Source organism: Protomyctophum parallelum (assembly GCF_964188405.1).
Source record: "Protomyctophum parallelum genome assembly, chromosome: 9".
NCBI classification, from domain to species: domain Eukaryota; kingdom Metazoa; phylum Chordata; class Actinopteri; order Myctophiformes; family Myctophidae; genus Protomyctophum; species Protomyctophum parallelum.
In genome coordinates, this window is record NC_139706.1 from 9596796 (window position 1) to 9740974 (window position 144179).

General features: G+C 42.8%; 1 protein-coding gene across 1 annotated transcript; it reads left to right on the forward strand.

Moving 5' to 3' along the window:
- Positions 1-3802: 3802 nt before the first annotated feature.
- Positions 3803-119024, forward strand: LOC310864006 (high choriolytic enzyme 1-like; the record flags this gene model as incomplete). The annotated part of the gene is made up of 8 exons (XM_083772539.1): positions 3803-3856; positions 27636-27846; positions 114122-114199; positions 114374-114526; positions 115918-116038; positions 116667-116845; positions 118543-118624; positions 118886-119024. The coding sequence occupies 8 exons, from the start codon at positions 3803-3805 to the stop codon at positions 119022-119024; spliced, it is 1017 nt and encodes a 338-aa protein (XP_083628665.1).
- Between the last annotated feature and the right edge of the window lie 25155 nt (positions 119025-144179).

The window sequence follows — 144179 nt, forward strand, 5'->3', positions numbered from 1 at the left end:
GGGATTTTAGATCGCCTCATATAAGAACTGTGTTTGAAAAATAAACCGATCACCCCGGCCTTTTCACTCATGTGGATATGAAGCATCGACTGAAGGTGGAAATGTACAAATATACCCAAAGAGTAACAAAAAAAGGGTTAGAAACGAGTCAAACAACCCAGAGACTACATTTCCGGGTAGGCGGGTGGCTGCATCTGCCACCCGTGGGTTACTCTGGTTTCGACAATATCTGTCAGCAGAACCAAGGACAGGTGTTTTTTCGATGAATCTAACATAGTTAAAATGGAACAAAGTTCCAACGTGCCTCAAGCCTGGAACGGCTTGTCTGGTGCATGGAACAGGAACAAGGACACTTAATGCAGGAGGAGGAGAGGACACTGGAGCAGCACGGACATTTTAAGCCTTTTATTAGGTGCTAGTATACAAAAACCACTTTCTCCATGTTTAAAATGGGTTTACAATGGGTTTGTACGGGAAGGGGGTGGGGCAGCTAAAATGAATATCGAATATCTAAATACTGAATCGAGCAACATAAGAAGAACTGTCTGGGGTGTTCCCATAAGCCTATAAGTAGATGATAAAAATAATTCAGAAATGTTTTTTGGAAGGTGAAATATCTCTTTATAAGACCTGACTATAGCCGTATCCTCACTGGCAACCCAAATGCTCAGTCAAACGAAACAAAACAGCCACACACAATCACACACACACGCATGCGTGCACACACACACACACACACACACACACACACACACACACACACACACACACACACACACACACACACACACACACACACACACACACACACACACACACACACACACACACACACACACACACACACACACACAGCTGTTTTCCTCCGAGACAAATGTTGCATCTGTCTGAGCAACAGATGAGTGGTGTTTTAAATCTCTGGGGTGGGGTTTGGAGAATAATAAACTGTAATAGCTATAGCTGGGCCACGCATGGACAAATTGGATCCCTGCAGCATCAGGTCTACGAAGGAAGGGTGGCATTTACTAGTGTCTACATCTCTTTACTTCAGCGGTTCTTAAAGTGGGGTCCGCAGACCCTCAAGGGTCTGTCGAAAGGGGTTCCAAATGGACCCAGCTTACAGGCGTTACTTTTTTTCTCTCTCAATTTACCAAGAGCTCAAAGCACTTAACAATCGTTCATTCATTCATACATTGGGAGGTGAAGTGGCCAACAGTCCTCACTTCCCACACCAATGGTGGCAAGCTCACACCAACAGACTCCTTGGAGGCAATGTAGGGTTCAGTGTCTTGCCCATGGACACTTTGACATGTGGACAGGAGGAACCACAGCCGCCCCCAATTAAAAAGTTTGCTTCCAATTCAGAGGATTCTGAGGAGAAAGAGATGGCGAGAGCAAACAGAGAGACGACAGAGACAGAAGAGCACTGGGAAAACTTTCACCATACATACGGTAACTGTACAAAATGAGACAAAGGCGCAATTGTTCATATAGCTGTTGCTTTGCACTCTATTATTTACCATCGGTCATCAGGAGGCTCAACGCTAGTCGGCTGGTTTAGATCAGCCCTGCTGATACGGGCGTTCATAGATTGTTTTGCTGTGGATGCAGAGGCTGTTGATGTATGATTGTTCTGTTTACATGACATGGTCAGGGTCTTAATGAACACCAGCAGCACAGAGGAAGTTCCACTTCAGTGTTGGGAGGAAAACATGTCTTTCGCACTGTGAATTCTGTGAATTGTGGCTACCCATGACGACCGTGGATAATGGGAGGTATGTGAAAGGAAAGGAAAGGTACTATGTTTCTTCTTCTTCTTCGTGTCTGGCCATCTTCTATATCACGTCTTTCCAGTGGTTGGCGCAGGCGAGTGCAGCGGCATTTGGCCCGGCCAGGTCATCTCCAGTACATTGTGGAGCAGAGATACACATCATGATGTGGTCCATTGTTTGTGGTTCGCCACACACGCATGCATCAGAAAAAGTTATATTCCATTTTTTCATGGATGCCTTGCAGCGTCCTTCGCCGACCCGCAGACGGTTCAGGGCCTACCAGGCGGCCCAAGGTTGGTCATGGCCAGTCGCAAGACATTCCTCTGGGGTGATGCCTCTCTCTGTCCACTGGGCTGTCCGGCTACCCATGCCGTTCCACTGGTTGTGCCACTCCGTGGTCCTGGCGACAGATGGTGTGGTCTCCAGTTCTGCAGTGGTATCCAGGAAGCTGCTTCTGGACCTGAGCCGTTTTTGGGGGGCAGAGTGTTCGTGCAGTGAGTGCCGGTTGTCATGGGCCTGCTTTGTGCGCTCGGCTTTGGCGGTGACGGCTCTGCGGATGTCAGGGGGGGCAATTCCAGAGAGAGCGTAGAGGCAGGGTATGGGGGTTGTTTTGATGCACCCAGTCATTATCCTGCAGGTCTCGTTGAGGATGGGGTCTAGTTTGTGTGCGTGACTTGATTTATACCATGCAGGGCAGGCATATTCAGCGGTGGAAAAGCACAGGGCTAGTGCCGTTGTGCGCAGCGTGCTTGGGTGAGCTCCCCACTTTGAGTTTGTTAGTTGGCGCAGGAGGTTGTTCCTGGTGGACACCTTGGCTCTCGTCTTCTGGATGTGCTCTTTGTAGCTGAGGGTACGGTCTAAGGTCACTCCCAGGTAGACTGGGTGCTGGTGGTTCTCAAGCCTTATTCCGTCCCAGATTTGTCACGATCAGAGTCAGAGGTGTGTAGGACCCAAGCGCAGGACAATGGCAGAGGATGAGGCAGACACAAGGCAGGTCGAGTGCACGGTGGTTTATTAACCAAAAACCAGGTACAGGAACAAAACACAGGAAACACGAGGAAACTAGGGATAACTAGGAGCAAGGAAAAACACTGGGACTAGGAAATATACAAGGAACCACGAGGAGCTAGAATACACTGACAACAATTTACGAACCAACAAAGAACTGAAAACACAAGGGCATACTTATAGACATGGGATAACTAGACACAGGTGAACAAAACTCAAAATCAAGACAGGGATTGGCTGGGGGACTAAGAGGACACAGGTGGAAAACAAAGACTGATCACAACACAGGTTAGACAAGGCAGGTACAGAACTACAGGGTAAGATGGCACAAAACAATACTACAAAATAAAAGGTACACAAGAAAACATAACATGTCACGGACCGTGACAGTCGGTTCATATTGGTATCGGCGAATATGCCAGTCTAACCACCTATCCGAGACAGGGGTAAGGGGTTGACACTATAGCAGGTAAATAAAATGTTGGGGCATGTGGAGTTTGCTTTGGAGTTGCCCAAACTGCAAGTGCACATTTGAGTGAGGATTCGGGAATCTACTATAAACATAACACAAGATATATACTGTAGCTAGATAGCTATAAACACTATTCCCGGTCGGTGGACTTCAAAATAAGATATTTTTTCTTTTTGTATTATTATAAATATTATTCTTTGGTATCGGTATCGGCTAACACAGAAATTGTGGTATCGGGAATAGCTGCTATATATTTTCATTTGTATAATGCTTTTGCAGTGAATACAGACAGGTGTGCCTCGATGTTTTGAGGTGACGTTACGTGTCCCTTACCGAAAAAACAAAACATCTGTGAAGTCATCCCTAAGTTGCATCTGTACTGCATATTGTATAAGGATAGAGATGTTTTCTGTTTTCCTTGAAGACTAGAATGGGCAGCCAATTCCCCTTTTGATCTTGTTTTGGGGGTGTTGAGTCAGACCGTGGGAAAGAGAGGCAAAGGAGAGAAGGCTCTCGCAGGACTCCATCCCATAGCCCAGCAGGGGTACACATGCTTCCAGAGCCGGGGTTTAACCACGACGTCTTTGAGCACAGTGCTAAGTTCGTGAGTATTTCCAGTCTACAAGTACTTTTACTTCTACTCCACTACATCTCAGAGGCAAATATTGTACTTTTACTCCACTACATTGTACTTGAGAACTTTAGTTACTACTTATATACAATGACCAATTCAGCCTTATATACATGTCAGCCTATTGAAAATAGCCGATCTACAAGCTCACAATGTGTAGATCTGCTATTTTCAAAAGATTTGTATACATTTGAAAACTTGAAACGGGACATTATGCATACTGAGTAATTTGTACTTTTGGTACTTTAAGTGTATATTTTGATACAAATACTTTTGTACTTTTACTCAAGTACATTTTGAATTCCGGACCTTTACTTGTGTAACAGAGTAGTTCTACATTACAGAGTGTAAGCTGGCCAGCATTAAAGGGTAAGACCACTTTTTGAGAGGTTTGGGTTGTTTTCTTACCTTATTATGGGCAAACTATTCCATTCCATGAGTTATTTCGCTCCGTTGTGTTGTTTATTAGCAATTAAAGAAATAAAAATAGTCGCTCATTTCTTTATTAAAAATAAAACCGCATTAGTTTTCCTGATGTCATAAACTGTCAGAATCAGCTTTTGTTGCGTTCGTTTATGTGCTAAAAGAGTGACTTTGAGAGCTGTTTCCCCGCTACAATGGAAGTCAATGGACCCTATTTTTTATTTCTTAAATTGCTAATAAACAACACAACGGAGCGAAATAACTCATGGAATGTAATAGTTTGCTCATAATAAGGTAAGAAAACAACCCAAACCTCTAAGAAAGTGGTCTTACCCTTTAAATGATACCTGGCCTGCGGAAGCAGTGAAAAATAAACCTGTAAAGACTGCTGGGGTAAAATTGTTATTCTGTGTTCTACGATATGTATGAGTTGATGATGCTGAAATACAATGAAAAGCTAGTATCCAAAGCAGATGAGACCCAATACAGATGCAGCGAGCCTCGAATGAACTCTGTCAGATGTTCATAAGTGTGTGTGTGCGCACGCACGTGCGTGTGTGCATGCGTGAGTATGCATTTACCCTTTGGCGATCAATAAAGTATAACTTTATGTGTAGGATGGATCTTGCTGCCGTTATGTGACTGAAATGCTATTACGTTTTATTAGTGTTCAATACAACACTGGACAAGTACAGAGCACTTTAACACTGACGTCACACTTTATGTTGTAGCTACAACCTGTAAGATTAATGGTTAAAACATATTTTTATTACTCAATGCTTCCTCAGATTACATAAAATGTAAGGATCAGCCAAGAAACATTGCTCAAAGTTATTTACCACGTACATACCACAACAATAAATCAAAAGGTATAGTTTTACTTGGTCATTAATTCAGCAAAGCCTTGGTAGTTTTGCTTCAGATTATAGTCTAGGTAGACTTTTAACTTTAGAGTATATATGAATAGAGACGGCACCCGGATGTGTGCAATGATAGTCAACGGCAGTGCGTTCATGTGTTTGGGTCCAAACCATCCCAGAATGCACTCTGTTCCTACCCGGAAGGAGGAGTGAAATCGCCTCATGTGCTTTTGAGCAACTTAATGCAAGTGGATGGGAGGATAAATCCGGTGCCGTCTGTATTCATATATACTCTAAGCTATACTCTAACCCAGGGGTGTCAAACTGGTGATCCGCGGGCCGCATAAGACGTCGTCTTATGCGGCCCGCCTGCCTCAAAATTTTATAAATATAGGCTAATAAGTAAGGCTGCATGATATATCGAACATGTACCTTCATCAGAGTGGAATAAATCAAGAGTATAAATCAGAGTATAAATCAAGTTGAGCAAAGCCACTCTTCTCTGCCCCTCTCTCTAACAGACACAGTTAACGATCGCTTGTTAAGTGCCTGCCAGACAATCAGATGAAATGAAGGCAGGTGTAGAGTAGAGTGTAGACTAGTGAACTGAACATGTTCTCTTTATATCAAGTACTTCATACCAGCCCCTTATGAAACTACTTCTCCCCAAATCCAAATGGATTTTATTTTCCATCCTGAATGGCAGTAACTAGCATACAATGAGAACTGAGAAGATCTCCACAAAGGTTTACTCATCTTCAAAACTGATTATAAAACTGTAACCATCAAAGCATGCACTCAACATATTTTTATTCCTCAATTTACTTCTATATTTGTAAAAAACTAAAAATGAATAAACAGAACATAAAAAAAAAAAAGCATGCACTCAACATATAATGGTTATGTGACCATGGCATGTGCATAATATAAAATCTTATAAGTTTTATCTGATATTGATTAATATGGGGGGTGGGTTCAATTAATCGATTATTAATCGGCAGAGCTGTCGACTATTGTCAACATATTCCCCAATTTCCACTGAGATTATGGGGTGAATGAATGTGGCCAGACCCATCTTCTCTTTCGGTCATAGTGACATTGTCCTGCATCAGATCATGTCGAAATCAGGTTCTCCAATCTCCAGTTTTTTGAAGATTTTTTGAGTGGTGCAACCACTCCCTTACGGAGCTATGTGTGTGGCTGGCTGGGTCTGAGCACTATGTGTGTGGCTTGCTGGCTGGCTGGGTCTGAGCACTATGTGTGTGGCTGGCTGGATGGCTGGGTTAGAGTCTAACCCATTAAGACCTGAGGCTGATTCTACAAATGTCTTCAAAATCAGTTTTCTGAAAAGCCTATGTTTCTACATCAGTGGTTCTCAAACTATTTCATGTCAAGGAGCTCCAAAATAATATGTAATTGGCTGTGACCCCAATCAAATGAAGCAGACTGGAAAACAGTACAGAGAGTAGTGAGGACAGCGGAGAAAATCATCGGGACATCACTGCCTTCCATCAAGGACACTGCCCACAACCGCCGTCTGTCTAGGGCCAACAACATCAGGAATGACCCCACCCACACACACCAGGGACTGTTCACTCTGTTGCCTTCTGGCAGAAGGTATCGAAGCATTGGAAGTAAAACAGCAAGATTTTCCAAGAGCTTTTTCCCCCCAAGCCATTAGACTTTTGAACAAGTGCAATGTCCCCTAACCTTTTCCCCCTATATGCTGCTATAAGGACTCCTGTTGTGCAATATCTGTCTCTCTATGAACTAATGATGTGGAAGTGGATTTTAGATTTTAGATTTTAATAGTATTTTAGCTCTCTTTTAACTAGCATACTAAAAGCCAGTGAAACGACATTTCGTTCTCTTATGCATTTTATGTATCTGGTGAATGACAATAAACTATAAAGCTAACCCCCCCCCCCCCCCCCCAGAAGCAAAGATACGAGTTAAAAATGTTTACGCTGTGAAAGATTTGCACACGTTTTTACGATTCTTCAAAAATAGCAGACCTACAAACTCATAGCATAGCACCTCGTTTAGGTCACCAGGATCTCAGTTTTCTTAAACAGGTTAACAAAGCATTGTAATCCTGTGACTGTCCTGTTTTCCCAGCTGAACTAGAAAGAAATTGAAAATCTGATCTATTGACTTACTGTAATATTTGACTTATTGTCCTGTTATATACAGTGACTTTATTTCCAAACACAACATAGAATTAGACAGAGACAACGATACAGTCTGCAATGTGTCGGTGTCCAGAACATAATATTGCTGTTTGTGCTTGTGAGCGTTGTTTTCCTCCTTGACCTTAACAGCACAGTACATAAACAATAAAAGGGTTTCTCCTCTGGACGTCTCATAAATTGCTGCATATGCTCAGACCACTGAAGGCTGAAGTCCAAGTAGCCTATATAGACAAAGGATTAATATTTAATAAGGGGTTATTTTCCACCCTGGAAGGCAAAATGCGATCCGCAATCAACATTCCGTCACACAGCTTTTATTAGATTGAGACGGGCCGTTTTTATATCACAACTGACAAATTGGAAAACAAAGGTTATTGCAGCCCGAGTGTATAGGGAACGAGGCAAGAATACAAAGTTGCGTCCTCGCCTCTCTGTGCACGACTGTAGATGGTTGAAGTGGTCAGGGCTGAGGACAGTCTGTGTGTGTTTGTGTGTGCGTGACTGGATCCAAATGAAGGCAGGGACTAATATTAAAACATACGATGGATGTCAGGGCCCCCTGATTTCTATCTGGTAATTTCACAGTCGGATGGACACTCAATATGCTGAAGAGTGAATCCCCTCTCTATTTCCTACTGCCGTCTATCTCTCTCTCTCTCTCTCTCTCTCTCTCTGTGGAACCGTCGTCAGATGATGCATCAGTAGTAAGCCTTACCGAGCCATGAGGCCATAGGGCCTCATGGCTCTAGCCTGGCTAATAAGCCAGACCGAAACAGCCGTTGGCAAAAGAAAATTGCCTGCCGGCGGATTACGGTCTGGAGAGGCTCAATTGTACGCCCATTTCCTACACCAGAGAACTGGTGTGGCCAATTGGGACACGGTATGCAATATGGGCGGGCTTTGGTACAGTGACATTCAATGCTTGACACCTTTGACTGACAGTAGCTCTGACCAATTGCGTCAAAGAGAAAATGTTTGAACCCGCCCCACCCGGGAAACAAGATCGATACACAGCATCTCCAGACTCAAATACCACACGACAGTGTGATTTGAGTTTGGCTTATTAGCCAGGCTATCATGGCTCGGCAGAATCTCGGCGGTATCTCATGTTCCTGTAGCGCCGTGGACATGACGCTAGTATGTCCCAGGGACCTACCCCCAATCCAACCCTTGAGGCTGAGTGCCAAGCAGGGAGGCACTGGGTCCCCTTTTTAGAGTCTTTGGTATGACTCGGGTCGGGGATTGAACCCCGACCTCCCAGTCTCAGGGCGGACACTCTAACCACAAGGCCACTGGAGCTGGCATGATGCGTCATATCTTCAGCCTGATAAGAGGTTTCCACACGCAGTTTGAGGTGTGACAGTGAAACCTGCAGCTTCACTATTCTCAGTGGTGGAAAGTAACTTATACTTAAGTACTGTATTTAAGTACTGTACTTAAGTACTTTACTTTACTTGAGTATTTCCAATTTTTCCAATCTTTTACTTCTACTCTACTACATCTCAGAGGCAAATTTTGTACTTTTACTCCACAACATGAATTTGAAAACTAGTTACTGGCTACTTTGTAGATTTTTTGTTTTTTATCCCATGATTTTGAAACCCATTTTTTCACCCAGTGTCAATTATCTAATGTAATTCTGGGCTCTACACTTCCTCTGCCAACCTGGGGGGGGCAGCGGACTGACCTCATGCTTCCTTCCATGCATGATAGATGCTATGCTGGTCTGGAATTCGCCATTAAGACTCACCCGGGGCTTCTGCGTGCGGTGAGGGTTAAGTTAGGGTTGGCGGTAGGGTTAGTAATGTCGGATTATTGGGACGTCGGGCTATTACAACTACAGCGTGTAGCAGTGTGTCTGTGCTAATCTCGCAAACGGTTGGGCCGGCATGTGCACATTTGTCAATAGGTCACAGACATATGTCCACTATTATGTTTTACATATATCCACATGTTTTATACTTTTTTTTGTTTTTTTGTTCAAATATATACAGTAACTGTAACTGTATTTGTATTTATCGTGAAAATATATCCACTTAATGTGTTCAATTGCACAATGACAAAATTTACAAAAATGTATTCTACTGGTGAAATTACCTTAACCGTCTTCCTGCCATTGCCGAAGCCCTTCGGCAATTGAAGCATTAATTTGATATTAACGCTTGCTGCCATTGCCGAAGCCCTTCGGCAATTGCTCTTTTATAGTGCTTATGATTGATCAAGCCATAATGCTACTCACGTTAGCCGGTTAGCTAGCAGTGTTGTTAGCACTGCAGTGGATCGTTCATATTAATTCACCGTCGCCATAAGAATCCATTCTATCCGTTTCTTTCAATCGCCTGTATCTCCTATTCCTTGTCCCAGATGGCATTTTTGGTCAAAACAGCGTTTCTTTGACGGCACGAGCCGACGTTGTGGAGTGCTAAAATGTACCGGCATGATTCGATCATGTAAACAAAGGTTGTCTTGGCAACGTAAAGCTGGCAGGGATAAGCTCACTTCCGGTTGAGGCAAAATGTGGCTTTTCAAAATAAGAGCTCAAATTAAAAAAATGCTGGCATGAATTAGGTCCTAATTTCTCAATAAATGGCAGCAGTAAAAGGGTTAAGGTCAACTGTTTATAAGACCATTGATTTCCAAAAAGTATTAGAGGTCATAGAAATAATTCAGACACCATGGTTTCATATGAGGGTAGGTTTGTTTAGACAGTGATAACTGTCATTAAGCTACTGAATTGGAATAGTTATCATACCAAAATATGAACTATAGACTAGGAATACAAAAAATCTAAAAAAATATACTTTAGGTGGTACCAATTTGTGAAAATATCAGTGTTGCAGTCCCCTGGACAATCTGCTTTTTCCTCATCAAACAGACTCCTATCTCCCCGTTCCTTCTAAAAGGCTCACAAAAAGCCACTTGCCACGAGTGCCTGCATGCTTGAATTGAAAGCCAGATGCGCAAGTACTTCTCATCTCATATGCCTTTTCATTTCTTTCATTTAGAACCAACACTCAAAACGCCAGTGAAGTGAAAAAGCAAATAACGGAGCCTCCATCACACCACCCAACTCCCTCTCTTTCTCCCTCACCTTTCCATTTGTTTGGTTTGTAAACTTTACTCTCACTCCCTTCACCTCACCCTGGCAGACTGCCTCCATCCTTTGTCCTTTCCACTCACTTCACTTCCTTTTCCATGTCTCTCTCTCTCTCTCTCTACTGGTCTCTCCTTTCCTCTGCCCAGAGTGCCCTTGAGAGTCTATGATCTCATCTGGAAGACAAAGTCGGCCGCCTGGAAAGGTCGAAAGAGAGTGAGGGCAGAGGATTGAGGACAAGCGAGGGAGGGTGGGGAAGGTGGGGGGTGTTGTGGGAGGGCGGGGAGGGTGGGGGGCGTTGTGGGAAAAAGAAACCAAATCCCATTGCAGTTTCAAATGGGGTGGTCTCCCCCTCCCCTTCTTTCCCCTCACCACCACCACCACCATCACCACTCACCAGTATCACTCCATTTATTGCCTGGCGCCTGGGCGTCGCATAAAGACGTGTATAATTTACGGTTGAGGGGGCCTTCCAGGTCAATCCGCATGCTTTGGGTGATCCCTAATCTGTGGAACGCATTGCCTCAAGAAAATCCTTTCCCGCCTTCCCTAATCTGCCTTCCACTCAGATTAGGGAGGTACCAAAATCCTTTCGCTCCATTCACAATGATTCTGAAATGCATGGAGGTTTATGTTTTTATTATTTATCTTCACATTTTTACCACCACTCTAACCCACAAAGAATTAGAACATCACCAGACACATCAGTATCGTAAACAATAAACTCACCAATACTGCATTGAGTGTAGAGCCCTTTTTGAGGGGCGCTAACCCCTCCTATGCACAGCTTTGTGTTTGTAGCACGGAATGTGAGGATGTGATGATTGGCTGTGTGTGTTGTTAGCCCAGCCGTTTCGACCGAAAATCTACCGATAATTCCCAGTAGGTTACTTATTAACACATTGAGTACGCCGACTGCCTTCAAAATATAGGCTATAGAATACCGGAGGTGTCTGATCGCTTTTACTTTGAAAGCCATGAACCGGAAACACTTTCCTAAAAAAGTTGACTTTACAAAGTGACCTCAACATCCCCGATCATCTTAATATATTGTTTTACGCTCCAAAAAGCGTTCATATTTTGCGGGAGAGACGGATGAGGAGCAGAAAATAAGCGCCAGCATATCGCTCTATTCATCACCACGGAGAGCGCCCTGGATTAGGAGCTACGAGTCATTCTTTCCGTCTCGCTAACGTGGGAGTCAATAATAAGCTAATAGTTGCACTGAGCGTTAGCATACGGCAAGCGAAAAGCGAAATGCCAAAAAAATATATAGGAAAAACTCTGAATATTAATATCTCGCCCCGCATCGCTGGGATGTCGCTAGGACGTCCTCAGACGTCCTTAGAACTCTACGTTCGGTATCCTATGACGTTCTCAGGCGTCCTACGTGCTGTAAGTGTTAAGCCGATCTTATCCAGCCGATCGGCTCGTCTGGAGCCTACTGGCTGCGATTGACACGTTAAGTCACGTCTAGTCAGGTCTACTGGACATGCTGGGAGCCTACTGAAAATGACAAGCCATACCCTCCCCTAAACTTAACCGCAAGCATGTCGCAGCGCGGTCCTAATATTAACGCATGTCCGCCAACCTTAATCCTGTCTTTTTTTTTTATCAGTCGGCAGAGCATGCCCATACTCGTCGAAAACAATCGTACTGATCCTAAGTGATCACTGCGGTCTTGTCTATTGATAACAGTCGAATCGGTTGGTTAGCCTTTAACGGCATATCCAGCCTATCCAGAAGGAGCGAGTGCATTCTCCGGCACCGGCAATCAGACGCGGCGCTGCCGGGGCTCTGGGGGATCATGACACTCCACTGCCGCTCTGTTCCGCGGCAATTTACAATTTAAGGCATTTAGCAGTCGCTCTTAATCCAGAGCGATTTACAGTAAGCAAGAACAACACAGCTGTGGCTTCCCTGTGAGGTTAAGGTTAGGGTCTCTGGGGTAGGGTGTCGGACTGATGCCACCGAGAAACGCTGCCGCGGGTGTTTTCAGCAAGTGGTGGCGACTCCACGGCGGATGCAGCTGCCGGAAAACGCACTCGCTCTCCCTCAGCATATGTGCATAATAGTATCCGTGCATTCAGCATGTATTAACTATTGACTACATGTCTATTTACACTGCATTTTTTATGTAATGTTCATCAATATACACTGTCCCGACTAAATAAACAAATAAAGTAAAGTAATGTCAAGCCCTTTTTAAGAAACCTAATGTACAAAGTCATGTGTTGATTATAAGAGTATGACAACTGTGTCATTGCGATTTTAATCAACTCCATGAAGAGTTCAAATCGGTTCTCTTACATGATTAACTCTGAGTGGGTACATCTGTAGGCTCTCAAGAGATACAAATAAATAGTTACATTAACAATAAGATTTAGCTGTGCTTTAACTGCTTCTCATATGTTTCTCATCCTTTTGTATGACAAACAGAAACAAACAGAAACCTCCTCTCTTCCTCCTACACACTCGACGCCCTATCAATCACGGTGAATCGTGGAACATTTATGGAGTAAAATGAGTTCCTGAAATAGACCGATTGAAGCCGATTCCATTAAGCATTGCAATGACTCACCCACGGCGGCAATAGCAGTACAATGCACAAAACAAAACATTTAACAAGTTTAACATTCAAGTGACTCACAATACTGAAAACTGTATCCAATGCAGACACAAAGGACCTTTTCATGTTTTTCAACATGAAAAGGCAAACAGGACGCAGTGGAAACAGGCGAGAGGTGGTAGAAACAAGAGAGGACTGTGAGTTAGAACGTACACGGAAATAGATAATCAGAGGAAGACGTTTTACTTTTGCATGAGGAGGTAGGAGGTATGAAGAAGCCCTTTTTTATCCCACGATTTTGTAACCCATTCGTTCACCCGGTGCAAATTGCCAAAGCTGTATAATCCTTGGCACTACTCTCCCTCTGCCAACTTGGGGAGAGCCCCGAACTGAGCTCACACTTGCATGAGGAGTGAGCAGGCCACTTCTTATCACCTGAGTTTGCCCGGTAGGACGTAGCGAGTGAAAGGAACACGTTATTCCAACCGGTTCCTTTTCCCCTCCATCAGGCATGGCGGCTGGCCAGGGGAAGGTCGTTTAGAGACCAGGATTACTGCATGTTTTTTGTGAGGGTATCTACTGTATACCTACCCTAGGGGACACGGGGAGAACATGCAAACGACACACAGAAAGACCTTTCGAAAGGCCCCCCAGGGCCGTGGACATAGCTGATCATGTGGGGGAGAGAACTCACCCCCAGCGGCCACAGTGTCCCCGGAGGGAATCCTTTCTAACGGTGAGGTGACAACGTTACCGACTGAGCCACCATGCCCATCTGGAGAAGCACTTTTAAACATTGATCAGCTGCTGAACTGAATAGAAGCCCTCATTATCTCTCTCTCTCTCTCTCTCTCTCTATCTCCCCCCCCTCTCTCTCCCTCTCCTGTACAGCAATAGAGCTGAGGAACGCAAATTGTACTCGTCCTTACATTTCAAGAGAAAATAATAAGGTTTAGTCATTTTTGGTTCAGTATTGGTTGAGTATCTATTAAACCCACCTGCTGATGTTTACACAGTCCATCTTTCTCGGGTGTGTTTGTTCTGACAGGCCATTTTCAGTTGTAACTGCATGCATTAACCATTACCAGTCATTTAGCTGACTGCTGTGATTGGCTATGGGGTCCACCCATAATAACAAGGTGCGAGAAAACCTGGAAACAATTTTAATTCCAAAATCCATGTCACATCTAGGAGAGAGAGAGAAAGAGAGTGCGCGTGTGCGTGCACGCGTGCGTGCGTGCATATTAGTTGACTATAATGCAACCCTTGGACCACAGTGTATCTATAGGACATGGACATGATGAATTTAAATGATGAAAGGGTGTCCTTGTGTAAGAGTTGAACAGACACTAAATGGAACCGTGTGTGTGTGTGTGTGTGTGTGTGTGTGTGTGTGTGTGTGTGCCGTGTGTGCTTACCCTGCACTCCTTCGATGCTGAGCCAGGTCTGATGATTATTCTGCAAACAGTGACAGATACTACGTTTCACACACAGGAAGGAAGGGATATCATTGCTGTCGGACAGAAAATGTATATGTCCAAAACTGTTACTTTGAAGAGAACTGAAAAACAAACCTGTGATCCAGTGTATATATTTATATTATCCACCGTCTTCAAATGTTATCAACCCCTAATCACCATATGTTTCTTATCAGACCATGCAATGGAGCAGTATGGACATTTCCACATACTGCCTACCGCGACTAGGCGACTAGGAAACGCGGAAGTGAAATTACTGCCGGCGAACCGAAAACATGGGGACTGCCCATAGAACCGAAGTCCCGTTAGTCCGAACATGCGGAAAGCTTTTCGAACATTTGGTGAACATGCGCTGCTGGTTGGCGAACATGCGCTGCTGGTTGGCGAACATGCGCTGCTGGTTGTCGAACATGCGCTAAGGTTGTCGAACATACACGGCTGGTTGGCGAACATGCGCTGCTGGTTGTCGAACATGCGCTGCTGGTTGGCGAACATGCGCTGCTCCCGTGCTTATAGGGTTAGTAATTTCGGAACAATGGGAGGTCGGACACGGCACCGAAAACATTGTGAAACTGCGCAATACAACAACTTTGCTTTCTGTTTACTTACGTGGTGGGTGAAGACTGAGGTTAGGATTAGAGTTAGAAACAGGGTTAGTAGTCGGACAACGTCAATATGTAGGAAATGTCCATGCTGGCTCCATTGCATGGTCTTGATAGGGGTATTAAATCGCCTGATAACATCCGAAACCGCTATATTAGCCAAAAGCTCGAGTTAATACTCCTCATCGATTGGTTACATATGTATGAAACCAACACTTAAACCTAAACACTTAAATAGCTAAATATAGCAGATGTAAAAACGTATGTCACAATGCAGATGTAATGTCATCCATCAGCTTTGCTACTTGTGTATGACAGTGCAGTGGCATTAGATTACAAAAGAAAAGTTGAAAGATGGAGATACTAGGTTGTTCTGCCTGGTGATATGCTGATAATGGAAATAGGTAACACCTCTATCATGTCTATTGTGCTGCACAAGATAAAGTGCTTTATAATGCGTTATTATGGCTATTGTTGTATATCATTATGAATATGATTAAGTGCTCATAACTATAACCATGCTATAAGCAGAATATTTAATGCTTTTTTATCCCATGATTTTGTAACCCATTTTTTCAACGGACTGACCTCATACTTTCATCAATGCATGAGGAGTTCCAAGCCGCTTCTTTTCACCGGTGAAAATACGCGGAAAGAAGTTTCCCTGATTAATTGGACGTAGCGTGTGGAAGGAACAACCAGTTCCTTTCCCCTCCACCACTTTTCAATCTATCTTCATATAATATGTCCTCACTAATAATCATGATAAAATGGTCCTTTAATACTTTATATACAGGGGCTTCACAGAAAGTGTTGATTCGACGCACGCACGCACGTTATCGTGATACTGTCAATTGCTGATAGCCTATCAACCAATTCTTAACCCATTTTGACCTGAGATCAGATTCAAAAAAATAATTCTACATCCTGACAGTTTTCTGAGAAAGCTTTGTTTCTATGTCAGTCATTCTTCGATTTTTCTAAAATAGCAGATCTACAACCTCATAGCGCGCCACCGAGTGGCGCGCTATGAGCTTGTAGATGTTAAATCATAACATAATGCTAACACCAAAAGGGGTTCCCACCCAAACTTAAATGATAATAGCGCATATAGTACTGCCCAGCCAGAAACCTTCGTGCTCTTTAGATACCTCAATAAAAGTATAGAGTGTGCCCATTATAGAGATCAGAAAACAAAATGTGATAGGTCTCCGAACCGATTATCTCCCCAAGGTTACAATCGTCCAAAAATATATTGTTTGGACATACGCTTGTCCACCCGGCTCACAATCAACTTCAATGCAGACCAGTGAACTTCTCCTGTTTGCCTCCCAGGTGCATCAATGGAACAAGGCTGGCGTAGAACGCTTCCCTTCTTTCTACAATATATTGGAGTCATGAAACACAGCCCTATTATCAACGCTCCACTTATTGATACGCTACCTTTTTAAACGCAGGCAATGAAAGGGACTCTCAGGGCTGACAATCCAGCTTTAACAAGCTGTTTAACAGATAATGAGCCACATGTTTCACTACACTAGTTAAATGGTTGGAGGAGTGTCTTATAGTCTAATATAACAGACCAAGGCCATGTTTGTTATGCTCTTTTATGACCTAGGGCCTAAGCTAAAGCCTAACTTGCTATACCGTATGCTACAGACCTCTCATGGTGGTCTATTGTGGCATTGATGGGTCGGTACATTCCTGAGTCTCTTGTGAGGTGCACAGTAATACTGTGTAGTAATTACCAAACTAAATGTAGTTATTGTGTGTAAAGGAAGGGTTGTTTGGACCCATGCACCTGCCATATGGGAGCTCAGTCAGTTATCCACCAATCACCCAAAGTTTCTAAGGGACTGTAGAGACTTCTGGAGCCCTTTTGTTCATTCTCTACACCCCTTACGTTTTATCCTAGGCAATATGGTGAAAGGGACTAGACATGAGTGTCAACAGTACTCAATAAGACATACGCAGACGACCCAAGGGAATGTTCTCCATACATCTGGCCAGCTCGTTGGTGCTTTGCGCTCCTGCGTCTTTCTTGAAACTATTAAACTATTGGTGTCTCATTCTCACATGGCTGCTATTTTCTGGCTGACACCAATGAGGAGTGATGCGTCACATTGTGGATCTGCTATTTTCAAAAGATTTTTATGCATTTGAAAACTTGAAATGGGACATTCTGCAAAATGAGTGCTTTTACTTTTGGATGCCAATACGTTTTTTACTCAAGTAAATTTTGAATTCCAGTCTTTTACTTGCAACAGAGTATTTCTATATTGCAGTATTGATACTTTTACTCAAGTACAAATTGTGAGTACTTTTCCTCACTCACTGGTCTCTAGTTTTTAACAGTGTGCGCGGCTTCACAGGAGGCTAGCCTATAGGAGCTTATGAGAGGGTTGGTCTGTACTGAGTGCAGAGATAATCTCACCAGTGGTGGAAAAAATATCCTCACATTATTTATAAAAGTATCAATATAGACATATTATGTCACAAGTAAATGTCTGGAATTAAAAATGTACTTGAGTAAAAGTAGAAAAGTATTGGCATCAAAAGTAAAAGTGCTCATTATGCAGAATATCCTATTTCAAGTTTTCAAATGTATAAACATCTTATGAAAATAGCCGATCTACAAGCTCACAACAAGTTGTGAGTGTGTAGATCGTCTAGTTTCAAATGGCTGAAATGTCTATAGGGCTGAAGTGGTTAATGTATGTTTTGTAATAATAATCAAAATCTACAAATTGTACAGCTGTCAAATAAATGTAGTGGAGTAAAAGAAGAAGTGTTGGCTGCATATAGCTCATTGCGCATGTTTCTTTCCTTCCAGGGAGCTACATGGAGTCCATCGTACGGTCTTCACCTCCGGTCCTCATTTCCTTGGTCTGTACTAGCCTGGGCAGCATTCCTTTTCGGGTTAATGATCCGGTCGGGAGCGGAAGATTATCGTTACGTCATGTTGTAGTCATTGTTTGTAGTCATCAGGCAGGAACCATCAATCTGGAACTTCCTTTTCCCTCAATAAAAGCTGCAGGCTACGAGAGCTTTTATTGTTATTCTTCCGGTTTGAGGGAAAGGAAGTTCCCGATGATGGTTCCTGCCTGATGACTACAACACAGTTGACTACAACATGACGTAACGATATAATCCGCTCCAGACCGGTTCACACAGAGCAGGCTTTCCTCCGAGGGGGAAAGCCTAGTGACGCCAGGTTAGCTCTGCACTGTGTGCAGAGTTCATCTCACACACCACTGGACCCATCAGCGCCACATGTCTTGTGCACACTCTGCCAGTACGTGGGTTAACTTAGTACAGTACCTCCAATAATGTGTTCATATTTATTATAATGTTTTATAATAAATGTCTGAGATTTAAAGTTTTACTTTAAAATGTACAATGGAAAAACTAATAATAATACATTATTAATAAAGCACTGAATAAAGAAGATATAAAGTTAATCATGCAGTATGTATGTGCGAGCATATTGGTTATATTAGCGCTCCTGTTGATCTCAATATACCCCCCGTGAAGAGCTCATAAACAGCCTACTGCGCTTCTCGCCCCGATCCATGCACGTGGACACACACGGAAACACACATGCACGAATACAGACCTCCTATTGGTGTGTTTGCAATGAGTGTAGTAGACCATCTGTGTGAGTGATTATAAATGACTGATTATAGCTACAGTATACCTCTATTCATATTCTACCTGCATGGCCTCCTGCCACGCAGTGGCGAGAAGCAGGGATGACATACACATGCTACTGTATGTGTCTAATGCTCGTCGTTGTAGCCCAATGTATTTGTGCGTGCGTGTGTGCGGTATTGAGACGGCACCCCTCGCGGTCGCGGTCTATGGGGAGGATTTCAGTGGAATATGTATGGATTTTATGGTTTTCTAGTAGTGTATGTATGGATTATTTCACGGTGTTTGGGTGAGATGGGGTTGGTGTATATACTGTATAGTAGTGAGGGAGCTACAGTATGGTAAAAATACAAAGCAGGGGAAGAGTTAGAGATCAAGATGAATAAAGAAGACGCTGAGGGAGAACGAAAAGAGGTTAGCAAATATCTAACATAATTGACTTGTATTGTGCTGCAGGCTAAAGGGGATATTTATCTGCTTGACTCTCTCTACTTCACTCGGATGTGGAGTGAAGCAAGAGCGCATGCGCACACACGCACACACACACACACAGTATAGGTGCATGGGTACATTACAGTGTTTTTCTGCGGAAGTTGAGCACATGCACGCTTTGTGCCGAACAATATTTGCCGTTATATATAACTGCATTTCCGTAATGCTCGGTAGACGAGAAAGACAGATTGAACATTAATGGTCTGTTGGTCACTAGTCATGCTCGTCTGCAAAATGCAAATCCAAGCTTGAATCTCATTCACCGCCTACCTACTGTAGCTATTGCCACGTATAGAAGTACACCACCCATCCATCCCAAAGCATACTGTAGTTGTTGGCTTAAAGTATTTTGCTGGGGAGCCAGAGCACTTCTCTACTTTTAATTAACTGCATTGTTTTCAGTGTCTGGAGTGTCTGAACATGCACATGACAAGAATGAGAAGCAGCTGATCACTGGAGTGTATATAATATCCATGCACTGCTTTAAAGGTAGTGAGGAAAGACACCCGTTTGTATTCAAAGACATAGACATGCAAAGGGCTATGGCTCTGGTTTGTGATGTTCCTTGCACTTCATGTACACTCATGTACACTTCACATGTATCCCAAAGTGCTCACAAAGGCTAGATGTACTGCTCTGTTTTGAGTTGTACAGGAGAGGGAAGTAATGGACATAACTATCAAAATGTCAGTGTGTTGTTACTAAACCTCCCCAATGTTGGTAACAGCTTACAAATAAATGTCAAAACAAAGGTCATATTCCATCGTATATAGAGCATATCACCACTTCATGTGGTTGTGTGCGTGCGTGTGTGTGTGTGCGTGTCTATGTGCTACCCATGCACACTTACTGTGTGTGTGTGTGTGTTCGTGCGTGTGCGCTTGCGTGCTTCCAAAGACTGCAGGAGTGCCCCGTTTTGAACAAAGTATCTGAAATCGTGAACGCATGCAGGGCATAAACGGGACAAGGACAGACAGATAGAGAGAGCTCCATACTGTGTATGGGTAATAAAGGACAGGCAGATAGAGAGAGCTCCATACTGTGTATGGGTAATAAAGGGATACAGACAGATAGCGAGAGCTCCATACTGTGTATGGGTAATAAAGGGATACAGGCAGACAGACAGACAGAGAGAGCTCCATACTGTGTATGGGTAATAAAGGGATACAGGCAGACAGACAGATAGAGAGAGCTCCATACTGTGTATGGGTAATAAAGGGATACAGGCAGACAGACAGACAGAGAGAGCTCCATACTGTGTATGGGTAATAAAGGGATACAGACAGATAGCGAGAGCTCCATACTGTGTATGGGTAATAAAGGGATACAGGCAGACAGACAGATAGAGAGAGCTCCATACTGTGTATGGGTAATAAAGGGCAGACAGGCAGACAGACAGACAGAGAGAGCTTCATACTGTGTATGGGTAATAAAGGGCAGACAGGCAGACAGACAGACAGACAGAGAGAGCTCCATACTGTGTATGGGTAATAAAGGGCAGACAGGCAGACAGACAGACAGACAGAGAGAGCTCCATACTGTGTATGGGTAATAAAGGGATACAGGCAGACAGACAGATAGAGAGAGCTCCATACTGTGTATGGGTAATAAAGGGATACAGGCAGACAGACAGATAGAGAGAGCTCCATACTGTGTATGGGTAATAAAGGGATACAGGCAGACAGACAGATAGAGAGAGCTCCATACTGTGTATGGGTAATAAAGGGCTGACAGGCAGATACAGAGAGCTCCATGTATGGGCACAAAAGGGACACAGACAGACGGTTAAAACAGGTGCAATGTCAATGAATATAACAGGTATTGCATACTAGGGTGGGGGATATGCATTCCCGATTTTCATGGTTCCCAACTTGCATCGTTCCCAAGTAGGCCGGTGCCCTTCTGTTAGGCATAATATGCAAAAAAGAATTGTTATTATCTCAAATGATCTCAAACGATTGACGATATTATCGTCAATCGTTTCCATGTTGGAAAATATCCATACATTTTCCAACATTTTTCAAAAATATCTGAATAGCAGATCTACAAGCTTACAAGTGACGTGTTCTTTTGTAATTTCTTTGTAAAGGAAACAAAAACATTATTAAAAATGATTAAATGTCTTAGTGATTTCTTTTTTTATATTTAAGCCATTTGTCATGTCCGCCCCGTGCAATTTGTGATTACGAAGCCTAAAAGGCAAACAGAAATACAATACAATACAACGCAAAAACACAATTAAATCTTTAACCCATTTTGGGCGGGAACCCCTTTTGGTGTTAGCATTATGTTATGCTTTAGCATGACACTGAGTTGGCCATCTGATGATACACGAAAGAAGATGCTTTAGCTATTGAAAAATAGCAGATCTACAAGCTCATAGAATCTGATCTCAGGTCAAAATGGGTTAAGCCATTTGTCATGTCCGCCCCGTGCAATTTGTGATTGCGCAAAAACACAATTCAATCTTTAATCACAATTATTTGTGTGACAACTAATCGTCAAATTTGTAATGGTGATAGTCCTGGATCTGTCTTGTAGAAATGGAGTCCAGGAGGAACCAGCAGGAACAGCTAGAGTCTCTGGTTGTCGCTGTTAGATGGTTTGATGTGGTCTATCCTTCCACCATACAGTATACACTACTTCTATTGCCTTTTCATCTGACGTTCCCCAGGCTGCTCCACTTCTCTTTTAGTTCTCTACCCCCCTTTCTAGATTTGTCTCGGAGGTATTTCCATTTGGTGTTTTAAATGAGTTCCTGCGATAGTCATTAAATATGAAAACTGTCATTACACAACATCGTATAAAGTCTAGTTGATTTACTGTTCACACAGTAATTGCAGTAATCCTGTGTTTTTCCCAGCAGGTTACTGTTTTTGAAGTGAAATCCTCAGTGTTATTTTAACTCGGAGGGTGTACTGTACTGTACACTGTACATACAGTACAGGTCCAAATAGACCGTTACAAATGGGTACAAATGGGACCCAATGGAAGAGAACTTTCTACACTCAGTATTTTACATACATTTCTTGCTTATTTACACTTAAAATGCCTGTTTTGTACGTTCTGTGACATGCGGTCCAAAAATGAATGAGTTCACAAACTGCATAAGACAATATTCTGTGGTGCAAAAATAAGGCCTAAATTCTGAAGAACATCCCAAAAAACAGTAGCTGTTGACAAACACAATTATCAACCATCCAAACAATGCAACATTTACAAAAATATCAACCCCAATACATTAACAGTAAGCAGTAAGCATGGTTATAAAAACAAGTTTGAGAAATCAAACCAGTGCTGGTTTTGCGATCAAACACCCCCAGCTCGCTTTGATGTCAAAATATAGCCTTGAAGCTAAAAATGTCATCATGCCTGGTGTGAATGCAACAGAGCGATGTGATTCATGTCGTTGTTTGTCGTTTTCTCGATGTTTGAATGTTTCTGGACCACAAAACAAGCCTTTGGCCTTTTTTTTGTACTATCTATCCATCCATCCATCTTCAACCGCTTATCCGTTTGACAGTTCACAGGGGCAACAGCTCCACCAGAGAGCTCTAGACTTCCCTCTCCAGAGCAACATTAGTAACTTCATTCTGAGGGATCCCGAGGTGGTCCCGGCAGATATTGGAGATATAAACCCTCCAACTCATCCTTGGTCTTCATCGTTTAGCAAATTATTTATGAGATGATTTAAAAAAAAAAACGTATCCTCATGCCTGTCTTCTCCCTCACCTCACAAGGAAACGACTAGCTCCTGAAGCCAAGCAATACAGTGACTTGCCCCAAGGACACAAACAATAGAATTCATTAAGAATTCAACAAATCAACCATAGCATTCTGGTTGATGAAGCAGCCAGGCCTCTCTCAGACAGCCACTGACATACTGTGGCTCCTGGGTGTGAGAGTGCTTCACTTCAATGACTCACTCCCTCACCACAGACTCATCGCTTCAGGCCTGAAAGTCTAGGACCGCGTTGGCAAATGGCATGAGAAATACGAGTGGAAAGAATGCAAAATGCCTGCAAATCAACAGACTCACATCCGAAAGATAAATACGGAAGGAATCCAAATTGTGTTTTGACTCAATATTTTGAGACAGACAGACAGACAGACAGACAGACAGACAGACAGACAGACAGACAGACAGACAGACAGACAGACAGACAGACAGACAGACAGACAGACAGACAGACAGGCAAACCGATCAACAGACCTTAGAGAATAAAAATCAATTCCCTCTAGGCTGAGTAAGATACATTTAAGAGATGACAAGAACATGTTGAGGAAGGTACTGAGAGGGAAGGGGGGAATCGTAAAGAACGAAGCAATAAATGATCCGACGAGGAAATAAAAAGGCAGCGCCTTCAGCCCATGCCTGCAATTATCTCCCCACATTTAAAGATCAGGCCCATTTAAAGCCTCATTATAGGAGATCCAGTGTCGAGACACCCTGAATAACTGCTGAATAACTGGGCCGGCTACACGTGGTGGTGCAGCCTAGCAGCCCTGAGTCCTCATCAGGACCTTGGTTGGCATTTGCCGTCTAAAATGCACCGATTGTGTGTCCACGCAAACTCACTATCCGCCTCAATTCACCCCCACCTCAGGATGGAGCATGTGTGGAAAATCGATAATAATATGAGCTTCATCTCCAGCCAGCAGCAAGGCAGTCGGAAGAGGAGCAGAGTATACACACACACTACACAGAGGGTGCACCAGAGATAGTCTAGTCTTCAACCTTTTTCATATCAAGGCCCATTATTTATTCAGTATTTGAGCCATGCACGGACCACCATTTCATGAGATTTAGCCTCTCAGACCCAAAAACTAAGGAATATTTAGTTTTTGTCTGTTGTTGGATAAGATTTTGCCCCACAATGTCATGCTGTATTGATATGGTAACATTAGGAGTAGATAACGTCGATCAAAATAACAATTATTCTACTTTTGAATTGTGTAGACTTCTTGTGAATTAAGTAATGCAGATGTTTAACATTAATGTCACTCTTGAATGAGAGTGTAAAATTAAACCAAATGGGCCATTTGGTTTAATTTTACACTCTCGAGAGTTAAAGATCTACAGTATAAGGGTCCATTTGGTTACCAACTCTCCATGATTTAGATCAAAGTAAAAAATAAAGTCAAAGTCGTACGATTTGTCACACGTTACCGCAGTGAAATTTGTTCTCCGCATTTGACCCATCTCTTGGAGCGGTGAGCCACAGCCAAGGAGCGGTGAGCTGCAGCCAAGGAGCGGTGAGCCGCAGCCAAGGAGCGGTGAGCTGCAGCCAAGGAGCGGTGAGCTGCATCCAAGGAGCGGTGAGCTGCAGCCAAGGAGCGGTGAGCTGCAGCCAAGGAGCGGTGAGCTGCAGCCAAGGAGCGGTGAGCTGCAGCCAAGGAGCGGTGAGCTGCAGCCAAGGAGCGGTGAGCTGCAGCCAAGGAGCGGTGAGCTGCAGCCAAGGAGCGGTGAGCTGCAGCCAAGGAGCAGTGAGCTGCAGCCAAGGAGCGGTGAGCTGCAGCTGTGCCGCACTCGGGAATCATTTGATTAGTTGATTTGACCCCCCAATCCAACCCTTTGATGCTGAGTGCAAAGCAGGGAAGCATTGAGTCCCATTTGGTATCGAACCCCGACCTCCCAGTTTCAGGGCGGACACTCTAACCACAAGGCCACTGTCTGGGGACCACCTGGAAGTTGGAACCCACTTCACTTAACTCAAGTTGACAGTCTGAGAGGGTTCAGGCGTATGCTGGATGCAGATTCAGGGAATACGTATAGAAAGAGAATAAAATCTGCACTCTCTCTAGTAATAGTAGGAGTCTTTGACGTGATTTGGCATGGAGGCCTCCCGTCAGTGTTGGAATTCCAACCACCTGGAACCCCCTCAAGGACCACTGGTTGTGTATGTTTGTTGTGAGTGTGTGTGTGTGTGTGTGTGTGTGTGTGCATGTGTTAGTTATTCCTTGTGTGCTACACACACACACACACACACACACACACAACTGCATTGTTATCTTGACATTACACTATTGCCGAGTGCTTTTCCACATGCGTCCAGCGGCCCCATGCAGATTAGTGCTGCTTTTCATTGGACACCAGTCCAGCTCCGCTGTGATTACAGGTTGTCACATTATAGTCACAGCATCAACTATAACAGTGAATCAGTAAAGAAGTTATATAGAGACAGTATCTTATCTGTTAAAGCTTGTCCAGCATTGCCGGTGACAGAGTTTTTCTGTGCAATAAACGTGGTGGGGGATCGTGTGGGTGAAGTAGTCTGTCTGTTTCCCACCGCCCGCTAGCCCTGGTCCAGTGCGTTAGCGAGACAGAAAAGCCTCTGCTGCACACAGGTAAAAATCCCACTGCTGTGCGAGTTGTCCAACTTTATCAAAAATATACTAAACCACTCACAGAAAAAAAGCCTGCTATTTTTTGGAAAAAGTCGATTTTCCAGGCTGGGAAGCGTCTCAGTTGACGGTCCCCAGGTTCTCTCTAATGAAATCCAACTGGATCGGCGCAGGCACAACCCGGAAATGTAGTAGTAGAAGAAGTTACTCTGTTCGGTACATTACTTTATTAAAATAACACAAAGTGCATCTTAGAGAGAAGCTGGGGACCTGAGACGCTTCCCAGCCTGGAGAATAGTCCATTTCCAAAACAAAGCAGGCTTTCGGTGAGTAGCTAAGTGGTTTTGTTTATTTTCGGTTAACTTGGACCCCTTGCAGTGCGATTTTTACCCGTGTGCAGCAGAGGCTTTCCTGTCAGAACTTTAAACCTTTAAACTAAGGTGATTTCTGGGGATCTTAGAAGATCTCTCGACAATTTTTGGGGCAGTGCCTCCTCTCCATTACGCAGCTATGTGTGTCCGTGTATGTGTCCCTGTGTCCGGAAAGCTGCAACACGCGGGAAGGCTCACCGGAACCGGGCCGCTCACATGGCTGCGTTCCTGGGGGTCTGGATGTTCCGGGGACCCCCGCATGGTAACTCTGTCATTTCTCAAAGATATTTTCCCAAAACAATCTAGGTACAGTACAGAGCACACTAGCACAGTACACCACAATACAGTACAGAGCACAGTACAGTACAGTAACTATAACAATAAATGTATAGTCTAAGGCTCTAGTAGTATGTATTCTGGATACCTCTCTGCTTTCCAGAAGAAACTGCAAAGATAAGAGGAGGGCAGAGAGCAGGGAATGAGGGATGATGGCAGGAGGGGAACAGATGGAGTCATGGAACACAGGAAAAGAGGTCGAGAGAGGAATGGAAAGGGCGAGATAAAGGATAAGGGAGAGACGGAGGCTTGCTTCAAAGGAGTGATGCGCCATCCTGTTGAGAGGGTTATCTAATAGTCCAATAAACAGGCTGTACACTTAAAATTATGGATTCACAAGATCTGGCATTTATTGATTGCCCACAATTATCCCAAATTGAATGGTCATGTGATATATACATGTGAACAGCAAAGACATATATGAAAGCAAATACGACCTGTTACGTCACGAATTCGGATTCGATCATTATCAGTCCACAGATTTGGGGGCCCCGCGAAGCACAGGACAGAGAGCTGGTCTATCCTGGAGAATTCTGACGTGTCCCTCTCTGCCCTGACAATATATACAGTACAGTCGCAATCTCACTGAAGTGACCTTGCATACACACAGCTCAGGCGGCACACTCTGAAAGTAATGGTAACTGCTTGAAGGGTCTACTTTACCCCACCAGCCCTCCTTGGTAATGAGTAATCAATTACCAAATCCACTTGACCTGATGTTATCATACGGACGTTCGGGGGGCACACCAATTTGGGGACGGTAGAACACTGCATTCAGGGATTAGTGGTACACATACATTGAATTCCAAAAGATGAAAAATAAAAAAGGATGACAATTAATAGTCAGGTCAATCATACAAATAGAAGTACATTGTGTCACTAATGCGGAAATCAAATCAACCATAAATCACATTGTACATATCAAACTTCTTGTAGTATTTTACTTATTGTCAGACATCATTTTGGGGCATTGTGCAGGTGGACACTGGTGGTGAGGAAAACCCATGTTATTTGTGCGGAAACCTGTAAAACAGTAAAACCACTTATTTAGGATGAAACCAACCACTAGGAACAGTTTGTTCCTACCATTCGGCCCTGTCCATGCATACTGCCTGTCGGAGAAGAAAACATGTTGACAAAAATTGTACTCCTGGATGCCCTGGGGGGGCAGTGTTCGCGCGCGACGGAGGGACGGGAAATTGTTTATTTGCCCATCCATCCTGTTGTCCAGCGGGTCATTATGACCATTGCGAGGCGCAACCCGACGTTTAGGCCTTGAACCGATTAGGCTCCGTTATTCAGGGAACAAGGTGACAGCGCGGTTTGCGCTTCCCATCAGGTGATTTTAGGACCAAACTCGTATCCCACATTCGGACCAGAGACAGGGCCGTCCCCGCTCCAGGAGCTCTGGCAAGCTCTGATGGTGCACTGCTCCTCGTCCCGCCGCGTCCCGCAGCGTCTGCGAGCCTGCAAGCCTATCCAGGTGGAAGTTGTGATGGACTCCCTGGTGCTTGGGTATATGACCTCCGCGAGCCTGCGAGCCTATCCAGGTGGAAGTTGTGATGGAATCCTTGGTGCTTGGGTATATGAACCCCGCCTGGGTACTATCTGACTGACCTGTTTATGGAAGCAAAAGCTCGCAAAACAGTTCCCCTCCCCCCTTCATCGACAATACATATATATATATTTTTAAACATAAGGTTCTAGAACTCCTGGTGTGTCTCATATTTACATATTTGAAGTTCAACACTGGGTGTAGCTGTGTTTTTGTTTTCATACTTACAGTTTTGTTGACAACTGTAGAGGAACCACAACAAGGACAACAGCAAGATAACAGAAGCACACAACATTCTTTTTGCCGGCACGTATAATCATTCAAGGAGGTTATGTGATTGGGTTTTTTGCATATGTTAGTAAGTTAGTTATTTAGGTCGCCTTCGGTTTGATTGACATACACAGAATCACAGATACATTTATTCAGTGACAATAAAACGGAATAGGTCACGGCTCGGTCACGGTTCGGTCATCCTACCCAATGATTTGTTGAATCCAACCAGGTGTCCCTCCTGGATATGAACTTGACACCTTGTTGTCCATGAGGGTCTTAATTTTGGTCTGTAGTCCACTTAAGTAAAATTTGGAAAGTCTGGAAAGTCTGGGTCTGTGTTGCATCCTGACCTTGTATGTGAGTGTACCCCCTGCTATTACACCTTCAGACATTGACGTCCCCCTGATCCTGTAGAGAATTTATTAGGGAATTTATAGGATTAGGGTTACTCTCAGGGTTATTCTCTCCCCTCCTTCATGTGACATATTATTGACACATTAAAACATATTATTGACATTTAAGTCTTTCAGAACTCCCTCCTGGACACCTCCTGTGGGACAAATAGTTAGTTACTTTTGATTATACATTTTGGCAATTATTCCATCTGTTGGGGGGGATTGGTTATTTGATTCAACCCAGACCTTTGCAAACCAATTATTCAAAAACATGAGCTTCTCGTATGCTCTCAGTCCCTCCTTGACACATACCAGGCCAGAATGACTCTCCTAGAACTCACTCATGTTTAACCACCTCTCTTGGGGAGATAATATTGAAAAAACGCTTATTTTCAGTATTTGATTTTTTTCACTATTTTTTATTGTGTTACATACTCTATATTAATTTTTGTAGTTGGTCTTCCCCTTACATTTTATTCCTCATTTTTGTAATTGTACCAATTTATATTGACCCCGTGTTTTTTTCTCTGTGTTTTCATTATAATTTCAACTTGATTTGATATTGAACCTTTGGGAAAGGTCACTTAAAATGAATCATATTTGTAATTTGGACTCCCAGAGGGAACTTTTTCCCCCGAAAATAGCCGCTCTACATGCTGCCGCGTTGACATGGCATTATAATGGCCCGACGTGCATTCATACCATACACAAACACTCCAACAGTTGCTACTAGTATGGAAGTCTATGGTGCTGCTCTCTCTCCCTCCTGCGGCTTTGTGCACAAATGTATGGTTCACAGGTGTCGTATATTAGAAGTAGCCTACACCTAATCTAATTAAACCATAGAGAAATGAGCTCTCTAAAACAAACTTCCGACTGTACTGTAGTGAACCATTGTCAAAGCATCAGATCAGTACTGACCGCTGGACACGGCCAGTCAAGACTCCCTATTCCATTGACAACATGATTGACATTCAAGACACCAGGAACAGCATTACAGTACAGAATTTCCCCAAAATGGTTCAGCTCCATTGTTACAAGAGCATTTATTATGCAATAACCTACATGTTTTTTCACTTAAACTCTGCTATCTCAGTGCCACGATATCCAAATAAGTCAAACACTTCAAACTGGTTCTAACACCTGCGCATTTACACATTACCAAGATGGAGGGAGGGCAGATGAAAGGCAGAGAAAAGTATCTAAATAAACAAAATATATATATATATTCATTTTTCTCCTGAGCGTTCTCCCCATGGCGCATTTACACATAACCAAGATGGAGGGAGGGCCTAGGGAGATCGACGAAGGAGAAACTAAGAATAATTAAAGATATTTATATTTCTCCTGAGCGTTCCGCAAAAATGCACTTTTTATGGAGGGAGGGTACCTAGAGGAACAGATGTTCCCCCCTGCACGCATTTACACAGTTTAGAGCGCACTGCAGAAGACCCAGGAGAAAGATGGTCAATAAAAGATAAAAAAGACATAACATTGATCTGCCAGAGTTTAACTATAATAACACATATCTCTTGATATAATATCTCATTGACTCCTACTTTAGGCTACTTATGACTCCATTTATCTAATTACACGACAACCATACCAACATGAGGCCTATTAATGAAATTTTGCATTATTTACTCATACATTAATATCATGGGGACCCTGCTTAAGGTGTCCGTGGACACTTTTGGGACACTGCTTTCGGATCGTTATTTGGTGCATCTTCTATAGATCTGCTCCCTGTTTGTATTTTGCCTGGAACTCCACAAAGTTCCCCATAGACACTGAATAATGACACATTTTACTTTACATCTTACTTACATTAAGGTAAACTTACTTAAATTTGTAGTACTGTACTTACTTGGTCAATTTGAGCTATTTTTTCAAAGACCACTAAGATTTATATTTAAGTTAAACCTTTTGGCCCTGCCCCCTTTTTGGAGTTCTATATCTCATTTGGCCCTTTAGGAAAAAATACTTGCCCCCCCCCTGGTCAATCATTGAAGCGTGACCACGCTCAAACCTAGTCGAAGTGGGGGTAAACATATGTTTATTACGTGCTGCAGAGTGCACTATAATGTTACCCGAATTGTGGCCCTGTTCCAAAATTCCTGAACCTCTCTCATATCTGATCCAAAACAAATGGTCGGCCCCTTGAAGGCACAAGCCCGACAAAGCTTCAGTTTTTCCAAATGATTTTAATTATTTTCAATTTTATCCTATATACTGTGTAGGCCTTCAAAGGGGCGAGGGATAGGGGGATGATTCTCTGTTCAATCAATTACTTTACACTATGGTTTTGCCCAATTGCCTTCCCTTACTTTTGAAAAAATATATAGTTTGATAGTGGTACTTCAATTGCGTGTAACTACATTTAATCACCCTAATTTAGTTGTCTTTAGTATTGTGTTTTTGTACCAACGGCGCCCAACCCTACGCAATCGCGCATTTATAATTTGTCATGAGAGTGTGTAAATCCACACTCATGCTCGGCCCATGTGTACAACTGTGGCAGGTCCAATATTTGATTTTAAATGGCTTTGGGCCTCTACTTGGGCAGAGTGGTGCAGGCAACGCACCCCTGGCCCATGACCTTGAGCAGTGTGGTCAGTGTCTCTGTGAGTGACTCCCCAGCACTCGGAACAGTTCTTTTTCTCCATAGCAGGTGGCATAGCAGTCTGGTGGCTGTGTGTGTCTGGCCCATGTGCTTAACCCAGTGCAGCACGGTCAATTCAATGTCTCTCAGCAAGTGCCCCCCCCCCCAACTCTGGAGCAGCGGTGGTGGTCTTGTGCTGGCTGGTTGCTGCAGTCGACAATGTCTCTTTGGTGGAACAGAGTGTACAACTGTCTCTGGAGATACGACAGTAGGCTGATGCATATGAAATCAAATATCCTCCCACCTGTGTTGTTGATTTTTAGACTATGCCCCCTCCTTCCTGGTCCCCTTCTAAGTTATGGTGTTGCTGGATTGCAACTTTACTATGCGGCGTTTGTACAAAATCACAATTTGTCTTTCCCATAATTTGACCCTAAACTATATTTCACTTGTGGGAAGTAAACACGTACTTCCTTAGCTCAATTAAGTACAATCTTGGGATGTTTCTATATAGTTTGAGTATGCACTTGTTTCACAATTACTTCACCACTACATAATTTGAACTATTTTACTTATTTTGCAAATATACCTAGACTTATATATATACTATACTGGGCGTTCAAGCTTGTGGATTGGCTATTTGTCCCTACACTCATTTTTAAATGTACACTCTCCCTTTGCACTTCGGCATTCTACACAATGAGTCTTACTTTTACTTTGAGTATGTTTGATTACTGAACAGGGCAAGGCCCTTCTACATGGGGCCATTTGATTCGCTTTACTGGTGTACTTTTATTAAGTATATTTTTGAATTCTGGACTTTATTATTTACTCACTCTGGTCACTTGCACTAATTACACTTTGAAAACAACATACTTTTTGTCCCCCCATTCAAATACCCCAATATTTAGTCCGAGTCAGCCCCCTCCCACCCCTCCAGTAGTTGTACTAAAATTTTACTCGCTACAAGCTCCCAACCTGCCGACTGTGTTCTGCCTCTGGGCCATTTTAGTGCAGTAGGAAATCTGTGATCCACTTAATTACAATACCATTCACCAAATTATGAGTACAAACAACCACAAAATAAATGGAAATAGCTGCTCTACCAGCTCTCCATGTTCACTCATTTTGCCTGTGATAGCTGCCAGGTGCCATTTTGTCCTGATTCCCTTCATGTACACTATTCAAGGGGGGGTCCATTTTTTTTTTACAGAGGGCTATTAGCTACTAGTGTTGTGCCACATTGTGGACACAGTGTACATATATTCACTTATATTATTTTAATCAGACCCTACCCAACCCTCCCATAGTTCACGTACTATTATGTTTTATACTTGACTTTATTTATTCGATTATTATGATACCTTTCTCTCCCCCCCCACCCACTGCATGTGAAATTGAATATTATTGGGGCTTATGGTTTTGTAAATTGATTTCTTCCCAGATATCAAGCTTAAGGCCTGTCTACCGCTCAAATATTAGAACATTATTCCCCCCTTCTTTTAGAAGCGCACAAACGCGCACAGTCCAGATGGCAAAAAGTATTGACAGAAAGGCTATCTTTGTTTTGTGAAGAGTGAATTTCTACTCCCCGGAGTATTTTTTTACTTAATTACAAATTTTAGTATCTTGCGAGCGCTACTGGGTACCACGTGACATTTCCATTCAACTTCACACATTATCTATCACACAAACCATCACACATGCACGAGCGTGCACACACGTGCATATGCGTGGCGAATATTTTACACTTCATTCACCTGCAACCATTTTAATATACATACAAATAAGTTTACAGAAGAACATAATCAAAAATGTACAGTTATTTTATTATTTTTTTGTCTTTTTCTGGATCCTTAATTTTCTCTTTTGTCATGACTAGCCTTCCCTGGCTTTTGCCCTCCCTGGCATATCTGTGCCCTAAGCAACAGATCTCTTAGCCCCCTGGCTTTTTCCTTCCCTTAGGCTTGGTTGATGTATCGATATTACCATTTACCGCGATATTTGAAATCAATATCTATAAACAACTATAATTTGCCTAATAACTCAGTGCCCATGCATTGACTGGCACCGACGCCGAATTTCCAGCCAACCTAAAAAGGTAATTGATAATACCGATATCAAAAAATCAATATCACCCAAGCCTCGTGCTACAATAATGTCTGATTAGGACATATTGAATTCACCATCTCTGTGCTTATAAAGCAACAGATCTCTTAGCCCCCTGGCTTTTGCCTTCCCTGGCATCTCGGTGCTACAATAATGTCTGATCAGGACCTATTGAATTCACCCCTTCTGTGCTTATAAAGCAACATATCTCTTAGCCCCCTGGCTTTTGCCTTCCCTGGCATCTCTGTCTAGAAACAGATTAAACCTTATTTACAAAATATACATTGATCCGGATATCTCCCTTCATTAGACACTCAGGACCTTGAGGTTCAACCATGGAGCCCTAAGTTTCCATCCCTGAACCACAGTTTCCCCAGTGAACTCCACCTAGTAATTCTATTCACCAGACCCCTTATATAGGTGGTCGGCAATTATTAATAATATTATTATTATTTATTCTATTATCATGACTATTATTTTCTATCTAGTTTCCCACTGGCCAGGTGAGAAACTGAAAATATTGTGGATATTATTATTATTTTCACAGCACCACTTGATTGATTGATTGGTTTTTTTTATATTTATATATTTATTAAATCACCTATAACCCCTTTTTAGAAGCGCACAACAGTGCACAAAGGCGTCTTTTTTAAAGAAAATTCCAAGCAGCAAAAAGTATATAATATGCATGTGGGCGTGGCTTATCTGGGGAAGCGCCCAGGGAACACTTGAGAAAAGGAAATTATGATTTATGCCTCCCGGTTCAATAATTATTAAACAAACACATGAAATAGGCTGTTACCAGGCCACCGTGTGGCCACCTTGTGCAATTTTTCAATTAACTTTTCGGAATTATTATTCTTCTCCTCTCCAATGTTATGATGAAATGGAATGGTTATAACCTTTTTATTAAAAGTAAAAATAAAAGTCAATTAAGTCAAATGTCACCTGTCTATACGTCAAGATAAGCGAGCAATCAGTCCATGTCAGGTAACTATCAGTTTCCTACTGTCCAATGCAGAGGGAATAGCCGGTCATCATATCTGTCTACTGGTCGTCAGAAGAGGAACATGGTCTATGTTTGTCAGTCAAAATAAAACCAATAAATATTAAATCAAATCCAACCAAAATTATGGGCTTTTATAGTGCCACCATGTGGCCAACTTGTGTACTTATTTTCCAATTAATTTTCATAATTATTATGACACTCCTATTATATTTTTGTAACCATGGCGCTTACAGTTTCCCAAGGAAAAATGTTTGCTCCCCTTTGAAAACGGTCTCGTCTGGAGCTGTCAATGTGTTAAATGGTGAAATCTACATTTTTTTCCCCAGCCGGGTTTTTAGGGCTTTTTTTTCACACAACCTTTGTTTATAAACCATTACCCACCTCACTGACACTTATCTGACTCCATTTGCTCTCTCTCTGGGTAATTCGTGTTCCCCCAAACGCCGGGAGGTTGTATTTTATGATTTGACATAACGGGACAAGTATATGTCCCAGGTTGGCATTCTTGACCCACTCATTGTCGCAGAATTCTCCTCTGAGTGGCAGGACTTGGTGTACTTTTCAATTTATCAATATTTTTTAAACTGGCGCCAGGCGAAGACACAATAAACACATTTCCCATCTCATTCCGGCACCGACGCACACACACACACACACAAATATGCATGCACACACACTCACGAGGGAAGAAAACCTCGTATGAGCCAGGCTGAGAGAATCTCCCTCACACTCACGCACACGCACACACACAGAGAGAATAGCACAGTCATGTATGCGCATTTTGCAACTGAACGCTAGCGCAGCCACAGACACACACGGGAAGTGGAAAGGCTAGCCAGGCAAACATTTCACCTCAGATCTTAACACCCTTACTTTTAGAGTGATCTCCTCTGGGCGCCTATTTTGATAGCGTATTCTTATCAAATTTGAAACCATTCCTACAACGCTCCCTAGCTAGACTGAGTCAAAAAACAAACACGACCAAAACTAAACAAAAAACAACCAAAACTTTCCATGGCTTCCCCCACACAGCTCTTACACACACCCGCTGCACGCACACAGGCTTCCATCATTCCCCCCGCACACACATACACGCACGCACACGCCCGCACACACACACACTCTCGCAGCCGCCCCGCCGTGCGCGCACGCACACACGTATGATGACAACAACTTTTACAGCGAGCTCCAAGCAGCCTCCATTCTCCATTCTTTTTTCAGCGAAACATCAAAATCAACAGAGCTACACCAGCGGGATAAGCCTTATTTTACTTATGCAAACACAACACAGTTGGGAACAAACAGAGCATAGCGTGTTCACATGTGATCCCAATCCCAACATTTATCACTTAAAATTTATTGATTTATCCCCATTTTTTTTAGTTTGAACGCTGTCTACACCATAATCCCAGGCTGGCAGAAATCTGCATCAACATGCATATTTTAAAGGCCCTTTCTAGCCAGCCAATGGGGCCATGTCTAGACTGCTATACTGGTCAAAATCACCCAACCTGCTGGACAAGATAACCGCTTTCAATCACGTCGGGGTCACCACGCTGATGCGCCATCCTGTTGAGAGGGTTATCTAATAGTCCAATAAACAGGCTGTACACTTAAAATTATGGATTCACAAGATCTGGCATTTATTGATTGCCCACAATTATCCCAAATTGAATGGTCATGTGATATATACATGTGAACAGCAAAGACATATATGAAAGCAAATACGACCTGTTACGTCACGAATTCGGATTCGATCATTATCAGTCCACAGATTTGGGGGCCCCGCGAAGCACAGGACAGAGAGCTGGTCTATCCTGGAGAATTCTGACGTGTCCCTCTCTGCCCTGACAATATATACAGTACAGTCGCAATCTCACTGAAGTGACCTTGCATACACACAGCTCAGGCGGCACACTCTGAAAGTAATGGTAACTGCTTGAAGGGTCTACTTTACCCCACCAGGAGAGAGCGGAATAGAAGAGGCAATGTAAGGTAAGTGGAGAGAGGGAGAGAGAGAGAGAGAGAGAGAGAGAGAGAGAGAGAGAGAGAGAGAGAGAGAATATGTATGTATGGGTTAGTGGAATCAGAGTGAACCATGAGAAGAGTGATGTAACCGCTTGTAAAACAATAACTCCGGCTGACTGTACAGACTATATCTGGCGTTTTGTAGAAATATGAGGTCATATTGCCTTTCCTCTGGATATTTTTGAAAATTTGGATTTATTTTCAAACGAGGAAGGCCAAGTCATTAGCCGGAGGAAGATGGCCGCATTGAAACTGTGGACAGAGAGCATTCTGCTACTACTTTACTAGCTACCTTCTTATTTATCCGGCTCAATCTTTTTTTTTTTTTTTTTTTTTTATCCCACAATTTTGTAACCCAGTTTTCTTTTCACCCAGTGCCAATTATCTAATGTAATCCTGGGCGCTACACTTCCTCTGCCAGCCTGGGGGGGCAGCGGACTGACCTCATGCCTCCTTCTATGCATGAGGAGTCCAAGCTGCTTCTTTTCACCTGACAGAGGGGAATTTCCCCGGCCGGACGTAGCGCGTGGAAGGGACACGTTATTCCGACCAGTTCCTTTCCCCTCCATCAGGCGCCCCGGCTGGCCAGGGGGAGGTAGTTTTAGAGACCAGGATTACGGCATGTTTTTGTGAGGGTATCTACCCTAGGGGGGACACGGGGAGAACATGCAAACTCCACACAGAAAGGCCCTATCGCCAACCCCCGCCTCGGGTATGGGCACTGATGACGCGGAGGAGGGAACACGCCGCCAGTGCCCACAGCGTCCCCAGCGGGAATCGAACCCAGGACCTTCTAGCTGTGAGGCGACAGCACTACCAACTGTGCCACCGTGCCCCTATCCGGCTCAATCTTGGCTCAATTTCAGTAGTGTTAATAATCAGTGGCAGTGCGGAGACCAGGGTTAGTAGGGTTAATGCATGTTTTTTGTGAGGGTGAACACAGCCCAACACTAAGCGCCCACACCGGAATCGAACCCACGAGGACCTTCTAGCTGAGAGGCGAAAGCGCTATACCGACTATTCGCAAATATGTGTTTCATATCATTCCCCATGCTCCTATATTTTCACAGAGCAGAATGAATCACTGTACAGTGCAGTGGTTCCCAAACCTTTTAGCCTGTGACCCAAATGAGACATTAGACGTTTTTTTTTTTTTTATTCATGAAATTACTTTGAAAAAAATATTTTTTGGGAATGTGTTGGTTTTTTTGTTGTTGCAGGAAACACAAAAATAAAGGGACCCATAAAAATGTGACCGTAACCCCCCCCCCCCAATGTGTCCCGACCCTGTTTGGGAAACAGTGTCTGCCTGCTATAGTTCAGCCTATATGCACCATGCGGGCGCAGGGACCCGGGTTCGATTCCGACACCTGTCCTGTCTCTCCTCTGCCCTTGGTTTCCTGCCCTTGTCTGTCCAATCTGACCTATATCTGAAATAAGGCGTACAGATGCCAAACATAAAATGCTGTGGAATTGATTTTCTTTGGCATATGGTGGAACATATGAGGACATTTCGGTGCATGGAGACAGAAGCAGACAGTAATGCTTTGAAGAGTAATAATCTTAAAACATAAAAAAGATCTAATCTAAAAAGTACTCAAGTGGAATGAAAACAGATAAAGGCAGCAACACAGCTGTAAGGTTAAAAAATATATAAGAAATTGCGGATCTACTACCACAAAGCATATTTCAGATTGTAGATATGATATTTTTGTTATTTATTACAAAGAATGAAAGACACCACTTATATCACAATATTATGATATACAATAGCCAGACATTATGTAGTCTAATATCACAATATCGATATTTTATTTAAATACTGCCTAGCCCAAACTAACAAGGAAATGTCCAAGCATGGGAAATGCTGATCACAAGAAATACAACAGACAAGTAAAGGTCGCAGTCAGTCAATCACGAATCAAAATACTTGTTTTGACATACGTGGACACTGACTCACAATGATGCATTGTGAGCTTGTAGATCTGCTATTTTCAAAATATTTGCATACATTTGAAAACTTGAAATAGCCTATAGTGCAACTCAGCATAGCGAGTACTTTCTACTTTTGGTACGAGGATTGTACTTGTAGCGGTAGTTCTGCATTGCAGTATTGATACTCTTACGCAAGTAAAACAATTGAGTACATTTTCCACCGCTGCTCGTACGTACAAAACAGATCATAAATTAGGCTGAAGACGCAGCATGTTTGGGAGACGTCTGGACAGAGATGTCAGGGCAAGATGAAAGAGTCATGGCCCCATTCTGACCCCTAATCCCTACAACTCAGCCAGCAAATCATCTCAACAAGGTGATTCTGAAGGATTTAGAATTGGCAGGATAGACACTTCTCACACTCGGAAGGGCAAACCACTTTGCGCCAGTGCGCATGCATGCTTGTGTGCGTGTGCGTGCACCTGCTTACCTATACAGTATGTGTTAAATGGACTGCATTTGTACAGTACAGCGCTTTTCAGCAAAGCGTTTTACAATGTACTTCACATTCACACATTATTTAACACACACCCATTCACCGATGGGCGGAGGAGACCATGCATTAAGGACCAACCTGCTCACCGGGGGCACCGGGTTTGAACTGGTTTGAACCGGTAAGCTGCCGTTCCACCTGCTGAGCCACTGTGAGAGGGCAGAGACAGTTAGACTGTGAAGTGTATGTCAAAGTGAGATTGTGTACGTACGTGCATATTGCTTCTGTGCGTGTGTCTGTGCACGAATGTGCGTGTGCAAAATTGTGTCACTATCATTCCAGACTGTCACCCCGGTAAATCAGGCAAAAATAAATGTGTTTTTTTCCAGCATGTACCACAGGGGGTTTGAATGACCGGGCAGAAATGAGAGTGTGTTGAATGAGTAAGGAATAAGACGTGACAGGACAATCTCACACACACACAAGCACGCAAACGCACGCACACGCACATGCGCGCACACACACACACACACACACACACACACACACACACACACACACACACACACACACACACACACACACACACACACACACACACACACACACACACACACACACACACACACACACGCGCGACAACACGTTTTTCATCCCAATCTCTTCCCGTGTGACTGGACTGAGAATTTTGGTTTCTACCTAAACTACTGAGCTGAAACTGACACAGAGGCAGTTATAGCAGTCCCCCGCAGATAATAATAATGCATCTGGTAATAAATTGATTTAATCAAGTCTTGTTTTTTAACATGCCTCCTTGTTACAGATATTTCTGCAAATTAGTTATTCCTTTATCAAAGTGTCATGTTGTACTCGGCACTACTCGCTATGAAGAAAGAAAAATGTTTGTAATGGGAAAAAAGAGAGAATTGAGAACTCATCCCAAAGCTAGCACCAAACACACCGCAGGTATGTTTGTGTGGTGCCATGAAGAAAAACTGAGATCACACAGAGACTGAAGCCTCAAATTAAATCAATCCCTCACACTAGAGACCCGGCAGGTCAATATGGACATGAATATGCAGGATGGCTGCCCCGTGCAACCTAATCCTCCAACCGATACAGCTTGATCCATTACCCTTCAACATGATAGCCTCATGTCCCCTCGTGTCTGGTCCAGACATGACCTTATATAGAAGTGCTTCCTCTTGACCTTAACGTACCTCGCTTAGGTTAATCCCAATGTCATTATGCGACCATAATCTCCAAGTACGTAAACTGACACCGCACTGCGGTTATCTGCCCTGGTTATATGCCCAAGGTTCACCGAATTGAATGCCATCATGTAACACATTGTTGAATGTATTGTGGAGGCATTACAGGTAATGGTAATGATATTTATTTATATAGTACCTTTCAAAACAATGTTCCAAAGTGCTGCACAGAGCAAGGTTAAAAACAACACATCATATCAAAACCAGTTAAATAGGCAAAGAAACTAATTTTTGGGCGGGAACCCCTTTTGGTGTTAGCATTATGTTATGCTTTAGCTATTGGAAAAATAGCAGATCTACAAGCTCATAGCACGCCACCACGAGCTTGTAGGTCTGCTATTTTAAAAAAATCGAAGAACGACTGACATAGAAACATAGCTTTTTCAGAAAACTGTCAGGATTTGGAAGACAATTTTAGAATCTGATCTCAGGTCAAAATGGGTTAAACACAGGCACTTATAGTGCATTAAACAACCTACAGGTGCCCGGGCGGCAAAGGCCCAATCACCCCGGGTAACAACATTTGGAGACATCAAGGAGGGCCTTATCTGAAGGATCTAAGGATGCGTTCAGATCTGGAAGGGGAGAGCATTTCAAAGATATAAGTATAGGGACCAGTCCATTTAGGGCTTTATATGTGATGAACATCAATTTGAAATCACTCCTGAAGCACACAGGCAGCCAATGAAGAGCAGCTAGTCTGGGTGTGATATGATCCCATTTCTTCGTGTTTGTATAAAGTAGTCGAGTGGCAGAGTTCTGTAACAGTTGTATAGACGAGATATGGATTTCTGGTTTAGGCCCGGAGGTGTTTACATCTTATATTACAATTATGAGAGGATGCTCACATTTTGTGTTCACAATCGGCTTGGCAAGTCATTATGCGGAGCATGCGGAACTGCTCTGACGTCACTCACTTTACCTCTGCGTTTTCAACCCAGCTTTTGCAGCTTCCGCTTCTCTTCTGACGGGTTAATATTTTCACCTCACCACAGCTCTGTTGACCTTCTACATGCATTTTGTAACTTCCTTAACTCTTCATCAGAGCACCTAAAGTTTACTGTAAATTATGATTTGCATAGAGTTAGTTTTTTGGACACCTGGATAATCCGTAAAGATGATGCCTTACACACGGATTTATATACCAAACCTACTGACCGGAATAGCCTTCTCAGAGCAGACAGTTGCCATCCACTCCCTTTGAAAAACAGCCTCCCGTACAGTCAGCTTTGCAGGCTTAAACGCATCTGCAAAGACCCAAATGATTTTACCAAACACTCCAGCACAAAGGTTAATAAATTCAGAGAACGAGGCTACACAGAAAAGCAACTCTCTGTTGCTGTTGATAGAATCGAGCAGAGAGTTGTTTTCATGTATTTATCCGAGTTGTTGCTGTCAAGAGGTGTTGTGTATACAGAATAATGAGAGCTGTGTAGTTTTCCTTTCTGGGGTTGGGGTGGGGGGTGGGTGGGGGGGGTTTGTTTTTACTGTTTTTTGTCTTTTCTTTTTGAGTTTGTCTTGTCTTGTTTAAAAAAAAGAAAAAAGAAATCATGATTCTGTAACTTGTTGTTAATATCTGCATTTTCAATAAATAAATCTTAAAAAAAAAAGAATCGAGCAGAGACCCAGAGCTGACCTTCTTAAACAGGTCCCTAAAAAGAATAACAACAAAAAAACAGTCCCTTTGTTTATCACAAAATACTCTAAAGCCGCTGAATGTTTTAAACCCATTCTCAACAAGCACTGGCACATTTTGAAATCTGACCCACAGCTTCACAATATTTTTCCTGACCCACCTAGAGTGGTCTTCTCTAGGGGTAGAAATCTTAGAGATTCGTTGGTTCATTCTGACCTCTCCCCTCCAGACACTAACTCACAACGCATCCTCAGCCCGATACCAGACGGGAAATATAAATGTGGTGCTTGTGCACAATGCAACAGCACTATCAAAGCCACTTCTTTTAAACACCCCCATTCAGGTAAAACAATTCCCATCAGGGGCATAATTTCCTGTAACACCAAAGGTGTAATTTACTTGATCTATTGCCCCTGTGGTAAATATTACATTGGTAAGACCATTCATGCTCTCAAGACACGTATAGCGGAGCACCGCAGTTCCATTAGATGCAAAAACCTGTTGCAGCACATTTTCTTGAAGCTGGTCACTCTATCTCCTCTCTCCATTATCTAGGCATAGAGAAGTTGCCTGTCCCTAGAAGAGGAGGAGACTTTGACAATGCTCTTTTAAAAAGAGAAGCATTCTGCATTCACTACTTGAATACTTTAACCCCCAATGGCCTCAACTTTGAAAAGACCTTTTCTGTGATGGTGGGTAGAGCTACACGTCCAGCAGCCTATATTGCCTGGACTTATTCCCCTCTCCCCCCCCTCCCCCCGATCTGTTGATGGCTTTTTATGTTTACAATCTATCATGTTACTCCTTTATATATGTTTCCTATTTGAAAGGGTACTCTAAACCCATGCCCTAATAATGCTTTGAGAAACTTTTCTTTTGGGATATTTTTACCTTATCACCAAATAATACCCATGAGTCCCTTTTCTGTGTAAGATTGTATCCACAGGAACACTTCACACTTCAGTCTCCTTGCCTTGTGTTTGTGTTTTTAATGTTTAACATAATAAATTATGTTTAATATCTTGCTGGTGTACTTACCCCTCCTTTTATTGGTCATGCAACCATGGAACAGGATCAGGGCTACATAATCTCTGTCTATAAGATTATTGTATTATATACCCTATATGTTTTTAATGCAGGCTCCTATACATAATTACATATATTTTTCTATTAACTGACCTATTGCATTTTGATGTCGCTTTTTGCCTTTTGTTTTATTTTATGTACAAATAAAGTTATTGTTGCCAGCAACCAATCACCCACTTTGGGTGTTGGCCTGATTGAGGACACTCCCTAACCCTTTGTCACAACTTTTATAAATATCTGGTGTACACCTTTTGTATGTTATTCCCTGAAGAAGGCAACTCTGTTTGCCGAAACGTTGGAAATAAAAACTTGCATCGTGACTACGAGCTGTGCGACCTCTCCTCTTTCCAGTCAACCTCACCACAGCATAACATCAATGATCCCAGAACATCCGCATTCTATTCAACCGCCGTCTAGATTCAGAGAAAAAGGGCCTTTTAAAACGGCCCAAAAACAGGAACTTCTTTTCTTCCGATTGGCTACAGCCGATCACATGACATTTTGGCATGTTGGGTTAGAGGTGCATGATTGGAAGCCATGCTTTCTTTAAGCTAGATTTGAGCACGCCAATGGCACGTGAACCTCTAGTTCCTCTACATCGTGCCCAAAGGCCCGTGAACCTCTAGTACCTCTACATCGTTCCTCTACATCGTGCCCAAAGGCCCGTGAACCTCTAGTACCTCTACATCGTGCCCAAAGGCCCGTGAACCTCTAGTTCCTCTACATCGTTCCTCTACATCGTGCCCAAAGGCCCGTGAACCTCTAGTTCCTCTACATCGTTCCTCTACATCGTGCCCAAAGGCCCGTGAACCTCTAGTTCCTCTACATCGTTCCTCTACATCGTGCCCAAAGGCCCGTGAACCTCTAGTTCCTCTACATCCTGCCCAAAGGCCCGTGAACCTCTAGTTCCTCTACATCGTTCCTCTACATCGTGCCCAAAGGCACGTGAACCTCTAGTTCCTCTACATGAATGAATTACTACATTCTTTATACACTTTTTGCACTTGCTGACACAGAGCTTTGCAAATTGCATTGTTGCACATCTCATCTGATCTTACTGTAAATCGTTGTTGTTTTCCTCCATAAATCAATGCTATTGTACACCCTTTACGTCTGTGTGTTGATACAAAACATATGGAAAGTATTAAAAAGCGCTTCTGAAAAAACGTCTTAATTCCCTTGGACCCTCAAACTGTCTGCTAAAGCATCTATGTAACTCCACCAGCTCTCCCCCTCTCGTGCAAGTAATTGACAATATACTGTATAAAGCCACAACAACAACAACAACTTTGATGAGGCAGTATTGCTTTGTTTAAAAAAAATATAAGTTTTTCTTCATTTCCTGAAAATGTACTATTTTAGTGTATGTATTTTATTGTACTGTAAGTAATTGTACTTCAACTTAAAAGTGACTAATGGATTGTTGGGATGGAAATTCCCAATTCCCTCTTCTATAGCTAAAGATATTATGGGGGTTTTAAAATTGGAAAAAATAAAGTTTACAATTAGAGGTTCAACAGAAAAGTTATTTTCTAGCTGGCAACCATTTATTACCTACATTGAGAATCTGAGAGTACTTCCGACAGACTAATTGAGTCAATGCTATGCATTAGTTTTTTGCTTTCTCATAATGATAGAATTGTCTATAAAGAAGTATATCATTTATAGAGGGTGATGTATGACAACGTTCTGATTCAACGCAATCTTTTCTAATAACTCGTGACTATCTTTTGAACTCGAATAACCCAACTTATAACTGTGATTATTTATTGTTTATATTGTTTTTGTCATCTGTACTTAAATTATATATATATTTTTGCGTGTCGTACTGTTTACACTTGGTCAAATATGCATGGCTGTTTGATTGGACTGGACTTTTTTTTGTATGTCTGTACTCAATTATTATTGTTATTTCTTTATATTGTTTTAATGATGATGATTTAATTAATGATAACTGTGGGGGGAGGGAGAAAATGGAAAACAAAATGGTATGTTCAAACTAAACTTAAATTGTTGAAACCTGCTACCAATAAACATATTAAAAAAATGACTAATGGCTCATCTGTCTAATGAAATCACATTTATTGCACTGGTTGCACTTCATTACATTGAATTGTAATTAATTGTCAATTCACTGTGTGCACGCACGCACGTACGTACGCAAGTACACACACACACACACACACACACACACACACACACACACACACACACACACACACACACACACACACACACACACACACACACACACACACACACACACACACACACACACACACACACACACACACACACACACACACACACACACACACACACACACACACACACAGATTTTGAAATAAACAAAACAAGGGGAAAAGCCTTAAAGTGACATTCTTACACAAATTCCTTTTTGTTATGACATGTTATGCAACAGATTCTGTGTGGAGTTCTGTGCATGTTCTGTGCACAAAAAAACATGCACCCTGTCAGGTGAAAAGAAGCGGCTTGGACTCCTCATGCATGGAAGGAAGCATGAGGTCAGTCCGTTGCTCTCCCCAGGTTGGCAGAGTGGGAGTGTAGCGCCCACGATTGCATTAGTCAATTGACACAGGGTGGAAAAAAACGGGGTACAAAATCGGGAGATGCAAATGTGAGAAATGTAAAGATGATGTAAATGTAAGAATGTTATGCAACAGAGGTGCAACACTTTTACAGCACTTCTGAATGTCATCTATTGTTTGCCTTAAACCCTATTCTTCGTGGACCGAGTCATGGGCGCTCACAGTACAGCAACAGAGGGTACTAAATAAAAACTAAGCTATGTTGACTGCACACACACACACACACACAGGCACGCACGCACACGCACGCACGCACACACGCACACACCTTGTTACAAGTCAAGTTTAGGAAATGTAAGTCATTTTTCAACAGTCAATATCAGAACAACCCAACTTCTTATCCTTATTTTAGATTTTTACATCATAGTGTCTATTTTACGTCATGATGATGTAGGTACGGTGATAAGAGCGCCCCTCACTTCACTTAGATTTTTTCTATTATGTTAATCAATCATATGACAAATAAACAGTACAAACATTTTGTCGTTCATATGAAATTTTTGTTTTGATGCTACCAATTAATTATGCATGCATAGTGCATACAGTAATTGTACATTCACATTCTAAGAAAAGTGGCAAGAATACAGCTATTTTGTTGGAGACGATGAAGCCAAATAATTAGCAGCATGCATCTCAAAATAAATCTCAAAAAATAATCAGCGGATCTCTGCATCATGCAGGACGAAGGCAGAGAGGAAAGGAAAGAGGGAGGGTTCTAATATCCTCACATAATCCTCACAATAACCGTATATTCCAACCATGTAATTAGTCCCGACCATGATTGACACCAAATCTCAGTTTTAGATCTTAAATGTTGAGCGGTGACAGAAAACTGGCGTTCATTAATAAAAACGAAGGCTCCAGGTAATGTGAAAATCCTAAAGTGATTCGAGTAATGCTTATCAGATTGACATTACACTGTACTACAAGTTGAAGGACAAGCACACATTTGCCGCAAGTCACATTTTCCCATTATTGAATTTCCATTTTAACATATTAATAATAACTAGTAAATTAGTTCATTCATGTGCTATCTCTCATTAGTTGCTGCATCTCTACATAAAAGGCCACCATACACAGTAGAGTGACAATGTGCAGTGACAATGTTGTGTGTGTATGTATGTATGTATGTATGTATGTATGTATGTATGTACAGTACAGTACAGTACAGTACAGTACAGTACAGTACAGTACAGTACAGTACAGTACAGTACAGTACAGTACAGTACGTTTTTGTATGCATATATTTGAGCTCATTAGATCCACAAAACAGACAATACATTGTAGATCCCCCTGAAGATTGCTTTGTTGAGTCTCATATCTATAGCCTACCACGGGGCGGACATGGGAGCAAACAAAGTGCATACATAACATCAGCGACAGCACTGACAGCAAGAGGAACTACAAAGAATCAGCTGAGCTTAAGTGGATTTGATCAGCTGCTCGACGCGTCACATACTGTACAGTACGTCGGCACACAGTGCTGCATGTGTGTGTGGAAACCTCTCACATACGGTACGTCGGCACACAGAGCTGCATGTGTGTGTGGAAACCTCTCACATACGGTACGTCGGCACACAGAGCTGCATGTGTGTGTGGAAACCTCTCACATACGGTACGTCGGCCACACAGAGTTGCATGTGTGTGTGGAAACCTCTCACATACGGTACGTCGGCACACAGAGCTGCATGTGTGTGTGGAAACCTCTCACATACGGTACGTCGGCACACAGAGTTGCATATGTGTGTGGAAACCTCTCACATACGGTACGTCGGCCACACAGAGTTGCATGTGTGTGTGGAAACCTCTCACATACGGTACGTCGGCACACAGAGCTGCATGTGTGTGTGGAAACCTCTCACATACGGTACGTCGGCACACAGAGTTGCATATGTGTGTGGAAACCTCTCACATACGGTACGTCGGCCACACAGAGTTGCATCATTGCATGTGTGTGTGGAAACCTCTCACATACGGTACGTCGGCCACACAGAGTTGCATGTGTGTGTGGAAACCTCTCACATACGGTACGTCGGCCACACAGAGCTGCATGTGTGTGTGGAAACCTCTCACATACGGTACGTCGGCACACAGAGCTGCATATGTGTGTGGAAACCTCTCACATACGGTACGTCGGCCACACAGAGTTGCATGTGTGTGTGGAAACCTCTCACATACGGTACGTCGGCACACAGAGCTGCATGTGTGTGTGGAAACTGTGTGAGTGGATCTGACTGAACTAGCTTGCCTCGCAGGCGGCGCATTACGTGAGCAACTTCAGCCTTACGTACACATTGCAGTCGTAAAACAGTTTGATTGCTAATAGCAACGATGGCCACACATAAAACATGCAAATACTACTACTGCAAACTGGAAGATAAGAGCAAATGATAATTGATAAATAACTATTTTTAAAAAGGAATTCCCCAAAATGACTATTTGTGAGTGTGTGTACTGCTGTACAGTTAGGCCATTATTTTTGCTTGTGTGATATTACTTGTTTTTTTATTGGCTGTTCATTTAACATCTCCAAAATGGCTTCCCATGGGTTGTCTGTGTGTGTGTGTGTGTGTGAGTGTGAGTGTGAGTGTGAGTGTGAGTGTGAGTGTGAGTGTGAGTGTGAGTGTGAGTGTGTGTGTGTGTGTGTGTGTGTGTGTGTGTGTGTGTGTGTGTGTGTGTGTGTGATATACTCATGCTCAACTGCTCTGCTTTATAGAACTTATGCATGTACTGTACAGTTATATGTCATCCTTTTAATTTGTGTGATTCCTTGTGGCTTTTCTTTATTGGCTGCTCATTTGCATTGTTTGTACCACATGCAGTAGATTGCTTAGGAACTGTGTATGTAAGTGACAAGTCCTGTAATTATCTGCAGCTACAGTGTTTACATCAACGTGATTAACTGTGACTGTTGCAAAACATAAATAAATCACGCGAATGGGTGTGTGAAGTCTGCGGTAGTCTGTATAGTTTTAGTTATTCCGCATTGTTCTCACTCCGTTGTGTGTGTGTATATGCACGTATATTGTGCATGCACGTGTGCAGTGTGTGGTTATGTGTGAGCATAAACATTGTCGTGATTTGTGCTTTTATCAGGCACTGACACGGTGCTTAAACATAAAGCATTTACAGTAATACACAATAGCGGCCGCTGTGATCTTTGATTCAACTCGCTAATGCCTGCAATCTGAATATGCCTGAAGCCACATGCGTCCCTTCCTGTCCCAATAAGGGCCCCATCCTGACGGAGTTTTCTTCCCCGTGTTCCCTGTTTGTACTTTGCACCTCTCAATACAGTATGTCTCAATACAGTAGGTCTCTCTCAGAATAGTAAGAGAACCTTTCACTCGCCTCTTCTTTCACATGTTAAACCATAAAAATCTCTGTGTGATTTTTAGACTTAGGTGTTAATGTTTTTTTTTATCTATTTATTCGCCGTAATGTGGGTCTTGCACACATGATGTGTCTGAAAATATGACAAACCGTCATCACAGCCACTATGTTTGTTGGTATTAAAGTAAAGTAAACTTCTCAGCTGGCTACGTGACATGGCTCAGTTTGCCCCACTTTCTACCAAAGCTACTGTATTTGGCTGGCAACCTGGGTGCTTTCCTGTGGGTCTGGAAGTTCCGGGGACCCACCGGGGTCCCCTACACGGGGTTGCACCACTCAGTTCACACGGGTGTGATTTTTTGTTTAAGTAGAACTTGATGAGCACACGAAACCCTGGCTGTCACATAATTCCTTGTTCTCCCAGAAGCTAGCTAGCGCTCTCTCTCTCTCTCTGAACAACACTATAGTCTCATTCTGCATGCAGCATGCATTGTGCATCGTAAAGTAGGAACGAGATGTTTTTGTCACATACAGACAGTACTTCATGCATTTTCATCACACACACACAAGTTTGGATAATTTATGATTGTGCGCAAGGGAGGAGAGGAGAGGAGAGCGTGGATGGATATTTGATATGACACCCTTGTGAGATGTGAGTGTATCAGGATGATATATAACCAGGATGGATGCCACTGAAATATGTAGAGGACTTTGTGGGTGTACATAATGGAGAAATGTTAAACTCGTCCATCTCAGGATGTCTGTAATTGCTCATGTTTTTCAGATGATTATCTCCGCCAGCCGAAGGCGAGATATTATTTTCCTGTGTGTGTGTGTGCGTGCACATGTATGTGTGTGTGTGTGTGTGTGTGTGTGTGTGTGTGTGCGTGCGTGCGTGCGCGTATGTGTGTGTGTGTGTGTGTGTGTGTGTGTGTGTGTGTGTGCGTGCGCGTATGTGTGTGTGTGTGTGTGTGTGCGCGTGTATGTATGTGTGTGTGTGTGCGCGTGTATGTATGTGTGTGTGTGTGTGTGTGTATGTGTGTGTGTGTGTGTGCGTGCGCGTATGTGTGTGTCAAACCAGTGAAACCACTGAACCAATCATCGCCAAATGATATGTGCACGCCGACACTCCCTGGATACTGTACGTTTTCCAATCCATCACAGACAGCTATGTTATTTTGTATTATCACAGACGTACAGTAGCCTACCATCTCTCCAGACTACAATACCAAGCTGATGATAGAAGCACGTTCTTTTTTTTTTATATATATATTTTATCCCACGATTTTGTAACCCATTTTTCACCCCTGTGTCAATATCTAATGTGATCCTGGGCTCTACACACCCTCCACCAACCTAGTCCCCATATATGGGGGACAAGGGGAGAGCAACGGACTTGAACTCATGTTTCCTTCATGCCTGAGTGTCCAAGTTGCTCCTTTACACCTGACAGGGGGGAGTTTCCCTGGTTGGACGTAGCGCATGGAAGGAACACGTTATTCCAACCAGTTCCTTTCCCCTCCATCAGGCGCCCCGGCTGGCCAGGGGGAGGCAGTTTAGTGACCAGGATTACTGCATGTTTTTTGTGAGGGTACCTACCCTAGGGGACACGGGAAGAACATGCAAACTCCACACAGAAAGGCCTTTTCGCCAACCCCGCCTTCGGGTATGGGCACTGATGACGCGGAGGAGGAAACACGCCACCAGCACCCACAGCGTCCCGAGCGGAAATCGAACCCAGGACCTTCTTGCTGTGAGGCGACAGCACTACCAACTGTGCCACCGTGCCCCCCAGAGACGTTCTTATGGAAGAGCTTCATAGAGCGCCGAAGTCCTGACGTTTTTCCTCTATGGAGAATAACATGGGGTCATCTTAAAATGATCTCATAGGCCTGGGCCATGGCTCAGTGGTCCAGGCACCTTGGCTGGTAATCCAGTCTGGCAGTGTGCCGCGGGTTCGACTCCCGATCCCGACGGACTTTACTGCATGTCTTCCCCCCATCTCTCTCCCCATTTCCTGTCAGCCTACTGTCTGTCCCTCCATAGAAAAGTGACAGTCAGTCACTCATATTTGATACAGTCTGTTTCTAGCGAACATTTAACTAATTCAGCAGCAGTAACAATAGCAATTTCTCACAGTCGGTTGATTCTTCATATCCATATGAGTGAAACGGCCATGATGATTCGTTTATTTTCCAAACACAGTTCTTATATGAGGCGATCTAAAATCCCCCTATGGGTATTACAATGCAAATAAAAAAGTACATGAACCTGTGGACTTTGCGCCCTCTACCAATATTGACGTCAGACTTCGGTGCTCTATATCTGTACACAGGTAGTACAGTATGCGGGTGGTGGCGTCATTCACTACACCATTAGGGTACTTTCAGACGGGCATCGATTAACACAGACGTTGCCACAAGTGTTAAAAAAATAGCTCAATCGTCCTGGGCCGTGGCTCACCTTGGCTGGCAATCCAGTCTGGCAGTGTGCCGCGGGTTCGACTCCCGATCCCGACGGCCTTTACTGCATGTCACCCCCCCATCTCTCTCCCCATTTCCTGTCAGCCTACTGTCTGTTCCTCCATAAAAAAATATAAAATAAAGGCGAAAGCCACACAAAAAAAACATTTTAATAAATAAAACATCGTCTCATATAAGAATTGTGTCCCAAAAAAGTGGCATGGTGACACCATGCCAACGAGGGTTCACTTGTATATAATTCAACACCAGTTCACATCTCAGAGTAGGGGTGCTACACACCTCTGTCGCTTACTAAATAATTAATGCCCTGCTGACATAATGACACTGACATTCCGACAAGAAATACAAATTTTAAGCACTCACAGCTAGAAGGTCCTGGGTTCAATTCCCACCCGGGGGTTCTGGAGGCGTGTTCTCTCCTCTGCGTCATCAGCGCCCAGTGGGGTTGGCGAAAGGGCCTTTCTGATGTGTGGAGTCTGCATGTTCTCCCCGTGTCCCCTAGGGTAGGGTATTCCTGGTCTCCTCTATTGCCTGATGGAGGGGAAAGGAACTGGTTGGAATAACGTGTTCCTTCCACAGCGCTACATGGGGGTTTAAGGTATATTGTGACTACTTGTACCAAAATTCACAGTGAATGAAAGTCGCAACAGTGAGGCATTCTTTACAGAGCCCTATTGGTGCATGTGCTAAGGCCACATTGATTGTGAATATATACAGAAATGTACGTGCTGTATAAACGCTAAGACAAAGACAAAGCAAAAGGAATTATTTGCGGGTGGGATGAATGATGCTGTAATGGCAGAAATGAAATTTAGATTCTAGGGTGCTGATCAACAAAAAACAATCTAGACAAAATGAAGATATCCCTCAAACACGCAAAGCTACATTGAGCAGGTGATTGTTCTGACTCCACACCACCATCCAAGATGTCACTGTCTTTGTTGATGCTGACCAATGGGCACCGTGGGTTTCCCCACGTTCGTTCTGTCAACTCACGCTTAGTTTAACAACTTATTTTAAATTGGTCACTATGCATGGTCAGCAGCTGACAGATCAATAGTGTTTAATCAGAGCCTGACAGTCTCTGACTCTGTCTATATGAGCCCCTCAGCTGTCTGTCTGAGAGAGAGACAGACTTAAAGGGCCACTTCATTCACCCCAGTTTGCAAGCAGATCTTATTTTAATGATGCTTGGGAAACAAGAAACTACGGAGCCCCTGAATGGCCATGCATTCAAAAAAATATATATATATATATATTATGCACGTAATGTATTCAATACTTTGTAGTATGCAAACACACACACACACACACACACACACACACACACACACACACACACACACACACACACACACACACACACACACACACACACACACACACACACACACACTACTTGCCTGCATGGCAAGTTTAAATAAGCAGTTGACATGAGGGGCTTTCATATAAATAAATGTTTGTGCTGATAGTGACATGACCCCCTCTCTTCCATACTCAGGGGAGGCACCTCATTATTGGATCTTTGGTTTGAGTGGCGCGATGACACTCCATCTCACTCACCACTCTCTTCCCTTCCCTCTCTCTCATCAGTCTCTCCCTCTCGCATCGCTATCTCTCCCTCTCTGCCTCTCTCTCATCAGTCTCTCCATCTCGCATCGCTCTCTCTCCCTCTCTGCCTCTCTCCTCAGCTGCTGTCTGTGTGTTCCTGTCCCTGCAGGATAGTGACTGATGGGACCACTTTGAGTGAATTTGATGTCTCCATAATTTTCTACTCTATCCTCATTTTCCATTCCCAGGTCAGCGGTGGCGGCTGCACAGGGTGTTTCAAATGGAAAGTGTGCATGTGCGTGCGTGGAACTATGTGTGCTGTAAGGCATTGAGAGGGGTTTGGGAAGGCTACAGTTGATTATTATGCACTATTGCTGGAAATTCAGCTGAGCAGATTTTGCTGTCAACCTTCCAATTAGCAGCATCATGGCAGCTGCACAAAGACAGGGAATGTGGTAGTGTTGAGTGAGTGCTGATTTGGGAAGTTTGTGACAACAAAATGCAGACTTCACTAATGCACTACACGCACGCACGCACGCGCGTGCGTGCCTGTGAGTACACACGTGTCTGTTTTTCTGTGTCTTTGTTGAACAAATTCATAATGAGTGGTTTACCTGCAAGTAAATGACGTGCTAACTGAAATGTCTACGTTAGCAAAATTGTGGAAACAGAAAACTAAATGGGGTGTATCTCGAAGCTGCACATGCCAAGCGAACTCATTTTATTCACATTATAATTAAGCCAAATGCTGAGTGAGGCGTAAACTTGTTTACGAAATTGTTTAGTGACTGCCTGGAAGATAAATACCTACTGTACATATATGTACTGTAGTCCCAACCTGTCCGTTGTTAGGGCTATAGGTTAATATTTAATTACACATAATTGTAGCTCATTGCAGTCAAGTATTTTATTCCTTCTAATGATTTCATCAAAGAAAGGACTTTCCTTTTTACATGATTAAAAAGTGACTTGTATGGCCAGATGTGTGTGAGTGTTGATTTTGCAGACTAAAACTATGACAAAAAATGTTCGTCAACTACCTTTTTTTGGTGATGAAAACGAAATACTAACCCATGATGACTAAAATAAGACTAAATATATTGACAATTTTGTCAACAAATACAAACTAGACTATGAAATGATAGCTAGGGACTAGTGGTGGAGAAGAGATCCAGTAGAACTAAAAGACATTTTATGCTTGGTTGCACGCTGAAAATACCCGATCTACAAGCTCACAACGCGTTGCGCTGCGGCGTGTTGTGAGCTTATACAGTAGATCGGCTATTTTCACCAAGTGTAAAATCAGCCATTATGCCGGCATCAAGGCCTGCCAAAATACATTTTAGTAGACTAAATCAACGTACATTAATTGTACATTTAGTCCACTACAACTACACTAACACTAAAACATTTCAGACTAAAACTAAATGTCTTTTCATTCAAAAGACTATGGCTAAACTAAAATCTAAATTTGCTGCCCAAATCAACACTGGTGTGGCGATTTCACGAGGGCTAATGGTGACCCTGGACGTCCACTGCTAAACGAGAGGTACGGCAGATTTAAGTGATTTACTTAATTAGCACACATTCATTAGCATACAAACACCATCTGTTCACTTGCTTGATTGCTATACATGCTGTCTCCTGGACTCCATCTTGTGTGACTGGCGGTACTAGCCTGTGTCAGCTAATTCAGAAACAATGGCTTTAATAAGACTCAGAGTCTAACAAAATCAGATTTAGACAGTCTGGAAGCGCGTGCCTTGAAGGTACTTGGCCATTGTGTTGTAACGAGCCGCGATTGGGATAGCACAGAGTTTGGGGTGGAGGTGTGTGGGAGGTAATTGAGGCGAAACTGGCACTGTATGGTGTAATTGGTGGCTGGAGGGCAAATGTAGTAGGCGGTGTCCTTTAACTAATTGGTCTCTTTCATTCTATTTGCCTCCGCATTTGATCAGCTGTTTGTTAACACAGCACACATGTGAAGGAGGAGAATTTAACGGCAAGTTTCTGACATGAATTTGAAGTCTGAAGATTAAAAACAAGTTGTAGATCAAATCTATAGCCTTTTGATGAAGAGGAGGCCTTTGAGGACTAATGTGTGCTAACATTGGCCTGAGTAGTTTCCTTGTACAAAGGAACTTTTTAATCAGCTTTCTCAAGGAGGCAGGAGTGTATACAGTATAGGTCAAGTCATTAATTTGCTGAGGAAAACTTGTCTTGTTGAATGCATCTCTTTAAAAATGTGCAGTATAAACTGAACTATTGTTTGTATACGGTATAGCTTTTCGCAACATACTGCACCATAACGAGTATCAGGAAATTTGCTATGCAGCATTCTGTGATGTTGATAACTGATGTATCCGACTCCAAGTTACATAAAGTTGCACAAAGTGGACATTCAGTTGACATTTCTTCCGCTAGCTTTGCTTTTGAGTTGATCTATTGGTATAGGAATTGACAGTTGAGATTGAGAACATGGTATCTATTTCACTTCACACTGCACGAGTAGTCAGCACTAGAGATGTCCCGATACTGTATCGGAAAAAGTATCGGATCGGCACGTTTGAGTGAGGAGTCTGCTATAAACACAACACCAGATATAGCTATAAACACAACATGAGATCACTACACTGGTATCGGTAATCGGTATCGGTTAACACAGAAATTGAGGTATCGGGATCGGATCGGAAGTGAAAAAAGTGTATCGGGACATCCCTAGTCAGCACTGAAACATACTTGAACAGTGTGCTTGATATGTTTCACTGCCTGCATTGCAAGGCGCTTGGCCTTGCACATTATCAAGCCACGTTCCTCGGCACTATGATCAAGCACTATATATCTTCCCTGTGTGTGTAATACACTTCAGAATGTATGTATAACGCATCACTGTGTGTTCTCCGCGCATGCGACTCGATTGATCCTCACCCACCAGCCCAAAGGTTTAGATGGAGACTTCTAGAGACCATAGAGTTGGTCGCTTTAAAATCACTACAACCACTAAACCCGGAAGGTTTTTTACGATATAAAGTAATACATAAAAAAGTTATAATAAATTGAGGTCCCAGATATAAATGGCATTAAATGGGGGTCAGTAGCCTATGCATGTCAAACTGGGCATCCTTCAAATTAATGATGAGAATCACTGCTAGAGCCCTGCCATATATTTTCAAATGGGGTCTTGCCATGCAAATTTATACATTTTACCCTCTCAAGAGTTAAAGATCTATAACTATAAGGTTCCATTTGGTTACCAACTCCCCATCATTTAGCTGGGGACCACCTGGAACCCCCTCAAGGACCACGGGTGGTCACCGGACCACAGGTTGAGAACCACAGTATTCTAAGCTTAATGAATTCATGAAAAAATAGAAACCCCAATTGTTAACACGTGCAGACTCGGCCCCCCAGCCTGGTACCCTAGTCAAAATATGGCCCTTGAGGAAAATGATTTGGGGAACCCTGCAATAAGCCAAAGGCAATATGCCTATTTCTCAGGGGAGATATTAGACTTTTAAAGTCATCAGGCTGAGGCTGTGAAACGCTCTACTACACACATCTATCCTCCAACTGTCCTCCTCAGTTTGCAAATGTACGTTATGATTTCTCTCTCTTCTTTTTGTATTTTGTACACATATTTTAATGCATTTTTAATGCATAATGGGTTATTTTTTTACGGCGTGGCTCTGCCATCTGTCTGCTTGAGTGATCAGCGCCTCATTTCTTGTGGACACTGCCAGCCAGTAGGAGTAAGTACCTCCACTAATCTTTTAGTAACTATAGTGTTTTATACAATTTTTCTGTGCACAGAGATGCTTACGCACGCACGCGGTGCCGGCCCACGGTAGAAAACAGAAGAGGGAGTCTTGAAAAAATGAGAAAGTGGCCGCACTCGCTAATAGCCAAAGTGCCTATATTGTATTTAGGCCGCAGCAGGTTAAGACATCATGAATCCAACGTTTAGGCAGTTAAGGTCCCTGATGAAGGCTTAACCGCTGAAACGTTGGATTATTTGGACTATTTTCTTTTGAAATATTTACCTTTCATTATATAATGTGAGTCAATGGAGCTCTGAGCGGGCTGGAACCTTGCCCAGATGTGGAGTCATACAGTACCGGGGACCACCAGTGGTCCTTGAGGGGGTTCCTGGTGGTCCCCAGCTAAATGATGTAGAGTTGGTAACGAAATGGACCCTTAACTCTTGGGAACAAAATGGAACCTTAACTCTTGAGAGCATAAAATTAAACCAAATGGTTGATTTAATTTCATGCTATCATGCTATAATTTCAACTATCATTAAACATCTGCATTACCAAATTTACGAGTTAGTGAATGTAGAATAATTGTTATTTTGATCAAAGTTTCTCTCCTAACGCTACCACAGAATTGTATCCAACGATAAGAAAATATTCTAAGTCTTGGGGCTGAGGGGCTAAATGTCATCAAAAAATGGATTGCATTTTTATAGCGCTTTTCTATGCACTACATGCCTACTCATAGCGCTTTACAGAGGTCCATTCATTCATAGGTGGTGAAGCGGCGAACAGTCAACAAACACCAGCGTCCTCACTTCCCACATTCACACTCCAATAGAGGCAACAGAAAGGTAGGGTTCAGTGTATTGCCCAAGGACACTTTCTCCATTGCTCTGTAAAGCACTTTGAGCTGCATCTCATGTCATGAAAGGTGCTATACAAATAAAGTTTTATTATTATTATTATGTAGACAGCAGGAGCCGGGATTCGAACCGCCGACCCACGGATGACCTGGTCTACAGCCACCCTCAAATAATGGGCCTTGACATGCACTGACATAGAGATAACCGACGTTATAGATGTCTGACGTACACATGAAGACCGAGGTCCACGATTGGAGCCACACCGTTCCCATGTGGGTCCCCAGACCCACGTCTTTTTATTTATTTATTTATTCATTCCTTGTTTAAAGTCCTTAATAGCAAGAGACTTATTTTTCTTGGTGCTCAGCATAAACTTATACAACAATGTACAGTAATGAGAACAAATGCCTTTACGTCACATTGCAAATAATGTACGGTATGGGAAAGGTTTACACAAGGTCAATTGCTATAGGGCCACCGTTAGGGCAATGTAATTTTCTTAACAACAGATCACAGAGGCACACAGAGGCTGACAAGTTGGGAAAAGTTAAAATTGCTCCATATAGTTACCTTGCCTTGGTTTTCAAGTGAGGTGATGACTATACCGTATATGTACAGATACTCTTTGCGCTTTCCTGATCTTTTCCTGAAGGTCTTCTGAACGTTTTTTTTAATTTTATTCACTTATTAGCCTTGCTAATTCTACTGCTTTGCTACTGTGAAAAGAAGTGTCCAGCAGAGGAACTCTATCTATTCAGGGAATCCGAATATAATTTACATATAATACCCTTGGCAAATGCCCCGCTTTCTACTGACGATGTTCTGTTTCTGACAACGCACTGACAATCTACTGAATAGCCAATGGCAGGACATCTGAAGTTCTCAAACGGCACATCTGTAGTTTAACAGCAGACAGCTATTTATATGTGGGGCCTTTTGAGACTGTTTAACGATGAAGAGTTCAAAGAACTACAGAACAGCCTTTTTTTAAGCCAACACGTCAAACAATGAGCTGCCGCAGTGCAAACAGTGTGCCATGGAGCCACGCCAACGGAAAGATAGCACCCCATTTCCATGATATGAAACACTCACATAATGCTCTGGCATTGCTTTAATGTTGTTTTAATCAGTGCAGAACAAATGATTGTGTTCCAACTTCCAGCGGAGGTTCACGTGGTGCCTATAATAAATCTCCACACCACATTCGTTCCATGTTTCTCTTTTTTTAAGTTTCATCTTCTTTGTTACTGGGATCGGATTTCACAAGTCTCTCAGTTTCTGCAACAACCTCTAATCGATGCTTCGACTGCCTGTCGGCCTCTCTCCGTGGCCTTCTGCTATACTTATCTGTCATCTGTAAAGTGTCATCATCCCCCCCCCCCCAATCCTCTCTTCTCCTCTGTGGATAAAAAAACAGACATTCTGACTTTGATTAAACTGTCTGGTTTAACAAAACTGTCTCACTTTTCATTTCCTGCAGGACTGTACTGGAACAAGGTCATGCTTTTATTTTACCACAACTCTTTGTCCTTTATTCTCTCTTTGTCCCCCCCCCCCCCCCCCTCCATAATTTGAAGATATTCTGCCAGAATGTGTGGTGGTTTGCTCCTGTGTGGCTCTGTCATTGCCTGAAGTGTGTTATCAGCGAGCAGCAGGAGCGCTGCTGATATTAGCTTGGCCACTCCAGGGCGCCACGGGGACCCGTCCCCCACCTGCCAGGGCAGAGCGTGTAGCACATCTAATCAGACACGCTAGCATCATTAATACATTGAGATCGGAGATCAGATTCTACTAAATGGCTTCAGACAGTTTTCTGAAAAAAAAAAAACATGTTTCTATGTCAGTGGTTCTCAAACTATTTCATGTCAAGGGCAACCAAAATTATATATATTTGGCCGCCGACCCCCCCCCCCCCCCCCCCCCCCCCCCCCATCTAAAAATGGAAGCAAAGATTCGAGTTAAAAATGTTCACTGTGAAAGAATATAATTATTATTCAAAGATGTGCGCCACATTTTCAAGATCTTTTCAACAATAGCAGAAAAATTGCAGCAAAAATGTAGATCAGCTTTTTTTCCAACAGCTGAAGTTTAAAATAATGGTTAAAGTGGTTAACAGCTACGGTGACACAGATGCGTCCTCAGGTCTAAATGGTTTAACGCCACAGACTGGGCCAGCCCCGCCCCCTTTCCCCAACAATTGCGAGCGTGCACACTCAAGCTCGCGCATGTGTGCACGTGCACACGCACACACAATACCTAAATAGCTCCATTGCACCTCCTCTCCCTCTCTCCACTTTCCCTATCTTGCCGTCTATCTAACCACCTCATCGTCGTACTTATTATTTTATTTAATTCTGGTTTATTTGCCTCGATACAACTGCTACTTCATTTCCGTCTCTCAATCTGCGCGCCCCACGAGTCTCCTTCGACGTCGTCTGCCACTCTCCATTATTCACGACGAGCTGACGGGTGGACACCTGTCCGCCGTCCGGCCTCGACCCGACCTGGCTCAACATGACCGTATTATCTCCACAGGGCCCCGTTTTGTGTTGGCTCGCCGCGCGCCGCGCAACAAAGCCGTCGCACATGGCAATACAATGACCGTGGCGGTCCAATCCCATTACAGCAATTAAAGTTGCACGCACTGCCAAACGCCGTCGGCCAGAAGAATTGACTTCTCCCACTTTTGAGGGTTTTTGGGCTGTCGTTCACGTCCCCTTTTGTCTGGAAACACTATGGCGAGCTGTCCCCTAGTCCACATAATAAAGCTCTAGTATGAAAGCTGCATGTCAACAGCCGAGGCAATAGCTGTGCGTGCAACTTTAATTGCTTACGCCTAGGTATTTAATGAGCCTACGCTAAACAAAGGAAGCAGATAGCTCATGTAGGTGCATAAATGATTTTTTTTGGCCCCCACTGCGGTCGAAAGGAACTCAGAGCGTGTTAATTGAACGACGCGCTTCAATGGAATGAATTGAGACAAAGGGCCATCAGGCCTCAGAAGGCTGGTATCTGTGTTCTTCTGAAAGCCATCTCTTTCATCAGCGGCGGCGCTCTTGATGATGTCTTGACTGTCTTCTCTCATCTTCCTCTCACACCAAAAGATTTCGGCCGTCGTTATAGAGGAGAGGATCTGATGCGTTGTGCAAATCACCAGCTTTCCTCAGGGCTAATAAGCCTGTAGTGCTGCTGAGTGTGGTCTTTACCTGACCTACTCCAGTCCTAGTGCATTAAAATCATGCTCGTCCTCATCCACAAGAGAGAGAAGATAAGATAATTAAACAACTCTCCATCCAAGAATGGGGACCAATAACAGCGTGAAGTTCAAAAGGTAAGGATGTGTCGATAACCGTGCCATTGATGGAACGGGAGTGTTGAAGTGGAACAAAAGATTATAATTATAATCTGATGAAGTGGAAAGAGCCGGGGTGTAAACATTGTGCTTGTCATCTTGAGTTGGTGTTAGAACTAAAAAGGCTACTTGGAGAACGTTCCAATTACCGGTAGTCCTTTCTTAGTTTTGTTGAACTTTCGTGTTGAATTTCACAACTTCTTCATTCAAACGCATATACAGGTATGGACAAAAGGTATCCTTCCTCCAAGTAGTACTGCTTGTGAATTGCAGACTTGAAAAGAAAAGAATCCAAGGCACTCCGTCTTTAGGTGAAAAATTAAATAGTTTATTTGATGATGAGCAAGGTAAATAAATAACAGGACCTACGCGTTGCGACCAAAAGGTCTTCGTCAGGGTCTATCTGCCAGCTTGGCATATACAGGTGTATGGTGACAACCTACATGCATGTAAAGCTCGTAAGAAACCATTTTGGAACTCTTAAGGTCCCTGCACACTGCTTCGGTTTTTCCGTCGGGTTTTCAGATTTTTAGCAGCGTTTTCCGAAAAACGCGTCCAGTGTGCAACCACCTCAAAGGTCCTTTCAAAGGGGCAGCGATCGATCAACGCACCCAGTAATTCATTTTCAATGAGACCTGCGTTTCTTTTCTGTACGTGTGGAGAACACAAGCGAATGTACGTGGGCGCGGTCCCGTGAAATTGTCGCGCGCGTACCATACTCATTTCATTCCCGTGACTGACCAGACCTGGATTCTGTTTAGCTCCCCTCGCGCCCCTCTTGAGCAGACCTGTCGTTGATCCAGGCGACAATGTCTGTGTTAATCGATGCACGTCTGAAAGTACCTTAATTGTGAACATAATGGTAGTTAAACATATACTCTAACCATCAGACTCAACACTGATCTTTTGGATGTGGAAATAGGAGCATTTGTTTGTCTGTATACATAGCCTAAAATAAAAAAACAGGAATAGCTAGATACAATCAGAACACCTGGTGCAGAACAAGAGGCACTGTCAATAAACAGAAAGTAGCCTATCTACAGATGTATACAATCTAAACTAACCTGCTTGGGCAGGATAAAGAGTATACAGTAACTTATGTACCTGATAATGTTTCTGAAAAGAAAGAAAAAACTAAACAGATGTAAATGTCAGTTTAAATCCTGTATGAGTTCTCTCTCCCACAATATATTCAAACATTTAGCCAATATTTCACATTTTTTTAATTCTATACACTTCATCTCAGCTCATTTTCAACCTAATAAACGTATCAACCACAGTCACAGTTTTGAAAGTCTATATACTTCATTTCAGCTCATTTTCAACCTAATAGACGCATCAACCAAGTCTGCTTTTGTAATTCCATTTCCCAATACCGTCTGCTGCAACTGAGGTATTATATTGCTTTTCTAATCAATATGTGGAAGAAGTAATGTGTTTATTATCGTCTTTTGTTCAGTGGGGGTGAAAAATGAAGCGTGCTGGTCGGCAGTCTCAGAATAAAGTACACATAGTGAATACAAAATGTCCTTCCTTGTTCGATGGAAGATGTCTTATATAACACAAACCTTCATGAGTTCTATTTATGAGTGGCCATATAGCTGAAGAGGCTGCGAGGGTCGATTCACATGTCGATTCACATGTCGATTCACATGTCGATTCACATGTCACATGGAAAATATAATGTGGTAGAAAAATGTTTAAAACAATGTGCAACTTGCTGTGGCTATTGACAGTTATATACGTCCTATATAAATTAAGGCGTTTGATATCGCTATAAGAAAGCCTCGCTGTATTTCATTTTTGGAATTGATCCGGTTGCTTGGGATGCTTGCTAAGGCCTCTCCAGCACTGCTTCTGTTTGGTCCTTCATTCATCCAGCACTGCTTCTGTTTGGTCCTTCATTCATCCAGCACTGCTTCTGTTTCGTCCTTCATTCCAGCACTGCTTCTGTTTGGTCCTTCATTCATCCAGCACTGCTTCTGTTTCGTCTGTTTCAGCACTGCTTCTGTTTCGTCTGTTTCAGCACTGCTTCTGTTTCGTCTGTTTCAGCACTGCTTCTGTTTCGTCCTTCCAGCACTGCTTCTGTTTCGTCTGTTTCAGCACTGCTTCTGTTTCGTCCTTCCAGCACTGCTTCTGTTTCGTCTGTTTCAGCACTGCTTCTGTTTCGTCTGTTTCAGCACTGCTTCTGTTTCGTCCTTCCAGCACTGCTTCTGTTTCGTCTGTTTCAGCACTGCTTCTGTTTCGTCCTTCCAGCACTGCTTCTGTTTCGTCTGTTTCAGCACTGCTTCTGTTTCGTCCTTCCAGCACTGCTTCTGTTTCGTCCTTCCAGCACTGCTTCTGTTTCGTCCACGTGAAAGTCGCCCCACGCCTCTCATCGAAAATGAAGTACTTGGCGCGTCAGTCGCAGCCCGTTTGAAAAGGCCTTTATACTTGTATAGTGAGTTAGAACTCCAGAAACACCCTTTGGAATGAGCACTAGAAATCAAACAATGGAGTGAAAAAGCATCATTGTATGATATATTTGCTCTGGCAGGCAGCGAACACCCACTGTCTACTTGTTTAAAATGTACCGATGGCACGATCGATCAAAAGGATGATTGCCGGTTGGAGATGAGATGGTGTGACATTTTGGAGGAAATATGGGTGAGTGGAATTGATGGTTTCACTCCACACAGTTTGAGACGAAGGAGACCATTTTGAAGAAAACAAATTGTGATGTGTATCAGCAGTCCATCCGGGCACAGTGTGTTGTTGGAGATGAAAGAGCACTTAGTTGTGAAATTACAGCGGCAGCTGAACTGATAAAGCACAGCTTGGCGTCGGTAATGTGATAATTTGTGTTTACACTGGCTCGGTAATAGAGATGCCTTGTTGGCTTTTCAATACGCAAATGCCATTCTACAATGGCCCTAATCGCATTTGTAATCACAATATTGTCGCACTCACTCAGCCTTGTGTGCATACACGGAGGGCCCCTGGATGAAAATAGGTTTGGTGTCATGCCGTGTGTCTTCAACACATTGAGTGGGAGGAGCGAAAGGCAAAAGAGAGGGCAAACAAACATGTGGACATGCATGATCGCTCGCTCACTCGCTCACTCACTCACTCACACACACACACTCACACACTCGCACACACACACGTAGAGATGGTTCAGATACATACTGTACGGTAGAGGAGACTGCATGGTGCAGGTGGATGGCCTCTCTTGGCATTACGTACATGTACTGATGGTGACTTGCTCTCCCATAAATGCTGGTGATGGATTTCTTTCTGCAAAGTGAAAGTGAAAGTAGCAATATAAATTCAGTCCTTTGTATCAATTCTTTGGGTTCTTGATGGTCATAAAAAAGTAACATTACGTGCGTGTGCACAGCATGCACAGCATATTACACACACGCGAGATCAAGCAGTGACTCGATCCTGCCCATCTCCCCGGCCCTGTCGTGTCCTGTCGTGTCCTGTCCTGTCCTAACTAGGGTTGGGAACCTTTAGGATTTGAACAATTCCGGTTCCTTAACCCATTCTGGACGGGAACCCCTTTTGGTGTTTTAATTAAGCATTATACATGTTATACTTTAGCTATTGAAAAATAGCAGAACTACAAGCTCATAGAGATACGAGCTTGTAGGTCTGCTATTTTTGAAAAATCGTAGAAATGCGGCACACATCTTTGAATATATATTCTTTCAGAAGACTTCAGGCCTAAATTTAACGATTCCCTTTAATGATTCCCATAGGGGGTTCCACATGGACCCTTACAGGACTGTAACTCTGAGAGTACATAATGTTACCAAATGGACCCTTACAGGACTGTAACTCTGAGAGTACATAATGTTACCAAATGGACCCTTACAGGACTAACTCTGAGAGTACAAATGTTACCAAATGGACCCTTACAGGACTAACTCTGAGAGAGTACAAATGTTACCAAATGGACGCTTACAGGGCTGTAACTCTGAGAGAGTACAAATGGAACCAAATGGACGCTTACGGGAACCAAATGGACCCTTACACGAGTGTAAGTCCACATACTGTACCAGCTCTGACAGTGTGATTAAAAAAATAAAAAAAACAGTTCCAAATACGATGGAACCGATTCCGGTTCTTCAATCTCAGAACCAGGTCTGAAAAAGAACCAGTTCCGGGTCCAAACCAAACCCTCTTACTTCACTGCAATCTCTCGCCATGCATGCCTCCGTCTTTCCTGTGCCCCTGACCACTCAGCTATGATATGTCACACACACACACACACAGACACAGACACAGACACACAGACACACAGACACACAGACACACACACACACACACACACACACACACACACACACACACACACACACACACACACACACACACACACACACACACACACTAGTGTCTTTGTCCGGCAGGTGCTTCAGTCATAATAAGGTGTCGAGGAGGAGAGCTCTGCAGCACAACTCCTTTGTGTGAGCTTTTTATGGCGCTTTGGGCTTCTGTGCAGCGGTGCGAGCGTGTCAGGGATCTCAATGACAGCCAGGTTATTGTCTTCATGTGCTTTGCCCTTTTCGGCGGCAGATAAATGACAACATTAGCATAAACGGGTCTTTTTTTTTTTTACCAGATGAGCGCTGCAATGAAATGATCTCGCAATCGTCGAAATGCGAACGAACAGACATAACGATGTCTGGGACTCTCCTTGACGAGATTCTAATGGTCTAACTTTGATCAATGTGTTGAGTGCTTCGTGCTTTGTGTGCTCCGCACGAATGTGTGCCGGCATGTGTTTGTCCGGGACAAGAAATACATCTTTACGGACATTAAGTGCATTAAAAATGTTACTTGTCCGTTGGACAAGTGACTCTTGGTTTAACCTTTTCTGTGATGCTCCTAACAGCCAGCAATATTGTCTGGCTTTCCTAATAAATCACCTTTCCAACATTGGAATGTGATCTTGGGCTACATACATTTCATGTATTCCAAATACATAGATTGGTCCTATCCGCGCACGGTTAGCAGACTGTGGCTGTGTATTTGGATGCATGTATGTAAGATCACAGATATTCTAGGGCTATTAACTTGTAAAATTAGAATAGAATCTAATATTCCAACAGTATTGACGAATACATTGATTGATTTAAAATGATTTAAAATGTATTTGTGTACAGTATGCTCGTGCTGACTTTTGTGGGAAAGCGTGAAGCGTGTCCTGCCATCAACCAATAGGAAAAATGCAAGAAGTCACATTCAATCAGTATTTTAACAGCATGACACATATCACCGAGTGTCACATGTCACCACCAGTGAGGCAGCCAGCTAAAGTAAATTTTCACCAGAGGAAAACCTGGAAGATACATATTAATAACCAGTGTGGATATCAGATCGGAAAGGTCCTTGTACAGTATACTCCACATGTACTGCATATGATTTTAAGTGATATTCGATCACATTGGGAAGTAGAACTGTTGTGCGCGGAGAAGCTCTGTTCCACTCTCTGTGCCGTTTTGCATACTGATTACTGTGTCACATTCTCATTCTTTCTCTCATTTTCTCTCCATCTCTCTCTCTCTCGCTTCTTGCACTCTGGCAGTCCATGGTATCATCGTCACTGCCTGCTGAAATGGAGGGATGTGTGGATTAATATGTATGGCTGCCGGGAGGAGGCGTGACCCCCGTTGTGCGTGTGGTTGCTCGGGGATCATCACTCCAGGCTATATTCCATGTTCAAGGCAGTGAGAGGGACTCACCCGTTACTTTTCATGAACTGGGTCCCAGATGACTGCATACATAAAAATAGATCACATTATTGCTTCTTCCCCACAGAATATTTCAATACGCCAGTTTAATATATTAATAATTAGGAGTGACAAGGAAGGACGTGATCAGAAATTACTACATTAGGGGTCAGAGGGAAGTGCTGCATGATTTTTGCTCAAATGTGGACCTCAATTTTCCTCCACAAGAATCTCATTTTCTCCACGAAAATATATATTTTCTTTAGTCTGTAGTTGCTGAACATGCAGGAGCCAAGAGTATAACTAACATGAATTGGACAGCTAACCAATGCAGCACGATTCTTGCTCAAATGTAGAAATTGAGGTGTCTGAATCAAGATTGCAATTTATTTTTCTGCGAGGCGAGGTTGAGGTGGTTTGGGCCGGGCATGTTAAAAGGAGGGATGAGAGAGAAGGAGAAGGATGCTGAAAGTGGAAAGAGGAGGTTCATGGATGGAAAGCGATTATGCGCTGTGGCGAGCGACCCCGATGGGAATTAGACGAAAAGTGGGTAGAAGTTATTTAATTTATTATTTTATTACCATTAGAAATAAAATTAAATGTCGATGTTTGGTGGAATAAAGCACAGTAGAAATGATTAGGATTTGATCTTAATTTATTTTTCTCTTCTTCTGGATGCCAGTTGGTTCACCTTAACCCCTGGCCTACCGTTCCCGGGAAAAACGGATTATTGCTAAAAATACAAACTTTTGCCGTTCCCGGAATTAACAGAATGTCAATCAATGTCAGTTATCGGGGGTTCAATGGAGCAAAAAATTATATTGTTTCGCTAATATCACTAATGTTGGATGTAATTTACCAGAAAACGTCCGAAATCCGCGTGATCGTGCGCTATCGTGCACGCGCGCCGTCTCTATGTGCGTCGCTGTAAAAAATGTGATATTTTGTGATGTTTTGGGGTTGATTTGAGGTTAATTTGACTTAGTTATGAAAAATATAGCATTAGCTTAGCAATCCGGACCAGCCAAGCTAGTGGTCAAAATACTGCCGGATGTTGTTGATCGTTGAACCGGAAGTGACTTAGGAAGATTCGTCTATTTTGGCCAAAATCAGCATAATGGTGCGTTCCCGCCATCTGTGTGCAATTCGAGAGAATACACTAGCAATGAAAAAAATAAAAAAAAACATCTGTTCAAACCACCAGATATTTCTATTGATGTGAAAATGATGAATAAAAAATATGCCAATTTGTTACCCAAACAAAAAAATTGGGATTGGTAGTCCAAGGGTTAAAATGATAAAATGATACTATACGACCCGCAATGTGTATCTCATGCAAATGGTGATTTTCCACAGGCGAGACAAGATAAAAAAGTGAGAAAAGTTAAAACAGCAGTTTATGAATATTTTAGAATACAGAAGATACTGTAATCTGAGAGCCTCACAAAAGGTCTACAGATTACGACTGTGTAATACTGTGTAGCCTATAAAATGTAATCTCTCAAGAACAGATTCAAGCACTGCGCTTGAAAAATTGCTGATGGGTTTCCAGATTAATTATTATGTGCTGAGCTGTGTGTAATGGACCTGGCTCTAGAACGTGTACACTGTACAGTGAAAACTATGAATCCATGGAAAGTTTGTTATAACAAGCTCCTACAGACTGGACATACTTCTTACCCTCGGTAAGGATGTACTGTACTGTCCCAGGGACAGCCTCATACAGTAGCCATTAAAACACTAACTATTAGCGCTCAGGGAGTTGCCGTAGGTGAGAGAGCTAAAGGTATACAGAGTTGGCAGATATTTCTGCACAAGCTGTCTTAGCCAGGCACAGAAAGAACTTCCAGTCCAGAGAGCATATAGTGTACCATAGCTAAGGGTTTTTTTTCTTTCCCCCCAGAAACTTTTCAGGATATTTCTGCGTCATTAGGACAACCAGAATAACATAAAAGGATGCATTGAGCGGGGAAATTATGCGCAAATCATGACATCTATTGACATTGCAAGTAGGTTGATCTGTAACTATTTGGTAATGGTTTAAACTTAAATTGCTGATCCACCACAATATCTGATTTGCACAAGGTGGGATGGTTTAAATACACAGAGGGAGGGCTGGCACGATGCCACAGGAGTTAGGGTTCGTTAAGAAGGGCTCCAGCTTTGGGGCATGTATGTACGTTGACAGAAGAATCACAAATCTGCAATGGCTTTAGAGAGGAATTTAGAAGGTATAGGCATGCATTATTATAATTAGTTTAGCTACAAATTTATTGTGAACCTATACAGTAGTAATGAGTCTCTCTGTCTGTTTGTCCATCCGTCCGTCTGTCTGTACATACAAACGTATATTAGTCAGTCTCCGTAGTGACTCATTAAATCACCGGACTGATGCTTCATATGATCTCCACTGTACCTTCACATGTAATTAGATAGATAAGATGGTCAAGGTAAAATAGGTCAATATATTGTCATAAAGGCATCTTGAACTAATTATCTATACTGATTACATTTGAGAGCTTGTCTCAAGCCATTTCACATCCATGCATTGAGTTGGATAACATGATAATCCTACTATGAATGAATATGTGCGTACTGTACGTGTCTGACCGATGGACTTCAAACTCAGCAGCATGCGTAGGACCCGAGAGAGTGACGCACCGAGTGGGAAGCCGCACAGTAAACAATATCAATAAATCTGCAAATCCACATATGGAGTACCCTGTTGGCCTCAATATGCTGTGATAGTTCTAACGTCATAGTTATTTATCATTAGCAGGCACATCAAAGACAAGTGTAAACAACATACTGTAAAATATGAAATTAATCACATACAGTATACTAACAAACTCATCTAGGGATCACCTGGCATACAAGACTCCGTTAAAGCCAGCAGAGCAGAACTGGCAGAGCATCATGGGTCATATTACTGAATAAACTAAATATATTGAAAGATCATATTAAAAGGGTTCAAAGGCAACCGCCATGTACACCCCTAAAGTACATGTGATACTATTCATTATAGGCATCGTTCAGACAAATCCATACACAATTTTCCAACAAACAAATTAACAATGCTAAGTAGCATATACCGTAACGTAAGCAATACTGTATTCTCAGAGTAGAGAGCTGGGTTGGAGATTGCCGTGTATAATGCTACTGTCGGTGAGGATCTGGCAAGGTGCCTTACTGTATAGGTGTGATGAAGGTGGGTAGTTTAGGAGTGGACTTTGGCATTCGTTTTGGGGTGTTTTTCTTCTTTGTGTTATAAGCCAGAAGGGACATCCTGACAGCCTGGCACCTACTTGGTCCTGCCCATGGGAGGATTCTAAAGCTTCAGGGAAAACCACTCTCTCTCACTCAATCTCGGGTTCAGTGCTTATGCAACAATGAGCCAGGGAGAGCTTTTATTTAGGGAGGAAGTAGATGTGACAGGTGAACGTCAGGGCTCTTCAATATTTCATTATTTCAGTATTCAGCCTCAGAAACAAAAAAGAAACTAGTGTTGCAACATCCCAGGGTATATACTCCAGTGACTATGTTCAGCACAGTCATCCAGCATATTCCATATTAATTGGCCCAACAATCTAAGCAGATATGGCGACACAACAAGCAGATGTTACAGCATATTTTTGTTGTGAATTGTTGTGAATTATTCCTAAAGATGTTTATACCACAGGGCATTTTTGGAAATCGATACAACGAACGTTGTCGGGGACTCCACTTCAGTTTTTTGCAGTAGGATCTGTCCTTGGTGCTGGACAGTGTTGTTTTCGTCGACTAAAACCAAGACGAAATATGTTCGTCGACTACGTTTTTCCACTGACGAAAACTAAATGGAAACTAAATGAAAACTAAATGAAAACTAAGCTACTGTATGGTGACTAAAACTAAGACTAAATATACTGACAATTTCGTCAACAAATAAAAACTAGACTAAAATGTTAGGAAGGGACTAGTGGACATTGGACAAGAGATCCAGTATAAGTAATTTTACAATTGCTGAAAATAGCCGATCTACACCAGAATGTACTTACTTCAGGGAACACGGAAGCATATCAGGGGCGTACGTTAGATCCATGTGTTGTGATCACAACAGCTGAAACGGTCCTGCGAGGTCGCCATAATATTTTATTGACCTCCCAAAACATGGCTGTTTTGTACGATCGCCTCAATCCGAGCTCAATTCCAATACAAAGACTTTTTTTGGATCACGTCTAGCACGGGACGGGAGCATGGAAAACGATCGATGACGTCGCCAACGCGGAAGTGTTGCATGGCGACGATGGCGCCAAGAGCCGGTAAAAATCTTTATTAAACCTTATAAACCCATATCTCGTCCAATGTTGCCCTAGGTGATCTGTGATCATTAATTAATCTCGCCCAATTTCTCCCTATAGGCAATCTGTGATCATCAATTCATCTCACCCAATCTCGCCCTAGGCGGGGAATAGTAAATACCAGTACTGGTACATAATAACTCTGCTAAATCCGGTGTATTTACGCTACATTTCTATGTAATGTTCATGAATATACAATATATAATATATATAATAATATATCTGTCCCGTCCAAATAATAGTCAAAGTAAATGGGTGGGGCATTCATTTTCAACTTGCATCGTTCCAAGTAGGCCAGTGCCCAACGGGCACGGGTGTCCTAAATTTAGGGGAAACCCATATATAATGAAATGAAACTCTGCCTCTTTCTTTGGATTCTAAAGGAGTCTAAATGAGACCACATGCCCTGCGGTGTGTGCTTTACACATAAACATGGCACATGGCCAGGTGCTGCTCACAAAATCACTGTTTTGCTTTCTCAGCTACCTGGATGTTATTCAAACCCCCCCCCCCCCCCCCCCCCCCCTCCCCCGGGAGGGATGCTGTGCCCTGAAGCGAACCAACGCTCTTCGCTCTCTCTCACCGGATCTGTGTGATTCTGCTCAGGCACAACATGCTCTCCTAGACCTATATACTGTATTAGTGCAGGCCAAGGTCATGAGGGTGTGTTTGTTGACCCCTGTATCTCATAGTGAAACAACCATGCACTGCAGCATGACTTTATGCATGACTTTAAATTAATATTTTTTTCTTTTTTTTCTCTCTTCTTCTTTTTTCATTGCACCGCGAGAAGCCTCAGGAAACGGGGATGCTGATTTATGGATAAAACCCCCCGATTCCCTGAAGAAAGGAAATGAGTGCAATTACACAACTGGCTTCTCCGATGCTCCTGAGAGAGTTCACCGAATGGAAAGCCTTCTCCAGTCCAGAGCGCAGACAAAGCACTTATTGGTGGTCGTAACGTAAGTTTGTAGAGCAATATGTGGCCATATAAAATGCATTACACCTCTTTCTCTTTTCTTCGGGGGGACTACAGTTAGCATATAGATAACACTGAATTCATTAGGATGTCTGCCTGTCTTTATTCTAGGTTCCATTATAACCACGTTCCCGAACACGGCATTCTATTTCGGGGCATTACTGTTGTAGGATGTGATACACTTTTGTATCTCCAAAAGTGATATATACGTATCTCCCTGTTTTAACCCATTCTGACCTGAGATCAGATTCTAAAAATGTCTATTACATCCTGACAGTTTCATTATTAACCCATTCTGACCTGAGATCAGATTCTAAAAATGTCAGTCGCTCTTCGATTTTTCAAAAATAGCAGACCTACAAGCTCGTATCGCGCCACTCGGTGGCGCGATATGAGCTTGTAGATCTGCTATTTTTAAATAGCTAAAGCATAACATGATGCTGACACCAAAATGGGTGCCCGTCAGAATGGGTTAATCCAGTTTTAACCACTTAAAACCAGCGGTAAGACCAGTGGTTCTCAACCAGTGGTCCGGGGGACCACCATTGGTCCTTGAGGCGGTTCCAGGTGGTCCCCAGCTAAATGACGATGGAGCTGGGGACCAAATGGATTTGGTTTCATTTACCACTCTCAAAAGTCTACACAATTAGAGAATGTAGAGGAATAGTTATTTTGATCAACGTTATCTATCCTATGGTTTACTTTATGGTAACACATGGCGTTGTAGGTTTTGGGTCCGAGAGGATAAATGTCATCAAATGGTGATCCGTGGATCAAATGATGAATAAATAATGAGCCTTGAAAACCACTGATCTAGACCTATACTGTAGTAAACTGGACTGGCCGATCTACTAGAACACAAAGTATGCATTGTGAGCTTGTAGATCTGCTATTTTTGGCTATTGTTCCCCAAGTGGTTAAAATACATCTGGGAGGGGAAGCCATGCGTGATCAAATCTCTCACACTCGAGAGCATTGATCGCAGTCTTGCTGTTCTTAAGGGATCTTGGCTTTTTAAAGCATTATAAAACAAACGTGCTGTGACAGAGAGGGGCAGTGGGGGGGAGATAATGTGGGTTGGTGAAGGACTGAAATGATTGGCTGACAACACTGGTCACACAGAAGACGTGCACACAAGGGGGTGACAGAGAGAGAGAGAGAGGGTCAATACTAATGTACAGTATGCACACTTTCACCCGATTTATGTCAAATGCTGGGGCCCCACTGCTCACTCCCCATCCTCGATCAATAAGTAATGCAGCCGAACACACACACACACACACACACACACACACACACACACACTATTCCATCCCATTAGGCTAAGCTTGGCTTTTAAAGTTAGCAGGATTTGTCTCAGGGGGTGCTTTTCAAGTAGGACCAAAATGCAAGGAAGTTGGGATCTTAAAGGAACTCTTTTAATCAACAAAGGTTTGCAGGAGCTTAACACTAGCAAAGAAAAACCGACCTGGAACTCAGGATATAATAATACAATAATCCAACAGAAAACACAATCAAACACAGGGCTTGGCACAAGATTAACAGGTGAACTCAAATCAAACTAGATAAAGTTCCAATCGGCACAGGTCTCCACCAGGGCAGGTCAGGTTGTGGTCTCCTGATGGCGCTATAATAGGCCAATGTGAAAAGGGTGCCATTTATTCTTGCCTTGGATGGCAATTGGATGATTTGAGGCTTTTTGTTCAAAACGGGCCAATCCTGCAAACGTTGAAAGCCAATGTTAGCCAATTAGGATGGAAAATGATATATCGGACAGATCCGTCTTGAACACATGACTATAGAGATAGTGTGTAAGCCAATCAGTGTAGAATCAGATAAATCCAACAGACTCGTCTTGAACACATGACTACAGAGATCATGTGAACCGATTTGCGTGAGATTTGGATGAAATCTGTGCGACTAACATAAGCAATGTGTTTTACAGAAATTGGCCTCATGGTGGCGCTATAACCGGCAGATGTGGAGGGATGCAGGGACAATGTTTTACCATGGGCTCTAGGGAGTGCGCATACATAAGTTGTATACAGATCGATGCAGTTATAGCTAAAAACAGGAATTGGCCTGTTATAGCGCCACCGTGAGGCTGATTTGGGGGGGAAATTTCTGGCATGTCGTCCTCGACGTAGTGGAAATCTGGCGTGTATAATTTCACGGAAATTGGACACTGCATTTGTGATTTGTGGCATTTTTTCGAAACGGACCAATCGTGTGAGCTTTGGAAGCCAATCTTAGCCAATCAGGATGGAAGATGGGAAATGGTGCCGCTCCGTGTTGATCACATGACTATGGAGATAGTGTATACCGAATTGTGTGATGTATGGATAAAATGTGTACGAGTAATCTACAGACATGTGCCTCATGGTGGTGTTATAACAGGCCGTTGTGGAATATTTGGGGCAGAGGTTCGTCGTTGGCATCCAGGGAGTGTGTGTGCAAAGTTTGGCATGGATCGGGCCAACGGTGCCGGAGATTAGCTGATAACGGACGGAGGGAAGGTTATTCATGTTATTGGGGCAATGACACATGAACACGTGCAATGATAGTCAACGGCCTGCAGCGTGGCATTTGGCCCAATCCATCCCAGAATGCACGTCACAGTCTGAATGCGCGCAATGAGCTTGTAGATCTGCTACTTTTCAATAGCTAAATTATAACATAATGTTTAAACCCAAAATGGGTTAAACATCGTTGCCTTTTTTTGTTTTTTTACTACCGGTATTTTAAAAAACATTTTTGAATAGTTCAAAAAGCCGCTCTACAATCTCACAAACGTGTCGATGTAGATCGGCTAATTGAACGATTTTCTAAAATGGTAAAAAAAGGCAAAGAAGTTTAGCGATAAGGGGTGAAAAATAGGAACCACTGGGTTCCTATTTTCTCTTTCAGTGCTTTATACGAGATGTCATTATACTAAATCAGCATGAAGTCTATTTCAGACTGTTGTAAATCTCCATGGCGATGCTCTGTTCCTCCCTCATTACATTTGGCCCTTAAGGTAACATTTCACGCGAGATGAGGTGTCCTTAAATACCTCCTTCATGGAGCGTTGCCACTTGCCAGCCACATGGTGACACAGGAGGAAAAAAGTGCCAAGCACGTCCTTCTCTCTCTCTCTCTCTCTCTCTCGCTGTGGCATCGCTGACGACGCTGAGCAGCTTTTATTCACCCTAGGAGGAGCACTGAGCACTTTTCAATGTCTCACCACTCGGAGCGGAGTACACTGTCAAAAATATGTGTTTTGCAAAAAATGTGAGAAGTTTGGGGTGGAGGTTCTGCTCTGGTGTCCAGGAAGTGTACGTACGTGTGCACAGTTTCACTGCGATCAAGCCAACGGTACCGGAGATTAGCTGATCATAGACGGGCAGGCATGCACGCACACGGACGGACGGACGGACGGACAGGATGCAAAAAAGAAGTCTCGGCCATGCCTTTCGGCAATAAACTACAACATCATAAACAATGTTTGTTTGTGTTTCTGTATAGCTATAATAATCTTGCAAACTAATCAGCGTCAAATTTCTAGTGCACGCTGCCAGTATGCCCTGTATATAATTACCAAAACATTCCTGAATATTTGTGCAACCACTCCAAGGAACAGCAATGTCCGTGTTCACCTATGTGACTATGAGCACCAGTATGACTATGAGTACCAGTAGGGGGGGGCGCTGTTGTGCCAGAAACAGAGAGAGAGAGAGAGTGCTGCACTGTTGACTGCTAATGAGAGAGAGAGGGGAGGGGGGAGAGGGGAGTTGCACCACTCAGTTCACACAGGTGTGATTTTTTGCACAATGGCCACATTGGTGTTATATTTGTGAATTTATAATCTCACACTCACCATCGCTTCAGCCTATGGCCCTATGCTATGGGATGTGTGTCTAAGAGACTACGAGTGCAAATAATAGCCAATAGTAAATTCTGTCTGAACTGCAAATGAGACCTACGGTACTAGTATACACTAAGTACACTACAGTATGCCAATTGACTCCTTCCTTCAGCTAGAAGCCATGCAACTGTTGCCTCATCATAGTCATAGTTGAGAGAGGCGTCAAGCTGTTAAAGCACACTGTCTGCTTACAGTAACAGCAGTGCCTCCTGGCAGAGATTTACACTTCACTGACTGAGCGCCTCTTTATGTTTGGGAGGACGAGGAGTTCAAACCACGTACTACTACCGTCTCTTCGCTAAATCTCAATGGTAGATTGTATAATTTGTATTATTCAATTATTAATTTTTTTGTTGTTGCTATTGGTGATTGCATCTCCAAATCAAAGCAATTAAGGGAACACTACAATCCAGTTTTCTGAAAAAGCTATGTCAAAGCTATGTAAAAAATAGCAGACTTACAAGCTTGTAGCGCACCACTCGGTGGCGTGCTATGAGCTTGTAGATCTGCTATTTTTCAATAGCTAAAGCATAAAATGGGTTAAAGTGGATTTTCATGACAAGCAACTATCAAGTCGGTGCAGTGGCTCTTCAAAGGCTCTTCACGCACACACAAAAACACTTTCACACACATGGAACACGATTGTTTAATCACGGGAATTAAAACTGTTAATATCAAATGTCAATGCAAGTCACCTGTGATGGCTGTAAAAATATGTGTAGTAATAATAGGTCAGTGTAGGCCCAGGCCGTAGCGTAACGGTCTGGGCACCGGACTGGTGATCCAGTCGCAGTGTGCCGCGGGTTCAAACTCCCGGACCCGACACGGCCTTTACCGCATGTCATCCCCCCATCTCTCTCCCGTTTCCTGTCAGCCTACTATCTGTCCCTTAAAAAAAAAATCAATAAAAGGCGTAAGCCGCAAAAAAATAAAAAATAAATAAATAAAAAATAATAATAGGTCAGTGTTGACAAAGGTCAATACAAAATACATTCTTCTATATTCTGTTTGCGTTTGTATACATTTGTTATGTTTAAAAGTTTTACTGGCCCCGCAGTCATCAGAGTTATCTACCACAGGGGTGGGCAACTTTGAAGCTGGTGAGGGGCCGGGCCACTATAGTTCCACACTCACTCCAGAGAGGAAGCTGGTGAGGGCCACTATAGTTCCACACTCACTCCAGAGAGGAAGCTGGTGAGGGCCACTATAGTTCCACACTCACTCCAGAGAGGAAGCTGGTGAGGGCCACTATAGTTCCACACTCACTCCAGAGAGGAAGCTGGTGAGGGCCACTATAGTTCCACACTCACTCCAGAGAGCCACATTGAATATTACTGTCGTAGCAAATATATAAAAGACATACAGTAGACATAGGCATATACAAAAAATAGCTACAAGCTGGCAAAGCGACTGCAATTTTAAGTATAGTTTCCCTGACAAAATATTTTCAAACCGGTGTCTGCAGCGGAAACACATTTATTTGTGGGTTCTTGAAGCTATGCATCAATAGACATCCGGGAGCCTATTAATTATGCACATCCATCCAGCACGTACTGCACACTTTGTTCAGAGAGAGGGAACATAATGTGACACACCAGACCATGTGGGAGAGGGAAGAACTGTGGGCGAGCGTGTGCGTGTGTGTGTGTGTGTGTGTGTGTGTGTGTGTGTGTGTGTGTGTGTGTGCACTCGTGCGTGTGTGCATGTGTGCGTGCATGTGTGTGTGTGTGTGTGTGTGTGTGAATGCGACCATGTGGGAGAGTGAAGAACTGGTGCAGTGTGTAGTAGAACAGAACCACAGATTGGTGTCAGTCATGTACGCCCAGCTTTACATAATATAATGTTCTCGTGTGTGCATGCGTGCATGTGTGTGTGCACGCGTACGCACACTCGTGTGTGTGTGTGTGTGTGTGTGTGTGTGTGTGTGTGTGTGTGCGTGCATGTGTGCGTTACAACAATGCAAACACTTCTACTTTTACTTGCACTTAGTATTTTTAAAGACATGTGCTTTTGAATACTTAAGTATGTTTAAATTCAATTACTTTTATTCTGGGCTAGTGCACTGCCTGTGCGTGTGTGCGTGCGTGCGTATACTTAATGCATTCGATCCATGACCACTGATTGTGTGTGTGTGCGTCCCGTATGTACCACTGTGATTGTGTGTGTGTGCGTCCCGTATGTACCACTGTGATTGTGTGTTTGTGTGCGTGTGTGCGTGTGTGTGTGTGTGTGTGTGTGTGCCCCGTATGTGATTGCGTGCATATCTATGTGAGTTCATGCCGCCTATAGGAGCTGACACCGGCAAATGCATGTGGCCTGCAAAATGTAATTCATTTCACACTATAACGAGGGCTGTCTCGCAGGCACAGAGTCCCCATTGGCTGCGCCGCAAAAGCAGTAGTCCGTGTTTTTCCTTTTCTCTCTCTCTCTCTCTCTCTCTCTCTATCTGTCTCTACAGTGAAACGGCATGGTCTCTCTGCATTTCTCTCCAGCCGGGCGGTAACAGAACAGTTCATCCACCACTTCTATTGCTCCAGATAGCAGACTTCCAAGAAGCTTCAAACACGTGATGGCCTACAGCTCGAGTGTCCTCCATAACCAACGCCTTGTGTGTGTACTCTGTACTGGTCTCTGAGATATGACGGGCATACAGGATTTTCATCTCAGTGGAGAGAGATGAGATAGAAAGGCAAACCCAGCGGATCTGTATGGCAGTCTCTAGCCAGCTGGGCGAGTCTTTTGATAGTCTGTCCTGTCACACGGGGTCATTGTTAATGGGGCGCGAATGTGGGGAGAGCTAGGATGATAATACAGATTCAGTGGCATATTAACCCATTCTGACCTGAGATCAGATTCATACGAGGTTTCCACTGGACACACACTGGTCTGATTAACCCATTCTGACCCGAGATCAGATTCTAAAAATGTCAGTCGTTCTTCGATTTTTCAAAAATAGCAGACCTACAAGCTCGTAGCGCGCCACTCGGTGGCGCGCTACGAGCTTGTAGATCTGCTATTTTTCAATAGCTAAAGCATAACATGATGCTGACACCAAAATGGGTGCCCGTTCTGAATGGGTTAAAGAGTCAGTGCCACTGTCCTTATTTCCTCCTAAATAATGATCATTGGGTTTCATTATTATGGAGGAAGTTTTCTTTGCAAAAACATGTACGTACAGTAGCCTAAGTGTTATAGTGCTGTTTCTCTGTGAATGCACCCCTGCACAGTTCATTAAGAATTCCAGGTGAGGAAGCATGCACCACCCACTTCATATATATTTCATATGAGCGGCTACTGTACCTCGACAAGAGCCTTGAAACATTATATTTTTTTAGGGTGGGGTCAGAGCGGGAAGGAGAGAGAGGAGGCTATGTTCAGGGTCAGAAAAGGGCGTCCTTTCTGTAACCCGACGGCGGTCTATAATCATTCCAGAAATAGGACTGAATTGATGATGCGTTTATTAAAATGACCCTCTTGGCTGACCAAGACGTCCCACAACCATTCATAATGAGTCCAGGGCTACTATGATTTGTGAAGCCAGTGAAACTAATAAAGAGAAAAGCACCTTTAGCCAAATTGAAGGTCTCGCCGTGCGAGTTAATGTCTCCCCCTCATAACGCAACACACACTGCTGGAGTCCTAGAGGCATTCATTCCACAGTCGCACACTCACTTCCATGCTGCCATTCACCGACTTATGCTCAATTTATACTCTGTCATATACAGTACTCTGTCATATACGCTAGCCAAAAGCAACACAGATTGGCTATTTTTCGCCGAGCAACGCGTCCCATAAATCTGGCTATAGATTTAAAGGTATGTTTTTAAGGTCAGAACAGGAGCGGGCAGCAGATATAATTTTCATGTCCGACACATAATCATATTCCATTTTCCACCATTTTTAGTGCCAAGAATGTATGTCAACTCAACACCCTGTGGTTACGGAGAGCATACATATTCTCATATAATAGTAATCATTAATCCTATATGTTGCTTAATTTGCACACAGTTTTCATACAGCTTATGGGAGGCGTTCATTTAACCCAGAGTAGAATTGTACATATGTTCCTACATGGACCATCAGCCTGACAGGAGCGTGCGCACACGCACACGCACGCACACACACACACACACACACACACACACACACACACACACACACACACACACACAAACTTCTATTTCTTTATTTGAGTCCACATTTATAAAATACATTATCAAGGGCACAAATATTTTCAGTTGCTTCTGATATCCCACGCACTCGAAACATCACGTGTCTCAGTGCTCGAGTCCTTTAATTTATATTTTTTGTCCCACGATTTTGTAACCCATTTTTCACCCCTGTGTCAATCATCCTGTGATGTGATCCTGGGCTCTACACACCCTCCGCCAACCTAGGGAGAGCAACGGACTTAACTCATGCTTCCTTCATGCTTGAGTGTCCAAGTTGCTCCTTTACACCTGACAGGGGGGAGTTTCCCTGGTTGGACGTAGCGCGTGGAAGGAGCACGTTATTCCAACCAGTTCCTTTCCCCTCCATCAGGCGTCCCGGCTGGCCAGGGGGAGGCAGTTTAGAGACCAGGATTACTGCATATTTTTGTGAGGGTACCTACCCTAGGGGACACGGGGAGAACATGCAAACTCCACACAGAAAGGCCCTTTCGCCAACCCCGCCTTCGGGTATGGGCACTGATGACGCGGAGGAGGAAACACGCCGCCAGCACCCACAGCGCCCCGAGCAGGAATCGAACCCAGGACCTTCTAGCTGTGAGGCGACAGCACTACCAACTGTGCCACCGTGCCCCTCAGTGCTCGAGTCCAAACAAGCCCTAAATGTACAGAATATAGGCAACACATGAACTTATTCACAGCCAACATTGGTCACTTCCACACTCACTCACACACTCACACACTCACACACTCACACACACACACACACACACACACACACACACAGACAGATTACTTGAGTGAGTGACAGACACCCTTGATGGAATTCAGATGGGATTCATTTAGGCTGTGCAGTGGCTCGGGTAGTCGTAGTTGGGACATGTCTTTGATGCCGCCAGTCCATGATTGGCAGTTAGTTCCAGCTGCCAGCTATAGCAGTATATTTGCCAGTCGCCCATCATCGCTACAGCGAGTTCCAGTACAGTACACGGTACATGTGTGTCCCTGGAGCTCCCACACCTCCATCTGCCGCCATACGGACCCGATAACACGCCTGGTGCCATCACGCCGCCGCAGCGCTTTAGCCGCTATATTTCAGTTTCTGTGGCTCAAACCATATAACCCATTTAGGCCTGACGGTGAAAAAATAAATAAAAATCCTCCAGTTTTCTCAAAAATAGCAGACCTACAAGCTCGTAGCGCGCCACTCGCTATGAGCTTGTAGATCTGCTATTTTTCAATAGCTAAAGTGTAACATAATGCTACAAACACCAAAAGGGGTTCCCGCCCAAAATGGGCTAACGTCCTCCTTTTCATCTCTCTGCTCACACACCAGTTTCTGATTTCATGATGCGAGACAAAAACTTATTTTTTTAATCTGCATCTTTGTTTAAAAAAAAAACTAAACCCCACCATTCTTCAATTACAGCATTTAGCTCCGTGGCATCTTAAAATCTGAGCTTTTCATATATTTTTTTAATCATCTTATATTTAACTGAAAAATTTTCCCTCAGGGCGAAATCTTCCATAGAGTGTCATTTTTTCTTTATAGGCCCAGCAGCCGCCTTAACCCATTTTGGGCGGGAAACCCCTTTTGGTGTTAGCATTATGCTATGCTTTAGCTATTGGAAAATAGCAGATCTACAAGCTCATTACGAGCTTGTAGATCTGCTATTTATTTATTTTTATCGTGAAAATGCGGCACAAATCTTTGAAATGTTTACATCTTTCGCACTGAGAAAACTGTTGCGCCTTTCTTCGTCCTTTTTTTTCAAACTTGACTATACGGTAGCGGTGGTCTCAAAAACATATATTCTTCCAGAAGACTTTTTTATTTATTTCGACGTCAGGCCTAAATGCCTTAATTTCTATTTCCTCCATAGCTCCCTCCCTGCCTCATTGTAAAGTCCCCCCGCGTGGAGAAGGGAGGGAGCCCATGAGGATTTGTATGCTGTGGAACGGTGGTGTTGTTGTTGTTCAGTGGCTGCACCAGACGGTCACTTAAAGAGAATCCAGCTCCTCTTGCCAGCCAGGGCACGCTGTCCTGTTTTGATAGCTTTTTTCTTATCAAAGGCAACAAACAATGCTTTCATTTTAGTAAAACGTTTAAGTGCTTTAGGGAAGCAGACTGGATGAAATACTGTTCCTGGCCCTCACTTATAAGATTTGGCAGCGACCTGCGGCTAAATCCTGCCCATTTAGATGTTTTCCCTGATCTGCCATCATACGCACTGTTGTCTTGTCCGGCACAGTCGGACTATAGCAGTGGGATTTGTGACCGATGGTGGCTGTCGGCTATAAAAGTCGAAGATGGGTTCTCTGGGTTCGTAACAGACTCACAGCTACTTAATACTGTATCACGCCTAAAGCCTGAGTTTTGTGCGTGGGTTGCACACCGAAAATCCCTGGTGGAAAAAGTAGCCTACTCAAATCTTTTACTTTAACCCATTTTAGGCGGGAACCCCTTTTGGTGTTAGCATTATGTTATGCTTTAGCTATTGAAAATTTGCAGATCTACAAACTCATAGCACGCCACCGAGTGGCACGCTACGAGCTTGTAGGTCTGCTATTTTTTGAAAAATCGTGAAAATGTGGCAAAAATCTTTCAATATATATTCTTTCGTTTTTAACTGAAATCTTCGCTTCTGATATTACATACTTTCAGATGGGGGTCGGTGGCCAATTACATATCATTTTTGGGTTTCTTGACATGAAACACCACTGACACAGAAACATCTTTCAGAAAACTGTCAGAATTTAGAAGACATTTTTTTTTAATTTCGATGTCAGGCCTAAATGGGTTAAGGACCACTTCACCACTTTTCAACCTCTCTTCATATAATTGGTCCTCACTATAATGATCATGATAAAATAGCACTTTTTTTCCTCTACTCGGTCCATCTCTCATGGGAAGGCTGTTGGCAGTACAGAAACCCGTCCTCCAGTGACATCATCGATGGGGAATCCAAGCTAATAGAAACTGCAGCCTGAAAGGTTGCAATGCGAAAATGGAAGCCAGCGTTCTCACAATAAGAAAATCACACCCACGTGAAGTGAGGGGGCGCAATTATTGACCTTATACCAACCTTGAAACATACCTTAGTTATGTCACCAGGTGATCCCTTTCCAGTTTCCAGGGTTTCCACTGACATACTGACAGACATACAGTACCTACAGCCGATTTGCTCAGACACATATGACGTCAATTCTCCATTCATTGTCAATGGCATTTAATGTTTGCGTTAAGACAAGCTGTTTGGAGGGGCTATAATCATCTACATTTGCACCCACCACTACTGTGGCGACTATTGGCTGCCTCCAGGCGACCTTACTAGCGACCTAGTCATGATTCATTGCCTTCTAAGCCAATGATAGTCTAGTCTGAACGGCATAAAAGCCCATACTCTGAATGCCACAACGCATAGTGAGTGGCAACAGAAGCTAACAGAAGCAAATGTTATGAGCTAACTGGAGCTAGAGAACAACCATACAAAACACAGTGAGTGTACAGACAAAAGAACGTTGGAAAGTGGGCGCTACAAGAGCTTGTTGCAGTTATGGTGAGTCATTCTGGTTAGTAGTCATTTCATGTACGCTTCTGTGTGAACCATAGTGCAACCATTTATTCGTATAAGGCTCTTTAAAGGAAGCGGCTGATTGTTATTTAATTGGTTTGTCATTTGCTGCACAGTAAAGGTCACCGGTGGTGAAGATTGGAAAGTGTCATTATGTTTAACGTTGGGGAAAACCTGGAAGTCAAAGAGACTCACAGGTTAGCATCCTTAAAGAGGATATAAAGAGCTAACACATACAGCACTCTGGCACAGCAGTGGTGTGCAGTAGAGAGACCTTTTTTTAATAAAAAAAGATTATCCCACGATTTTGTAACCCATTTTTCACCCCCGTGTCAAATATCTAATGTTATCCTGGGCTCTACACACCCTCCGCCAACCTGGGGAGAGCAACGGACTTGAATTCATGCTTCCTTCATGCATGAGTGTCCAAGTTGCTCCTTTACACCTGACAGGGGGGAGTTTCCCTGGCTGGCCAGGGGGTGGCAGTTTAGAGACCAGGATTACTGCATGTTTTTTGTGAGGGTACCTACCCTAGGGGACACGGGGAGAACATGCAAACTCCACACAGAAAGGCGCTTTCGCCAACCCCCAATAACTCGCTCCATTTCTTTCAACGTCGCCATCAGTCACTCAGCAGTGGCTTGTGGGGAATCAATTATTCTGATCATCAATCAAGGTATGAATAATGAATGAATGACTGTGTGTGTGTGTGGTTCTCATCAGGTCCCCATGTGCCCCCAGGAAACGAAACACGTTCAAAGTCGCACTCAGGTCTCTTTCTCTCTCTGAATGTTAATGTGGTCATAACACACGGTCATAATGGGGGGGGGGGGGGGGGGGGAGAAAGGCCCTGAGGAATTGTTCTTCTGATCCCAATAGCTGATTAACCTCTATCAAAGTCATGTCAGGCTATTAACCCATTTTGATCAGATCAGATTCTAAAAATGTCTTCTACATCCTGACAGTTTTCTGAAAAAGCTATGTTTCTATGTCAGTCGATCTTCGATTTTTCAAAAATAGCAGACCTACAAGCTCGTAGCGCGCCACTCGGTGGCGCGCTATGAGCTTGTAGATCTGCTATTTTCCAATAGCTAAAGCATAACATAATGCTAACACCAACAGGGGTTCCCGCCCAAAATGGATTAATGTTGCATGACTCCTGCCATAACCTGTGGCTGCAGCTGGCAGAATGCTGATGACATCACCATGCATGCATAATACTGGCGCTACACAGTTGTTTCAGAGACAACTCCCTCCGTGTCTCTGAATGATCACTTCAATTATGATCATCAGTTATCATGATTTGCGTGTGCACGTGTTGGATGGTGTGGCTAATTGGTAAATATGAGGCAAAGTATGCTTGGCAGGACATGAAGAGCTCATACTCATAGTCACTGATGTGACTGATGTGACACGCACGTTGCACGCACACACAAACATGGCTACAGGAGGATACACATCGAACTCCTAGAGCTGGATGGCTTCTTGTCAACACGGGGCTGATAGGGAGGCCTCATCTGGGAAGTCCAGAGGACTCGGTGTGTATGTGAGCAACAGTTGGTGTAGCCGATACACGATCAGAGAAAAGTACTGTGACCCAGACCTTGAACTATTTGTCTCTCTATGAGACTGCTCTACCTTCCGAGGGAACTCGGTAATATTGTTATTTGTGCAGCTCATCTTGTCAACTCTGATCACTCGACCGTCCAGCTCATGCCCACTTACAAATCTTCTCTAAAGTCCAGTAAGCCTACTACAGAGACCGTAACGGACTACATCAACTTCTGTGTGGACAATGTTGTCCCAAAAAAGACCTTTCTTCACTTCCCTAACAACAAGCCCTACATTACCAAGGAGGTTAAAGTCTGTATTAGCAGCAAGAACGTGGCTTTTAAAAATCACACCCGTGTGTGATTTTTGTGAGGGGCGATAATATATTAAAGTCTAACTCATTAAGACTCATTAAGATTAAGTGATGTAATGGTGATGTAAAACAAACATTCAACGCCATTAACAAAAAAGAGACAATATGATCTAAGATCTAGAGTTACATTATGACGTAAATGTTCCCTTCATTGTCAATGGCGTTTTCAAAACAAACATAGAACTAAAGACAAACATTCAACCTGTGTATAGGAGGGGCTAGCGCCCCTCAAAAATGGGGACAGGGCCCTGGCTACAGCCCGAAAGGAGCTTAATCGGATGTTGTCACAGGCCAGAAGAAAACATTGAGCTTCACTGGAGGAGAGTGTCAGCAACCATGAACACTATAAGGGTTTATGGAATCATATGAAAAAGATAACAAACATAAACCGAAATCCTATTGCTACACTGGATGAACTGCTAAAGCCAATGAATTGAATGACTTTTTTTCTCCGTCACGACCCTGACTTAAACATTGATTTTATCATGTGTAATGCTTCTGATCCTCGAGTGTTTTTAGCAAGGTATGCAACAAAAAAAACCAACGGAGCCTGACATGTTAAAAAAAAGTGCTCAGAAGAGCCTGGTGCCCTATCTTCCAACAGTCCGTAAAACACATTGTTCCTGATATCTGGAAAAATGCATTAATAATTCCTGTATCTTGTCACTCTTTGAACAAAGATTATAGAACTATTGCTTTAACTTGTGGGGTTATGAAATGCTTTGAGAGAATCATTGTGAATTTACATAAGTCTCAGGTGGCTTCCTCTATGGATCCTTTACAGTTTGCCTACATGGCTGGATGCTGTAGTCAGTATAACCCTTTTAATTAGTAAGCACTTGGAGGAACCAAAGGCGTACTGTATGCACATGTCCTTTTAGAGGACTTCAGCTCTGCTTTTGATACTGTTAGTCCTCTGCTACTTGTCCATAAGCTAAACAACATGGATGTAAATTTGTTCATCATTAGATGGTTCTACTCCATGCTAACAAACAGATCTCAACAGGTCAAGGTCAATTCGGTACCCTCAAGCTCTAAATTGTGTAGCACAGGTGTGCCACAAGGGGGGAGGGGGGGGGGGGGTATGATTTCACCCTTTCTTTTCACTGCCTACAATTTTCTGATGACACTGTAATAGTCAGCCTGTTGTGGGGGGTTGAACGCCCAGTGGGATATATCGCTGAGATCAATAACTTCAGATGATCTTTGATCCAAAAGGTGTCTGCACCCATGACCCAGTGGTCATGGGGGGCACGCAAATTGAGCAGGTTGTGTCATACAAGGGGATCCAAATGGACAACCAGCTCAAATGGAATGTCCATGTGGATTACCTGTGTGCCAAATTGGCACAACGCTTGCACTTTCTCCGCAGGCTCAGGCTTTTTGGTGTGAGCAAGGGAGTCATGTCAACTTTCTATGATGCAGTGCCATGAAGGTAATTGATATAGGAAAGATTCTCCATCTCTTCAGACAATCTTTGAGAAAGTCTGGCAAATAAGAGTGTTGTCTGATCCTACACATATTTTATCTTCAGAGTATGAGCTGACGTTATAGCACGCACGCACGGACGCACGCACGCACGCACGCACGTACGCACGCACGCACGCACGCACGCACGAAAAAAACACAAATCTGGTCAGGTCCTGGTAAAGCATTATTAACCCAAATCTGTGCCCTCTCTCTGGAGGGCACAGCACACATCTTTCTCCTCGCGACGCGCTGATCCGCAGACACGCACACACAGAGCATGCCCTGATCAAAACACTGAGGTAAACTAGTTTTTTGATTAATGTGCCACCGAAAAATAGCTTCCAATAGCTTGTTTTGTTGGGTGAAGTTTCGCGGATGAATGTCGGGCTAATGCCCTGTCTGAAAAGCGTCCATCCCACAGTGAAGCCTGATTTATTCGTCATCATACGACGTGTTGCTGATCTACAAGCACGTGTTGTGAGCTTGTAGATCACTTTGGAATGAATAAAGTGACAACATTTACAATATGTCCATTACCATTTTCCAAATTAACGCTCTTATGGCCAAGGACTTAATTAACGTCTATTTCATGAAATCAGCCATGACACGCACGCACCCACCCACACAAGGTGCATGTGGTCCTTACAGGGAGTATTGTAGGGAATAATGTTTGCGTGATGTTTTCAAGAAATAAATAAGCAAGCTGTACATCCTAGAGGCACACTGACTCATTAACGGATACATCCATGCATCACTGCAATACTGAGAATCACAGAGCTGCGAGTGAGTGGAGCCACCATTCATTGATTAAAAAGGGAACATTCTGTGACGGTGACGCTGACGCGACGCGGACGCGCCCGGTGGAGCCCTGGTGTGAGAGTGTACGTGTGTGTGACTGTGCGTACGCCTTCATGCTTATTTAAAAGGTTCCATAGTTATAAAAGTGTACACGGTTATTTACCATGAATATCGTCTTAACACGAGTTATCCGTGTCGCTCTGTTCTCCGTTGTTGTTGATCGGGACCGTGGAATATTTTTTTATATTATGACAAGCGATGGCACTATTTTAAGGCAGGCTTTCGTGAAATACACGGTGCCCACGTAAATGTGCTTGCGTTGTCGCCCCTCGTCTTCTCCGCACGTCCAAAATAAACGCACGCCTCTCACTGAAAATGAATTACTAGGCGTGTCAGTCGCGGCCCATCTGAAAATACCTTTACTCTGCAACTCAAAGAAAAGGTCTCAGGGTCCATTCACACTGGCCATAATAATATTGATCCAAAATGTTGTGTTGTTTGTTTTCCGATACTCCAATGAAGATGAAGATGACTAATTATAGGCTATAGACTAATTAGCCTCGAGGCAGTGACACTCAATCTGGGAAAAGAATCAGAGAAAAAAGGGATTCAAATTTCCGGTTAACATTGAAGTGGACGGAGGGGAACCTTTTTACTGACAGCCTAGCCGAACGTTGTGTAGCAAAGGAGAGCTAACCAAACCATTTTTATTTATCTTTTAAGTCTTTAAAGTGTATTGTCCTAGTCTTTTTCTTTTTCATGCATGTTCTTTGACACATGGGAAAATTCAATATAAAGTAATTAAAAGTGGTCCTTGGCTTAACTCCAAGTTTTCAGAGGTTTATAGGGCCGGACTACATCACTAGCCTCGGAAAGCCAGACGTTTTATTACTACATCACAGACCGCCTGGTGTTTTATGTTCCTTCAGAAGCCTGATCATCTTCTACGGCAGAATGCTACATAATGCATAACATTACCCCAAAAGGATTTAGCCAATTATGTTCCCAATTTATGGAACACCATACCAAAAAACCTTCACGAGGCATGCTCTTTTGAACATTTTAGTTTTTAGTTACATTTTCCATTAAGCACTGTCTGTCTTTTATAAATAACTTCATGTGGTAGGCAAGTCTATGAACTTTTAATGTTTGAAAAGAAAACACAAGTGGTACGGCATCTTGCGGCATTGGAAAAAAATAAAAATAAGGGCAGAGACAGTGATGACGACGTGTGTGCGAGCGTGTGTGTGTGTGTGTGTGCATGTGCGTGCGTGCACGCGTATGCGTGTGTGTGCGCATGTGTGTGCGTCTGTGTGTGTGTATATATAGGCCCTGCAATATGAGCGCCACAACGCGTTGATCAAACCGCATCATTTATGAACTGCACCAGAGAGAGAGAGAGAGAGAGAGAGAGAGAGAGAAGAGAGAGAGAGAGAGAGAGAGAGAGAGAGAGAGAGAGAGAGAGAGAGAGAGGGGGAAAGATCACAGTATATCAAAAGTCAGTAGCCTATATTCTATACAAAATGTTACAGTCGGGTATAGGGGGGGCAGTTGGATTCAGAAACCAGGGAAAGGGAATATGACAAGAAGCGGAAAAAAAGGTTTGAGAATCACTGGTATAGATCAGGTGAGATAACACAAAACACAGAGCAGGCAAAATGATTTTGACGAGTGACACGTTTGTACGGCAAAGCACCATGCAGGGATTTCTACCACCGCTGAGTTTTCTAAATGCTAAATCTAGGCATGTCACGGCATGTAATGAGCGACAGCCGTGTATATACAGTACGTGACTTGAGGTCCCAGAGAGAGAGAGAGCTCCGCTGCTTCAAGTGACTCAGGCCCATCTCTGGCACCTTGCTTCTTGTAAGCAGCCTACACATTTTAGGTAAGAAACAGGTCATGCAGTAGCTCAACCTTATAGTAACTTTTACATCTACAACTGCTAGTTTAATCCCTCCCGTTACCATAGGCAGTAACGTGAGGCCAGTGCCAGTGAAATGCACGGTATAAACAGAGAAGAAGCATTATCCGGCCGACCCGGAAGTGATATCATTATGCTTAGCGTGACCTCAAATTAATGTTTTATTAAGCTCCCAACATCCTACTTTATCCCATTCGGAACACTAAACCACTAATGACTGTGTGTACCGAAGATTGGTATGGATGCTGTTTCTATCATGAGAGGCCTATGGAGGCTAGTGACGTTAAAGCTGGATTGATGTTCTTTAATAAAATCTTGTGAATGGCAAAGATGGTAAAAATAGCCTATATAGACAGATATCTCGATGTTGGCATGAATTGTGTTAATAGAAAAAAAGGCAGAAGGGTGAGAATGAAAAGATGGGGAGTTATGTTGCAATATGCAGGATGAAATACCTAATAAAGCCAACAGGCCTTAATAATAATAACAATAAAATTGATGAATCCATCAGTGGATGAGCATTCCACTATGTTGTAATGGAATGATGCCAATACTACACTGTTCTGTGCACGGCATGTGTATTACATCTAATAACCTCACCTCAGCAAAACCAATCAAATGGAAGAACGATTTACCCTCTTCGGTATTATTTGACTGAGTAGAGGGGCCAGCTAGCCATGCTCCACCTATGGTACAGTACAGTCATCAGTGTGCGCGTGCGTGAGTGCGTTAGTGTGTTAGTGTGTGTGTGCGTGAGTGTGTTAGTGTGTGCGTGCGTGCGTTAGTGTGTGCGTGCGTGCCGGGAGGTGGGCTGTGCGGGGATGGGGCCAACGGAGGGGGAGGGGGTTCACGGAGCAAGAGCAATTTTGTAATTGCTTAATGTGCAGCCACAGAATAATGAGTCCTTTCCGACATCAAGCACCCTCGGCGGATCAGGACAATAATAATAGCTGCAGAGCAGGGGGCTTTAATAATGACGAATGGATATTGGAATTAAAGGCAGCGATGGGTTGTTTAATTGCTTTTAGGCCATGCAGCGTGGGAAGGGGGGGGGGGAACTACCGAGATGACGTGCAGGTCGTATACGTGGCTCACGCAGGCTGCCTTCTTGTATAGAAGAACGCACAGAGTGCCGATGCCCTCACCTTTTTGCGAGGTACGAGTATATTCGTACCCCCCAGCTAAGGGAGGGCGGAGCTTCGTGCCAGATCAGTCTTTATCCTTTTAATACTCTATGGTATATACTCCGTATATGAAGCGGTTGAGCCCCAGAGCAGCTCTTAACATTGATCCGGTTGCTATCCTCCTAACGCCTCCGTCACCACCAGCTATGCTATGGGATGGAACTCCTCTACGTTTACCTCGGTTCAAAGCAGGATTTTCAAAGCTCCATAACGAGTGGTGTCCTTGGTGAGCCATCCAAAGTTCGGATGTCATTTGTGACTTTGTCACAAATTTTATATAAACAGGATAGAGAACTGTCAGAATACAGATTGAACAAAAGTGGAATTGTACAGTAAGTGATGACGCAAAGAAATGAGCAGAATATATAGTATCCAACCTTTTAACAAAAATCATTTTGTTTTAACTGAAAAATATCACTTACCCTAACTTTAAGGTGACACCGCGGCTATGATTGTGCCCAGGGCAGGGCGCTATACTCGGATGTGTGCACTGCCTAGAGTACTTCTTTATTGTATTTCTGTACATACTAGTCTTAAGCCCAAACCACATGGACCAATGACTCGAGATGCAACAAAACCGTTTTATAGCGTTCGTCGCAGCGGTCTGATATGTCCCGCTGCACATCGGCGCAATGTTGTTGCATTGCGTCGCAAGTGATTCAATTCAAAGGAGCTTTGTTCATTGGCATGAGAAAACGCTCTCCAATGCTCTCCATCCAAGTTATCCGTCCGTCTCTGTGTCACACTAAACCTCATATACTGTAGCACGGCACTTTGTGGAGCTCACACATTTGCATTTCTCTTTTTGCACCTGTATGACTAGTGACAAAAAAACTGCTTGATTCTTGATTCTTCTTGATTCCGATTACAATTTACCATTTAGCAGACGAGTGACTTACAGAAAGAAAGAACAAAACATGGTAATATATTAAATACATAAAAATAGTCTTAACGAATCATACGTAAACTAACAACCTAACAGTGGGATATCTATATCATGAAACTATGTGTATACCCTACAGAGTGCTACGTCTACATAAAATGCTAGTTAAGTTACATACAGTAAGTTGAGCCTATGCATACGCCTGTAAGTTCATCAAGGCTAGGGCAAGTGCTACAGGCTAAGATGGAGAGGTGGGTTTTCAGACTACGGCGGAAGATTTGGAGTGAGTCTGCACTGCAGTTCTGATTGGGAATGGGAAGTGCATTCCATAGATTATATCCCAGTTGTTACAGTATACATAATCGATTCAGACATATACTGTCACGTGGGCAACCTGTGTCCTATAGACGAATCCCTATAGGCAGGCACACACACACACACACACACACACACACACACACACACACACACACACACACACACACACACACACACACACACACACACACACACACACACACACACACACACACACACACACACACACACACACACACACACACACACACACACACACAGTCTCAAGGCACCTCTCCTCTCGGTGAGGATTTCTGCTCACTGTGCATGTGCAGAATGTGAATGCAACGGGGTGTGTGTGTGTGTGTGTGTGTGTGTGTGTGTGTGTGTGTGTGTGTGTGTGTGACAGATACTAATGTCCCCTGCCCCGGCACACAACTCATGTGTATTCTAGCCCCGTACTGTGCGCTTTAACACCTTAATACCTGCAACGCATCTGTGTCGACCTTAGCTTTTAAACTTTTGCTGTTGAAAAATAGCAGATCTGCTATTTTAGAAAAATCGTGAAAGCGAGTGCAAATCTATGATTATAATTATATTCTTTCCCAGCAAACGTTTTTAACTCAAATCATTGCTTCTGGGGGGGGGGGGGGGGGGGGGGACGACAACATATTTTCAGATGGGCGGCGGGGCAATAATTACATTATTTCTTTTTGGACAAAATAGCTTGAGAACCACTGATATAGAAACAGGTTTTTCAGAAAACTTTTTGTAGAATCTGGTCTCAGGTCTGAATGGATTAAATCCCATCAAGGTATTGGCTACAGCACGATGGTCAAGCGTGGTGCTTTTAATGAGATATCCTGACGTGCAGTTTGAAATGAAAATGAAAAAAAAAAAAAGGGTGCAAACTGACTGATTGATTGATCAAATGATTGATTGTCTGTTTTATTGTTTTGACAACATCATCACCGCCTCACCTTCAGGTGTTCTCTGTATGAGTGTAGCGTGGGATCCTGAGCCTCAACACATAACTACAATCAATCGATTGAATAATTTTCAGAGCAGGCTCTGAAAATGGGCGCGAATGCTTTCAAGAAAGAAAGGCTGCCCCGATCGAGAAAAAGCTGAGAACCACTGGTGTGTGTGTGTGTGTGTGTGTGTGTGTGTGTGTGTGTGTGTGTGTGTGCGCACGGCGCATATGTGTGTGTGGTGGGTGCACACACGTGTGTGTGTTAAAAAATGGCTGACAAGAGGAGAGGGTTCCAGGGCTACAGGGTTGCTATGGTTACTGAGAAGAGTCTTGATTGGCTGAAGTATAGGAGCACATGGGGAATAGCTGATGTCCACCATGCAAGTACTAAAACCACTAAACTACATCTCAAAGTTAATTATTGTACGTTTTACTCCACTACAATTATTTGACAACTTTACTTAGTTTGGGATCATAAAGCTTAAATAAAAACATACATTAAGAACTTAAGCCCTGTTTCATACTTGAAAATGGAAGATCGACAAGTACTACAGTACTAGTGTGTTTCCCTCTCAGGTAACTATACTTTACTAAGAGAATGACCATTAAAAGGCTAAAGCAAAGCACATAAAACGCTCAAATTAAAAAGGGGCGATTGGAATTAGGTGGGGAATGAATGAGAGTCTGAAAAGGTGTGTTTTGAGGGAGCGTTTGAACAGGGCAAGGCTGGGGGTGAGCTGGGAGTGAGTTCCAAAGGGAGGGGATGACAACTGAGTAAGAAACACTGTCATCCTGTCACCCCCGGGTTGCATTATTATTACAAAACAAGGTCAAGGTCAACACACACACACACACACACACACACACACACACACACACACACACACACACACACACACACACACACACACACACACACACACACACAGTAAATATTAATTCAACTCAAGGTCTCAAGCTCATAACCCCCTCCCTAGAAAAGAGTCAATGTGAATGTGAAGGTCATGTCTATGTGTCGAGTGCTGACGTATCTGAAACACACGCAATCATTTAGGTTTTTATATTTTTTCAAGTAAAGAAAAAATCACACCCATGTGAACTGAGTGGTGCAACTCTGTGTGGGGGTCCCCGGTGAGTCCACGGAACTTCCAGGCCCACCGGAACGCACCCAGGGTGCCAGCCTGCAAGCCGCCCAGCGTCCGAAACGGTCGAGAAATGACAGAGTTACCGTGTGGGGGAATTAGCATTTAGCAGACAGCTCTCCCTCTCTCTGAAATTGGCAGGCAACAGGTCAACACTATCTCTCTCTCTCTGTTTCTAGCACAACAGCGCCACCTTTGCCCCTACTGGTACTCTAAACTTAGGGACAGGTACGTGTAGTGATCGATATTCATGATTTTAATTAATATCGGTATCGGTGCTAAAAACAAATAATCGGAAAAAAAACGTCCGATTATTATATTTCTCATAAATGCGCAAACATGGTGAAACAACCACTTTCATTGAAAATCCGGTAGAGTACGGTTGTAAGGAAATGTATAGCTGCGTGTCTGACTCTCCCAGTGCTCCACCCCCGGAGGAGTAGACACGGCTTAGCTCCGCTCTACAGACTGACGTCTCCTCTCTCTCTCTCTCTCACACACACACACACACACACACACACACACACACACACACACACACACACACACACACACACACACACGGAGTCAGAGAGAGGGCCACTGCAGGGAGGAGGCTACTAACCTTGTAACGATAAAAAGCTTTGCTGTTTTCATCTTCAATTAACCAAAATAAAATCCACACGTGAGAGGGACAGAGTCACAGAGAGCAGTGGTAGAACTACGTTAGCCAAGCTAGCTGCTGCCTGCTAACGCTGCAAACAACAGCTGTAACACGTTGTATTGATTGCCTGTTGTGTCCGTGTGTCTGTGTGCGCGCGCGCGCGTCAGCCAACTGAAGGACAACGTTTTTTCCCCCCATCCTGACCAGCCTAATATGATTATTGCATGTTGGCTATAATTAGTTGCCAATAACTTTATTGTTGGCCAGTGTTTTGAGACATATTGTCTTTTATTGCTATAAAATGAATGGTAAAAACAAATTCTACATGCATTAAAAAAGTGGCCAGTGATCTTGAAAGTGGCAAACAAGGTCACATGGCTTTGGAGAGTTTGGGCAGCAGATCTACAAGTTCTCAACATGTCATGCTGCAATGTGCTGTGGGCTTGTAGATCACCAATTTTGATAAACTAGTAGTGCCTCTACAGCCCATTGGGCACTCACCTACTTGGAACGATGCAAGTTGGAAATGAATGCCCCACCCAGTAATTATGTCTGTCTCCCTTTTATGCCCATATATGGAGTTCTTTGTAAGGCATGCCCAAATAGGGAGTATAGGCAGCCAGCTTGTGGAGTTCTGTCTGGGCTCGGTCCAGATCCCGGGCAGAGGCCTTTTTGGGGCGGTTCTGGACAATTACACACACACACACACACACACACACACACACTTGGTGCATTCATAGATAAATATATAGATAGATACATACATAGATACATGCATATATATGCTGCTACAGTGTATGCAATTAAAAAAAAAGCTGCATTTGATGGAGGGGGGGGAAGTGTTACTGAAACGATGTTGGTGCTTCTTATAAGCGATAAATATCAATAATGCATTTCAAGGAATTCTTGTGTTGGAATTTATGTTACTGTAAAAACTTTTTTTTTTAACTTAAATAATCGGCTCATAATCGGCTATCGGCTTTTTGATTTGTCCACTAATCGGTGATCGGAAATATCGGCCAAAAACCATATCGGTCGATCACTAGGTACGTGGACATAGGGACATTGCTGTTACTTGGAGTAGTTGCACCACTCAAAAAGGTGATGCATTCACTTTTAAATTCACAATTAAATGAACACGCCATCAAACAATTAAATAAACAGGATAGATACACGTTCACTTGGTCAACAACAGCACACATTCATTTCAGTCACAGTCCTATTTGGATGGGCCAAGCTAAAAAGGATCAATCATCATCGTGTTGACTGCATGTGATTATCATATCTGATCTACGTAGAAAGACAATCTGCTTCCTATCCATCAGCGGTCTCTTGGACTCCATTACTGAATTATTCAATTAAACATTTCTGTTGACCAGGCATGCGCGAGCAAATAAAATCCTCTGGTCCTGTTCGGATTCAGAGCCAGACACAGGCTCTGAAGTAACATAAAGTGATTTGGTCCGTTTAACCAGTTTTTCTTGTTTTCTGGCTTTGCGGATTTAATAAATGTTTCAAGCCGACGCATTTTATGATCTCTTGTTTCTTGGCCACGAATCCCCAGACCAGCTGGGAAGTCTGAGCAGGAGAAGAATGTTCAGAATGGCAAGCTTGAGACCAGAATAGGCCTACAAACTCACTCTGATCAAAAGTGATGGGTCTGCCATCTGGTAACGCATTGGTTCTCAAACTTTTTCATGTCAAGGACCCCCAAATTGACACTTATCAACCCGTGGACCCCCATTTGAAAAGGTATACCAGGGACCCCCATAAGAGAAGATTTTTCATTTTAACTTTGACTTGCATTAGGCTACGGACCCTCATTTAACACTTTCCCCGCCGATCATTAGATGGCTCCGAGTGCCACGGTTTTCAGGCCGCATGGCTCCTATTTGAAGCGACACCACCAAAAATCGGCGCACTTCTGGGAACACGGAATCATGTCCGGGGCACAGAGCACATACTTTGGTTTGGAAAACGGTTCCGCGAGGAAAAATAAAACTGAAAAAAATGTCATCCATGCTTGACACAAAGCATCTCACAAAGCAGTCTCCACAGTCTCCACTAAGCTGAAATAGCTTTGAAGGTCATTAAGTTCTGACAGCAACAGCCAACGGAGGTGGAGTACGTGGCATCGAGTGTTGAATACAACACTGTGACAATCCTCATTGTTAATTTAACTCGGAATGTATTATTAATGTAACCAAGGTCACCTTTTAAGGGTCCTTTGGTTACATTTGTACACTCTCCGGGTTAAATGAATACTGAGCATTTTACTGGGAATCATAAGACTACTTTGAGGAGTAAATAGAGGACTGGAAACGCAGGGATCATGTCAGATTACTTCGGTTAATTTGCCATCATTACCATGTAATTACCAGGTGACAATTAAAACATCAACTTAATTTTAGGTTTTAGATCGACTGTAATCATTGTAAATGACATAATCAGTATCGTTTAGCTCCTGGTGGGAGCTACGAGTTCACATCTGTCACAGCTGACACTTGGCCTTTCTAATTAACCATATATCCGCCCTAGCATGCGCTTTTCTGGTTTGTGAATTCCACAAAGGGCACGTTCATACCGTCTGTGTTTGGGATTGAATCCCAGCATGTCATTTCTGGGAACCTGTTGCGATGCGTTATGTAGATCAGCAATTATTTTGGTGAAGAGATGTTTTGTGATGACTGTGGTGGGACAAAAGGTGTCCACAGTTGTAGCTCAGGTACCGGTATGTTTCTTTTTTTTTTCTTACCAATAATGGTGAGCAGAGAGTGAGCGATGTTAACTATGTTGTGTTATGTTGCACCTATGTGTACTTGCACTGCTGTAATGTTGTATGTATACTGTAGGACCCCCTCTAAAACGAGATGCTGCATCTCAAGGTGCTATCCTCTCAATAACATTTTGACTGCGCTACTGTATGCCAAACTGAAGTGGACTCTGCCCCAGACTCTCTTTTTCTCCCTGGAAATAAAAACGTCTGGGTTTCCGAGGCTACTGAATGTGAAGAGTAGCCCATTTACAAACTGCAGTCTACTAGATCCATCAGTTATTTTCATGTGGATAATGCCAGCATGCCAAGGAAATCAATCGCTGAATATTTTCCACCATTGTAACGCAGGCGTTGTCGCCTGGATCAGCTCCAGGTCTGCCCCAGGTCTTACCAAGCTTACCAAGGTCTTACCAAGCTTATTGAGTAAAGTATCAATAAGCTTTGGGCTTACAGTACACCTTTGCAGTGCATAAATCTGCCCAATCAACAGCACTCAAATACAATCACTCACATGCATGTGAGTGATTGTATGTGTGTGAAGTTCTGTGAACGTAATCATAATTATTTAGGCTACCAGTCCCGTGAGAAGTGACACAACCGTGAATTAATGTAGCTGCATGAACGTCGCCTATGTAGCTAATAACCTTCGTGTGCATTTTGTTAATTACCGTGCGTTTGCGGTAATCTTGTAAAATAATAATAATACAGACCAGGTTATTTGCTCAGCCAAAATGAAATGTTAACGACGCTCCTTTTATGCCCGATTTAATAACACAATGATGAATAATAAAGCTGAAATTGATGTACGACTTTCCTACTATTCATAGTGCCTGCAATTAAGACTGCAGCTGTACTGTACATTACCCTGGAGAATGTGTGTTCACTGCTGTTCATATATTGGTAGTAATGGTACTGTATATACTGTGTGCGTGCGTGCGTGTGTCTTGTTTAGTGCACAGGTATTGTACGCTGTATGGAAAATGCATCTTCCCTTTGTCTTGATTATCCCATTTTGAGTGGGAACCCCTTTTGATGTTAGCATTATGTTATGCTTTAGCTATTGAAAAATAGCAGATCTACAAGCTCATAGCGCGCCACCGAGTGGCGCGCTACGAGCTTGTAGGTCTGCTATTTTAGAAAAATCGAATAACGACTGACATAGAAGCCTAGCTTTTTCAGAAAACTGTCAGGATGTAGAAGACATTTTTAGAATCTGATCTCAGGTCAAAATGGGTTATGAAGCTTTTTTTCCTCTCCCATCGGACACTTGTCAGCAGTTTCTGTATGTACAGTACAGCATGGCTGCTTCTGTAGTCCTCTCCTGTGGCGTCCGCTCACCTCTTCTAGGTCCCTCTCTGTGTGTGAACTAATTCTCGATCTGCCGCAACGTGGCCCGTGGCCCTTACTTCATCCTAATTATAATCCCTTTACCTCCCTATCTCTCTCTCTCTCCCCACCCTCCACTTCTCCTGCTGCTGACACCCACTTTCTTCTCATGTCCTCTTCTCCCTCAGCAGTGTATTCCACCTTGAAGGTGTGCACCTTCAAGGTGGAATACACTGCGAAAAACCGTGGAGTGTCAATTTAACCGAGAGGGGCTACAAAATGGGTCCATAAATGCAGGGGTGTCCCTTACGGGTGTCTCTCACGCCTAAAATAAAAAATATGTTTTTTTGACTTGTCATTTACTTTCATGAATACGATTATGCATTGTAAATCCCGTTTCTAAAAGCTATACATGTCTGCATGTTTTAATAGTGTCTGTGCGCGTTGTGAATTACTGTTCCTGTTCTGTTCTTTAGCTACATAGAAGTGAATAGAAGTGAATTGACAATGTGGACCCTGTTGTATACAAGTGTAATGCTTAATTGGGTCGTCCACTCACAGTTAACAGTCTTTGTATTGAGTTTGTGCTTGAAATGTACTGTAATTCTGCAAACTGTTAATAAATATTTCAATCAATTCAATCAATCAAACGAATGTGCACATAAGACACGTGCGCACATGTGTGCTCGCACATGTCTTATGGGGCGCCCCCATAAGTAGCAGTACATAAAAGTAGCAGTACAACACTGCATGAATGCAGTGTAAGGGCGGCTGAGTTGTATTATCAGACTTTGTAAGAGATTTCTGCCTAATTTCCTCTCTCTGTTTTCCAGCCCGTTTTAGTTCCCAATCCATGCCATGAATCTGCTCCCTGTCTCTCTGTCTCTCTCTTCCTGCCTCTTCATCTCCCCACGATGCGTCTCATCTTCAGTCTCCTGCTCTCCCCGTCTGTCTGTCTGTCTGTCTGTCTGTCTGTCTGTCTCCTCCTCCCCATCTCTCACTCTCTGTACATCATCTCGTCCTGGTTTTCCCCATGAGCGGTGGCTGTGTGCCACTGTGCATCCACTTCGCTTTTATCTGTCTCTCTCTCCCTTTCTCTGAGCCGCCACCTCTCCTGTTTTTCCACAACGCACATCACACATCTCACTTTCTCCTCCCTGCTGCTCCCTTTCCCCTCTCTCTCTCTCTCTCTCTCTCTCTCTATATATATATATATATATAAATATATATATCTCATCCAATCTAAAGGGATTGGATATATATAAATATATATATCTCATCCAATCTAAAGGGATTGGGGAGTGAGTCCACCCCATACCTGCGATAACAGCCCTATACGTACTCTGATCTGGGATCAGCGTGCCGTGGCCAATGTATTACTGCACCAACCCACGCAGGGGGTGTACAGTATCATCAGGCATGCAGCACCTGTCTGTATATGTGTGGTGACAGTTAGGCCTGTAACAATACATGTACATAATCGCCTAATAGCCATTATTTGAGATAATCGCAACTAGTTTTATAATGTCTTATCATATGTAGATTCAAAATGTTGAAAATAGATCTACAAGCTTACAACACGTGACAAAGTGACCACTCCTCCATTGTGGAGACTGAGCTACACTTTCTAACCATCTGTACCAAGACATCAGAGACATATATACCCACATTACAATCACCCACAAAGATTTTGAAAACATGACAAATTACAAAAAAAAACTGCTGGGTGAAGTACAATGTGAAAAGAGATTCGTGAGCAAATGGAACACAACCACCCTAAAGACTAATCATTGTGTGTATTCCTCTACTATCTGCAGCAGTGATCTCGGTACATAGAAATTGATTTATTAGAGATTCTGACTTTCAATTGTGTATACATTTTGTTTTGATTGCATTGTTCCACTTTTTGCTTTGGCAATGTAAACGTGTGTTTTCTCATGCCAATAAAGCCCTTTGAATTGGATTGTGTGCTCTGTGGTTGGTGTTGGTGAGGAGGATTCTGCAGTGCATCGGCTGCTGTGCTCTGTCCAAGCAGTGGACTTTGGCTGTGACCTGCAGAGCACAACGGGGGGTCCCCAGAGGGACGCCTGCCTGCCTGTATGCTCGCTCCGGCCGTGGCTCCATATACAGCCATCTCTGTCGGACTACACTACAGCCTTCAAGCTATTTCCAGTGCCGTGTTGGGGATCAGCCCATAAATAAAATACAAACGAAAAAGCCCCACTATCAGCGCCCGGCAGCAGGCGCGAGGTAGCAATAAGCTAGCACTGCCACAGTGATGAACACGCAACACATACACACACACACACACACACAAGCAGTGCACATGAAGATGTAGTACATAACTACACACATACAGACACGCATACATACGGTACACACACACACACAGACACACATGCGCGCACATACACACACAATAACACGTGCACACACGCACATACGTACACACGGTTTCATTCCAGGAAATGGGTTGGGCTGGAGATATGAGTGTCAGTATTGTACACAGACAGAGATAGGCTGACTGCGGGGCGTTGCATGGAGCTCTGACTCACATGGCCGAGGTGAGGCTCACAACACGCCGCCATAGAGCCTCCTGCTGAGTCCTCCTTTAACCCATTTTTGACCTGAGATCAGATTAAAAAAATGTCTTCTACATCCTGACAGTTTTCTGAAAAAGCTATGTTTCTATTTCAGTGGTTCTTTGATTAAAAAAAAAATAGCAGACCTACAAGCTTGTAGTGAACCACTTGGTGGCGCGCTATGAGCTGTAGATCTGATACTGTAGATCTGATATTTTTCAACATCTAAAGCATAACATAATGCTAACACCAAAAGTGGTTCCCGCCCAAAATGGATTAAGACATCGAGACCAGATTTAACAAACTGTCTTCTGAATCCTGACAGGTTTCTGAAAAACGGTGGTCAGTGGTGCTCAAACGTTTTCATGTCTAGAATTATCTGTATTTGGCCGTGAAACCCCATCTCAAAATATTGTGTTCCAGGGAGTGAAAAAGGTCTGTGAAAGGATAAATATGCAATGGTTTGTGCCACGTTTTCACGATTTTTGCCAAAAAATAGCAGCTATTTTTCAACAGGTCTTTACGGGTTAAATTATGTACAGTATAATGTGTTGCTGGGAAGGTGTGAATACTGCATTTCAAGAGCATTTCCCAGAGAGCTATACGTCTGAAAGGAGGGTGGTGTTATGTGCTGCTCACATAATACGCAGGAGGCGGCTAGGATTTATATGCGCTTATACGAGAGGTTCATACATAGAAACTGTGTGGGAAGCATATCCCGCTTTCTCTGTCTGTGTGTGTGTGTGTGTGTGCGTGCGTGCATGCGAGCACGTAACTGCCTATAACTCCCGGTGGTGAAATGCTGCCTTATACGCGCGGCAGGAACGCATGTCACGTAATTTCTAAACACCTGCGTGTCAAGTTTGAAACACGATTAATCTTATTATGCTTTTTCAGCCCCTCGCTGTGTTACAATTAAAGCGCTAATTTTCACAGACACGCACACACTACTAAACTTCTTCCTTTTAATTAGACAATAGACATATGTGTCTGAGACCCCTATCTGCGCCTATGTGTAGATGGGAGCAAAATAAATGAAACAATCAACAGTGGTAGTATGTCGGCACAAGACAGCAAAACCTCACCACAGTGTTTCTCTTTGGGGGCGCATGTTTCTGTCTCAATGATGTGTGTTTGCGTGCGTGGGCCTAAGAGTTCCCATCTGTGCTGGGTGCTGAAGCTCACCCGGTGCCAGCACAGTAGATATTTTGGCCTCCGTAAGCTGCTTCCTAATTGCTTGCAGATTCTATTTTTTCTTTTTCTTTTTTTTTTACGTGCGAGGCGGAAGATTGGTGGGCAGGTTTAGTGTTTGATGGAGTGCTGAGCACTCTCTTTCTCTCCATCTCTCTTTCCATCCTAAGCACATGCAGTGTGCGTGCGTGCGTGCGTGTGTGCGTGCGTGCGTGCGTGCCTACCTGCTGCCTAAAGAAATGAGGGTTTGTTTGTGTCCGTTCCAGCCCAGTGTACTGCAGATCATATACTGCATGGCTGTGAATCAATCCGTGTCTCTTTGCATGTTATTATTGCCACCTTTCGTTATATCCACCCCGCCTGGGAATAATTAAAGAGAAGTAAAACACTCGTCTACAGGGAAAACATTGATTATTTCCAGTTTGTGCCGGAAGGTAATTGAATGCGACCACGATGGATGATGGAGGGAGACCAATAATTGCCAATGAATGTGGCGTCTCATTGTAGGTGACGGCCACGGGGGTGTTGATGGGAGAGCTGCTCTGCCTCTGATAAGACAGCCTCCACTGGAGAGTTGTGTCGGTCGTGGATGAACTAAGCCAGTGGTTCCCAAACTTTTTAACACCATAAGAGAAGATTTTTAGGGCTCTGGCAGTTTTTCTCAATCCGTTTAATTTAAAGGACCCCCCCAGTTTAGTTTGACATGCATATTAGTCTACAGACCCCCGTTTAACCCATTCTGACCTGAGATCAGATTAAAAAAATGTCTATTACATCCTGACAGTTTCATTATTAACCCATTCTGACCTGAGATCAGATTACAAAAATGTCAGTCGTTCTTCGATTGAGCTATGAGCTTGTAGATCTGCTATTTTTCAATAGCTAAAGCATAATATGATGCCAACACCAAAATGGGTGCCCGTTCAGAATGGGTTAATGGCATTTCTATCAATGTTAAATCAATGTTCATTGAGTTTTGGTCAGAAATGGAACCAAAATGTTTGGTTCACTCTCAGAGTACTCTCAGGGTACCATTTAGCTGGAGACCCCCTGGAAATCCCTCAAGGACCCATGGGGGTCCCCGGACCCCACTTTGGGAACCACTGAGCTAAGCAAATGAACCGATTATTTTTGGTGAACGTGAACGGTCTGCTCAGTTAACGGCACCGCTCAGTGGTGCCGTTGACCATAAAGCGATATAAAACGTATATATATATACACACACATGTCAATCGCAGACAACAGATGGCTAGTAAAACACGTATATACTGTATACTGTACGTCAATAGCAGACAATGTGTTAAACAATAAAACGAAAGAGTGACTGGAGTTTAATATTTTGATGATGTCACATCGGGGGGAGAAAATGAAATTTTATTTTAATTACGAATATAAAATATATATTTCTCCTCAAATATCTTAGTTTTACTAACATTGTTCACGTGGAATATATAATTTGCGTATGCTTATTTTCCGTTGATCCCGTTCACTGAAATTACCGATAGTTCCCATCACTACTCGACTGGCACTGAGCTTGCCACAGGTAAAGCTGCGGGTATTAGTAGTGATTTGGACCAAAACTATTTAAATAAAATAGGTGAGAATTTAAATACATTTAAATAAAAATGGCGAAACAGCTGACCAGCAGAACTGGTCAGCTGTGAATGCTGTGGCAGGATCAGGAATAATTCCCCCCACTTGTTAAACCTTCAAATCTACATTAATTAATTCACGAATGGAGTGCAACTTTAGTTAACACAGTGTGTGTGTGTGTGTGTGTGTGTGTGTGTGTGTGTGTGTGTGTGTGTGTGTGTGTGTGTGTGAGAGAGAGAGAGAGAGTGGAATTTTTTTTTTGTTTTTTTTGTGAAAAGTCAAACTCAAGAGGCCATGTATTGCTGTACTTCAACATATTTTGATGAGAAATATTTGTTATGGAATATTTTACATTGGGTAAAATATACCCGTGTTTAGTGATGGTGTGTTTAGTGATGGTGTAACAAAAAATATGTTTAGTGTTCTAGGATTAACCCATTCTGTTTCTGATTCTAGTTTGAAAATGACAGTTTTCTGAAAAAGCTATGTCATTCTTCAATTTTAATCAACCTAGATCTGCTATTTTTCAATAGCTACACCAAAAGGGGTTCCTGCCCCCAAAATGGGTAACAAAACAACTAAAGTCCATGAATGCTAAGACAATGGCCAGGTATCTGTACATGAAATGCCACGTGAGAATCTCTCTTTCTCTCTCTCTCTCTCTCTCCCTGGCAGAGTAAAGTTAATAGAAAGTGAACGTGTGTAAAGTCTCATTTAGGTCAGAGGGTAGATAATTACATTTTCATGAAGGGAGAATGCTCCACTAGGCCGCTGCTCATTACAAACATGCACAGTTGCACACACATTCACAGGCAGGAGAACTGGGCGGAGATTCAAAGAGAGAGAGAGAGGTGTGTGTGTGTGTGTGTGTGTGTGTGTGTGTGTGTGTGTGTGTGTGTGTGTGTGTGTGTGTGTGTGTGTGTGTGTGTGTGTGTGTGTGTGTGTGTGTGTGTGTGTGCGCGCGCTCGTGCATGCGTGCGTGTGGGGGGGAGTTAACCCATTAAAGGGAAAAAGAGAACGGAGGCTAACTCGTGGAGAGTGCACGGTTGAGCCAACAGTGATTAAATACTATCCTGACTATACTATGTCATTAATGAAAAAGATAGAAAGAGAGAGAGAGGAAATAAGAGTGAAATGCATGGAGAAATCACTGGCAGCCCAGACTCCAGAGACCCCCTGCTGTATTGTCCCTCATTTTTAAATAAATAAAATAAGACTAGGTCAAAACCTAGGCTATGCATGTGCCGTGTCTGAACTGCTGGAGGGCTTTACAATTTATTTGATGAGACTCGGGCTGAGAGAGTTCATCCAGATGTATCAAATGGTATGAGGCGGTATAGAGGCGGTGGCTGTCATCTTACCAATCATGCTGTTCTCTGATGAGCACTGAGAGCATTCCACAGACTGCATAAAATAAGCACACATTTGTATGCCTGCAAGTCTCTTCCTCTCTCTTGGGGACATGCTGGGAGTCATCCAGAAGCAATTTGCAATTTGCAAACTAAACAAACTGGTGACAATAATTGTTTTGGGGATTGCTTACGTTTCTGAAAAAGTCATGCAGTCGGGGGAGTCTGGTTGGTAATTAGACCATTTTGTTTACCAAAAAGTCTGCTTGACTCTTTTACTTTGGATTGAATGGATTACCGTAGATTGTAGTCTTTACTCGCAGACTTTGTATTCCAGGTTATGCATGTACGTACATACTTTTAGGGACAGTAGGCACATTTCTTGGGGGGGGGGGGGGGGGGGGACCTGTAATTAATCGGGAGACTAATCGGGTATACCTCGTGTTTAACAGACAGCTCCAGAATGCTACATACTAATTCCTACACGGGTTAGGGTTAGCGTTAGCGTTAGGTTTAGGTATCGTTTTACTGAGGTTAGGGTTAGGTTTAGGTATAGGTATAGGTATAGTTTTACTGAGGTTAGGGTTAGGTTTAGGTATAGGTATAGGTATAGTTTTACTGAGGTTAGGGTTAGGTTTAGGTATAGGTATAGGTATAGTTTTACTGAGGTTAGGGTTAGGTTTAGGTTTAGGTATAGGTATAGTTTTACTGAGGTTAGGGTTAGGTTTAGGTATAGTTTTACTGAGGTTAGGTTTAGGTATAATTTTACTGAGGTTAGGGTTAGGCTGTCAATCACAGAGACTGGCCAATCACAGCGCGTCGACTGCACAACCCGCGTAGGCTTTGGCATGTGGCCTCCAGAAGGCTCAGTCCTTCCTCTCTGGCGTTCTGCCCTGTGTGTCCACGTCGTCACATGCTGATTAACGACTCCCTGCAAAAAGGGAAGCTTAATTAGCAGAGAGAAAGTAGAACGAGCCCAATCGCGGCCCGAGGGACCCACACCGCAATTTGCACTGACTTAATGAACTGACCACTTAATGAACTGACCACCCCAACTTTCATCTGGAACAATTAGTTCATGGAGGACATGACGTGACCTAAGCTGTCAGAATTTTAAAAGGACAATTCCGGCTTAACCATTTTGTTATCAGTGTTGATTTTAACAGCAAATTTTTATTTTAGTTTTAGTTTGAATAGTTTTAATTTAGTTTTAGTCACATTTTAGTCACGTGGAATGTCTTAGTTTAGCTTTAGTCGACTAAATCTACAGTTGATTTAGTCGGCGGGCTTTGATGCCGTCGTAATGACTGATTTTACACTTGCTGAAAATAGCCGATCTACAAGCACACAACGCGTCGTGCTAGATCGGCAAGTGTAAAATGACTTATACTGGATCTCTTGTCCACTAGTCCCTTCCTAACATTTTAGGTCACATTCATACCAGAGAGCTTTGCTGCGATTAAAACGAATCCTGCTGCGTATTTTCAGAAAGTGCACTTTGTTTGGCAGGTGTGAAGGCTCATTCGAACCGTAATGCGTATCAAAGAACCGCATTATACTCCGAGCAAAAACGGGGGTTTCGCTTCGCTTCCAATCGCACTTGATTACGATTCGTTGCAGGTGTGAATGCAATCCACAGTAAATAAAGGAAATGAAGCAAACAATGTGGCGGGTGAGGAGCTGAACACAGTTGGAGACGGAGAAGGCATATTTTACGCAGCGCAAAGATGTCCCGTTACCGTGGATAGACGTGGTCGAATGATGAGACTGAAGCCCTGATCGAAATGAGGACGAGTACATTAATCAATTGCTTAAGAAAACACATAAACACTGCAGTGCAGTGTAATAGTATTATAGCCTACAGAATATTCTGTCTGTCTGTGCGTGGCGTAAACATGGAGTGCTGTCACTGTGTGGGGAGTCTGGGGACTAGTGGGGAGTAGGAACTTTCATCTCAATAAACGTGTAAACATTTTGCGCTGCTGTCTGTTATATCAGTGCGCTCAGCGCTGTGCCTCCATGCCCAAAAGAACAGTGTGTGGCTGCGTGCGTATAGTGAGAGAGTGAGAGAGAGAGAGGGGGTCCAGTCCCAGACGGCACGACACATGCACGTGACGTTATGAGTATAATTTTATCACCATAGATTTCACTGTGTAGGCTAGTTTATGAATGGAACACATTGATAAAGGTCCCCCCTGCTGAGTTTCCAATTGCTGCGGATGACAGCTGTGTGAAGGCAAACCGCAGCAAATGAAATTCCAAATTCTCCGCCCATACGCATTGAGTCTACCGAAGTATTAGGTGAGAATGTGACCTTAGTCTAGTTTTTATTTGTTTGTCAGCTTATTTCGTCTTAGTTTTAGTCAACGAAATCAACACCGTTTGATATGATGTCGTAATATCAAATAATGAGTGGTACAGGTGAAAATAATACGTACAGCAACATCGATAGATCACTTTGATTTGAAGAGACTCAGAGGGCTGAGAGTGCATCCAAATGTATCAAATGTCATCTTACCAATCAATCATCTCTGATGATTGGCTGTCATCTTACCAATCAATCATCTCTGATGAGAGAGAAATGAGAGCATTCCACACAGACTGCATATTGCATAAAATAAGCAAACATTTGTATGTCTCCAAGTATCTTGCCGCATACGCTAAATTTGAATGCCTGATTTTTTCCCCCCTACACATCTGTCTTTCATAATGACCAGATACGACGCACAGTGTTCTGACCCAAAGGGGCTTCTGTAAGAAGACCCAGCTCGCATGCTCTGAGCTACGGTGCGTTCTAGATCTATTATTATTCATTTTATTTATTTTTTTCCAACTCTACTACCGGTTGTTGAATATATTAACATCAGATTACAGTAAGAAATGCACTGACCCCCGAATTCACCTTTAACCCATTTTGTCCGGGAAGTTGGGAACCCCTTTTGGTGTTTTAAGCATTGTGTTATACTTTAGCTATTGAAAAATAGCAGATCTACAAGCTCATAGCGCGGCACCGAGTGCCGCACTACGAGCTTGTAGGTCTGCTATTTTTGAAAAATCTTGAAAATGTGGCACAAATCTTTACTTCTGGGGGTGCCTGGAACGACATATTTTCAGATGGGGGTCCACACTCCGCAGCCAATTACATATACTGTAATATTGCGGGTCCTTGACATGAAATTGTTTGAGAACGACAGAAACATGGATTTTTCAAGAAAACTATCAGAATTTAGAAGACATTTGTAGAATCTGGTCTATGGGTTAAATATAGGTTATCACCCTGCTGGGCATTCAATGTTGCCCGAGATTATCTATCTGAGGGCTGCCATGTCCATCATTGCCATGCCGGACCATCATTTGTTCATCACCAAAATAGCATTAGTAGATTTAGATTAACATTGTTGTCGAAAGCTAGAAACTGCCCCGGCAATCAAAAGGCTATAGTCTAGTCTTGCTGAACATACACATAGCGTGTGCTGCTATAGCACGCTTCACCCTTGTTTTCATTCTTCTTTTTTTTACTTTCTTTTTTTACACTGACCGGGTTTACAGAGTTATTTCCCAGCAACTCCCTGCTTTATACGGATACAGTTATATACACATTCTCACCTGGGAGCTGCTTAATCTTATATACACTATGCCGGCGTACTGTAAGTGTAAATATACAGTACAACATCTCACACAGCCACTGAGCATGCCTCGCTGGAGCAGTTGGGGGTTAAGTGCCTTGCCCTTCCAACGGTGGTTATTGCCGGAGGGAGGGCTGACTGTTGCTCATTCATTTCACTGCCCAGTGCCTACTGGTTAAAGCTGTTAAAGTGATATGTCTACTTTAAGACATGCATTAGGCAATCCTATGCAATGCTACCCTACTCATCATTCATGAGCTCATCATGTACACTGGAGGGTGGAGCCAAGACAGTGACTGAGCACAACTACCAATTGAGACCGTAGGTCGCATTTACTATGACAACCTGCATCTTCCGTTAGTCACGCCTCCATATATGGTCAAGCTTCGTGACATCACTCCTGCATGTATGGTCACACCCTGTGATGTCACGCGAATTGGTCATATTCAGTCACTTTCACTTCCGTTTTCTCCGCTCGCAGACCACCATTGTAAGAAATGGCTTATTAGCTCACGATCTTTCACCAGAAATGATTATTATGATTGCGATGCGATGAAAAATCACAAAATCAGATCCGAACTTACTTGAATGGGATCCTATGGGATGCGCACACATGTTTCCTGGTGCTGGGGGTATGCAAGGCGTTGCCCAGTAACCGGGCCAGTGTTACGGTTTCAGCTAAACCATTTCATATCGATAAAAGTACATTAATTGACGGAGAATTCCGACAAAGGCAGACAATGGTTGGATTTTAATTGACAGAGGCAGCTAGATTGTTAAAGTGATTGTGACGCTTGATTAAATAATTATACTGTAGGGGACCCCCTGGGGGTCCAGATGACAGTGAAGTGACAATGTAAGGACTTACTTACTACTTACTGGACGCTGTGAGCATGTAGATCGGCTATGTTCGCAATACTTATCTGTGGAACTGAAAATGTAATGCCTCAACAACTCTTACATTCCAAGTGCTTATCAGGATGGGGGGTAGTGTTGGTCCCCAGTTATTTTGGGTGGTCATGGCGTGAAAAGGTTGAGAACAACTGCTCTAGGCCACCACTGACCCAGAAGATGGTCAGCCACCATGATTGGCAGCCTGTAGTAAAGCAATTTTTGACACACATTAAAATTGGTGTAAGCCGTCTGCCTGTAACGTGAATGTGTGGGCAGCGATAGGACAATTGCATTCCCTCACCTTGTTCGCTTCAAGGCCTCGTTCGACAAGTACACAAACATCCACCAGTATTTTTAAGCTGATAGATTTTCCAAGGAGGACCTCACACAAGAGCTCGTCAATATGAGAGAGAGAGAGATAGAGAGAGAGAGGAACATTGAACATTGAACATTTCAAATACATGATGAATATGTGTTGACTGTATCCGAGAGTACAATCATGATACGAAGTTGTGAACATAATATAGAAAAACATTATCAAGTCAGCCTCGCTTTTGCAAATATACGGCACGGGCGTGCATGTGTTGAGCTTAGACACACACGCCTGTACTCCAGTACAAACACTAAACAGCACGGAAATTACAACTATACATGCATGATTGCATGTACATCACTTACTGTACATGGAACCTTTTTCATATACGAATAAAATATATACGCATATACCGGTATATGTATCCATTTAAAAGCAAAACATGTCAACCATTGTAAACAGATGCAAATGCCAACGGCTTTGTTTCAAGACATTATTTGAATAAATCATGAACACATGTAGAGGAACTCATGTTGACAGAAATGTGCTGTGCGTGTTCACACATTTTAAATTGTTTATGCCTTACATAAAGACTAAAGCCTAAATACTCCAAAATAACAATGCCTTTACATACAGTAGTGACACATGGACATACATTGACAAATATGTCTAAAGAAGGCTAGACCAGGCTGAGAAGCGACAGGCATTATGGTTTAATAAAAGACAGTCCACCATAATAAAAAATGCATTGTGTAGTGTTCCTTCATGGAGTGCTCTGAGGCTGGAATAAATGTTTGCAAGACATCATTGTACAACTGAGGAAGGGGAGAGAAAGCTGAACGAACTCTTCCAGAGGCAAATAATAGTGGAAGCAATTGTGCATTTAGTAAAATGTCTCCACTTTCTCACGAGATTAACACAGACGTCATTCTCCCCAATCCACTTCCTCCAGTGACTATGGCAATGAAGGGATTTTCCATAGAAATGCTGTGAACGCCTGTTTGAGTGAGTGTTAGGTTCCTGATCCGACCAGAGTGCTTTAGAGGACTTTCTGGTGTGAAAGGCACCCGAGTGTTTGCCCTGGTGACCTATCGATTTCTGTTTCGCTCACTCGCTGGTCGCAGCCTGTGCAGACGAGGTCACAGGCTATCAATCGGCCAATAATCAAAAGGGTTAGACAACTGCATTCCAAAGCCTCCTTCCGACGCATTTCCATTCCGACTGGCCGCATTACTAACCCTTGTTCCTAACCCTAAATGCACGCGGAAGCCACATGCCTGTCGGAATGCCACGAAGTCCCCAATCAAAAGGTCACTTTTCCTTTGCGACTATTTATCACCATCAGCCTCCGGCTGTGTCCACAGGCAGCGTGTCACAGTTTTAACATAGCCTCAGGCCGAGGTCTTACACAACATGAAAACAGAGGAAACCACTTGGACAAAGTAATTGGCTGTCTGATTATTATTTTTGAAATAGTCATGATGTGTGGTGTTAGATTCCACAGCACCCAATCCATCATTACCACCACACACATCAGCTTTGAGTCAACAACCTAATGCACTTGAACCACAGAGCGAATGGATCTCATGTAACCTAAGAATTGTCCTTGGAGAGCTTTTAGGTTTGTTGCAACATTTCTGAGAGTATACATACAGAGAGTAATTGGAATAAAAAAACAAGTTGACTTCAATTATGAGTATTACTCATAATACTTTTCAAAAGCAGTTTACAAAGTGCTGAACATACATCGGCAACATTATGAAAATTACAAAAATATAATTTTAGTCATCAATAGTCTGCTTGCTGTCACCTGGAAACAAGCCTATAGGTGGGTTATGTGTACAGGAACCATAACACCTGCTCTAGTTCACTGAGTTCATCATCCATGTGTCACCCATGAACTTGGCCGTACCGTGTGTGATATACAATACATACAGTACCACATGCACGCACAAAAGCACATGGCACACAGCTTGCGCACACACACACAGTCACACACAGTCATACACGCACGCATAGCCGCACGCGCAAACAAACATGCTTGTCTGCACACATGTGATGTTTCACACACATGCCAAGGACAACATGCATACACCATACAGTTCCAGAGTCATGGAACATCAGAGTGCAGGGGTCTTCTAGCCTGCCAGACTGATAACGCTATGTGTTTGGTCTACAGGTCAGCTGTTGCCAGATTTTGCAAGACAAACAAGGTATAATGTATATGAAAACAAGGCCAAAATAAGCAACCACACTCGTGCCATATAATAAGCGGACATGGCAACACTAGTACAGGTTGGAGTATTTAGAGGTTGGTGTTGACGTGAAGCCGACACCTGTTCCTTCTGGAAGCATCGAGGTAAGAACTCCTTCACTCCCTTGTTTTTAATTAGAAACAAATAGTATGTATCTTAGACATGGTAAGAACTCTGCTCTTTCACTCCCTTGTTTTTAATTAGAAACAAATAGTATCTTAGACATGGTAAGAACTCTGCTCTTTCACTCCCTTGTTTTTAATTAGAAACAAATAGTATCTTAGACATGGTAAGGACTCTGCTCTTTCACTCCCTTGTTTTTAATTTAATTTAATTTAATTTAATTTAATAGTATGCATCTGAGAGATGTCCTCTTGAACGTGTAAGAAACATTATACAGTAATTCATATGGTTATATAGTGGTGGAAAGCACTGTTTCCCAAACAGTGGGCCGGGACCCATTTGTGGGAACTTTAATTACTAGTTACTTATTATGACAAAACATACAGAACCACTTCAGCCCTAATAATATAAATTTGGTGCGACTCTTGTCTTCTCGACACTGCAGAAAGAATACAAGAACGCATTTAAAATGAAAAATAAATACAAATATGTAATATAATACAATAATAATAGGTAATGGGCCAAATACTATATATTGTCGTGAACCCTTGTGCGCGTATGTCCATAAGGTTTACTTTTCAGGAAATGTATCTGTTCGTAAATAGCAGATCTAAAAGCTCACTGTCGTGTCGTGAAGTCACGCATCGTGGCAAATTGTGAGCTTGTGGATTATTTTCACTACTTCCGTGTAACAGTCTTCTATGACAAGGCAGGGCGTTCATTTAGGAAGTAAATAAAACATAAAAAGTAGAAAAGATTTGAGGTTTATGCCCGACAACTCTGTGCGTGTCTGTCTGTCTGTGTGTGTGTGTGTGTGTGTGTGTGTGTGTGTGTGTGTGTGTGTGTGTGTGTGTGTGTTTAGGTCTGTTCCAGTCATGTTTGTGTTGAGGTTCTCCTGGGCCGTGTTGGCCCTCCTACTGGTGTCCTCTGCCAGGGCTGAAGAGGTTAACACACACGCACGCACGCACAAAACAAATCTTACAAAATGTCAAGCTGTTATTATGTATATGACGTTACTTGACTTTGTATGACAACATTTCATTAATCTATTTCTCTTTTCCACCGGTCACTGTGGCTGTCTACAGGAAGGTAAGACACATAATGATTTACAATTAGTTTTACTTTTTATTTGAATTACTAAAAACAAAACATAATTTAGGTTTCCATATCAGTAGAATGTTTTATGTTATCCCTATACACATACACGCACAATCTAGGACACGTGTATGTACACATGTTGATTGAAAGACTTCTAAATATGTTTATTTTGGTTTTTATTTTGCGTTTTTTATTGTCACTGTGTGAAGTCTTAAGTATAGTATTAGTAAGTCTTTCGTATAGTGTCGTTTTGGCCAGTGTAATTTAGTTTTAGTATGCATTGCTGGCTTGCACTGTCAAATTAACTTTTGGAGATAAATAAAATACCCCCAAAATGTACTGGCGGACCCCTTCTACTTTTGTGGAACCTCTTGCCATCGGACTGCCTTTTCGCATTACTCTTTCTTGATTTCTTGTTCTAATTGCGTCTGTTCAGATGTTGCTGAGTATGAAGAGGACACGACAAGGGAGCTGTCTGTAGGAGAGCTACTGACGAGAGCTAACAGAGACCGCAGTATGTACTACACACTGTAACACACAGTGTTACAGTTGCAAAAACATTAAAAAAATTATGGCAATAGCACACAGCCAGATGATTGGAGATCACTGAAAGTCTGAGACCCTGAGGCTGATTCTAAACATGCTTGCACCGTCCAATAACGTACGTTCTCCCTCTCACGTGACACAGCCCCCAACTTCTACGAGCCAAGGCTGGTCGAAGGAGACATCGCCGTCAACGAGGCGGGGAAGAACGCCGATCCCTGCACGTCTTATGGATGTCTGTGGGAGAAATGGAGTGACGGGAAAGTCTACATCCCTTACTACATCGCAAACCACTACTGTATGTATATATACACTACATCCATGACTACATCCAGAACCATTAGTGACCAGATTTGACTGAGGGTACATCTATTATTACATACAGAAACACTACTGGATGTAGCATGCATTCATTTCATTACAATCGGTGCCGGGATTTCTTTCATAATAAGAGGCATGTTGAGAGGCATGTTGAAGTCAGAAATGTAGAGCTTAGTATATCCATCTGATCAAAACCACGGAGAGCGCCCTAGATTAGCAGATACGAGGCATTCTTTCTGAAGCGGTAAACAGGGAAGTGAACGGCAGCGCGAATGAACAAAGAGCGAAGAGTATGGTGGCCTTGGAGTCCAAAGAAAACAATTCAGAATATTCTTCTCTCGTTTGATATCATTGAAGATGCTCTAGGACGTGTACACACGTCAAAGCAATCGGTTGGATTGCTTATGACGTGTGGGCGCGTCGGATGGACGAACCTGTCAAAGATACTTTTTCACTGCCACATTTTTCACAATAACCATTTCACATAAATGTGTTGTGCGACCACTTATGTGAATACATCCTGTCAAAATGATATGGGCACTTACAGTGAATGCTTTGGAGCGAAATTGTATTTCCTTTCTGTCATTTTTATTCTAATGTATAAAATGTCATGACTAGCAAATAAAGCCAGCAGCCAAAATGGTTCAATGGTTAAAGTTGTTAAATTAAAGCAAATTAAATCTTTACACAATAATACTCCTCTGGATTTAAAGCCAGGGCCTTATCACACATAGACCCTTTTAAAGTGTGCCAAGACGTGGACAAACAGAAAATGGACTCCGCTCCGCTGTGTAGGGACGGAGCTCGTTAATTCTTATTGATAATGAGCACCTTATTACTATAACATCACCATCCTGTCTCTTCAGCTGTTTCACTTGCACTACATTTTACTAGGGCCTTCAAATACAGTACTTTTCTAACAGACAGGCGAGTGACCTTTTTTTTTTACATTTGGAAGATAATATTGAAGAAACCGTTAACTAAGCGTAATTTTGTTTCCCCAAGCAGTGCTACAGTATAGTTGGCAGGTATCAATTCCACTTTTAGACAGCATCATGCCAGCCTGGTTGATTAGATAAAAAAATAAAAATAAAACTTTTGTCTTAATGGTTTAAACTTGACGTCATGGGCCGCTATGCTCGATAACAGGCTCGACAAGCCCAGAGCTTATCGATACCGGGTACTCAATAAATGTGTTATCGAGTTTGTAATGGGCTCAGGTATGTTTTCCATACCTTGTTTTCTTGTTTTCCATTCCTTCTACAGCCGTCTCTAAGCAGGCTGTGGGTTGATGAAGCTCTCCATGTGGGTTACATGTTGAAGTGAACTGGCAGTGTGAATCATGCATGGTGTTCTTTTGCTCATCAGCCTCCAGAGAGAAGGCCATCATCGAGCGCGGTCTGCAGTCCTTCTCCCAGGTGTCCTGCATCCGGTTCAGACCCTACGGAAACGGAGACAACGAATGGCTCAGCATCGAGTCCGACAGCGGGTAAGGGGGATGACACCTGTTGCTTCTGGGCTCGGCTGTGTGCTCCTTGGGTTTGGGGTTGGACTGTTGCTCTTCACATAATGGTACGGTAAATCCACAACCCAACAACAGGAAAAACAGTCTGTCAAAGAACAGTGTTCAAGTGTGGCAGACCAGCCTGGTGAGAGGCAGTGTTAAGGCCTGGTTCTAACTGTCAATTATACTGTTCAACTTCACTTCTTTGAAGTTGAAGTGAAGTGAACAGTATAATTGACAGTTTATCGACAGTTTTACAACATAATTTTATCTGCTCTTTTACATGGACCGAAATAAAATGTACCGGTACTTCCAAGCCTACTTTATAGAACCAGTCTGCACTCACACTGACTTTTCTTAGATATATATTATATATATATATTTATTTTAATTCACTGCAGCAGGAGTCTCTGACAAACGGACGCATTTCGGCTACTCATGCCTTCAACAGTTCCCTTCCCCTGGCCCCTATTCACACGTACCAGGACCTATCTGCGTGTACTAACTAAGGCGTGACATCACCGTAGCTAAAAGAATAATGCCACCTTGCTTTTCATCAGTTGTGTTTATAGTCGTTACTCCTATACGTGTAACCTCCTGTATTCGTCTACAGTTGCTACTCCTACGTGGGTCGCCAGGGCGGCGGTCAGACAGTGTCTCTGGCTCGCCAGGGCTGTTTGTACCACAGCACCGTTCAGCACGAGCTGCTCCACGCTCTGGGCTTCAACCACGAGCAGACACGCAGCGACAGAGACAACCACATCAGAGTGATGTGGGAGAACATCAGCCCTGGTAGGAACACCACCCTACAGCAATACACTAAACACAACACAACACTATGAACAGTCAGAAACGCACAACAGACACACAGTCACATCAGAGTATACTGAGAGAACATCAGCCCTGGTAGGAACACGACCATACAGCAATACACTAAACACAACACAACACAATGGACAGTCAGAAACGCACAACAGACACACATCAGTATACATCAGAGTATACTGAGAGAACATCGACCATCCCTGGTAGGAACACGACCCTAACATGATACACTATATACAACACTACACTACAGCATAACACTATCTGCAGTGAAATACATACATTATGGTATTTACAATCTGATCCATGCTCAGCACTGAACCAATCACAAGTCACTGGATTGGTTTAACCCATTTTGGGCGGGAACCCCATTTGGTGTTTTAACTAAGCATTATGTTATACTTTAGCTAATGAAAAATAGCAGATCTACAAGCTCATAGCGCGCCACTCGGTGGCGCGCTATGAGCTTGTAGGTCTACTTTTTTTTTTTTTTCAATTCAGAATCTCAACAAAAGACACTGATGTCTACATGAAATGATTCACATGAAATAGACACTGATGTCTACATGAAATGATTCACATGAAAGAGACACTGATGTCTGCTCCACTCCCTCCACCGGTCATATGGCTCCCCCATATCTTGCAAGTATGATTGAACCCTACAAACCCTCCCGCGCACTCAGATCAGCCAACACAGGGAAGCTTGAAGTACCCTCACTAAAAACGCAGGGACAACGCTCCACACGTCCCAAACTCTTCTCCCTTCTCGCTCCAAAACTGTGGAATGCACTTCCCATTGCAGTCAGAACTGCAGCATCACTCCCAATCTTCCGCCGTAGTCTGAATACCCACCTTTTCAGACTCCATCATGGCCCATAGCACTTACCCCACCCCCTTAGATAGCATTTCTGTAGACTTTGATAGCATTTGATACAGACTTATAGCATGTTATAGCACTATAATTGCATTGTATGTAGTCATAGCACGTCATAGTACATCATTTATGTATAGCATAGTATAGTATATATGTATAGTTTCATTATATAGATATTCCACTGTTACTTTATTAGCTTACGCATGTTTCATGATAAATGCTTTTTATGTGATGTATTCCCATGCTTTTTTGTTCTTGCTTAATGTAAGTCGCTCTGAATTAAGAGCGTCTGCTAAATGCCTAAATTGTAAATTGTACAAGACATGACACACAGGGCCAAACTGAGGGGCAATGACAGCCATTCGTTGTCTCCCTGAAATTCCTGCCCTGTATGAACTTATAAAACATATCATACATGACATAAAACCATGAACAAATAAATACACGACAAGAACAACCACACCAGAGTCTACTAGGGTAACACCATCAATGGTACCGTAGCCCCCTTTTTGAAACTAGCTCCTCGCCACTCACCCACACACTTCCACGCTGATTAAACATCCTCTTAGCATACGTTGCAATAAATATCTATCCATCTATCCAATTCCTCTATTATTTATAACTCTATGCTCATACAGAGTGGAAGTTCGTGCGTGCGTGCGTGCGTGCGTGCGTAAAAAGCTGGACCTTTACGCAGGCTGTAACTGATGACAACAACAACTCACATCTATGATCTTGTTTCTTATTAGGTTATATATCTGTAATTCTATGCTGCATCTCACTTTTCCAGAAAATAAATACAACTTCGACAAGATCAACACTCTGAACCAGAACACTGGCTACGACTACGGCTCTGTCATGCAGTATGAGAGGTCTGTCTTTAAACATCTAAACCCTTAGACCTTACTCTGTGTGTGTGTGTGTGTGTGTGTGTGCGTGTGTGTGTGTGTGTGTGTGTACTTGTACTGTTGTAATCCACGTAACTCAAGAACCGTTCGCCCCACCGACTTCAATTGCATTGGTGTGGTTTACCTTAGAAACCGTTTACGTTAGGTGTGGTTTGGTGTGGCTTAAGCATCACAGTGACACTTATTGTCCAATGTGTTGTGGTGGTGTTTCATTCGTTCTTCCAGGTATGCCTTCTCTTGGAACGGCCGCGCCACCATGGTGCCCATCCCCAACTCCAACGTTGCCTTCGGAGAGGCTCAAGAGATGAGCCAGGCCGACATCGACCGGCTCAACAGACTGTACAAATGCTGTGAGTATCACTGATCTATATGCACAATACAGGGTGTGAGTATCACTGATCTATAGACAAATTCACAGAGGCTTGCCTGGGTGCGGCCATTACTAAGGTGTACCATTAAGTGCAGCAGCACTGATTAGATACACCTGGCCTACGGAGCACCTGCTCCATGGATTACACCTCAGTAATGGCCGCGCCCAGGGCACCCCTCTGTGAATTAGTCTATATGCACTATTACAGGGTGTCTACAAACAAAATCGTCGTTGGCGACGCACTGAGAACATGAATGAATCCATGCTTTGTGCTGTTCCAGGAACAGGAAGTTCTTCTGACATTCATGCATGGAGCTTCCATCCATCAGAACACCCTGATGATCCATCTAGAAGTCCACTCACCCAAACATCACCGACTGGAGCTTTGCAATGAACAATAAAGCTAATGAACTTGAAAAGACGCTTCCGACTGATTATTGAACTGTTCTCAACACCCATCAAGTCCCTCAGGGCTGTGTCCTTGGCACCTTCCTTTACACCTACTATAACACTCACTGCTTCTCAAACATTTTTGTCCAAATTCCATTTTTGCCACAGACATACAAAATGGATGGAATATTTCTATACCAGAGGTCTGTAACTCAGAGTGTACAAATGGAACCAAATACAGGTCCATTTGGTTCCATTTGTACGCTCAGAGTTAAGGGGGTCCTTTCAAATAAAAACATTGAGAATCACTATTACTAGTTGGACTCCTAATGTGCCATAGTGTCAAAGTAAATAAGTGTCCTACATATTCTGAAGAAAACTCAAGAGACTTGGAATAGAGGGTATTCACATGCATAAAGTGAATGACAGATCGAGTGGCAAATCGAGTGGCAAAGTGAGTGACAAAGTAAATTTAATGTTGTTTAAAGTCATTTAATTCAATCAAATAGGACTTTTCTGTTTGGATGTATGGGCTGTCCAAGGCAGCCAGAAAGTAGTTTTTTGTCACTCAGTAGGCATTCCCGCATAACTTCCGGGTATGATGATGTCACGCGCATAGTCGCATACCCTCTATTCAGTAATTGCGTCTTATGATCACATTTGTACACATTACAGACAACCCCTGATGTCATGTAGGCCAGTGGCCAGTGGCCAGTAGGCCAGTGGTACTACGCTGTCATTTCAAAGCGACGGCACATTCCGCGATCACGTATGTATCAATTCAATTAAATTGACTTTATTGGCATACGTTTACGTTGCCAAAGCAAAAGTGGAACAATACAATGTGTCACACAGCTGTATCACTGGAACCAGAGCCGTGGATGAGATAGTGTAGTACAGAATAGAAGAATAGACAATTCATCAATGTGTAATGGCCACATGATTATATCTTTATTGGTAACATGTGCGATTTTTCCTGAAATTTTGAATAAGCGCCAGGATGCGCAAACTTATATTACCGTATATGATTATGAAGGGAATTCCTGACCTGCACGCATTCCTTTTTGCTCGTATAAATCAAACCTCCCCCTCCGACAGTCCCGCAACAGCTGCTGCTTTGCAAATAACACTATAACAGGAATTTGACTTAAATCATATTAGATTTTTTGTTACCGTCATTCAGTCTGGCAGTCTGTGCAGTCTGGCATGCACAGAGATAAATTAATTCGCTTTTGTGGCAGATGAAGTGCGCACAATATAGCCTATATGGCCTACTCTTATTATGCTTATATCACACAACGCAATAAAGCCAGTGGCTTGTTGTGGTGACTGTGGTCCTTTCCCTTATGTAGGCTACAGATATGCTACTTTATCATTCTGAAGCTCTATTAATTCAGCGAAAATGTGCCCTCAACTGTATTTCCGAGTATAAATAAAGGTGATGATGAATTGCTGATACAGACGTCGTTAATGAAAAGGCAGAAATATAGAAATATCAGCCTAAGCCAATATATCGAACTCTAAGACTCCCTCTCTCTCTCTCTCTCACACACACACACACACTCACACGTGTGCTGCTGATACACACACACACACACACACACACACACACACACACACACACACACACACACACACACACACACACACACACACACACACACACACACACACACACACACACACACACACACACACACACACACACACACACACACACACACACACACACACACACACACACACACACACACACAAATAATTGGATAAACGTGCATACTCACACGTGTGCTTACACAAACACTCTCTCTCTCTGACCCCTCTAATAAAGCTTTGGTCCCGTGGGACATTGTTATTGTCGTTGCTAATTGCCAGCGATAACGTGATGCATCCTGCATTAACGGGAACTGATTATCTGACAAGAAAAAGGGCCAATTTTTTTCTGCTCCATAGACACGATGCTGACGCAGTGCAGGCTCCTCTGACCGTCTGCCCTGTCCACACTGTACACCAGTGGTGGGGAAAAGTACCCCATTGTGTTACTTAAGAAAAAGTATCAATACTGCAATATAGAAATACTCTGTTACAAGTAAGAGAGTCCGGAAATCAAAATTTACTTGAGTAAAAGTACAAAGGTATTGGCGTCAAAATGCTAAATAATTGGTAAAAGTACTTCCTTATATAAGGAGGAAGATTTTTTTCAAAAAAAGTGTACAGTATTTGTTAAAATGTCGTTTTTATGTGGACACGCCCACCAGTTCATTAAGTATGCCTGGTTTGAGATAATATCTCGACCGGTCAAGATAATATTGTGACCGGTCAAGATAATATCTCGACTTCACATTTTGGTTGCATTATTCATTTGAAGCTTAGCCTATAATCATTCATGAGTTCTACACGATTCTACACGATCAGGTTCTTTGGACCGGCAAGCTCTGCCACTGTTTCTGCTTGTTCTGCATTCCACTTCTTTCTTTTTCTTCTCTTATGGCGCGTCGGTTTCTCTCAAAGGTAGACACGCCACTATCGATGGTATCACACACACACACACACACACACACACACACACACACCCCCACCATTACTGGAGGTTGCTGTGTACGTATATCTCGTCTCCAGGGCCCCGCTGACTGACGGAGTGAACAGAAGAGGCCAATAGAGAGCGAGAGAGAGAGATGGCCCATCACTGATAAAAGCCTACGCAATTACTGTAATGTAACGTGTGGCTATGCGGATGAGATGAAAGGAGGCTTAGGAGGGGGTGGCAAACAGGAGAGTAAACTGTGAGAGAAAGCACAGAGACTATATGCAGGTGTGACAGGAGAAGGAGGAGATAGCGGGGCTGGGGGGGGGAGAGAGAGAGAGAGAGATGGAAGAAGGGGGCTGAAGGAACCAGTGCTATTGTGCTAACAGAGATAAATGTAATTCCATATCTCTGAAACACAGGTTTTCAAATAATGCTGATGATGTGACTAATGAGACACTGTCCTCCCCCGTAACATGCAAATATCGCCCTTCACACCGAAATGGTGTGAAGGTGTTTTTTTTTTTTAAGCCCCTTCCACTAACATTGGAAGCCAATTACAGGCAAACAGTATGGAATATCAAACATCGGTTTGACACTTATTGTCACATGACTCTTGAGATTTCCACCAACAAAGTGTGACATTTAGTGTGATTCTTAGGTATACCTAATTTGGTGAAAAACTAATTTTCACGAACAAAGTGTGACATTCGTATAGCATTTGTTGGCACCCCGCCACAAGTGTTGTTTAGAGGTCCCTCAATAATGCGATTCAAATTTGGAGCTGATCAGACAATGCCATCGTGCGTTGAGGACGGGTGGCCCACCCGGGCCTGCTGTTACTACTACGTTGTCTGCTTCACTTCAGAGGAAACTAAGGGGAGCTACTCACCGTCACCACCAGTGGAAATGGAACCCATTAGAATGATATGGAAATGGAACATTAACAGTCTAACGTGAGCTACATAAACCCTTTATTTCGGCGATGAGTCCATTGAACTCCGTTCTCACTCTCACACAGACAAACACTGAACCTCGGCGCGCGCCGCTGCGCTGGCCATTAAAGTGGCGTTCTTTTTTTTTCTCAGGCTTTATCGGGCCTAACATTATGGTAATTTTTAACATTAGTACCAACATCAATACAGCATGGAATTGTGGATAAAATCGTATCAAAAATTCCAACGACGACAAAATATTCTTTCGTTTTGGGTCTGAGAGGCTAAATTTCATCAAATGGAGTTCAATGGCTCAAATGCAGAACAAATAATGTATGAAAAGGGTTGAGAATCACTGGCCTACAGTACAGTATATAGGGAGCTGCATCATTCATGACATAAGAAAACTAGTGAGAATAATATTTTGACTGTATGACCTACGATTCAAGAGTTATAGGCAGGAATAGAACGGGCTGGTATAGCGCCACCATGAGATTCGAAACTTTGGGGCGAAGGGTCATCCTTAGTAGTGTGCACAAAACGTTTGATGCTGATCGGTTTAAAAAGCATAAATGAAACAGAATTCAGGCAAAAAAAGAGAGCACATGGAAAATGATCACCCAGGTAAATCATCATGCCCAATTATAACATGAAGTCGATCAGCAAGTCGACAAAGACGCCGGGATAAAAGCCAAGCTAACATCAAAGGTAGCTGTGAGTAAATAAGGCTATGGGAAATAAAACATTCATGAATCCAGAGCCGTCTTATTAGGAAGGAAAGCGGTAATAGCCGTGTTTTTTTGCTCTGCTCTGCCCTCCTCCTCAGCCTTGATGAAGATTGGATAATAATAAACAAGCACACATCCTTGGTAGTAGTCGTTATGGTCCTCACTTAATTCTGCTCTCTCAGGTCTCGTAGCTTTTGGTCTATTTTGTATTATTTCATTTTTACAGACAAAGAATTTGCAAATGTGTATTTGTATAATCGTTTTCCCTGCAGGTATAGTATAGACATGCCATTGTTAGTTTGAATGATTATCTTATGTTGTTCCTTTCATTGACTCTTTTTTCCCCCAGGTACGTATATATACGTACGCTAGGTGGCGTCATATAGTCCGTATATATACGTACCCCAATGTAGACTCCGTCTATATAATGGTTGATGCCGACGGAAGCCTTTAACGTTGGTCCGGTTCCCATAGCAACACCCACCGTTCCAACTATGGGATTGGAAATATATTCACAGTGGAGAGCAGGAGGATTTTCAAACCGTCATAACTCAGATTATAAAATCGCTGTCCTTGGTGGATTTTCTGCCATCCACATTTCGGATTTAATTTGTGCCTTTGTACTGCGATGAGGATAGATTTTGGTCTTGAGCTGCATTTTAATTAAAAAGTCCTAATAAAATGTGTATAGGTTTTGAGAAATTGCAGTTAAACCCATGTTGATATTGGCTAGAATCATGGTTATATTTATGTATGTTGATAATGTATATGGAAAAGACAAAGTAAAAAAACAAAATCCTGAATCGGAATCATTTTGTGGGGGAAAAGGTCAGACTGAAAGTTCCTCTGTCTAGCGAGTGAGAGAGCAGGAGGGATAGAGAGGAGAGAAGAAGAAAGGTTGTTGTTGTACTGTTGTTGCACTGCAGTTTCTGTACACGTTGAATGAACACTCAGAAAGTTGATATTTTCCAGAGACACCTCGTTCTTCCTATAGCACTATAGTGTTTTCACCGAAAACAACAGTTTACCCAAGGCCGCGCAGTTTCACGCGATGCGCAACACGGCCGCTGGACAAACTATTATACACAGTGAGGGAGGAGAGGGGAGGGGGGGGACTCGCTCCTGCTCCTCGCTGCCTGTAGAAAGAGGCAGGCACGCTGGAGAGAAGCACACATGTCCGACAAGTGCGAGGCATTGGCATTAATAGAAAAGTATTTAACACAATTGTTGCTAAAGGATGTGTATACACGTCTTTTATATCAAAACCATGGAGTGCTAAGGACGTGTACAGGCGTCCTTTGGTCTTTTTTATTGATATATAAAAATAAATGGTTTTTATTTGGGGGGGGGGGGGGGGGGGGTACTTCTGCAATGTACTCCTTCTGCAATGGACTTCAGCATGCCTCTCGTTTGGAATATTAAAGCTTCTAGAGAGACTTTAGTGTGACCAGCGCACTAATGGAAGATTATGCCTTCCAGTTTTTTTGGGGCGGGGCTTTTCAGAGTAAAATCTGTCATACCTGCTGGCACTCTAGCGCCTATACTTTGAAATATGCTGGCACATCGGTTGTGTTAAGTCAAGACATTGTTCAACGTTGTCTCTTGTAAGTTGAGCTATTAGCTGTCAAGGCTGCGGTGTTGTACTACTGCCTGAAAGAGACAGAAAAAGAATAGACTTGTTCTTAGATAAATCATGGTGGGACAGAGGAGAGAATCATTACTTTAAACCTCTCGCTCTCTCTCTCTCTCTCTCTCTCTCTGATTTCTAAGGGAGAAAAGTCTGAAGTGGGAGTGGGCGACCGCCGACCATAGGAATCAGGTCGAAGCTGACAGAAGAAGATAATCTACACCATTACACTGCCACTCACAGTTGTCAGCCATATAGCACAACACAGAGACTAGTGTGTTGTGTGTGTGTGTGTGTCAACCTCGTGCCCTGTTATACACACTTACAACTAGGCACCCCATTCTATTATATTCACCTCCTGCCTGACTGACATCAAAACATGGATGCACCCGCTCCTCCCATGACTTCACCCTCACCATTGATGGCTCCACTATCACCCCCTCAACCCGAGTCTGCAACCTTGGTGTCATCCTTGACCCCACCCTCTCCTTCCAGCCCCATGTCAACCAGATCACCAAAACCGCCTTTTTCCACCTCCGTAACATTGCCCGCCTTCGTCCCATGCTATCCCACACTGCCGCTGAAACACTCATTCATGCCTTCATCCCATCCAGACTCGACTACTGCAATAGCCTCTTGTATGGCGTCACCACAAAGGTTCTCAAAAAACTACAGTATGTTCAAAACTCCGCCGCCCGCCTGCTCACCAGAACCAGATCCAGGGACCACATCACACCCATCCTCCGTGAATTCCACTGGCTCCCAGTCAAGTCCAGAATTTAATTCAAAATACTCACCATCACCTACAAAACCCTCAACAACCAGGCCCCCCTCTACCTCTCTGAACTCATCAACCGCCATGTCCCCTCCATCCGGTTAAGCCTGGACCTCAAATTTGAGGTCTGTACGTTACATAACGTTCAACGTTGGATAGCCTTACTGGGGTGGACTGACCTTTACACCTAGCATTTTGAATGTGTGTGTATTATTGAGTGCAAGCAGTCATAGCTGTAACACCAGTTCCTGCAGAGAAATGTCACATCAAATGAAAAAATATATAATCAAAAATCTAAATTATATATGAAGAAGAAAGAAGATCATTAAAAAGCTAATTCCCATAAAAGCCTCAGTCAATTAAGATCTTAATGATCAATTAGTTGAATAATAGACCGGAGAGGCAGCAGCTTGAAACAGGTACAACTGCTAGAACTTATTGGATTACTAGATGGAATCATTGATTTTAATTAATTATTGTAAACATCAGGTCAGTCAGTGTTAATGGCATTATCTTCCTTTTCATCCAATACACTAATGAGTATAAACTATAACCCTAGCCATCATCACATTACATTCTCAGACGATACATACTTCTGACATCTTAGCTTCAATGAAAAGGATAGTCATCTGTCTAACACTAAGATATAAAGGTTTTTAAAATGGTGTGTGATGATGACAACCACCTTGTCTTGTTAAAATGTTAAGAAGGCCTGTGATCATTGTCTCCACCAGGCCGAAGGCATGGGGAGAGAGTATGTTTTGCACTCCGTCCGTCCGTGTGTCCGTGTGTCCGTGTGTCCGTCCGTCCGTCCGTGACAAGCTAATCTCGGCCACCGTTAACCCGGTCGATGCCACATTTTGCACACACACTCCCTGGATGCCAACGATGAACCTCTGCCCCAAAATGTCCAGAACGGCCTGTTATAGCGCCACCAGGAGGCCGCTTTGTGCAAAACAAGTTTTTGCACAGTACACCTACAGATTTTGTCCAAAAATCCCGCAAATCGTTACACAGTATCTCCATAGTCATGTGCTCAAGACGGATGTGTCTGATATTTCATATTCCATCCTAATTGGCTTAACATTGGCTTTCAAATTTTGCAGGATTGGCCTGTTTTGAACAAAAAACCTCAAATCATGAACGCAGCGTGCAATTTCACGTGAAATCTTTCACGCACTTTCCTACTAGGCTGAGGAATATAGCCCACCCATTTCACATTGCCCTGTTATAGCGCCACCAACAGGTGGATTGTGCATGCGTGCCATCAACACGGATCTGCACCATTTCCCATATTCCATCCTGATTGGCAAAGATTGGAACAAACAAACAAAAAACATGTTTATATTACTCCTAAATATTCCTATCCTCCTGGTGGAGACCTGTGCCCAGAAGGGCACTTTTTCTAGTTCACAATGAAATCCTCTCATAGATCTCTTCATACAGATATCTTGGTGGTTTTTCTTTTATATTGACACAAAAGTCCAGGGACATAGCTGTCAGCTGACCATTTGGTTGCCCTACTCGGATATATTTGTGCTGCCCCACCTCCCGACGAGAGTGCTGCATTTTCTGTTTTTGAGGACGCACAGTCACACACAGGGGTGCTCGTTATTAAAGGACCACTTCACCACTTTTCAACCCATCTTCATATAATACGTCCTCACTCCTCAGTAATAATCTTGAAAAAAAGGGCGCATTTTTTTTCCTACCGTCTGTGTCTCATAGGAGGGCTGTGGGCAGTTAGGAAACCGTCTTCCAGTGACATCATCGATGGGGAATACAAGCTAATAAAAACAGCAGGCTTTCTAGTCCTGAAAAGTTGCAATGCAAAAATGGAAGCCATCGTTCTCACGATAATGAAAATCTAAAAAAATTTGTTAAAAATCTAGCCGAATGATGATGTCACTGGAAGACGGTTTCTAAACTGCCCACAGCCCTCATATGAGACACAGACCGAGTAGAAAAAAATCGTGCCATTTCATCATGATTATTAGTGAGGACCTATTATATGAAGATAGGTTGAAAAGTGGTGAAGTGGTCCTTTAAGCGGCGGAGCCGCGGAGAAAATTGTTATTATGAGGGTCGGCTTGGCACTTTCTGGCACTTTTTCTTGCCCCCCTTGGTGTGTTGCCCTACTCGCAGTGTGTATTGCGCGTATAGGTAGCGACGGCACTGACCAAGTCTCTGTGTGTGTGTACGTCTGTAAGCCATGTAACTCGAGATGTTCTCTCCACCTACTTCAAATTCGACGCACGCGTTCCACACCCCCACAGGTAGTGCAGTGCCCGGTGTCGAGGATACCCCTCGTGGGGACCCCGCCCAGACTTTTTTGGCCCACTGGTGCCATCCCGTAGGTAGGAAGGCCGCCTGGGGGTCCCCGGACCCAGCCGGGCGCACTAGGTGGTCCCCTGAGCTCCGTATACCTGGGCACGCACGCACGCACGGCCCCTGACCACGCTCCAACGGCCACTGGCCCTCCGGGCACCACTCTAATTTAATTTAATCAATCAGATCATCAGATACGGTATATCACAGCTTTGTTCGGTAACCTCTGGTCCGACTTATGCAGACTCCATGGTAGATTATATGAGGGTCAAACTATTTCCATCGTTGCGGTCGATTTATGAGCAGGCCACGCTTAGGCCAGCAGTGGTGGGAAAAGTACTCACATTATGTACTTGAGCCTGTAGATCGGCTATTTTCAAATGGCCAAAATGTATATATTGAAGGGCTGAAGTGTTTAATGTATGTTTTGTAATAAATTACAAATTAAATACAAAGTAAGTACAGTAGTAACTAAAGCTGTCAAGTGTCAAATACATGTAGTGGAGTAAAAATACAATATTTGGATATGAGACGTAGTGGTGTTGATGTAGGCTAGTATTTGAAATTGGAAATACTCAAGAAAAGTACAAATACCTCAAAACTGCTTTTTACTCATAGTTACTTTCCACCACTGTCTAATCTATCTATGAAAAGGGTACGCTTAGGCGAGCCAATAATATGCTTGCTACTGCCCCTGACCCACCTCATGTTGTACACGCCGAGTATCAACTACTGCCATCTGGGAGGAGGTCGAGAGTTCCTTCGTACAGAATAAACTGTTTTAAAAACTCATTTATCCCTCTGTCAGTAAAACATCTGCACGGCGGGCGAGATAAGACAAAGAGAAGGCCAGGATGAACACACTGGATGGAGGACCTTTGTTTGTTAAAGATATCTGTGCAGATCCTTGCTTTAACTGGGGTGTTTTCCTGGTTGTCTATATGTGCTTTTTAGGTAACTCACAATATGTTATTTTTTAATTTACCAACATCTTTTAACCCATTTAGGACCGAGACAGGATTCTACAAATGTAGAAAAATAGCAGATCTCCAAGCTCGCTATGAGCTTGTAGATCTGCTATTTTTCAACAGCTGAAGTTTAAAATAATGATTAAAGTGGTTAAAATGCTGAAAGCGACACAGATGCATTCCCAGCCTAAATGGGTTAATGCTACAGCAATGGGTGAATGCAAAATGTCCCAACATTGTGGGACATTTAAGGTGAATCTTGAAAGTTATTAGGAGTCAAAAAAAGTTTAAAAACTGCCCAAGAACCCCCAACAATTTAGGAATTTGGCAGACGCTCTTAATCCAGAGGGATTTACAGTAAGCAAGAACAAAAACATTGTAATACATCAAATACATCAGAATAGTCATCATGAATCATAGCTAGAACCTAGTAAGAACCTAACAGTGGAATATATATATAATGAAAATATACACTATAGAGTGCTATGTCTAAATAAAATGCTATCTATTCTAAGTTACTCAAGTTTCACCTTTGCATACGTCTGTAAGGTCGTCGAGGCTAGGGCAAGTGCTACGGCAAGTGCTACGGGCTAAGATGGAGTCTGAAGAGGTGGGCAAGGTTATTAGTTAACGGAAACTAAAGAAATAATGAAAACTGAAATTGATAACTAACTGAAACCGTATTGTGTTTACAAAACGAACTTAAACAAACTGAAATTATAGACAAAATCCCCTTGGTTTTACTCGTTACTAACAGTAAATGTCAGTTACTATAGAGCCATAACTACTAGTAATTGTTGTACTGACCATGGTATTACTGTGCTTAACTGACCAGCCAACTGGCCTGACCTGAACCTCACAGAGAATCTAGGTTGTATTGTCAAGAGGCAGGTGTGAGACATAAGACTGAACAATACAAATTAATTTACGGTTGTTATCAAAGCAAACCTGGGCTTTCATAAGCACCTCAACAGTGCCACAGGCTGATCACCTCCATGACATGCCCCATTAATGAAATAATTTGTTCAAAAGTAGCCCAGACCAAGTAAAAATAAAATTCCCACGATTTTGAAACCCATTTTTCACCCCTGTGTCAATTATCTAATGTGATCCTGGGCTCTACACACCCACCGCCAACCTGGGGAGAACAACGGACTTGAACTCATGCTTCCTTCATGCATGAGTGTCCAAGTTGCTCCTTTACACCTGACAGGGGGGAGTTTCCCTGGATGGACATAGTGTGTGGAAGGAACACGTTATTCCAAACAGTTCCTTTCCCCTCCATCAGGCGCCCCGGCTGATTTTACACAATATTCTAGAGATAGATAGAGCTGTATATATATTTTATACAGCTCTTTTGTTGAGTTTTTATTACACAATAGGCCTACTTACTCTGACCTTTTTGAATCCTGCACCTGACAAATAACCCAATGAAAAAAACAACAACAAGCAAACCTGCTCTAAAAACCAATTAAAACTAACTGAATTAGAAATGTCTATAATGATAAATCCAAAACGATTATAACCTTGGCGGTGAGGAGAACGACATTGGGGTGGAAAGATGGAATAAAAATGATCGTAAAATAATAAGATTATGATGGAGATTTGGGCTGGAACACAGGCAGAAAGGAAGAAACTGTATTCAATCTTCCTGAAGGGGCTCATTCATTATAAAATGCTTGGGACAATGACGTCTATCTGTCAAGCCTCATTGTAAACACATCAGAACGAATTGTGCCTGCCAAGTGCTGTGACTGATGAAAAGAGGCTTTCTACAGGATGTCAAGAGAATTACTACTCAACCCATGCAGGGGAAAGTTGATATGATTTATTAAATTAATCAGACGTTAGTATGCATTTGAATAATTTCATTGTGATTATTCTTGGTTTGTCTCCCCACCTTGTTGTATGTTGTTATTGTTGTTTTTTTCTATGGACCTTAACAGTTAACATTCCAAGCCTAGAAATGGCTTGGAATAATTTCATAGAGAGGATGAAAATGAATGATTTGAATGATAGTTTAGGCTTCAGTGGGTATAAAGAGGTATTAAAGGGAAACATTTATATAATACATTGGATTTTAAATTCATGGTGGGGCCCCTTTAAGTAACTTAAATAGGATTTTATGTAGCCTAGACATAGCACTCTAGTTATACATATAGTTTCATTATATACAGTACTGTAGATATCCCACTGTTAGGTGCTTAACTTACATATGATTTATTCATGATGACTATTTTGATGTACTTACTGTAAAATCGCTCTTCATTAAGAGTGTCTGCTAAATGCTTAAATTAACATATCCTCATGACACCATGAGGGCCGTTTCCACAAAGAAACAATGCTTTCCTTTTTTTCTCTTACATTTTTATACCCCAATTTTTTTAACCAATTTTTTCTACCAGTGCCAATTGTTTAGTGTAATCCTGGGCACTACACTCCATCTACCAACCTGGGGAGAGCGACGGACTGACCCCATGCTTCCTTCTATGCATGAGGAGTCCAAGCCGGTTCTCTTCACCTGACAGGGGGGAGTATCCCCGGCAGGATGTAGCGTGTGGAAGGAACACGTTATTCCAACCAGTTCCTTTCCCCTCCATCAGGCGCCCCTGCTGGCCAGGGGGAGGCAGTAAAGACACCAGGATCACTGCATGTTTTTTGTGAGGGGGCAATTTCCACAAAGAAACGATGCTTTCGTTTCGAATTAAAACGTTGCTTGAACCAATGAGCCAGCTCTCCTCAAATTAGGTATTTTCTCAATTAACTTCTCCTGACAGAGTGAAGTCGCTGCTCCCCAACCAATTTACAATTAAAATTTTACAATTTAGGCATTTAGCAGACGCTCTTAATCCAGAGCGACTTACATTAAGCACCCACCCCAGCCTCCTTACACCCTAATGTCTTTGAATATAGTGTGCTGCAATTTCATTAACACCTCTATTTCTGGTAAATGAAGAAAAAAAAGATAAATGTATTCGGCATGCCATCGATATTGCACAGTTTTAGCGTGGAGAGGTGCCGATTATGGACAGTGAAATCCATTGCTTTTTCTGAGTGTAAAACACAAGAGACTAGAGAGAGAGAGAGGGAGAGAGAGAGAGAGAGAGTGTGCGTGCGCGCGTGTGTGTATGTGAAAATACCTCTTCAAGATGAAATTATTTTAAGTGTGATGAACCATTGATCAAGGTCAATCATTATAATTTGCTTCCGTTACCGTTCACTTAATTTTCAAGCATGTCTTTCAAAAATTATTACGTGGAAATGAAGCAGTAAGAAATCCATTAACAGCTTGAAATTGAAGAGCACATGACATCAATGAAAACCTCTATTTGTATCGAATCGCTCTAATTAACATTGGTGCCTAGCATGCAAAATTGGGTGAGCCGACTGCTCACCTTCTGATTCAGCTCATTATTGACATAAACAAAGGACCGCAAAGAAGCGGTGGCGTGCCATTACTCTGACAACGACGTGTTGGTCCGACTCGCACATTACTAACCCTACTGTAACCCTAACCGCACGTGAAGCCACGTGACGTCATCTGAGAAATGGAATATCGGAGTTATGGGCAGTCCCCGAAAGAAGCACTGTGTGACCCAACCAAAAAGACAATGACAGAGTTAACCTCTGGATGGAGGAAAGCCTTCCTTCCTCTTCTTTTCCTCCCAATAATTGTCTAACAAATGAAAAAGATGATCAACACGTGATAAAAGTCTGCCTTGAGAAAAGTGGCTGGCAAAGGGGGGGGGTTGGGGCTTTGCCAGCCACTTTTCTCAAGGTAAACTCAGATCCAATACAATGAGAAATCTGTTCCTCATCTCACATCTCGAACATCCTCTGCCCCGACTGGCACAAATTCCACACAGATTGAAAGGTTGATTGAGGGGAGGTTAACGCGATATGTCCAGGCATGTAGACCTGCTTTTCAATTACCCTGCGCGCGGCTGGGGCTGCCATGCTCTGATTGAAACCCCAAGTCATTGGAGCAAGCTCATCTGTTGGAACGGTAAACTAAAATGTATATCGGGATGAATCTGGTTCCTGTCCTGAATGGCTAATCTGGTTTTGGAATAACTATTATGGTATATAAAACTAAGGTGAGAGAAAATATTACTCCAGTGTTAGCTTCACTGCATTGGTTCTGGTTGTTTTTTAGGATGAAATAATGTTACTTGTTTATAAAGCTCTTAATGGTCTTGCACCTTCCTACCTACCTAAAAAAACACGGTGAAGGAGCTTTCTGCTTCTACGGGCCGACGGCGTGGAACAAACTCCCACTATACCTTTGACAGGCAGTCTCTGTACTGTAGACATTTTTAAAGCACAGCTCAAGACCTACTTCTACACTCTTGCTTTTAGTTGAGCTTTTAAAATTCATGTCTTATTCACTGCTATAATTTTAATGTTGTTTTATGCCTATGGTTTTCTTTTTTCTCTCTCTATTGCTCTGTAATGCACTTTGAGCTGCATTTAATGTCATGAAAGGTGCTATACAAATAAAGTTTTATTATTATTGTTATTTCGGTGCATAACGCTTGGTACATTTGATTGAAAGATATAGCTTGATGGACATTTAACATTCACAATATTCTTTAGAGGTCAAAACCACACCAGAACAAGGTGATTGAACCCTTATCCATGATGACTCAGTTATACCATGGTCAGAAGTCATGCCATTCTCATCTTTATTTTTGGCATTTGTGAAAACCCGCTTTAGAGAATGTAAACTTTGGGTAATGTTGATGTGTTTCGCCATTGATGGAGACAAGTAGGGATGCACCGAAAGGGAAATTCTTGGCCGAAACCGAATACCGAATATAGGAAACAGTTGGCCGAAAACCGAATACCGAATAGCCGAATACATCTTTGTTGTAAAGCTACCTGATTATGGCAAATACATGATTATGGCAAAACCTAACTTAAATAATAAACACTTATGGGTCCATTAAAAAAACATCTAATTAATTGGAGGCTTTGTGATGAATTAATCTCAATTAATCACATTTTAATCGCATATCAATAGGCCTATTTGACCTGAGCAGTGAGCTTTTTTTTCTACATAATCATAGGCAATAAAACAAGTAGTAATAATAATAGTGATAATAATATTATTTATATAATGCTTCTCTGAGTACTTAAAGATGCTTTTCAAGGGGAACATGAGAAAACAAATAAAAACAACTTTATTAGGGAAAAACTAAGACTATGGAATAAAATAAATGAAAATGGAATGAGATAGCTGGGGAAAGTAATATTCAAGAGGTGGGTTTGAACTTGTGGACACTGAAACTAAACACGGGCAGACGCAAGGATAGTCTATCATTCATTTATAATGGAAACCAGCAACATGTTGATGCAAAGACGTGTAGCTGCTCCAAATGATATTCCCATTCGTCTTTGTGTCTGCCCGTGTAAACGCATCGAGTGTGAGGGGTTTAGTTGGGGAACGGATGGAAAGTAGGCTACTATAGTGTTATTAAGGAGGACTCCTTCTAACGATATGGACCAGAGCTAAACTAATGTTAGCTCCCATGCTAGCTAGTAGCTACCCTCGTCAGACAACACCACCACCATCCAGATCGGGTGGAAGGCAGCTGCTGATATCACTTTGCTTGTGCCCGTGGATGGGAAATAAGATTTAAAAGGCGTGAAAGCGTGAATGAAAGCACAGATGTGTGCAGTAAAGTTGTGTCGGACTCGGATCTGTCTGTGCATTCCGTCTGCTGACTGCTGCGTGTGTTGTGTGAGTGACTGTCTTAAAGAGCGTCATAAGCATGCGCTCTTCCTGCGCTGGAAGTAGCAGATCTACAAGTTATCTACCCGTCGCAATGCACAGCACTTTGGGCTTGTACATCTGTGTTTTTCCCGCAGTTTAGTTGAATTATATCGATTCACAACTTTAGGACCACTACTACTATTCGGTGATATTTTTCGGCTTATTTGAGCCGAAACCGAATAGGCCGAAAATACATTTTTAGCCATTTTCGGCCGAATATTTTCGGTGGCCGAATTTTCGGTGCATCCCTAGAGACAAGTCTGACTTCTGTCAAGGTTAATGCAAATGAGGAGAGCATTTACAAATGTTTACACATACATTTTTTCTATTTGCAAATTAAGGATTTGACGGTGAAAGTGAAATCACATTTGGTGCTGCCCAAAGGCATTCAAGATTTGATGTTTTTTTCACAGCAGCAGGACTAGCAAAAAGTGTGTTTTGAAAAAGATTCTAAATGGTGGAAAATATAATTAGTTGAAAGTGAATGAAACTCCCGATAGGCAAACATACTATAGCCTACTACAATAAGAAAGGAAAACACTAATTAAAAAGCTACGGCCTCTGTCATGTTTGTCCATATGGTTTTAATATTTTACTGTATGTCCTGCTTTGATGTGTAATACGAACATGTAAGGAATAGCGTATAATTTACAGCAATGGGGAATCTTTGTGCATTTAGAGATATGCACTGCTGTTCAGATGTACTCGTATCATGGTCCAACCATATTATGAGCATAGTGAGCACATCAATGATGTGCTATGATTTGATGATCATATTGAATATTTTCATAGCAATGTAGTATGCAAAAGCTGTGCTTTTTCTGACACTCAGGCTGCGTCCGAATTCATTCCCTATGCCCCATATAGTGCACTACTTTGGCGTTCCGCCATTTTGTTGTAGTGTCCGAATGTGTAGTGAGCATTTTTGCACCCTAACATAGTGGACTGAAGTATCCCACAATGCACTGGGAATTGTAGGGAGCATCCGATGGTCACTACAAAAACATAGCGAAGCAAATCTGCCCCATAATGCATTGCTCAAGCTCGCTCTTGAGCGCACATGCACGCGTTTGCGCACGTGCGCTGCTTCTGCATGCATGCGCTCATTGCGCTCCAACTCAGAAGAGGCAGAAGTTGAACCAGCGAAAGAACTCAACACAAATGTACTTTTTAAACTTTCGTTTTCCCTTCCCTGACGGATCTCGAAGCTACAGATCTCGAGACAAATGATCTGTGCATTTATTTGAAATTGTTTTATTTTAATAGTAATAGTATTACTGATCCATTGTATCACCCAGGCCCAGCGCATGACGTTAGGAGAGGAATCAGTTGCTTGCTGTAGAATATATTTGTGAGATTCTTTATCACAAACGTAGGCTAAATACATGCATGTGAGACACATTAATTGTGTCCGAACATATGTTTTATTAATATTCATTCATTCCTGCCATGAAAAAATATGCTATCTAACATTATTTCATTGAATTGCGATAAATACTTAAAACTTCATTATGTAGGCAGTCATTTATTGGACTGCTGTTTCTGTTAACACCAAACGTCCGTATTATTATTGTGAGCAGAGCTTGTATCTACCCGATACAAGCTCACAACACGGACGTCGCGTTGCTTATAGATCGGCTATTTTTCATAGGCCTATGTTATTTTAAAATAACCTTTTTATCATAGACATATAGGCCTAAATGCCTGCAAACATATTTCCATTAACCTATTTTTTCTTTATTCATTCATGAATTTAAAACTTTAAAAAAATTGTCCTTGCAGGGAGGTGACAGCCTGCAGTCACTTATTTGATACAGTCTGTTCCTAGCGAAAATTCAGCAGCAGCGTTTTGACTGGTTTCTTGTAGTCAGTTGATCCTTCATATCCAAATGAGTGAAACGGCCGGGATGATTTGTTTATTTTTCAAACAGTTCTTTATGAGGCGATCTGAAAAAACCTAATGGGGATTTCATGCAAATAAAAAGTACATGAACCCGCGGACCAACAGCGCCCTCTACCGATATTGACGTCAGAGTCGGTGCTCCCCATACAGGGAGTATTGTCCGAAATCATCACTATAGAGTCCACTAGAGTCTGGATCCCCGTATGGGGGGTAGGGAGTAGGGAACAACCCTAGCAATTCGGATGCAGCCACAGAGAGAGAGCGAGAGTGTGTGTGTGTGTGTGTGTGTGTGTGTGTGTGTGTGTGTGTGTGTGTGTGTGTGTGTGTGTGTGTGTGTGTTACTGAGATCCATTACTTCCCTGCAGTGCATGCATGGCGTGGTCTGAATACATGTATGCTATAGTGCAAGTATTGTATTCTGGGCTGTAAATGCTCCTACTTTATATTCATACAGTATAGGCTACAACTTACAAGCCCAAGCGGTTTTCTGTGAATGTAATGTTGTATGTGTGAGCGCGTGGCTAAGGAACGCACATGTAGGCCAGTTATGCTCGCCTATGCTCTCCGTTATTAAACTATTGCCATCACAAACAGAGCACTGAATGATTGATTCCCTCAATAGCTTTGCGAGCATATACTATTACTTAACCTTTTAAAATAAAAGCTCAATAAAAGCAAACAGAGCCATATTATTTACACTAAATTATACAGCTCCTTGACCTCCAATGGTCTGGAAACAAACGATGGTGCTACAGAGAACCATCACTAACAGCTAAAGGGGATAAAGTGCGGCCCTCATCCCTCACTGTGCTGTCCGTCCTCAGTCACTGTCCCCCTTAGGTGCCTCTAATGGGCAGTTTAGCCACTGAAGCCTGAGCCTGAGTACGCCTGAGTCCGTCACCACGTTTTGCGAAAGAAGACAAGAGTGTGGAATTCAAGTACATAAAGCAGAGGAAAGGGAAGGCAGAGTTTGTGTAGCGTTATACTGTACATGATTCATGTTAAAATAAGAAATGCCACTGATAACTGTCCAACATACATGATTAAATGCATCACCGAGAATGAGAACACAAAAAAGCCAGAGGGCTTATTTCCATTGTGGTCCTCTTCAACAAAGCACACTAACACTAAACAACATGACGAAAGACATCACAAGTTCACAACCACAATACAAAATACTATACATAACAGATATCAATACTCAGATCAATACTCAATATCAATACAATATCAGAAGCTTCTGAAGCTATTGTCTAATAAATGTGCAATCAATGCAATTTGTATTATTGTCTCGACCAGCCGAAAGCATGGGGAGAGTATGTTTTGCACTCCGTCCGTCCGTCCGTCCGTCCGTCCGTCCGTCCGTCCGTCCGTCCGTCCGTCCGTCCGTCCGTCCGTCCGTCCGTCCGTCCGTGTGTGTGTGTGTGTGTGTGTGTGTGTGTCCATCCGTCTGTGCAATTTACAGTATGTGAAATCTTTCACACATGTACTACACTACTACATACTAGGATGAGGAATATATGGATTTTTGCAAAACACAAAAAAAGTGTGGGCAGCCCTGGTATAGATGAATATATATATATATATATATATATATATATATATTCATTCCATGGGTAAATCCCTGTAGGCTACCCACATATTGGTAGCCTATATTATCCCAATATTGGCGTTATGCATTTCACTTGAATAATGTGTGCGCAAGTGCATGTGAGGGGAAAGACAGAGTTATTTAATGAAACTGAAGATTATAACGTCCTGTATTGGTAGCCTATATTAGCCCAATATTACCGTTACGCATTTCACTTGAATAATGTTGTGTGCGCACGTGCGCGTGCAGAGAAAGACAGTTATTTAATGAAACTCAAGATTATAACGTCCTGTCTCGCTGCCGCAGCGCCGCCGTGTATAGCCTGTGTGTGTGTGCTTGTGTGTGTGTGTGGCAGGGCGAGAGAGAGAGAGAGAGAGGCGTGGCGAGATAGAGAGAGAGAGAGATCGTGGCTTCCAGGCGTGCGCGTGTGTGTGTGCAAGCCAGGCGTGCGTGTGTGTGTGTGTGCAGGCGTGTGTACTCGGCAGTTGGCTGGCAGGCGAAAATAGCCAAAGCGATCCGTGTAATCGTAATATTTAGGCACAAACAAACTACTGACAAAGAACAATGTTGATGTAACTAAGAGATTCGCTGAGTGAGTTATATTTTAAATACAGAGATTTAGAAGGAATAAGCAAAATCGTGAGGCTACAATTCCTCGCCTTCCTTGTTTCTCTTCTCCTGCGGGAGATCAGAATCAAATTCTGAGAGCTAGTGTGGGCCTATTAGAAGACAGGGCAGTGTTGCCAGGTTTGCGAATTGTAAGCGAGTCGTAGTGTGTGTTGAATGGCATTTGAATGGCATTTGTAAGCTTGTGAATGAATTTTCTCACATGTAATTTGTGCTCACTTGCATAGACCTGGCGAATTTAGCGTGGTGAAAGGGCAACAGTGTTCCGGGGGTGTGGGTGCTTCGGGCGATAATGTTTGTAGTAAACAAATGCATTGCCGCCGTGAGTGTGGACGGGAGGCATCTTTGGTGGCAGTGCAATGAGCAGTGTTTGGCGGGTGGTGTTGAGTGTTGGCGTTGGGCGCGATAGGAGGAGATAGCGTTGCAACACTGCGAAGGTAAGTGTGTGACGTCACTGCCGTGTGAGTGTGTGTGGGTGTAGTGTGTAAGATGGTGTTGTGGATGTTGCAATAGTGACGTAGCTGTTGTGGCTTTGGGTTTCTTGCCATGTGTTGGGTACAAGTTCTCACTTGTTAATATATATATATATATATATATATATATATATATATATATATATATATATATATATATATATATATAGAGAGAGAGAGAGAGAGAGAGAGAGAGAGAGAGAGAGAGAGAGAGAGAGAGAGATAGAGAGATGGGGGGGGGTGCAGTATGCATACAACCCATTATAACTAAAGTGCATATGTACCTCCACTGCATATTATAAAGTTCACAGTTTATCATATATAAATATGTATATACCAAAGACACATTGGACCCGTTTGATAAATATGCATTATTTCTAGGCACAAAACAGCTTCTGGAATGAGGTGCAAAGTAATGGTAAATGTGCCCTGAATGCAAGTTTTACATTTCTGAATATAAAAACAAAAAAAGTAATAATTGAATTGTGTTGCCTGCAGCTTCAAAACAGCAACTGTATAGATTTTTCAACTAGGGGTGGTTTTCAACCAGTGGTCCGGCTAAAGGATAGAGAGTTGGTATCCAAATGGACCCTTATTAGATCTTTAACTATTGAGAGTGTAACCATCAACCACGTGGACCCTTAAAAAACTGCATTACTTAATCTACAAGAAGTCTACACAATTAGAGAATGTAGAAAAATGGTTATTTTGATCAACATCAATACAGCATGGAATATGTGGACAAAATCTTATCCAGTGACAACAAAATATTCAAAGTCTTGGCTCTGGGGGGCTACATCTCATCAAATGGTGGTCCGTGGCTCAAATGGAGAATACTGTAAATAATGGACCTGATATGAAAAGGGTTGAAAACCACTGGATATAGATCCAGAGCCCAGTCTAGTGTCTAGTGTAATATTTGTAAAGTATGTGTACATACTACATACAGGTATGTAGTCTTTTCATCCAAAAGCATGATGTATAATCAAATAATTAAAGGTATATTCAGTGATTTCACTTAATTCAAATATCACTTATTTTTACTTATTTTTTGGATAATCATCCCTACTATAAAGTGTGCTGACCATAGGAGTTCCTCCCTGTCCCCAGTGAGCCCCTGGGGTCAAAAAACCCTAGTTTCGGTTTGGGCTTTGGGTGGCAAAGCCTTCATCCAATCAGGATGAGAGGGGCCTTCCTCCAATCATGATCGAGTGGGGCGGGCCTTGGTGCAGCCTTTTGAGGGTTTGTGTAAATACAAACATTGTCCTAACACAAACATTAAATGCCATTGACAATGAATGGCAAGTTTTGAGTGTTTGTGTAAACACAAACATTTTGTAAACAAACATTGAAGACATTGAAGTGAGGACGCAAATTGTGATTGGCCGGAATGAGGCGATGTATGATGACGTATGATCATAAGAGTGCCCCTCACTTCACACGGGTGTTTTTACTGTAATACTATCAGCGATGGCACAATAATACGGCAGAACTGGTAATCTGACTGGCTGCCAAAGAAGATCCTTGCTGACTTGGTTCAGAGGATTTAAGCAGTAGGAGGGGGGGGGGGGGGGGGGGAGTAAAGGTATCACAGAGATTGGGGAGTGCTCATCTGAGCGTATCCCGGCTGGAGCTCAGTTGACAGGCCCAGTGTTGACGCCAGGAACAAATGCCACTCCAAATTCTTTGAGCCATGACACCATTATTCCATAATCCATATAGAAAAGCACGGCCTAAACCTCCCCTAAAAAACCAACAACAACAACAATAATCACTCCTAAGTTGCAGCTTAGTGTAAAATAAATAAATACAATCTCCCACACACACACCCTCCTCTCCACTCTCCCCCAAATTGGATGTCATGTTCCTGCAGTGAGTGCACTGAGAGCGACAGGTTTGCTCTGCTGCTGCAGTGACGAAATCACATGAGCTCGCTTCACTGCAGAGGAAATCCTCACTAGATTTCTGGCATACTGTGGTGTGTGGACAAAGTACTCAACCAACCACAGTACTTGAGTCAAAGACATGATATATAGATATGTACTGTAGTATAGATAGATACCCTAGGCCTACTCACGGCCATATGTTACTCCACTAGAAGTGAAAGTTTGTAAGTACTGGATTGCTTGCTTTTCAAAACTCCTGTACTTATACCTGCTTTTAAAATGAGTATGCCAAAGTAAAAATTACGAAGTAAAATGCCTTTTTAATATCAATGCATTGCTATAATGAAATTTACAATACAGCAATTTAGCACCCCCTTCCCCCAGCCAAAAATAATAATAATAATAATAATAATAATAATAAGTAAACAAAGAAAACCAAAGATCTTCCAGAAATGTTCAACAGATAACAATGATGTGAAAATAGCCATGTAGGAACAGTACAAGCTCACAGGGCATTGGATCGCAAGGCATTGTGATCTTGTAGATCTGCTCATTTCTCTATTTGATAATTGAAATAGGGCTTGAGTGGTCAATTCATTCATAAAGAATAGAGTACTTGTCTCCTTCCTAGAAAATTGTCAGAAATACAGTAAAGTAAGTACAATACAGTATTCAAGAAAATGTACTAGGTTACTAGTACATTATTGAATATCACGAAATATATGTTTACCCCCCAATAGAAAAAAAAAACAATAATAATGATCACAATATTTTGGTGGAAATAAATAAACAATTAGGCCTACATTGTGGATATACTAGTCTAGCACAAGCTATACAAGCTGTAGGTGCTTAGCAAAGCTCAAGATTACATTAAACAATTATGTTTGATGGTGTTGTGCATACAGTAAGACTGCTGATGAGCTCGTCATTATTGCACTGCAACATGAAATCTCTGAGCGAATTAAAGAGACTTTACTCTTCACTGTAATTGTTTCTACACCCAAATTCACGTGAGGCTTAATTATATTAACGGCATACTTGGAAGGGGACTGTTATGCTCTGCCTCGTTACACTAACGCATGGAACATGTTCACTGATCAAATGATCAGTGAACACAGCTGTGTAACACTACACACAGCAATGTCTTCACTGATCATTTCTCTATTTGTAACACTACAAACAGCAATATCTTCACTGATCATTTCTCTATTTGTAACACTACAAACAGCATTATCTTCACTGATCATTTCTCTATTTGTAACACTACAAACAGCAATGTCTTCCCTGATCATTTCTCTATTTGTAACACTACAAACAGCATTATCTTCACTGATCATTTCTCTATTTGTAACACTACAAACAGCATTATCTTCACTGATCATTTCTCTATTTGTAACACTACACACAGCAATATCTTCACTGATCATTTCTCTATTTGTAACACTACACACAGAAATGTCTTCACTGATCATTTCTCTATTTGTAAAGGTGCGTTCAGACTTGGATGGTTGGAGCAGCGCAATTACATGACATGCAAAGACGAGAAGTAGCGCGAGCGGCGCAACCTGCCGCAGCACCAACAGGACGAACCGAGGCGAATATTTAAATTCAAGTCTGAACTCTGAACGCATGTCTCTTGTTTCTGTAGCATGAGGCAGCTTGATGTACTAGTACAGAGGTATAGGCAATCTTAAGCACCAGTGCCAACATTGGCACAAAGGAGGGTGATCACTGGCAAGTGTGTGAGAGAGTATTTTTGGTTTTAAATAAACCATTTTAAAACTATTTTAAATTAAGTCCCTCACATTTGTGTGTAAATTACATCCTGCATTCTACATTCATTAAAACTGAACTCTGTTATTGCTCTGAGTCTAATGATCATTATAACAACGTGAAAGAAAATATTTAAAAAGAAGGATAAACTTTATATTTGTGGACAATCAAAATATGTTGGAATTTTTCACGTGGTGTCATTAAAATTAATTAATGTTGATATGGCACACTGACAATCTGGAAAATAAAAACATGGCACTTCATTTAAAAATCACACCCGTGTGAACCGAGTGGTACTGCTAACGTCACATACATAGGTGCATGGGTTAACGTCACATACTGTACATAGGTGAACGTCACGGACATTGCTGGTTGTAGGAGTGGTTGCACCACTCAAAAAGGTTGCAGACCCCTGTACTAGTACACGCTTTGGACATGACGCTAGCATGTCACAGGCACGGAGGCACTGGGTCCCATTCTTATAGTCTTTGGTATGACCCGGCCGGGGATCGAACCCCGACCTCCCAATTACAGGACGGACACTCTAACGGTCTAACCACAAGGCCACTGAGCTGGCATGTTACATTTTGTACAGTGTGGAAGTCAAACTGAGGATATAAAATGTGTATCCATCCAGCCTCATGAGACCAATACCGTCCTCTTAAAAAGACAAACCTTTTGGCAGGACAGCAGTGGGAGAGAAGGGACTTGGATGCTGTGCATTGTTTGAACACCTGACCCAGGTGCAAAAAACCTCCAAAACATTCTGTTGGGACTCAATGGGACAGAGCCAAGACAATGTTTGGCAGAGGTCTTCACTACAAGCCCTGCACGCACTCACACAC